This window comes from Spermophilus citellus, assembly GCF_964194105.1.
Source record: "Spermophilus citellus genome assembly, chromosome: 2".
NCBI classification, from domain to species: Eukaryota; Metazoa; Chordata; class Mammalia; order Rodentia; family Sciuridae; genus Spermophilus; species Spermophilus citellus.
Window position 1 is genome coordinate 175043869 of NC_138183.1, and position 144179 is coordinate 175188047.

At 36.2% G+C, this 144179-nt stretch overlaps 4 protein-coding genes and 1 pseudogene across 18 annotated transcripts in view; 2 read left to right on the forward strand and 3 right to left on the reverse strand.

Annotated features, from left to right (window-relative positions):
* The window catches only part of MED17 (mediator complex subunit 17), a 22180-nt gene extending 10782 nt beyond the window's left edge, over nt 1–11398 (reverse strand). The window contains exons 1-8 of the mRNA XM_081266798.1: nt 11005–11398; nt 8284–8450; nt 5696–5915; nt 3994–4130; nt 3818–3902; nt 3336–3488; nt 2339–2469; nt 983–1167 (exon numbers count right to left, since the gene is read on the reverse strand). Of these exons, the coding sequence (XP_081122924.1) occupies nt 983–1167; nt 2339–2469; nt 3336–3488; nt 3818–3902; nt 3994–4130; nt 5696–5915; nt 8284–8450; nt 11005–11254 (1328 nt within the window). The 5' untranslated portion in view covers nt 11255–11398. The remainder of the gene's footprint in view (nt 1–982; nt 1168–2338; nt 2470–3335; nt 3489–3817; nt 3903–3993; nt 4131–5695; nt 5916–8283; nt 8451–11004) is intronic.
* Nucleotides 11399–16113: 4715 nt separating this feature from the next.
* On the reverse strand, nt 16114–35427 carry LOC308633762 (ester hydrolase C11orf54). Of its 3 annotated transcripts, none has more exons than XM_081266809.1 (9): nt 35197–35336; nt 32368–32522; nt 29980–30078; nt 27021–27094; nt 26737–26838; nt 25361–25537; nt 24061–24210; nt 21441–21557; nt 16119–19976 (listed from the first exon to the last, which is right to left on the reverse strand). In XM_081266809.1, exons 2-9 carry the CDS (start codon nt 32420–32422, stop codon nt 19803–19805), a joined length of 948 nt encoding a protein of 315 aa, XP_081122935.1. In that variant the 5' UTR covers nt 32423–32522; nt 35197–35336; the 3' UTR covers nt 16119–19802. The 3 variants fall into 3 exon arrangements, with proteins under 3 accessions (XP_081122936.1, XP_081122935.1, XP_081122934.1); XM_081266808.1 differs by having other exon boundaries at nt 16121–19976; nt 35293–35427; XM_081266810.1 differs by lacking the exons at nt 27021–27094; nt 32368–32522; nt 35197–35336 and having other exon boundaries at nt 16114–19976; nt 29980–30017.
* On the forward strand, nt 35408–45531 carry TAF1D (TATA-box binding protein associated factor, RNA polymerase I subunit D). Of its 5 annotated transcripts, none has more exons than XM_081266837.1 (15): nt 35410–35543; nt 36199–36397; nt 37506–37604; nt 38529–38907; nt 39570–39745; nt 40507–40558; nt 40946–41112; nt 41885–41931; nt 43059–43101; nt 43330–43371; nt 44004–44096; nt 44385–44436; nt 44745–44767; nt 45111–45153; nt 45391–45531. In XM_081266837.1, exons 3-7 carry the CDS (start codon nt 37534–37536, stop codon nt 41090–41092), a joined length of 825 nt encoding a protein of 274 aa, XP_081122963.1. In that variant the 5' UTR covers nt 35410–35543; nt 36199–36397; nt 37506–37533; the 3' UTR covers nt 41093–41112; nt 41885–41931; nt 43059–43101; nt 43330–43371; nt 44004–44096; nt 44385–44436; nt 44745–44767; nt 45111–45153; nt 45391–45531. The 5 variants fall into 5 exon arrangements, with proteins under 5 accessions (XP_081122965.1, XP_081122963.1, XP_081122962.1 ...); XM_081266836.1 differs by lacking the exon at nt 35410–35543 and adding an exon at nt 35565–36008; XM_081266839.1 differs by lacking the exon at nt 36199–36397 and having other exon boundaries at nt 35408–35543.
* On the reverse strand, nt 45404–108424 carry CEP295 (centrosomal protein 295; the record flags this gene model as incomplete). Of its 8 annotated transcripts, none has more annotated exons than XM_081266732.1 (30): nt 45404–45540; nt 45624–45723; nt 45804–45903; nt 46045–46209; nt 46321–46408; nt 47279–47413; nt 48044–48696; nt 49681–49855; nt 50766–50887; nt 51688–51936; nt 52858–52957; nt 53460–53563; nt 54602–54754; nt 59689–59832; nt 59970–60147; nt 61367–64814; nt 65081–65178; nt 65584–65721; nt 68763–68866; nt 69021–69113; nt 77379–77597; nt 80009–80176; nt 80599–80782; nt 83030–83170; nt 94369–94464; nt 100697–100790; nt 101510–101634; nt 102758–102958; nt 103777–103907; nt 108289–108424. In XM_081266732.1, 30 exons carry the CDS (start codon nt 108422–108424, stop codon nt 45502–45504), a joined length of 7881 nt encoding a protein of 2626 aa, XP_081122858.1. In that variant the 3' UTR covers nt 45404–45501. The 8 variants fall into 8 exon arrangements, with proteins under 8 accessions (XP_081122858.1, XP_081122853.1, XP_081122855.1 ...); XM_081266727.1 differs by having other exon boundaries at nt 50766–50905; XM_081266729.1 differs by having other exon boundaries at nt 45518–45723; nt 50766–50905; nt 61367–63579; nt 63676–64814.
* On the forward strand, nt 51947–68091 carry LOC308633798 (peptidyl-prolyl cis-trans isomerase FKBP1A-like; annotated as a pseudogene). Its single transcript, XR_014024388.1, has 2 exons — nt 51947–52344; nt 65970–68091. The product of XR_014024388.1 is annotated as a peptidyl-prolyl cis-trans isomerase FKBP1A-like (transcript).
* Nucleotides 108425–144179: the final 35755 nt, after the last annotated feature.

The window sequence follows — 144179 nt, forward strand, 5'->3', positions numbered from 1 at the left end:
TGAGAAAAGAGGATTACAAGTTTCAAGCTAGCCTTAACAACTTAAGCAAGACCCTATCTCAAACAAACAAACAAACAAAAAGGAATAGAAAAAAAAGGACTAGGGACGTAGCTTATTGGTAAAGCATCCGTAGGTTGAGTCCCCAGTAACAAAAATAAAAATAAAAAAGAAAGAAAAAGATAGCATGATAGCATGATACCATGGAAGGAGTAAGGAATTTAGGATGAAAGATAAATTTAAGCTGGGGCTTAATCACTTACCAAGAAACTTTGAACATAAATACCAATTTTGTTACTTTTAACTTTGTAACCTTAGGCAAGCTTCCCTATATTCTCAAAGCCTCAATCTTCTCACCTGTGAAAATGGGGTTAACACTATCTACTCCAAAGAACAGAATTAAATAAGTAAATATGGGAAAAAATTCTTCCAAATCATAAAATGTTTGGGAATAAGTATCTCAAAGATGGGTTACTGAACAAAGTATGGTGTTCTGCTGAGAACAATGGCGCACTCCTATAATCCCATTTAAACGAAGTAAGGGAATCACAAGTTCAAGGCCAGCCTGGACAACTTAGCAAGACCTGTCTCAAAATGTTTTTTAAAAAAGGATGGGGACTTAGCTCAGTAGCAGAGTGCCCTGGGTTCAATCCTAGTATTTAAAAAAAAGAAAGAAAGAAAGAAAGAAAAGGAAGGCAGAGAGGAAGGAACGAAGCAACTTGTCCTAAAGCACATCCCTAGTCAGTAATCTTTGCAAACATTTGCTGTAGTGATAGAAGCAATACAGTAATTTAGATCAACCATGGATCAAAGTCTTCCCCATACTTGCTAAGACCTAGTCCACCACCATAAACTTTTACACTGCAGCCACCTTCCTCTCCCTGGAAAAAAAAAGGTTGAAACATCCAAATAATAACATAAATGAAACAACTGTAGAAAGAGGACTACAATTTCAAAGAAAAACAGTAACTTTATTCATCCTTACCTACTCCTCAGAAAAATATGCTTTGCTTGTTTAATTATTTTTTCCAGAAGTCCTTCACTGGACTGTAGTGAGTTAATTTCATTTTTATCAAAAGCTTGAGGACCTGAAAGTCTCATTCTCTTGTGGCCAAAAGGTGCACTTGCTGGGTGAGGCATCATGATGGAACTCAAGGTCTGTTTATGAAACTAATAAAAATAGCCATTTTAAATGACCACTAGCTATGGAGTAAATACTATACAATGTTCAATCAAAAACTTGGCTCACATTTTGGAAAAAGAGAAGTCAATGGATATGAACTAAATACAAAAGAAATGTTGGCACAGAAATATATGCAAGTTATCTTCTAGATCATGCATAATACAAGTTTGTAGACAAAAGGGCCCCCTCTCAAGCTGTAACTTTTATTTTGAAAGTTTTAAAAACAAAACAATTATTATTCAGAGTCTTATCAAGAGAATGCATACAATCAGGACATAGTTATCCCAGTACAACCTCAATTACTGGTTCCCAAACCTGGCTGTCTATTAGAACCCTGGAGGAGCTTTTAATTTTTTTTTTTAATGTTTAGAATTTTTTTCAGTGCTGGGGATTGAAGCCAGGGCTCAGTGAACTACAGTCCTAGCCCCCGAGTGTCTTCAAAAAACACTGGCTCTTACACTATCACAATCCAGCCAGATTTTTGAGTGAGTTAAGGAGGCTGGGCTATGTACTTTTATAAAGTTTCTAAGGAGATTCTAAAGAAATTAGCCTTAAACTATGAATCAGAACCCTGGAAACACAGTTGGAGATGACCTATGTGTAGAATATGTCCTGAAGTAACTCAATATCGCCATTCACAGGCCATGGCAAGATACTTTTCCTCACCCTCTACCTTAATCAGAATCATCCTACCCTTGGCACCCTTTATCATATGCTTCTTATATTTCTCCTATACAATTTGTATACTTGTACCACTAAAAAGTAGGCATGGAGCCAGGCATAATGGCACTCGGCGGCCTGAAATTCCCAGTAACTCAGGAGGCTGAGGTAGTAGGAGGAACACAAGTTTGAGGCCAGCCCTGGAAACTTAGCAAGACTGTCTCAAAAAAAAAAAAAAAAAAAAAGGACACTGCTCAGTAGCAGTGTCCCTGGTATCAAATACACATCCCCCATCACCACACACACACACACACACTCTTGGGTACAGGTACTGGGTTAGGATCACCCCTGTATACCTGGGCATGTAGCAAGGTTCTTTCATTTCAGGTAGTCAATGTTGTTGTTAAATGAATAACTGAGGCACAGGCAAGGATTGGTGCATAGTCACTGCCCTGGACATGATTACCACAATGCAAAGAAAAATGTTTATTTCATTACCTCTCTAATCAGTAGATGCAAATTATGCTCTAAGACATAGAGGTGGTCCTCTGGACTTTGCTTCTCAGTAGCAGATTTTTGGGATTTCTTATCATTTGAGGAATGGCACAAAGAAATAGATAACTGCAAGTCTATTTACAAAAAGAAGCAGGACAGACACATATAAGCTAAGATATAGACAGGCACAAACTGTCTCCATAAAGTATAATCAGAATCATTTCTCAAAAAGGTACATTCTAAACTTAAAGATCAGGCTTTATGATTAACATTTTTATATGAAAATGACCACTCATGAATATAATAAACTCATATGTCTTTGGATGATTCAAATTCTATTGATCTATAATATGGCTGCTGACCTTAAATTGTGGCTGAAGACTGGTAAATATGCCATATAATTATTTTTTTTCTTCCTACCTTAAAAAAACCAAAACAAAACACAAGGTTTTTGCTACTGTTGATTTTTTTTTTAATACAGAGTTGGTATCTGGTCTTGTCAACTGGAAGATAGACACCCTCCCCTGCTCCCATTAGAACTGGGATGGAATTTTTTCACTTCTAAAACCTATTCCTCCTTCCTAAGGACACAATCCTAAGAATTTATGTAAAATATAAGAGCACAGCTAATTATAAACTGAGTTTTAGAATAAGTAATTGCTTTTGAATAATAAAAACCCAATTTCCACAAATTAAAAATATAATAAGTAAACATTTTTAAGCTAACATCTCATTTAGACAGGACAGTATCCCTGGTAGATCTTAGTTGTTTAACTGATGCTGAAGAGTAGCCATGCTAGTGTAAATTTTTTATATACACTGCTTTAAAATCCAAGAGTTACACTATTTAGTATAGAGAACAGACTTGGAAGTGTAGCTTGTGTTTTGTGCTTTACTGGCTGCTATTCTGGATAGCACACTACTCTCTCTTTGCTTTTGTTATTCCCCCTACACACCCAAACAGCTATCCATTCCATCTCAAAGAATTATCTGATCATACTTGGAAAGGGCTGAGAGATTATCTGGTTTTTCACCACAATATGCGGGATCTGTGATTTGATCTGAACAGCTTCCCGAGAGAGTTGTGCAAAAATTTCTTTACATAAGAGAACATTTTGTGCTGCTTCTAATTTTGTCTGCCAATGTGGTGAACCTGAAAGACAAGAGGTTTATGTATATATCAACTTCTAACCATATTATGTATAATCCAGCTTACATGAAAACTTGAATACATAAAACAAGTTTGGAAATCACTGCATTACTGTATACTCTTTCTAAAATATAAAAATCTTACTTCTTTCACACAGAGAAAACTAGTAAATAAGTTCAATTTAGAGCAAAAAAAAATTGCACAGCTATTCACTAATGCAAATTATAAAAAGTATATTTCTAATTGTTCTTACTCCAAAACACCTATTTGTCTTATTTATATTTATTTTCAGTTTATCTAAAAATATAAATTAAGAAAGAACATAACTACACCTGGTTTGGATTTGGGCAGAGGTCTTTTGAAGAGGTTAACTGTGCCAAGATCACCTATGTCTGGAGCCTGTTTTTGAATGGAAACCTGTATGACAATAAAAACAAGGTGGAAAAGTCAGCAAACCAGCTTCAGGGCAATTGATAAGAAGTTACTTAAAAAGTGCTTTGACAAATACCTTGATGTATGCAGACCCCTCTAAATCACTAGGAATTTGTACATCAAGAGGACAGTAATCTTCAGGTATCTTCTTATCCAGATCAATATCTGTATTCTTTATTACTTCAAATGTACCATGATGGGGAAAAAGAGACCCTAATGAGATATTAAAGATAGGAAAATAAAAAACAACACATTAATTTAGCACATGTTATTAATTATGTAATACTATATATCCACATCACTGAATTATAAAATTAAGTTCCCACTAAAAATATTGTGTATTTTGAGCTGGGCATGGTGGCACACACTCAGGATAATCACCCAAGTTTAAGGCCAGCCTCAGCAACTTAGCAAGGACCTGCTTAAAAATAAAAATATAAAAGGGACTGGAATCCCTAAGCAACTTAGTAAGATCCTGTTTCAAAATAATAAATTAAAAGGTCTAGGGATATAGGTTGGTGGTAAAGTGTTCTTGGGTTCAATCCCCAGGACCAAAAAAAAAAAAAAACTAAAAAGGGTTGTGTGTTTTGGAGGAAGGTAAGAGCAAAACAATGAGCAAAAGGATTAAATGAAGCAGTAAAAATAAGTTACTTATCTTAAAAAAAAATTCCTTAACTTAATGGTATCATTATAATATGAACTCCACAGACCACACAAATTTTTGTAATGTAGTTTCTAATGGAGTTTCAATAAAAATGGAAGTGTTTCTAGAAAATAATTAAACCTTACAAATGTACTACTTCTGGAGCTCAGTCTCTGTAATCAGGTTACAATTAAAAAGTGTTCTGAATTCAGCAACAGAAAGAAAAAATAGTGCACACAATACCCTTTTTTCAACCAGTTATCAGATTTTGATGTGACTGTTTTTGCGCCATACAGAAATCTGGGTAAATCTGTTAAATTATGTGACCTGTTGGCAATTAAATGTAACTTTTATAATAAAGGAAGATATTCAAAGTCTTCTTGCAATTAAAAAATGATGTATTTGAATCCTTTCATAATCATGGGTGGTCATCCCAAAGAGAAATTAGGTTATATACTTGCCCATAATTATTTGTGGGAAAGAACATAGAATTTTTAAAACCAGCAAGCACTGCTTTTACAGACCATCTACTAAAATGTAAAAATGGACGTATCATCTTGAATTCATGTTTGTAATAGGATTTTACTTTCAGAATTAAAAGTTCCCCTATTCACATCAATGCAGAGGCATTTCAGTCCTCTAGTGTTTAACCAAACCACATAAACTTTTCTTCCTTTAATTTAAGCATAATGATGCCCTTGCTCTGGCAAATGAATCCTTTTTTTGTGTATGTGTGGTGTTGGGGATTGACCCCAGGGCCTTGGGCATGCAAGGCAAACACTCTACCAACTAAGCTACATCCCCAGCTCAAATGAATTCTTTTAAGATATCACTCTACAATTGCTATTTCAACTATCCAGCCTCATTCTTAGCATTCAAAGCTTACATCTCTGATCCAGGAGTCTTATAAACCTCATCTCTGAACTTTCTGTTAAGTGTACTGAAAAGGTTTTCAAACTGAAATTAAACAATAAGAGTAGTTTCTGGCTTATGTGTACAGATATTAAATTTTCAAAATGTAACATGTAGCTAAGAAACAATATAATGTCTCCTTTCTAAGAAGGATGTGTATGTAGCATCACAATTAAACCTATACACTTACACAAAAAGCATAGTTTATAACAATTACCTATACCTGCACTTCTGTAGCTCAGATCCCCAAGAATTTTATCTCCAACTTTTCTAAGTTTCCAGTGTTGCCTTAATCTCAAGAGCTCAGAGTTGAAGTCTCTTTGTAGCTTGTTTTCTTGATTTTCCGTAACTGATTTAGTCAGTCTTTCCGCTCCCTTCAACAGTATTTGTGCTGCTCCAGCAAGTGACTTCTTTTTAGATATTAGTTGCAATGTCTGAGGATTCTATAAAAAACAATTCTAAACTGCAGTTTTGTATTATTTTTAGATGATTTTAAATTCAGAAATAAAACACCTACTCAAGAGAAAATTTAGAAATTAAAGAAAAGCAAAGAGAAGTTGGATGGGAGGTGAAGTATGTATAATAATGCTTTAAAAAAATAAACTTAGAGCAGGCACAATGGCACAGAACTTTAATCCAAGCCTGAAATCCTATCTACTCAGGAGGTTGAGGCAGAAAAATTTAGCAAAACCCTGTCTCAAAATTTAAAAAACAAAACAAAACAAAACAAAACAAAACATTAAAAGAGCTGAAGATGTAGCACAGTGGTGAAGCACCTCTGGGTTCAATTCCCAGTAAGGTAAAACAAAACAAAACAAATTCAACAACGATAAAAAACCCTTATCTCCAGCACCAGTGGTAAAAAAACAAAACAAACAAACAAACAAAAAAAAAAACACCTTAATTTATTTCTTTGGTCAATTCATATAGAATTCTGTTAAATGAAAAACATCACAATGGACCAGAAATTAGAACATAACACTTGGCATGAGTTTACCAGTGCTGGGTTAGGGTCCCTTCTAATGCACTGCCATTCCTCTCCTTATATACTGCCATCTCTGCCCCCATCAATGTGTATACCCTTTTGTGACACTCACACTTGCAATTAACATCTAATCCTGCTTGGATGGTAATTTAATGTGATGGCATAAATCATTATATATACAGACAGTACAATGATGCCTGACATATATTTGATTTAATGGATAAAATACATGACTCTAATGGAGTATAACTCAAAAATCATCTTGTATTATCACAGCAATTAAAATGCTTTTGGAATTAAGACCAAAAACATGTAGCATTAATATTAAATGTACTTTACTGAATGCTGACTTTTTTGATAACTGAATAGAAATCAAAATCTATATCATATATACATACATATATGTTCATAATCACTACCAATTCATGTATTTTATTAACCAGATGCAATTCCCAAAAGTCACAAAATCAGATTTAATAAAAGGAAGATTGCAAGCTGTGTAAAAAGTCAAAAGCACATAAAATGTTTCACAAAAATGCCACAACAATCTTTTGATTATATTAGGAAATCTAAGCCAAAGAAGTTCCTAGAGATCATAAGAAATTCCTGGAGAATGCTTTCTAGGAAAAGCACAGAATGGTGGGAAAGTAGTGTGCTGAGTGAGGTGCTGCAGCTCTCTCTGTCTTTGCTCTCTAACTACTGGCTTCACTGTAACCCTCAACACAGTGTAAACCTCTATGGGCCTTAGTTTTCTCTCTGCAAAAGGAAGGAAGCTGATTTACTAAACTCTATAAAGTCTTCCAAAACCATGTCTCTAGATTCCAAAACTATTACTATGTGAGAAATGATGTTGCAGACTCTTCATTCACCAATTCCTCCTTCAGCTCCTTTCATTTTAAAATGTTAACTGAATATATTCTTTATCAAATATCAACAGTTCTACCCAGTTTTCAATATCCTCCATAATTCTGCATAACTTTTCCAATCAATCTCTAAAAAACTGGAGGGGTTAGTCAGAAGAGAGAACTGAGACTCAGAAAACAACTTACTTAAAGTCACACAACTAGTGAGGGCAGAGGTAGAATTTGTACCCAAGTCTCCAAAGTCATTTTATTATCACTTTTTTTTCCCCCTGCTATACTGGTGATTGAACCTAGTGGTGCTCTACTACTAAGCTACAGCCCCAGATCTTTTTTTATTTTTCATTTTGAGATATAGCCTCACTAATTTGCTCAGGATGGTCTCACTTGTGATCTACCTCATCCTCCCAAACTGCTAGAATTATAGAAGTGTGCCACCACACATGGCTTATCATCACATTGTTGTAAAATATATGACAGATCAAGGACCCTAAAAATGTGTTAAGATTTGGGAACCATGGGTATAGGGACACACACCTGTAATTCCAGTGACTCAGGAGGATGAGGCAGGAAGATTAAATTTCAAAGTCAGCCTCAGCAATTTAGCAAGGCCCTAAGCAACCATGTCTGAAAATAAAAATTAAAAAGGCTGGGGATAAGGCCCAGTGGTAGAGCATCCCTGAATTAAATCCCCAGTACCAAAAGGGAAAAAAAAAAAAAAAAGGTTTTAGGAACTTTAAATTATTATAGTGTTAATGAAATTTAACTCTTCCAAAGGTCAAAGGTATATAATAAAATAATAGAAGGTGCAATTTTGTGCCTTTGTTTTTGATTAGTTAATCTTCACATCTACATTCGGACTTAATTTTTCAAGAAAGGAAAAGGGAACAATACACACAACCAAAAAATGGTCCTGGAATGTATTAAAAAGCCCCATAAAGCTTATTCAATAAAGCCCATAAATACCTGTTTTGGTGGAAGTGCATCCTGAGAAACAGGATCAAGAGTCATAAATTTTTTATCTTTAACAATACTGAGAACATCATACAGAACACACATCTCTGTAAGGGCACTTCTCAAATTGTTCCTCACTGAATCCCAAGGCCAAAGGGAAGGCTGAAATTTTACCAACCCTAGAAAATGGGAGAAAAAGAAATACAGAAGTGTTACATTGGATAGAAGATAGAAAACTCATTTAGAGTTTTAGAGTACTAATAGAAAAAATAAAATTGAAATAAAAAATATATTTTATTTCAAATTACTTTTCCCAGCCTGCCCATTCCCTACATATTTTCTTGAATCTTTATTAACATTTAAATTAGCAATCCTACTATGGCAAAACAAATATGATATTTAATTTCCACAGGTTGTATCTATCATTATAACATTATAGATTTTTAAAATTATGCAAGCCCGCCCCCCACCCCACCCTTTTTGGTACTAGGGATTGAATCTAGGGGTGCTTTACCACTAAGCTACATCCCCAGTCCTTTTTAGTTTTCATTGTGAGACAGGGTCTTCTTGCAAAGTTGTGAGGCTGGCCTCAAACTTGAGTTCCTTTTGCTTCATCCTCACCAGCTACTGGGATTACATGCCTGGCTCTTATGCAAGGTTTTCAATGATCCTTTCCCTTCAAGCTTTTAGTATTTGAACAAGTAATTTAGAGAATTTCCAAAATACTGAAAAGTATGAACTAAAAAATGTCCTATTGCAGGGCATGTTGGTGCTCGCTTGTAATCCCAGTGGCTCAGGGAGCTGAGATAGGAGGATAGAGAGTTCAAAGCCAGACCCAGCAAAAAGCAAGAGGCTAAGCAACTCCCTGAGACCCTATCTCTAAAATACAAACTAGGGCTGGGGATGTGGCTCAGTGGTCAAGTGTCCTTGAGTTCAATCTCCAGTACACACCGCTCCCCCAAATTGACCTATAATGCCAGAACCAATTTTAGCTACTATTAATACATGTTCCCTTTAATTACACACAGACACATACACATATATTTTATTAAATACATACTTGCTATACAGAATTCTAACAAAGAATGAGAGTAAAAAGTGAAAGTATGCCAGGTACGGTGGGCTATTCCTGGAATCCCAGAGACTAAGGCAAGTTTGAAATCAGCCTCTGAAACTTAGGGGAGATCCTATACCAAAAGAAAAACAAAAATAAAAACCAAAAAAGATGAGGATAAAGCTCAGTTGTAAAGCCCTCCAAGGTTTAATTTCCAGTACTAAGGGGAGAAAAAATATTTTCCTATTCATTCATATGCCTATATAAAGTCTGAAATGACTATTATGTTTCTTATTATTATACTTAATCATTACAGCTGGTAAATATACATATTCCCATTTTTCTATTACATGCTCCCCTTTCCCCTTTAATATGTTCTAGAGATAACTTCCATGTCAACCCAGATAGAACCACTTCATTCTTTAACATCATGATATTTGGAACTTGAATGCATAATACATTTAACCATTCCTCTTTAACAGACTTGTAGATTACTTCCAACAATGCTAGCAGTTGTAAACATCTAGGACACATACTCATGAACATACAACTTTTTTGTAGGGTTAAATATTTAGGCATGGATCAAAAAAAATGCACATTTAAAATTCTGCACATATTAAAATCCCAAAGTGTCTTTATTAATTCACATTTCCAACAATAGGTATTAATAATCTTTTAAAATTTCTGCCAATTTTATGCATCTTAACTATTTTCATTTCTCTCCACTAGTGAGACTGAGTTTACAAAGTTTATTAGTATCTGAAGTCTCTCTTCTATGAGCTGACAATTTATATATCTTTGGCCTAGTTTTCCAGTCATCTTTTTCTTTTCAGTTTGAAGGACTCTTTGAATATCAGGGATTATCAACCAATTACATAATATGTACTACAAATACTTTTCCCAGACTGCCACTTACATTTTGCTTTATGGCATCTTTTTTAATTTTAAGTTTTATATAGTTATATTTTCCTTTATAAGGTCTATGTTTCCTATCTTAAGCCTCATATTTCCTAGGTTATGTGATTTTTTTGTTATTTCTTCCAATATTTTGTTTTACTTTCTTCATTTAGGAGAATCCAAAAACACACTGATGTTGCTTCTTTAATTCTCTCCTAAGTAGCCTCCTCCGTTCCAGTTTAGTTTTTCCTATAATTCACTTATTACAAAGCATTCAGAGTAATCTTTAAGAACTCAATCTGTCTCCTCTTCAAAAACTTGCAATTGTCTTTGTGTGTGTGTGTGTGTGTGTGTGGTGTTGGGGATAGAACCCAGGGTCTTGTGCATGCAAGGTACTCTACCAACTGAGCTATATCCCCAGCCTGCAATTGTCTTTCTAACTCACTCTAAGACCACACAGCTAATAAGCCATAGAGGTACTGAGCTCTTAACCACTAGTGTGACACATTATAGGCGTCTGTGTTTTTTTTTTTTTTTTTAAGTGATTATTGGAACACTTCACCAATGACATGGTCTCAACCACTCCCTCTCCGGGGGACCTACACAAAGAGTGTCGTAAGAGTCCAGAAATGTCTGAAGTGTCCGGTTATGACAAAAGACGATGATGAGATTACTACTGAGCGAGAGTGACACTTTCAAAGTAGTCCCACGCAGGCAATCTCACCGAGCGCGGGAGAGGCAGAGTGACATCATGCCGGCGGGCACAGAGACCCCAGCCCTACCTTCCTCGTCGTCCTGGTCTGCACTGGACCCCGCGCCCGCCCAATCCTGCGCATCGCCCTCGGCCCCCGCCGTCTCCTCCTCCTCGGAACCAGAACCCTGGCTGAAGTCGATCCTCTGGGCCAGACGCGCCAGATTTTGCGACATGGACAGCGGCTGCAAGTAAGTCTCAGTGCCATCCAGGCCCACCTCCTGGACCTGCTTCTCGCAGGCCGACTCGATGCTGATCCGCACAGCGCGCACCCCTGACATGCTGGCAGCTTCAGTGGGCTGGAAGCCGGCAAATCCGTAACCCTACCGAAGACAAACAGAACCCCAAGGACTAAAACAGCTCCGGCACAGCGCAGTCCCCACAATGCTTTGCGACGTTTCCGCCCCACAAGTCTCACGGAACGAAACCGGTGAGGCTCCGGAACTCCGGGAGCGTTTCCGGCTAAGGATCAGGTGTGTGAGGCGGGGCTTCCGGGTGTGTAGGAGGCGGAGCTTCCGGGTGTGTAGGAGTGTGCCACTGCTGTGGGAAAGGCGGGTTTTGACTCGGAAAGGCGGGTTTTGACTCCCAAAAGCGAAGAGGCTGGTCTTTGGTGCGGGTCTGCAGTTAAGAGTTCTGTGAAAGCGAAGGGTGAACAAAGCTGAGAAAGAACGAACATTGGCAAGGAAAAGGAAAGGAATGATTCCCTGAATCTTGGTAATGAGAGTCCCGCTGAGAGTGCTGGGATTTGGGAGTTAAACCTACACTAGAAAAAAAATCTCTGAACAGTTATAATTTAAGGGCAGTTTGAGGAAAACAGTTGTGCGTATCGCCAGTTTAAATTACCTGGTTTCCGTTGTTAAATATTCCGTGACAGCTGATATTTTCAGCAAACAAAATTGTCACTTGACATGTGCTTAATATTTCATGCCTGAGTGAAAATATTTCAGTATGAGTCCCCAATAAAGTGCTTCATTAGTGGAATAATTATTGCATAGGGAAAGATGGATTATTTTACGTTACAGAACTATAATTAGAGACTATGTATATCATTGATCGTGAATCTGCCAAATTTTGTTCTGACAGATATATCTAGATTTTTTTAACTAGTTTCCTAAGATAGGAAAATAAGGTCACCGTGGTGCCATTCCATATTGACAAGAGTATGTGGGTGTGTTCAGAGGCAAGTGAATTTTCGAAAGAGAAGTCTGTTGGGGTCAAACAAGTGAATCTGTTCACAATCTTGTTTGAGAAGCACTGTGTTTACTCTTCATTGCATACATTTAAAAAACATTTTTAGTTATAGATGGACACAATATCTTCATTATTTTTTAATTAATTAGTTTATTTATTCATGTGGTGCTTAGGATCCAACCTAATGCCTCACGCTTGCTACACAAGTGCCCTACCACTGAGCTACAATCCCAGGTCCATTGCATACATTTTTAATTCCTAGTGCTTTAGTTTTTATTGGAGGGGGATGATGAAGGGAGAAGGGATTGAACCCAGGAACACTTAACCACTGACCATGTCCCCAACCCTTTTTTGAGGCAGGGTCTTGCTAAGTTACTGAGGCTGGCTTTGAACTCAGTCTTCCTCCCAAGTTGCTGGATTACAGGTGTTCCTCATCATGCTCTTGTGCCCTTACCACTGATCTACATCCCCAGTCTAGTCTTTACCTTTAAAAAAAAAAAAAAAAAAAATATATATATATATATATATATATATATATATTTTGTATATGGACACAGTACCTTTTTTTATTTTGATGTGGTGCTGATGATTGAACCCAGTGCCTCATACTTTTGAGGCAAGGGCTCTGCCACTGAGCCACAATCCCAGCCCAAATCTTTACCTTTTAAAGGTACTCATACTTCTGTATTTGGCTGGGCTCTCTGTTGGCTGGCACACATACCTACTTAGGTTAGGCTCCACTTGTTGGTTCTCCTTCAAATTATAGATCTACAGTCATTTTTATTTTTGCACCAGCTGGTTATTTAGGGTATGTTCTTGTGCTGATAGCAATGGTATAAAATAAAAGCCTTGATTGCATTAAGTCTGTACTATCCAAAAATTGCATGGTCACACCCAAAAGTCAAAGGTGAGAGAGGGGATGCTTTCAACCTCTTTAGTCAAGGACTAGTCACATGGCAAGAGGTGTGGATAAAAGGAGAAACAGGGCCAGTAAACTAGCACACATGGAAAATAATTCAGTTATATTCATACTGTAGAAAAAAGTTACAAATGGATTAAAGATCTAAGTATAAAAAAGTTTCTTTAGTTATAAACAAGATATTTTAAGAAAATATATAAAAAATTAAATACAAAAGAACATATGAAAAAGAATGTCTTTAGAACATATCATAAAAAAGGTTGTTTTATATGTAAGAGTTAAAAAGAAAGTAACAAACCTCTGTGTATTCACATCAACTTAAGAAATAAAAAATTACTGGGCTATGGTTGTGGCTCAGTGGTAAGGCACTCACTTTTCATGCCTCAGTATTCAGCACCACATTTAAAAAAAATAGATAAAATTAAAACATTGTGTTCATCTACAACTAAAAAAAATTTAAAAAAATACTGAGATAAAGTAGTTAAAGCTTCTGTACTCATTCTAGTTCACATCTCCTTGCGATCTCCTACAGGTAGCTATGAATTATTATTTTATTTTTTAATTAAAAATTTTTATTTTGCAGTGCTAGAAATTGAATCCAGGACTTGGACACTCTAGGAAAGTGCTGTACCAGTGAGCTGCATTCCCAGTCCTGGTGTATTTATTTGAAATCAGTCACCTATTGCTATATAACAAAACACCCCAAGGGGGGAAGGGAAGAGGGAATGGAAGGAGAAATACTGAGGAATGATATTGCCAAATTATATTGTTTATTGCATGCATGTGTGAATGTAACAAAAAATCCATTATATACAACTATAATGCATCAATAAAAATATGGGAGAAGAAAACAAAGCATGTCAAAAATCACAGGCTTAAAACACAATCATGACAGGTGGCAGGAGAATTGCAAGTTTGAGGCTAGCCTAGGCAACTAAGCAAGAGCCTGTCTGAAAACAAAATTTTTAGTCATATGCAGTGGTGCAGGCCTGCAATCCCAACCATTCAAGGAGAGTTCAAAGCCAGCTTCAGTAATTTAGTAAGGCTTCAAGCAACTTAGTGAGATCCTTTCTCAAAATAAAAAATAAAAAGTACTGGGGGGGGGTTCTGGAGTTGTGACTCAGCAGTAGAGCACTTGCCTTGCTTGCACACTGTGGCACTGGGTTTGATCTTCAGCACCACATACAAATAAATAAACAAAAATAAAGGTATTGTGTCCATCTACAACTATATAAAATAAAAAAAAAATTAAAAGGACTGAGGATGTAGCTCAGTGGTTAAGTGCCCCTGGGTTCAATCCCTGGTGCCAATATATAAATATTTTAAAAATAAAATTTTTATAGGGGTGTAGCTCTAGGCCAGAGCATTTTCCCTGGCATGTATGAGGCTAGTAGTACAAAAACAAAACATTACTGTAATAGTTCATACTCGCTGAAGCATCTGTAGATCCTGGCAGTATAGGATAAGCTCTCATTCTCTCCCTGATGCTGGTCTAGCAGCCCTTAACTATCTAGTTTACTCTCAAGTATCTTCAAGAGAGTACATTTTGCATTTTTTCAGCTTCTAAAAGTATTTATCATGAGATTATTCATTAGAATGAACTAATTCACAATTACTGGAAGTAAAAATTTTTAACATTGGCCATTGATGTTTCTTCATCTGCCAATTGCCAGTTCATACTTTTTGCTGGTTTTTCCATGTCTTTCCTTATTGATTCAGATGTTCTTAATGCATTCTGAATACTAATTAAATTTTGGCACTTTTGAAAATATATTCTCTATGTTCTTTCTTTTTGAACGAGTTTGACAACAAAAGTTTTACATTTTAATGCTGTCAGGTCAAATTTATCTTTTATAGTTTCGTTGGGAAATACTTTCATATTCAATGTTGTATTAATATCCTGTGTTTTCTTTTAAATCTTTTATTAAAAAGTGTTAGTATTCATATTTAATTTATCTGGTATTGGGTCCAAACCAATTTTATTTTTCATATGACTGTGCCAGCACCCTTTTAATGCATTTTTCTTTTTCTTCTCTCATTGATCTGAATTCAGGGTCACTTTTTTTTTTGGTACTGGGGATTGAATCCAGGGGCACTTAACCACCAAGACACATCCCCAGTCGTTTGTATTTTATCTTTTGAGACAGGGCCTCGCTAAGTTGTTTAGAGCGTCACTAAGTTGCCAAGACTGACTTTGAACATGGGATCCTTCTGCCCTAGTTTCATGAGCCATTGGGATTACAGGCATACACCATCATGCCTGGCTTGAATTCAGTGTCATTTCTGTGAGACAAAAAAAAAAAAAATTATGTCTCCATATGGAAAGATTTTTTTTTTTTTTTTGGTTTGAGTGTCCATCACTACCAAAACCACACCTTACGAGTTTATAGTAAGTTTTGATATTTTTATATCAAATCCTCCCTGATCTTGTCTTCAAAATTAGTTTTGCTTATCTTGGCCCTTTGCTAGCTCATATATTTTAGAATCAACTGATGAGGTTCTATGGAAAACACTAGTGGGATTATACCAGCATTGAATTAAATTTATAGATTTAAGTATTGATACTTCTCTGAGACTGTTATCTTCCTAGATATGATTGTAACTATTTGAGTTTTCTGTAAATTTCCAGTAGCTTTATAATTTTCTTCATAAGAAATTACCTAATACACAGCTTTTTTTTTTTTTTTTTTTTTTTTTTTTTTTTTTTTTTTTTTTTTTTTGCATGCAGTAGGATCTTAACTGCATACATTCAGGTGATCCTATTTTGTTCACAATGCCTCCTTGCTGTTTCTTGAACATACCAACTCCTCTCTTGCCACTGGGCCTTTGAATCTGCCAGGAAGGATGCTTATCAAATAACTTCATAGATCATTCCAATTCTTTCAAGTTTTTGCTAAAATGTCTCTTGAGAGATTTTTTTTTCCAGATCCTCCAATATAAAAACTTAATAAAGGGTTGGATTCCATTTTTGATGTTTGACTGCTGACAGCTTTTACACCTTATTCCCTCCCCTCTTCCTCTCCTACCCACATTTTGGCAAGCTAAGATAGCCTGAATGTGCCCTTCTTTGACACCCTGTGGGAAATTCAAATGTCATGTAGGAACCATCACACTGGAATTATCCTCAGTCAGCAAAAACCCAAGCCAGTTTCTTTTCCCTTTGTGTCAGGTCAATTTTAGACCTGCTTAGAAGCGTCCCTGCTCATTTTCTCTGAAAAACTTCATTTTGTGAGGAATAAACCCTTTCAACTTGACATCTAAAACAAATTAGGGTAGGGAGTCCATCCTGTTCAGAGGGCCACAAGTGTCCTTCTTTGTGGCACACACCTGTAATCCCAGCAGCTCCAGAGGCTGAAGTAGGAGGATCAACCTAATGAGATCCTGTCTTGAAATTAAAAAATAAGAAGAGGTGGGGATGTGGCTTAGTGGTTAAGCGCCCTTGGGTTTAATTCCTGGTACAAAAAAAAAAAATCCTTCTTTACAATACACCCCATTTTAATTTTCTTTGTAGCACTTAATACTACCTGGCATACATTTGTCTGTCTTCCCCGACTAGACAAATCCTCAATGTCTAGTGAAGTGTCTGGCATAATCATTCACTCACTCATTATTCAACAAATATTTATTGGCCAGTGTAATAGGTTTATGTCACTGTGATCAAAATATCCATCAAGAACAACCTAAGATGAAGGAAAGTTTATTTTGGCTCATAGTTAACAAAGGTTTAGTACATAGTCCCACTTCTCTGGACCCAAAGTAAGATAGGAAATCGTGGCCAAAGGGTGTGGTAGAGGAGCACTGTTCTGTTCAAGGAGACCAGGAATCAGGGAGAGGGAAAGACAAGGGCCCCAAAGAAAGAACCACCCTTGCAGGTCACACAGCCAATGACCCACCTCCTCCAGCAACTCGCCAGCTGACTACATTTACCACTCATTTAGTTCATTCAAACTAGGTTGATTAGGTTATTGCTGATTAGGTTATTGAATATAATTTTATATTTCATTTCATTTTCAAACATTCCTGCATTAATACAGGAGCTTTTGGAGGACATCTCGCAACCAAACCGTAACAACCCGGCACTATTAAGGGCACTAGTGCTATAGTAGTAAACAAACATCTTAGAATCATGTAGTTTACATTCCAGAGTACAGAGTAAGTGTTCAATACAAATTTATTAAAAAATACTAATCAAAAGTACAAATAAATGCTGGCGAGGATATGGGGAAAATGGAATCCTATGTATCATGGACCATGGTGGTCAGGTGGGTTTTTTGTCTCATGAATTTGAAGAATGAAACCCAAAGACACAGGGTGAGAGTAAAGTAATAAGAAAGCAGAGCTTCTGAAGAGGGTGGGGTCCCAAGAGAGGGTTGCCAACAGGTGTCTGTTGTCTAGGGGTTTTTAATAGGCTTGATCTATACCTAGAGGCGATTGGTAGGATGACAGAGGCCAATCAGCTCTAATTGTCCTCTTCAGCAAATCTGGAGAAAAGTGATTTCTGAGTCTTTATTAGCAAAAGGATGGTGGTGAGGATTTGTTGGTTCAAGAGGAAGTGCTTTAGAGAACATTTTGCAGTTGATCATTGCTAGGGGCTGTTAAGGACCTGTGCTTGTGGCTAGGACCAGCTGGGGTAGCAAGCTTCCCAGTCCTTTCTTCCTCCTTTTCTTCTCTTATACACTTTTCCCAGATATCTGTGGTGTGGGGGAAAGCTATATTCCTGTCTCACTTATACTGTTGGTGGGAATATAATTACTACAGCCACTATGGAAATCATTTTGGAGTTTTCTCAAAAAAACTAAATATGCAACAATTATATGATTCAGCTATAACCACTCCTTCATATTTATCCAAAAGGATTGAGGATAGCACACTTTAGACATACATGCATTCCCATGTTTACAGCAGCACAGTTCATAATAGTTAAGTAATGGAGTCAGCCTAGGTATCTGTCACCAGAAAAATGGTAAGAAAATATGATATTTATACATAATGGAGTTTTATTTATTTAGCCATAAAAACAGATAAAATTGTGTCATTTGCTAGAAAATGGATGAACCTGGACACCATCATGTTAAATGAAAGACAGATTTCATACCAGTGTCATATGTCATGTTTCTCTCATATGTGGAAGCTAATAAAGGAGGAGAAAAGGGGATCTTGTAAGAATAGAAGGGAGGCCATTAGATCCATTAGGATAAGGGAACCAGAGAGAAAGAGGGGAGAGGAAAGTATAGATACTGGAAAATTAAATTGATCAAATTATGGTTATATGCATGTAAAAATATACCACAATACATACAACACACTATTTTGTATAATTAATATGCAACAGTAAAAAAAAAAAAAAAGAGTTCATTGGTTTGATTGGGAATGCAAAAGCATGCAATGAAATACAGGTTGAAAACTAAAAAAATAGTATTTTTAAATGGAGGAAAGATTAAAAGGACATTATCAATACAAAATTTTTATTAATTTCTTTTTATTTCTTTATTAATTTCATTGCTTCAAAATAGTGCTTATTTAAAAATAGCACAAATTTATACTCACATGTTACAGCTAAAACTGAAAATAAATAGTCCAAAATATTATTTGAAGTGTGCTTAGTACTAAATTAAAGCACCTAAATTTGCACATTATTGGCATTAGCAAGAATGGAGAGTTGATTTTCTAGGTAATGATTATTGTAGAAGAATATCAAAGGCAACCATATAATCAGTAATTGAATTTTATATTTCATGAAGGGCATTAGTCACTTTCAGCAGTAACCTTATTGAAAATTAAAGTATGCTCACATAAATGTTGTATTTTGATGCTGTTTCTTTTCCTTTCTCTTACTGCAAATAACCAACAAACTGCTTCCACATGGCAATCAGAACAAGGGAAGAATCATGGCTAACCATTTTGTTGCTAACTAATGTTTGTGAAAGGCAAATTGCAAACTTCTGAGTATGGTTTAACTTCATGAAAAAGATGAAGGGCTTACTTTGTTTACCTTGTTCCATGAAAAAAAAAATTATACTCTGATTTCTGGAATGGATTTTTAAAATTCAATACAAAGATTCAACCATAAGCATTTCTTTCTTTTTTGGTACTAGGGTTAAACCCAGGAGTGCTTAACCACTGAGCCACATCCCCAGCCCTTCGTATTTTTTATTTTGAGACAGGATTTTTGTTAAGTTGCTCAAAGGCCTCTGTAAGTTGCTGAGGCTGGCTTTGAACTCGAGATCCTCCTACCTCAGCTTCCCAAGTCATTGGGATTACAGACATGTGCTACCATGCCTGGCTTTAACCATCAACATTTCTAAACTGATTTTGCTAATGCCTAGAAATAATCTATTTAGCAGTTTTAAGACTTAATTTGAAAAAATGAACATTATACAAATGTAAGTTAATGTTATTAGTACGAATAATCATGATTCCTAATTATATTTATATTTGAGATATAAACATATGATAGACTTTGCTTGATATTATAGAATTTTAAAAAAATGTGGTTGGCTCAATAAATTTATGTGAGCACTAAAAAAAAAAAGACCATCTCAAAATTATCTCTGTTCCCAATAATCTCTCTCAGATATATACCTGTGAGATAATATAGAATACAGTGTCATTTCAAAGACAAAAAAAGGGTTTTAAGTGATGAGATAATTTCTATTGGATTTTATATTAGTAATGAGTTAATTAATTAACTTATTTATTTTTGTTAAGCATAAGATGATTTAATCTCGTCCAACTGAATGGGTCTCTCTTGGTTGATCAATGCGATAGAGAAACTCTGCAGGTAAGAAGTATCCAAGATATTCCACTATATCTGGAGTCGTGTCATAATGATAGTGTCCACCTTCTCCATGATGACTAAAAAAATGAGTGTGTTCCAGTCGCAAATCAAATCCCTAGGGCAACAGAAAAGTTAGTATATACTCAAATTATTTTGATGAGAATTTGTTTAATGAGTGAGGATAAATTTTTTAATTTATATTACAAAGTTTTTATTTACTTATTTATGTATTTATTTTTTGTAGGGCCAAGGAAACCCAGGACCTCCTGCATGCTGGGCAAGTGCTCTATCACCAAGCTATATACCTAGCTCATGTTTTTTTTTGTTGTTTTGTTTTTTCTTTCTAATTTTGTGGTAGTGACACTCTACCACTCAGCTACACCCCCAGCCCTTTTTATTTTTTTATTTTGAGACAAGGTCTCATTAAATTGTTGAGTCTCATCTTGAATTTGTGTTCCTCCTCCCTTTGTCTCTCAAGGTGCTTGGACTGTAGTTTTTTTCTGTTTTTGAGATGGGGTCTTGATGTGTTGCTCAGGCTGACCTTAAACTCATGATCCCCCACCTTAGCCTCCTGAGTTGCTGGAATTATAGGCATGTGCCACAATACCCAGACCTGTTTTTATATTTTAGATAGGCATTACATTCACATGATTTCAAATCAAAGCATGCAAAAGGATATATTCAATTAAATGTGTCGTCTTCTCTCTTATCCTCACTGGTTATTTCCTTTCCTTACAGGCAAAAAATGGAAACAGATCCATGTGTATCCTTCCAGAAATATTTACTTTTACTTTTTTCACTCAAATTGTAGCTCTCTGTGCACCTTTCTGCTATTGCTTTTTTCACTTAACAATATAGCTTTGCATAATGTCTATCAGACCATAAGAGCTTCCTTATTCTTTTGTTACTTTTCAACTGACATTTACATTATTTCCAAATCTTGTGCTATTATAACAGTGTTGTTATTACTAACCTTTTAATTAACCATTTTACACAGCATATATTTAAAGATTAAATCCTAGATATGTAATCATATTGGATCAAAATATATAACCAATCAGTATTTTTATAGATACTTGGCTTTGAATCAGTCTATATTAATTTTTTCCAGTGTGTAGTATTAGAACACCAAAGAACATGATAGGAGACCTGAATCTTAGTTGTGATTCTTGCTATTCTATTTAATAGCAAGACTTTAGGTGCTATTAAAACACCTTTGCGAGGCATGGTGGCGTACACCTACAATATCAGTGACTTGGGAGGCTGAGACAGGAGGATTGCAAGTTGGAGGCCAGCCTCAACAACTTAGTGATGCCCTAAGCAACTTTGTGAGACCCTGCCTCAAAATAAAAAGGGCTGGGATGTGGCTCAGTGTTTAAGTGCCCCTGGGTTCCATCCCTGGTAAAATCCTGCTCTGGCTAACATAGGGTGGTAAGCCACCTTCGCCCTTAATTTTCAAGATAATTTTATAGACAACCTGGTTCTTAGATAACAAGAACCCAAAAGGTACATAAGTCTAAAGGAATATTCTAAAATTCAAGCATTATAATTGTAATGTTAAAGATAGACAAGGACTTACTGGGTCTCTGGAAACAAAAACTGGTAGACAAACCAAAGGAGCATTCATCTCATAAAAATATAACCATTTATTCACTTCTTCATCAGAGTTCAATGGGCAGGAAGAAAATTCTGCAGGCTACAATAAAAGACCATTAAACAGGTAAACATATTGAATATTATTTAGAATTTAAAAATTTAAAAACATGATTTCATTAAGTTAAAATTTTTTAAGCCTTTTTATAATTCCATTGCTTTTGGCATCAGTTAAATAAAATACTCTAGTTTTCCAAAGGGTAACCAGTTGTACAAACTAAAATTTAGGAATGAATAAAGGTAAAAAAAGGATGAGAGTTGACCATTGACTATTTTTTTATTATTTGTTCTTTTTAGGTATACATGATAATAGAGTGTATTTTGACACATTATACATAGAGTATAACTTATCCTAATTAAGATCCTGTTCTCATGGTTGAATGTGATATGGAATTTCACTGGTCATGTATTCATATATGAACATAGGAAAATTATGTCTGATTTATTCTACTGTCTTTTCTAATCCCATGCCCCCTCCTTTCTCTTCATTCTTCATTGTTTAATCCAATGGACTTTTATCCCCCCACCCTCATTGTGTGTTAGGATTCATATGTCAGAGAGAACATCTGGCCTTTTGTATTTGAGGACTGGCTTATTTCACTTAGCATTTAGTATCCTTTTTTTGTTGTTAAAATCAGGGATCAAACCCATAGACTTGCACACTCTAGACAAGTTAGGTAAGTGCTCTATCTATCACTGAGCCATACCTTCAACCTCCTAGTTTTATTTTTCAGTTTTCCTGAGTATATATTTCCTTTCTTTCTTTCTTTTTTTTTTTTTTTGTGTGTGTGTGTTTGTGTGTGTGTGGTGCTGGGTGGGGATTGAGACTGATCCCAACAAGTACTCTATCACTGAGCTATAACCCCAGCCCCACCATCCTAATTTTAAATGCCATGATTATTAAGTAACAAGGGGTAAGGAAAGCAAGACACTAAAATTGGGTAGAAGCATCAAAAAAGAATAAAATACTTTGAAATAAACTTAACCAAGAAGGTAAAAGACTTGTATACTGAAAACTACAAATTTTTGCTGAATTAAAGAAGATTCCAATTAATAGAAAGGCATCCTGTGTTTAGGAATTGGATACTTAGAAGAAATCAATACTAGTCTGGTTCAGTGATATACTTGCATGCCTGTAATACTGCACCTACTTTGGAGCCAGAGGCAGGAATATGGCAAATTCAAGGCCACTCTACACAACATAAGCAAGACTGTTTCAAAAAAAAAAAAAACCCATTTTTAAAAAACAATCTTGAAAAAAAAATAGAGATCTCACATTCTTGGTTTCAAAAGTTACTCCAAGTTGCATATGGTGGCACCCACCTGTAGTCGAAGCAACTCTGGAGGCTGGGACAGGAAGATTGAAAGTTCAAGACCAGCCCCTGCTTTTTAGCAAGACTGTCTCAAAATAAAATAAAGAAGGGTTGGAAGCATGGCTCAGCGACAGAGGGACTTTAGGTTCAATTTCCAGTACTACAAACAAGCAAACTACAAAGCCTCAGTAATCAAAACTGCATTACTGCATAAAGACAGACAGCCAGATCAATGGACTAGAGAGGCCAGAAATAAATCCTTGGATATAGGGTCAAAGGATTTTACAAGGATGCCAATAATATTCAATGAGAAAACAACAGTCTTTTCAACAAATGTTGCTGGGAAAACTACATATCTACATGTAAAAGAATGAAGTTGGTGGCACATGCCTGTAATCCCAGTGGCTTGGGAGGCTGAGACAGCAGGATTGTGAGTTCAGAGCCAGCCTTAGGAACCTAGCAAAGCCCGAAGCAACTCAGTGAGACCCTGTTTCTAAATAAAATAAATGTTTTAAAAAAAATGGTGGGGAAATGGCTCAGTGGAAAAGTACCCCTGGGTTCAATCCCTGGTACAAAAAAAAAAAAGAATGAAGTTTGACACTTACCTTATACCAAATATAAAAATTAATTCAAATGGATCAAAGATCTGAATGTAAGAGCTAAAACTTTTAGGAGAAAACAGTGGAAAATTTCATGACATTGGGTTTTGTCATGATTTCTTAGCTATGACACCAAAAGCATAGTCAACAACAGCAAAATAAATAGCTAAGTGTAGTTGTGCATGCCTGTAATCCCAGTGACTAAGGAGGTTGAAATAGCAGTATTCCAAGTTTAAGACCAGCCTAGGCAATTTTGCAAGACTCTGTTTCAAAGAAAAAAAATTTTTTTTTTTTTAAAGATCTGGGATGTCACTCAGTGGTAGAGCATCCCTGAGTTTAAATCCCCAGTACCTCAAAAAGAAGAAAAAAAAAATCTCGATCTTACAAACAAGCACATTGAAAAAAAGTTCCAATATAGTAATGTGAAAAAAGAACTCTACCTCATCATTATTTAGTATTATGACTTACAGTATTGTCATCTAAACTTTTAAGTAATATACTCACAACAAAAGGATTTGTTTAGTGTGTATTTAAAGGTAGAATTCCCAATGTATTTAAAAATTCTGAGATATTAATTTAAGCATGTGCACATATATATATCCATACATATGAGTATACATACATAGGCCCTTACCATAATGTGAGCCTTTACTTTTCCCTTCTGAACTATAAAAGTACCTCCCATCCCTACAGGCTTGTCTCCATATTGTTTTTCCAGAGTTTGTCTCATACAAGTCACAAAATTAAGTTGTCCAGTTCTTCGTTTGGCTTTTACCTCAATGACCTATAGAAGATATAAATATACATTATATTGGATAAGCTGTAAAATTTTATTTAATGACTAAATATAACATGGTATAACTTAATACCATCAAGCAATATTCTGTTTGCTTAGTATATCCAAATGTAAGCTGAGGTGTCTCAATCCCCTGAGTCTTCATCAACCATATGTATATTATACACACACACACACACACATATATATATATATATAGTCCTGCATATACACACATACATTATTATATGTAACTTTAATAAATAAGTTAATAATAATAATATAAATAAATTCATATTTTCTTGAATTAAGTGCTACACTGAACTGTAGAGACTCTTAACATATATGTCAAGGGGATAAAAGGCTGAGAATTCCCTAGCTTGAAGGGTTTAACCTCTGGTAAATGGGGTAAAGGAAAAATGATTAAATTTTCTCACTTCCTGTAAAATACTGGACTTTGTTTTCTCCATTTTATTAGGTATTTTTACTTCACTACCTCATTTCTCAAAGTAATTGGGGTGGCTATATCTTACAAAATCTGAGAGTCCTCACAAATACCAACACTGAAATCATTTTTTTTTTTTGTGCACTAATCAAAAGAAAATATGAAGTGAGGGGCTGGGATTGTGGCTCAGTGGTAGAGCGCTTGTCTAGCATGTGTGAGGCACTGGGTTAGATTCTCAGCACCACATATAAATAAATTAATAAATAAAATAAAGGGCCATCGACAATTTAAAAAATATTAGAAAAGAAAATATGAAGTGAGACATTAATTATCCTTATCCTTCTTTCACTCTAATGTTTTGCTACCCCCATTTCTATCTAACACAACATGTTACCAGTCAGGAATAAGCGAATTTCCTATTTAATACCTGTAAGTAGATATTATTTATTTAGCCACAAAGTTCATATAAATGACTCACTTCCCAAATTAGTTAGAAAAAGGTATCGCCTATTAAATATTTATTAACATTGATTTTAGATAAGACTTTTACTCTGCCTATACTATTCTGAATCTTTCATAACTGGGTTAAATAAAGACCTTTAACTGTAGTACCTCTGATTTTCTTAGAAAAACCATATTTAGGGCAATAAAAATTCTAATTTTTAGCTATCTGAGAACATTTAAAGACTTCTGTGTTTTTATAGACAAAATCACCTTGCCAGATTGGCCCTCGCTGGCAAAAAGATTAGCCAGTAATGCACATCCAAAATCATGGTATTTCTGGCTGTATTTCTGTAATAGGCATCCTCCATCTGCAGGGTTAATACGAGCAAAGTAACTTCCATTCACAGGAGGGTTGTGTTCACTTTCTGTTTGAATAACTGGCATAAACTGAAAAAAAAAAATTAGTCAATCTTAGTATCTCTGTGCAGAGAGGGTATCTTGAGTCATATAACAACATATTTTATCTCAGACTTTAAGACATTCATTTCAAATTTTACTGAGAATACATGATTAGTCTCCAGAAACACACACACACACACACACACACACACACACACACATAAAAGAAAGAAACATACTTCCCCAAAATGTGGGGATAGGAAGCATCTAATTTTAAATACAAAATACTGGAAAAGATACTTTATAAAATGTCTACAATATTTGTTATATTGTTGATATAAATTGGAATATTCGCTTGAAAATGTTCAACTTCAAATTTTAACCCTTTTTTCTATCTTAAATACTGGAACTTGTATGACTACTAAGAGTCACATCTATTATGGACAGACGAAAGAGGTCATTTAGTCTTGTAGTCAGGATATATGAAGTAATAGTGATATTTTAAGATTACACAAACAAGTATTATATATTATATATTACTGGTATATATCACCTATACTAAGTAATAATATATTATAATATTAATAGTATTAATAGTGATTAACATTATTCAGCATAAATGACATACACTAGTAATAGCTATTAACTTTGATAAATAACCATCATACTATTTTAATAGTTTCCTACTATTTGTAAAGAGGTGACTACATCATGAAATATTCCACTCTTCTAATCCAAAACTGCCTTTATATCAAAAGCAAAGATTTATAGAGAAGCATGGAATCCTATAATATATAATGATAAAAATCTAGGGCTGGGGTCGTAGCTCAGTAGTTGAGTGCTTGCCTTGCATGCATGAGGCACTGGGTTCAATCCTCAGCACCCATAAATAAATTAAATCAAACAAAGATATTGTGTCTGTCTACAACCAAAAAAATGTTTAAAAATATATAATGATAAAAATCTTTTACATTTCAAGGCCTTCAGCAGGATACCTTAGGACTGTGGATTCATCTGAGGTTTAACCTAGTCCCTAAGAGAAACTGAAACTAAAGATTAGTGTCTTTTTATAGCTAGATCAGTTAGAACATGTGATATTGTCCAAATCCATACCAAGCAGTGCCAATCTGGAGAGATATGATATCTACCACCCACAACACTCAGAAAGTGGGCTTTTTTGGTAGGGAATTAAATGGAAAAGGATAAACCAAAAGTCAAATCAATAAAATAATTATATATAAGCTTACCTCAGAATTGAACCCAAGAGTCTGAAATGGGCCTGCCCCTGCTCCAAGAATAAAGGCTCCAGGCAAGTTGATTTCTTTTGCAATTATATTCAGATCATAAACCTAAAAAGAAGAAGAAAATTATTTAAATCTTAACTTATAAAAATTTCCTGGTTTATTTTTTATTACTGAGTCCATTAGTATTTCTATCCCTGCCACATTGATCAACAGGTCTTCTGATAATAAATAGGAATCAACCAAGTTCTATAACCTTCATATGAATATGAAGAGTAAAATACACTTACTTTCTTTTTGTTTACAAGAGGAATTAAGTAAGGCACACCTCCTACTTCTGCAATTCTAGTTTTCCCACAGATGCCTAAAAAACACAAGCCATCTTAAAAATAGGCAAATATAATTTACATATAAAATGATGGAAGTCATCAAATTATTAAGAATAAATAATTTCTTCAGTCTCATAGTTTTGCAAATAGCAGGTTTAGAAGATGTAAGTAGCTAGTACTCCTGTTCTATTTTAAGTACCTGTGTCTCCAATACCATCATGACTAAGTATGGCTTGATAGAGGTGACAGCATAAAGGCAACTGAAAGTTGATGATAGGGTGAGGGCTAGAATTGGAGTCAAAGTTTGGATTGGGTGAGGTTTCTCAAATTAGTCTTAAACCTTTAAAAACTATTTTTTTGTGGCTGTTTGATTTCTTGTCTTTTTATTTTTATTTATGGTTAAAATCTTTTTTAAATTTAAAACATTTTTCTCTGGTAGAATATATGTTCTTTAGGTCCATATTGCAAGATCCTCTTATAAATTACTTATTCCCAAGATTGTTTATACTCATGATAAGTAATTAAAGATAACTTTAGATGCTAGATATTTTCTACTTAATTTTTTTTTTCTTTTCTGGTGCTGAGGATTGAACCCAAGGCCTTATGCCTACTTAGAACACACTCTACCAATGAACTACACCCCAGTCTTCCTACATTTTTAATTATCATCAAAGTACAAGGCTGTGGATTCATCTGAGGTTTAACCTAGTCACTCAGGCAGTTATGGCCAAACTATGAAATATGTAGACACAATTTAGGAGAAGGCACTTTTCTTTTAAGTATAGGGTAGAAAATAAACTACCTTTTGTTTGAGAAAAAGTGGTCTTGACAGTTTCCTGCTCACATATTACATAGTAAAGTAGATATGATTGCTCTATTTCTTCAGCTATGCAGAGGGGTAGATGTAGAATTTTATAGGTCCCTTTTGTAGTTGGGGATATAGGAAATGTTTTTCACGAATAAGCAGAGCTTATGAATAGATAAGACTCTACTCATAAGTGATAGTGAAGCTGAAGCCTAAAGGAACAATTAGGTGACTCTATTTATAGTCCAGGGAAAAGACAAATAATAGCTCAAAACGGTGACTGTAGAGATGGAGAAAAGGAAAATATAGAAAGAAGAAAGAAAATAAGCATCTAGAGTGAAGTAATGAGTTAAATTTTAGATGTGTTGACTTGTCCTTAATATATATAGGACGATATGTTCTACTGGCAGTAGAAATACTGATCTGTAGATATCTGGGTGGAACAGATTTTGTTGTATCTAGTCGGTAATTAAAACCACGAGTACACACACACACACACACACACACACACCAAAAAAAAAAAAAAACTCGAGAGAGAGAGTACACAAAATAAGATGATAAGAAACAATTCTGGGGGCTGGGGATGTGGCTCAAGCGGTAGTGCGCTCGCCTGGCATGCGTGCGGCCCGGGTTCGATCCTCAGCACCACATACCAACAAAGATGTTGTGTCCGCCGAGAACTAAAAAATAAATATTAAAAATTCTTTCTTTCTCTCTCTCTCTCTCTCTCCTCTCTCACTCTCTCTTTAAAAAAAAAAAAAAAAGAAACAATTCTGGAAAATATCAATACTTAAGAGCCTGCTATAAAGAGAAAGGAGCTAGGAAAAAATAAGGAAGGAGGTAGGAACCAAAGAAGAAGAGAAAAAATGTTGAGCAAAAGATGCCAGACACAACAAGAGAAACCAGAGAGAGAGGAGAGATCACTAAAGGGAAAATGTCAGGCAGTGATGGCCAAACTATGAAATATGTAGAGATGAAGTAATACTCATAAATGAACCAAGGCTATCAGTGACCTGAGTGAGACCAATTCACATAGAAAATGTCTAACCATGTTTGAGAAAGATCTCTCTCTCTCTCTCTCTCTCTCTCACACACACACACACACACACACACACACACACATCCCTGGCTTCCAGTACTATCGTTTCCTGACTCTCATATGATTGATCAGAAGTTTTTCCAGGTATAGCCTTTGGAAGACACAATTAAGATTAACCGTTTTTTTCTTCCCTGTATTCTTCTATGTTTTCTGATTTTTATTTTATTTTAATTAATTAACTAGTAAGGAGAATATATCACTCCTTCCTATAGAAGAAATATGGCTATCCAAAAGTATTGTGAATGATTTCACAGTGCTAAGAGAAATTGCCATTTGGAAACAAACCTGCTGGAGTTTACAGTTCTAGTTAAAGACTGCTTAAGGTGAAAAGACCCAACAAGAACATTCAACTAAAGTCCCCTTATGTTCATGTATCTGAGGCTGAGATAAATTAAATGGTTTACTCAGGTTAATTAAATTCTTATGTGGTAGAGACAGAACTAGAGTTCAGGAATTCTATGGCAAACTATTTTTTAACAAAGATATCAATTTCATAGTAAAACAACACTGTATTATCTCCAAATTCCTCATATAGTAGGTTATATTAGGAGAAGTTTAGATTTCTAAAGCATACAAACCTACATTCAAATCCTGATTATGATTCACACAGAGTTTACTCTCTCTCAACCTCAGTTTTCACATCTACTGGACCTAGTACTTGTACCAAACATTAAATAAGCCTTTTAAGATTATTTCTGGTCCTGAATAAATAAATAAAAACAAAAATTAAAGTAAGTTTCCCTAACAGTAATTTGAACAAAACTCTCATGTGTTACCAATATTCTAGCCTATTGTATATTATATAACCAAGGAAGTTACAAAAATTACAAAATACAATCTTTTTCCACAAGGTTACAAAATGAAATTTCACCAACACCAAAAAATAAGAGCACAAAAATTACGCACAATTTAGCCTAAAAGCTATGAAAATATCCTTTATTCATAGATAAAAATAACACTGGTTTCAAAAAATGATTACAAGTAAAAACCAGAAGCATATTGCAAAAACTGCTTACCTTTTACAGGAAAGGTAAATGGTTCCTTAGTCAAATCAGGGCAATCAACTACAGACACTTGGACATCAGCAAAGTTATCTTTTAGTCCCTTCTGCATAACTAATAAAGAGAAGAAAAAGGGTTATTTAACATTAGGGAAAAATTTGGCCATCATATATCAAATTTTCCTTCAAATTTTCTGCATCACACTCCTAACCTAAACTTGTGTAATAAAAAAAAGAGTGCAGAAATGGTCTTCTATTTTTATTTTTTCAGGTCCTAGGGATTGAACCCTCGGCCTCAGGCATGCTAAGCACAGGCTCTACCACTGGGCTATACCATCAACCAAGAAATAGTCTTACTTATGAACTTAGACTTTGACATAATCCGAAGTTATAAGACACAAACATAATCTTATCCACAGTGATTATAAACTTCTGAAGATAAAAAGACTACACTCAGGTGAGGACCACCTTTCTTTAAGGGAGATTCCAAAAACTTATTAAAGTGTAAATATTTAAACTCTTTAAAAAGTAGGCAATCACATGCAACACAAGGAAGACTACAGACAAAATGTTGAGCAAAAGAAGCCAGACACAACAAGAGTAAAGACTGTATGATTTAACTTTATGTATTTCAAATAGGCAACTGATCCACAGTGATAAAAGTCAAAACAGTGGTTACCTCTCAGGATAAAGACATTGGGAAGCTCCATGAAGGAGTCTTTTGGGATATGAAAAACATTTTAGATTTTGATTTGGACAGCAGTTACATGTAAACATTAAATAAGCTATACCTCAAGATAAGTGCACTTTCTTGTAGATATGTCATAGTACAAATGTAAAACAGAATAGGTGTCACAGTTATAAATCCAAAGAGCAATGTACTTTTTTTTTTTTTTTCAGTACCAGGGATTGAACTCAGGGACACTCGACCACTGAACAGTGCCCTAGCCCTATTTTGTATTTTATTTACACAGGGTCTCACTGAGTTGCTTAGCACTTTGCCTTTGGTGAGGCTGGCTTTGTACTCGCAATTCTCTTTTGAGCTGCTGGGATTACAGGTGTGCACCATCACATTGGGAGCAATGTATTTTTAAGGATCAAAATGAAATACTGCAATTAAGGACTCCTCTGAAATTAAAGCAAGTTTCTAATATATTTTTCTGCCTCTGTATTTCCTCAAACTGAGAGTAAAAGCTGGAGAGCTGTGCCTCCTGGCCTGGGGGATGCTAAGGAAACTATGAGTGGAGATTGCCCCCTTGTCCTGGCCTGACACCCCTAACATGTTCTTTGTCTCACAGGATAACTAAATCTACACATGTATATTTGTTTTGCCTTTTGTTACCTCTTTTCTCTCTCGTTTTTAATACTGGATGGGGATCAAACCCAGGGGTGCGTTAACTGTTTATATCCCTAACCCTTTTTATTTTCTACTTTGAGACAGGATTTAGCTAAATTGCCAGGGCTGGCCTAAAATTTGTAATATTCCTGCCTCAGCTCCCAAACTGCTGGAATTGTAGGCATGTGCCTCAGTGCCTGACCCACCTTTTTTCTTTTAAAAACATTTCCGGATCCCAACATTGGCAACTTAGTTAGGTCCTAAACATCTTAGTGAAACACCCTGTCTCAAAATCAAAATAAAAATTAAAAAGGGCTAGAGATATGGCTCAGTGATTAAGTGCCCCTGGGTTCAATCCCCAAAACTAAAAAAAAAAAAAAAAAAAAAAAAAAAAAAAAAGTTTTGTAAAGATAGAAATTTGAAACCAAGTTTCTTTTATCTCCATTTAAAGCTGACTTTGAATAAAACCTATTTCCTAACAATTTGAATCCAAATATTTGTGCAACACAAGGAGCAGCAGAACCTAGCCTCTAACTAAGGTATTTTGGCCAGGTGTGGTATAATCCTGTTAACTTGGGAAGCTGAGGCAGGAGGATCACAAATTTCAAGATAGCCTCAGAAATTCAGCAAAGCCCCAAGCAACTTAGCAAGACCCTGTCTCAAAATAAAAAATAAAACGTGATGGGGATATAGATAAGAGGTAAAATACTCCTTGGTTCAATATCCAGCACCGCCCCCGAACTCAAAAATTGTAACTGGTAAAAAGGTAATAAAGCAAAGTTGTACAACTCTGGACATAATATGTACTTAAATTTTGGGTTACTTTAGTCAATTTCATCATGTGAAGTTGGTGTCATCAAGAATCTACAAATGGTGAGTTTAATTTTGTTAGGGGACATAATTTAAGAGTTTCTCAATAAAAACAGTACAGAATAGATATTGAAATGACAAATTCTGTATCAGAAGTACCATTTCAACAAGATAAACATTAGTAAGATACATATAAATCTTAGAATCTTTTTTCTCTTAAAATAGTTCTTAAAAATCCAAAGTTAATATTGTTTTTACCTTCAGCAAGTTCCTCTAGACTTGGCACATGAAAAGAAAACTCAGAATGAGCCATTTTCTTTCTTCTTTAGGTATAAGGTTGTACAATCAAAGCTCCTGTTGGCCAATTATCACAAGAGTTCACAGTGCACCAGATGTGAACAGTGCCTGCCGTTCTGAAAGTGAACATTAAGAGTTCAGTTATATAATGAGGGCAAAGGGCATTTAGGCTTTTCTGTCCTTACAGAAAGGAAACCACAGTTCTAGCATTTAATATTCCAAGTGAACAATGGGTAAGTGGCCTCTCTTAATACTGTTATTTTATTTTTTTTGCAGAGCTGGAAATTGAACTCAGGGCTTCATGCATGCTAGGCAAGAACTCTATGCTAAGACTGTCTATATTTTTAGCCCAATAGTTTTAAATAGTTGGCATTTAAAATAGACTAATAAGAGGAAACACCAATATAAGAAGATATATATGACTCGTTTTATTGGTCATCTATCTGGGTTGAACATGTAATTTTCTAATGGTTGGTCAAAGGAATATGGATCTTGAAGCAAAAGGCACTTATTAAGGATTGTAAATAAGTGTCTAAATGGCTGTAGATAACAGTACTGGAGTCTATATAACTACGTAACATATATATGATATATAGCTAGCATATAAAATACACATATAAATATTTCTATAATGTGTTTATTACTCTATTTTGACATATAAGCTAAAAATTAAATTTCTTAGGCTATCATTTTTACAAAAGAAGATTTAAATCACTAGTAGAATGGAAACATAGACGATTAGATTCTGAAATTTAAATTTTAGTTTGTTCAAAAATAAACACTTTCTTGGTAAGTAGTTTTCATGTTCAATGATTCTGATAACCTAGCTGATTATAATTTGATATTTTAAAATACATGATTAGTATAATTTACAATAAATAGGTATACATTTACAGAGATTAGTATCTTACCTTAAATGTTCAAGTGATGATGTGTACAAGTAGAGGGAGATAAATAAAATGAAGGCAGAAAAGAAAAAAAAAAAAAGACGATGATGACAAAGTGGGTGGAGAATCCTACTCCAGACCAATCACAATAAGGATTAAGGACAAAACACTTAAGCAAATTTCTATTTCTAAGAGCACTGCTGGAATTGTTTGTTTTATTCTTTTTCTTTTAGAATATTCTTCATTGCCATTTATTAGACAAATGTAAGGCCTGTTCACAAGGCTCTGAAGTTAAGGACAATACATTATTTCACTGGAAAGCTGTACTTCTCCTTTGTACCCTTTGCTACAAACTGACCCCTGGGTATTTTAGTTCTCAATAAACAGTTGGTCAAAAACCATGTCCTGTTAATAGAGCAGGACATGGTAGCACATGCCTATAATCCCAGCGATTCAGGAAGCTGAGGCAGAAGGATTTTAAGTTTGAGGCCAGCCTTGGCAACTTAGGGAGACCCTATCTCAAAATAAAAATAAAAAAGGGATGGGGATGTAGCTCCATGAAGAGTAACCTCGGTTCAATCCTCAGTACTGAAAAAAAAAAATTGTTAATAGATCATCTCATTAACTGGAATGTCTCTGGTTTTAACATGCTTACTTAGCATATGAAAAGTCAGAATCATTTGAATTACTTTTCCAAAAATTTATTTTTTAAAAATTTCTAAAGATTCATAGATTTCATAGAAACTAGCTGGTTTTCTAGTTTTGATGATACTTCTAAACATATGCTCTATAAACATGCTATTGCATATATTTAAGACTTGAAATTTACTTTTTTTTAAAAAAGAGATGGGGGGCCTCACTTTGTTGCCCATACTGGCCTGGAACTTCTGGGCTCCAGTCATCCTCCCCCCTCAGTCTTCTGTAAAGCTGGGACTACAAGCTCCACCACTGTGCCTGGAGACATTTACTTTAGTACTTATCAAATACTAACTTTTACTGTCCTTTAGTTATTTAATATAATCCGATCTCCCAAGTTAAATATACATAACTGTTGACAAGAAGTTAATCATACTTAAAATCTTAAACCTGTTTTTGAGTTGAATAATCTATGATTATTTCAGAATAAGATATTTTAATTTTTTCTTATTAAATAGATTGACAGATATTTTATGAAAATAATTACTGTGTAGTCTTCACTGATTTCCTAAATTTTATCACACTCTATCAGGCAATTAGCATGTACTTATTTATAAACATCAAAATCTGTACAATGAATAGCATATTCATTTATAATGAGGATAATAAAAGCATTTTATTATTATTATTTTTAGACTTTGGTACCAGAGGTGATTTATCACTGAACCACATCCCCAGCCCTTTTTATTTTTCAATTTATAGACAGGGTCTTACTAAGTTCCTTAGGGCCTAAGTTGTTGAGGCTGCTTTGGTCCTGCCTCTGCCACCCACATCGCTGGGATTATAGGTGTGCACCACCACGTCTGGCAATAAAAACACTTTATATTCTTCTGCTTACAGTAGGAATAAGGACTCAAGTTAAATCCAAATAAATAATCCTAACTTTATATCCTTTACTATCTCAAAAGAAGATCTGTCATATTATTTCCCTACCGAATTAGAAACAGAAGTTTAACCCTGGGAAGCTACAGCCTGAATAACTTGTTTAAAAATATGGAACTTCTAGTAGGCGCAGAAAAGTACTGTGGTAGCAAGTGTACATGAGTGGGATGTTAAGCGGGTGTACTAAGGGAATAATACTGGCTTTCAATACAAATGTTATACATTTGGAGTCAGATCAAAATATGAGCCTTTCCCCATATTTTAACACAGATGACATGTTTGAGGACAAAAGTAGACAATCTCATTTCAGCAAACGCAAGCTCACCGGAAACAAATCACCCACTTCCTCGTTGTACACATGTATTCAGTTCATTTGACCTCACAACTTATTTGCTAAAATGTTCTTGGCTATTAAACTTACCAAAACTGTGGGCGAAGCCCACGGACCTAGGCGATCTCTCCTCGGTCACCCCGCCTCCTCTGGTTGAGTGGGTTTAGGCTCCGCCCGCTTCAATTGCTCCACCCCTCGCGGGAGTCGGAAGTGCACCGACGCGTCTGTCTTCCCAGCACTCTCTTCGTCCCGAGAGCTAAGTAGTAACGCGAGAATTCAGCCCCACATTTAGGGAGCTCGCGAGAGTGGTGAGCTCTTTTTCTTCCATACGGTTGTAGATGGTAAGTTGCTCGTGTGTGCTGGAGTTCTCGGGCGGGGAAGCTGATGGGCGCGAACCGCCAGGGTTTCATGGCCCGAGTCAGTCGCGGTGTCCTGTTGCAGGCCTCGCATATGTGGCCCAAGGCCCCCACAGCGTGGCGCTTGTAGATGCAGGGGGGGCCTTGTAGATAAGTAGGGAAGAGGCGGTGGCTGTCCGGGCCTTGCCTGCGTGAAGGGCTGCATGTGTACTTTTCCCAGGACGCCGTGTTGCTGTGGATCTAGCCTCAGAAATCAGGCCTTGGGGTTGGATTGAGACCTACGTGAGCGCGATTATAGTGTCGGTGTAGTTCACCGAGTCAAAATATTGATGTTACCTCGTCTAGGCAAATCTTGGAGGGTGAAGTCACTATGGTGTGAATTAACCCTAGTGGACGCCATTTTTCTTGCCTGAGGTTGGGTGCTTCCTGGAGCTTCTCAGCCAGCGCAAGGTACCAAGTACAAGTTAGTTTCGTTAAGTGTATTATTTGGCCACGTAGCCTCCAAAAAATAATCCCACAATTGGAAGCGACAACTAAGTAGGGATGCTTTCTACATAGATTTTTAAAAGTGATTTTGGAGCTAGCTGTATTTCAGTAATATTTACAAAAAATTTGAGCTGGTGCATTAATGCTGTTACAGAGCTGGGGCATTCCAAGAAACTGAGGCAGCCGGAAGACCTACACTTCAAACTCCGACTGTTGCAATCAAGTCAAAGATTTCAGACATGTTTTCAGAATAACATAAAACGGACCCCCAGAGGAGAGAGTTCTCAATAGAGGAAAGGGACAGTGTTCCCAGAGTTGTCCTACCCAGGTCCACCTCTCCACTTTACAGCAAGGTGACATCAGACTTTCAACTACCTATTGCCGTGACAATTCTAGGTTCCCTTGGCCCAAGCTGAGCAGTTCTAATTAGAACTCAAATCAATTTTTACAGGTTTATGGTTAAAAGGAATTATTGTAAACCAATTTGGTTTGTGAAAAGGGTCACAAAGTCTGTCCCTCCAGAAAAACTTGGAATCCTCTTATCAATGATATTTCCTGCCTGCCTTTCCTTGCAGATAAGAGTTTTCTGAGGAATGTGAAATACTGTCCACTTAGGCCAGGCAAGGCTGCAGGTTAAATACTTTTGGGAAAAGGAAACATGTGGGGTTCAGCACAGGAAAGTGGGCCCATTTTATAGAATTGTTCTCTTAATCTTACCTTCTCACCATCCTCATCTGTCTTTCCCCTAACAATATTATTGGAGCAAATGTTGATTTTTGAGTAGTTGATGTAATGACAGGATTTTGCATTTAGGAAAACTGTCACATGGATCTGTCTTATTTCACAAATTTGAGATTTTATACCTGAAATAGTTTACTGGTTTATCATTCTAGAACTTATTTATCACGTTTTAAAGTAAACTAGATAATACAGTGAAAAATGAAAGACGGGAGATGCAGTAAATAGACACATCTTATGTCTTAAGTCTTATAAAGATTTTATTGCTTATTGTATACTATTAGAAAATGGTGACAAGGCAGTTTCCGTGTAGTTTTTAGCTTGATGAAAATTAGTTGTAATCAATTATAAGATAATATCAAAGATATGACAATATGAATGCAGAGATGAACATGAAAAGGCAGAGTAAATGAAAATGTCAGGCTTAAGAATTTTAAATTATATATTTGGCCATTGATTGTACATTAGTATTAGTAATTGTAATAATTAAGTACCATGTAAAAACTGAAAGCACCTGTGAATGCAGTTTCTAGGTTTTTTAAAGAAATTGCTATGTTCCTAGAACTTAAAAAGCTTAGGAAGTTATTTTGCCTAAATTCACAGAGTTGCATGGTTCATGTAGAGTGACATGGCTTGACTGCTTGAACTTTCTGTATCTTGGCTGTGTAAGCCTTTATTGCTTAGGGAAGCTGCATCACATTTTCTGAATTTTCATAATTTCAGAGAACAGTTTTAAGTCAAAACAGAAGTGATGGATAAATCAGGAATGGATTCCCTTGACTATCTGGTGTCTGATGCAGCTGTGGAAGTTGAAAACCAAAGGTAAATGAACTTTCTGGGGAGAATGGTAGTTTCAGTCAAAATGTTTAGTGTTTGAATTACTAAGAAAGTATAAATCATTGTATATAATTGGTTAAGATAATTTCAGTAATTGGAAAGGAAAACAGATGACACCTTCCAGTTTTATTGGATTATTGCAAGTACTTTGATTCAAAATCTTATATTCTTGGCTTAGGAAGATGGTATTTTCTTGGTATCTCTTCCAGACTGAATTTTCCAGTTTTTGTCTAATAGATTGTATGCTTAAAGGAGACACTAGCAGCAAATCAGAAAACTTTTATTGGTACTTTTTAGTTATACAACAGCAGAATCCATGTTGATATAATTGTGCAAGCATGGATTTATATCTTATTCTAGTTAAGAATCTCATTCCTATGGACTTACAATGATGGGATTCACTGTTTTCATATATGTATCTGGGAAAATTATGTCATTCATTCCACTGTCTTTCCTTTGCCTATCCCGCCTCCTTTCCCCATTGTCTAATCTATTGTATTCTACCCCTCACTATTCCCCACCTCCATATTATGGTTTAGCTTACACATATCAAAGAATATTTGGCCTTTGGTTTTGGGGACTGACTTACTTCACTTAGCATGATAGTCTTCAGATTCATCCACCCGCAGGCAAATGTCATTAAGTCATTCTTTATTGCTGAGTAATACTCCTTTGTATATATTTGCCACATTTTCTTTATTCACTCCTTAGATTACATTTCTTTTATAACAGTACTATGGCCATTTTAGATATGGTTGTCAGGACCTGTGACTAGCTGGTACTGCACCTTTCTGAAAATTTTTAATTATTCTGAGAATGTTTTCCTGAGTTGATCCTAGAAGAAAAGCACGTGTGTGATTGAGTATTAAGAGTAATTAGCATTATAACAGAATTTTTTCATTTTCCTAGTGACGACTCCTCATCTGGTAGCAGCTTATTTAAAACCCAGTGTGTTACTTCCCCACCTAAAAGAAGGCAAAGAAACCCCACTAGAAACTTTGTTCATTCACCTGAAAGTGTTGCAGATTCATCAAGTGATTCATCTATAGAACCAAAACCATTGACTTTAAAAGCTATTTTTGAAAGATTTAAGAAAAAGAAACGAAGAAAGAGGAAGAGAAAGTACAAGCCAAAATTAAGAACAAAGGAAAAGCCAGAAGGAAGAAGAAAAACCAAGAGGTCACAAATAGATAAGAAACAAATTAAAAACAAAGGATCTAGACTCCCATTTTTACAATCTGAGAATGAAAGAAAACCATTACCTTGGAGAAAAATTTTAGCCTTTGAGGTAAGTTAGTATTTTGTATGTAATGGATACACAAAAATAAAATGTCTGAAATGACATTTTACCTGGACCAGTTTTCAGGATACTATTCTATATTTACTTCCACATAAAATCTACTGCATCATAAAGGACAAACTTCACTAGTGTTTCTGGGTATACTCTTCCTGGCATATTTCTTCTGTGAATTTAAGAATCTGAATAATGGCAGGCCAAATCTGCTTAATATAAAATCCCTTGGTGTCATCAGGTCTTTAAACATAACCCTGAAGCAAATGATTCCCCAATTTTTGCATTAATACAAGTTGGACTGGTATCTCCAAAGTGTAGTAGACATTAAAGTTTAGCTGTTTCTGATGGAATTCCTTCATGAATAATCTAATACTTAGAAGTATATTTGACAATTGAATGCTGAATGAATGCCTGATTAATATAAAGTGTCTTGCGGGAACCTATAATTATTTGAGAGAATTAATATTTTTTGTAATCTTTTGTTTAAGAATATTATAATAAACATTTGGTAAATTTGGTTCAGAAGTATAGAATGGTTAGGATTCAAGTGTGTGAGTGAGGGTATGATAAATTGTTGTGAATATAAGTATCTGACTTTGTCATGAAGTAAGACACCTTAATTTTGTAAGACTAAGACAAAAATGTGTTTTTAATAGCAAGCTGTTGCAAGAGGATTTTTTAACTACATTGAAAAATTGAAGTATGAACACCACCTTAAGGAATCCTTGAAGCAAATGAATGTTAGTGAAGATTTGGAAAACGAAGATCTTGATAGTCGTAGATACAAATATATGGATGATGATGGATCAATTTCTCCTATTGAAGAGTCTGTGTAAGTGGAATCATGAAAAATAACTTTGGGCATAGATTATATGTAACTTAAGAGACACCCATGAGTTGATGGTAGGACTACAGATTGGTATAGCAACTTGGAAAGCACTATGGAGATTCCTAAAGCCTAGGAATTGACTACCATATGACACAGCTATACCACCTCTTGGTATTTATGTAAAAGAATTAGCATATTGTACTTAATTGTCATACCCATGCTTATTGCAACATAGTGCCCCATAGTCAAGTTATGGAACCAGCATAGGTGTCATTCAGCAGATAAATGAAGTAATATGGTATATATACACAGTGGAGTTTACTTTGTCACAAAGAATGAAATTTGGATAGAAGTGGAGAACATGTTAATTTTTTATTATGCTTTGGGGTTTTACCAAATTGTTGGGCTTTTGGACTCTCCTGTCTCAACTCCCCAACTCTCTGGATTTATAGGTATGTGCCACCTCACTCAGCTACCATTAATACATAGATACCATCAAAACAGACATATAGTAGGTTAATTAGGATATTTTAGCTGAACTCAGCACACAAAACATCCACGATTAAAACAAGATGTGACTAGTATTACTGTTTGAATTATGTCAGCAGAATATATAACTAATTAGAATATTTTATCATTAAGTATTTTTATTTATTTATATATAGTGCTAAGAATAAAACCCAATGCTGAACACACATTAGGCAAGTGCTTTTACCACGAGACATAACTCCACCTCCATTAACTTATGCATCTTAATATTACAGAGCAGATGAGGAGACAGCACATCTTGAACATGAATGTGATATCAAGTTGGTAGTAAGTGATTTATTTTTATCCTGTCGTGAGGAATGCTGAAGTTAGTATAGGAGGAATATTATGTCCAATAATTTCGGCAGGAAATAATAATTTAATTTATATAATTGATTATGAGAAAATGGGCTCTTCAACTTTTTGGTCTTTTGTCGTGGGGGGTTAGATCAAGGAACTTTTGCATGCTAAATGAGTGGTCTTCCATTGCATTCCATGCCTACCCCTAATTTTATGAACGTTTTAATGCATGGTGTTAGGCTATTAAAAGAAAAAATATGCAGATGCTAATTTAGATTTTTAAAATCTAGATGTAGTTTAGTTTATTTCAAGTAACCTAGTCTTTAAACATTTGTAATTGCTTTTAGTTATTGTTTAATATTCTTTTTAATGCAGGAGGATAGTTGTTTTATAGTAAGTTCTGACTTCCCAAAGAAGACAAACATATATCTAGAGCATGAGAATAATAATAAAGAAACTGCTTTTTCTAAAAAGCGAGCTTCTAATGCCAAAAATATTGGACAGAATACAGAGTGCCCTTAAAGGAGATGAAGTCAAAGCAGGTAAATAATATACAGAAAAAGTGATTTTTCATAGGAAGAAATGACTAAAGAAGTTTAATGTGCATAAATGTGAAAGCCTCATGATGAAATTCTATTGAAGAACTTCCCAAAGAGAAAATAACAAGCAACTTGTGAATAACTTTGTAAAACAAATGTAAAGAATAACTTTAGTAAGATTTTAATCCTGAATAGAAAGATAAAACCAAATATTCAATTTCCTTAGATTTCCTAAAACATTTCTTACTGACAAATACCAAAGTGGCATTTTTTTTCCCTTTCTTTTCCCCTGTGGAGATCGAAACAAGTGGTGTTCTACCACTGAGCTACATCTCTAATTAAAATATTTAAGACTGGGTGGGGATTCAGAGCCTGGCCTCAAATCTCAGCCTCTTTCTTGTCACGGGGATTAGAGATGTGTGCCACTGTGCTCTGCTTTCAACTTCCATTTTTCTTACTACTCTAATCAACATTGTGCAGCTAGCTATTCTATTAAAATACACTGCATTGTACAGTAGCACTTGTGTGTGTTTTTGTTTAACTTTTGGACAAAGACTTGTAGACAAGTGCAAAAAATAAATCCTCTTTTGCAACCCAGAACTCATTGTTCAGTATGAGTTTTGATACATATAAGCAGGTATACTATCTAAGATAGCTTAAAATGATGTGATTTGATAAATGAAAAGGTTCTAAAACGAGAATCTCAGCTTTGTTGATTGCATGTTCTAATTTTCATATTGTGATTCAAGAGAAGGGCTTTTCCTTTTTTTTGAAGGCTGTCTTCAGAAAATGATGCATTGGTTTGAAGATATTTTAACTGGTGTAAGTATATTAGATTAATTCATTTTAATGAGATACTTATGGCCTTATTTAATTTTGAATTATGACATTGACTGCCAGAAAGCTATCTTGGATTCAGATATTTTATAGTGCTGAAGTACTAGTTTCATTTTACTTGAAAGTTTTCTTGGGAAGTCTTAAAACATGGTTTCCCAGTTCAAGTATACTCAATATTTAAAAGGGAGGGTGAAATTCAATAGTTATCTATACAAGTTACAAGGTTTCATAAATAAGAATGATAAAAATTTATCAAATTTATTTTCTTATTTTGTCTGCTCACAGCATAGCCACATAAAAAAGGAGATATCTTATGTATGTAATATCTTATGTATCTAAGAATCATTAAATTCATTAGACTGGTCTATTTAAGATGAAAAACATGTTAAGAACCAAACTTCTGCCAGGCACACTGGCACATGTCTGTAATCCCAGTGGCTCCGGAGGCTGAAACAGGAGGATTGCAAGTTCAGAGTCAGCTTCAGCAATAGCAAGGTGCTAAGCAACTCAGTGAGACCCTGTCTCTAAATTTAAAAATACAACATAGGGCTGGAGGATATTTAGTACTCCTGAGTCAAATCCCCTGGTACTCCCCCCAACCCCCCTCAAAAAAAACTACTATAATTTATACTTACTCCTAAAAGTCACCTACTTGATGGTACTTTTGGCTCCTACATAGCTTGGTACAAATCCATGCCATGGGACTATAAAATTATTGCATTTGAGGTAATGATTAGATATGGGAATTCTAGGACTTGCACATGGTAGACAAGTGGCTGTACTCCTAAGCTATACCCTACACTCTTGAAATTAGTTCTTTTTTGTGATTACAATGAAAGTAGCTTTTTTTTCTCATTTTTAATTATAGTTCTGTTTTGCATCAGAAATTCTTGCTAATCATTGTTTTCCTCTGGAGTCTTCCATTTATCTAAACACTGGTTGAGGTCTATCCCGATGGGGCTTCTCTTGTAGCCACTCATCGTTGGAAACGCCTCATAGAGTAATTCTGTGGTTTTGCTTTCCTCATAGGACTGTTTGTTAGGCCTGTGGGAAGTAACTACCAGACAATTAAAAAGTATGAAAGAAAGACCTAATTTTTCTTTTTATCTTAGATATTGGCGTATTCCACATCTGCAGTACTGAGTGTGATAATAGGTAAGTTTTTGTAGGATTCAATATAATCCTTTGGAATGCCATTACAGTTCAAATGATGAATTTAACTGTTCAACTGCTGAATGACACAGATATGAACTAAAACTTTATTCTGACAGAGCTGAATGAATATATGTGTCTGCACATGAAACTTCCCTTATGTTTTGGTTTTTATATTAGAATATTTATAGTGTCCCTCACTAAATTTTTCATTTGGTAATTTCTCTATAGGAGTGAATATGATTTGAACTTGGTGATTTTTATGTTAGAGAAGTAAGTGAAATTTTTACTAATTTATTAAGGACTTGAAGATCTTAGGAAATAGAATTCCTAACTTCCTCCTTTGTATTACATGACAGCTCTACATGATTTATTCTAACACCATGTTTGCCTGGATTTGTTGATTCAATAGGAAATGAAAGGCATTCTGACAAATGAAAGGCTTTGACAATTTGAGCAAGTGACATTGACATTTCTAGTGTGGGAATGGGACTCAGGGCCTTATACCCTATGCAGTATTTAGAGAGGCTGGATCATTTAAGAGTTTTTTGTCTTTATACATACATGTACTTTTTTTTGCATTACAATTCTTATTACACATATATATCAGATCATTTGAGTTTTTAAAGGTAGTTTCCTCATCACATTTCTTGGCAGCAGCAGGACAGACTTGGGAATAGAGGGAACAGTTTAGTCTCTGCACTACATGGTATCTGCACTCAGCAGTTTCTTCCTGCTGGCGTGTTCAAAGGACAGTGCAACAGAAATTCAGTATCTGGCATCGTTGGTTTTCTTGGCTTTGTGCATGTTAAACCTGGTATTTCTATTGATACAGCATTTTTATAGGTATTTGTTAGTTCATTTTAATAGTCTTAAATGGTGAATAATGCTTTTCTTTTTGTAAGGTGTCAACACTTGAGAACCAAGCAGATCCATCTATATCCCAAAGTATAAGGCTTTGTTGATATTGCTTCTGGCTGTTTGTTTTCTCCTATTTGGTAAGCAGAAAAGAAATTTCATACAGATATAGAAGCCCTTTTGCATAGTGTTTGGGTAAGCTTGAGAGGAATATTTATAAAGCCTCATTCTAGATCAGAATGGGCACTGTTGATCAGTGTTCAGAATTGGTCAATGTGGCTAAATTGATACAGGTTATGCTTCCATCACAGTGTCTATCTTGCAGTGGTGACAATGAGACCTGTAACATTTTGCTTAAGTGAAAATATTGAGAAAAATGTTAAAAATAATAAGAAATGATTAATGAAATTGTACAATTCAATTCCTAGGATCCTTGAAGAAATTAAATTACTTGAAGAAATTAAATCCTGAATAACTTAGGTAAGATTTTTACTTGTTACAAAAAGGCAGTCTAATAATCATATTGCACCCAAATCAGATTTTTCAGTATTAAAGAGGGAAAGATATAACTGTGCTCAACACTGATTAGCTATGTTATGATGATGGGCAATATGTTCAACTGCTCTGAATGGGCTGAATGAAAATAGCCTTTCTGAACATCCACATTTAAATATACTATGTATTTTCCAAAATGGTTGTCCTTATAATGGTTAGTGATCAGGGCATTTTGGGTTCTCTGAATGATCGGATGAAATGATGACCGCATTTTAAATATAATTTTTTCACAGGTGGAGAATTGTGAAATCATCTGGCAAGTAACTTTTTTTTTTTTAACCTTATAATGTATTTTCCAGGGTATAATGGTCATTACCAAGGCTTTTAGAATACAGTTTCTTATTTGCTGTGGACATGACCATAAAATAATTCCCTCTAGGTTTTCTATCTGCTACTTTGCTAGCATTCAACCTATTGGGAACATTCAAGTATACTTTTTTTTGGTCTATGTTGCCTAGACTTTTAAAACATTCAGATTCTCACCATGGCAGATAATTAGCTTTCTGGGGCCAAACCACACACACTGTTTACACCAATTTGGTGATATGGCTCCAGAACTCATTCTTGATTGCTCTAATAATATCCTTATTATATTATAGGGCTCTTGAAACACAACAGATAAGCATCAGATCTTCTAAAAAGGTATGTGTGTCTACTTGAGACCTATATAATACAATGGTCATTTCAAAGAGGGCTTTTGGGGCTGGAAACCAGGAGCCCTTAACGCAGTGACCACAGATTGATGTTCTCCACAGGACCCCATAGTCACTCAGTAGTGCTGTATATTCCTGAGGAGATAACATTTATTTAGCAACTTGTGATCATAATGATTGATAGATGTGGGAATGTTTAACCAACAATGTCTATGCTCTTTTTTAGGGTATTCTTGGAATGGACAACAAAGGAATCACAATGGAAATTCCTTAAATAAAAATTTATTGACTTAAAATTACACACTTTTAAAAGAAAAAACACCATTCTAAAGAAGAGTCAGCCTGTATTTTTGGCTCGAAGTTTCTCTAGTGTTTTCTGTGGAGAGAATAAATTAAAAAATAAGCAGCAGTTCCTATTGTGGTATGCCCTGAACATAAGAAGGGAGGGGGCTTGTTTACCTTATGAAATTCTTTTGCCCTTTCTCTGTTCTGGGCATAAGCTTCTTGTTTTGCTTTCTCTACCTTTTGTTGTTTCACTTCAGCTAATTGATTATATAGTCTGAAAGTAATTTATATGGAATTAAATACAATATTGAAGAAAAATGAGCTAAAAAATAAAGCAAGGAAAAAAAAAGCTACCTTAGAGCCCTTTGGTGCATGAGGGTGTGTGCATTCTTTCTTTCTTCTGGAAAATTCATTTTAACTTTATTGACTCCCTTGAGGCGACTCACAGATGAACCTGGGAAAAGGGAAATAAAGGCCAGATTGTAGAGTCTCAATGCTTGCTAGGGCATAGGCAAAGCCCTGGTAAGACAATTTTAATTTCACACAATCATCCAGGAAAGTGGTTGAGAGTCCATTGATTTCAAAGACGGCATACCTGTACACTGTTTCTCCTTAACTGTTCTGATTTGAGAATTTTCAGTGAGTTTACTCTTATTCCTTATTTCTTTCTGCCTCTGGTAGGATCTCTCCAAAAATGATTTTTTTCTCTTTACAAATGCTTCTTGTAACCTTCCTGCCATGGTACATTTTGGCAGTGTTTCTATTTTAAGAAAGAGTTGGGGCCATGCTGAATTATTAAGTATATAGTAGTTTATTCTGGACTTAAAAGGTGTGATCCCTAGACTCACCATTTCAGATACTCAAGACATACCTGTAGATTCTGTTGACTTCTGCATAGAAAACTCTGATATGACTGGATAATCAGAATTTTCTGTTTCTGATGGAATAAATTCATTCACCTAAAGACAGGAAAATTCAGTCATGTCCTCCTCTTCAAGAAACCAAAATTAGGACTCCATTGTTCTGCCAACTATCTGTACAAGTCTATTAGTGTGTGTTATTTGGGAACCCTTGGTTCCCACCCACGTTTTGTTCTCCCACCACCTTAATTGTCTCAATTGTTGTGGGGGCAGCATTATAGGTATTCTGAGCCTGGCTTACAACTTGCCATCTCTCCTGCCTCAGCCTCTGGCAGTGTACTACCATGCCTGGCTTACATGGCATTGTTCTTATAGCCCTTTCCCATCTGTTTATTCTCACAACCTGTCATGTTAATTTCCTCTTAATACCTACAGTTTTCTAAAAAGAATTTTTTTTTAGCACTGGCTTTTAGACTGCAAGAAAACACTTTTCTGCATCATTTAGCTAGTAAGAAATGACCTAAAACCACAACTCTATTATTACAAATGTGATCAAGAAACAATAGACAATGTTCAGTCCAGTTAGGGTTCACACTACCAAGTGTAGTGGAACAAAAAACATGCAGAAAATTTACTATTGGCAGTTTTTCAAACAGCAACATCTTTTCAGGTCTGCAAAGTTAAAAGTAAAGTGAATTTGCCCCAGACCTGGAATTCCTTACCTTCTAGCATACCTGCTTCTCAAAATTTTGATAGAAAATATTGGTCATGGAAGGACAGGCATAAGTTCCAACTCAAGTCTTACTATCTACACCATCATGAATGTGTATATTGGGGACTGCAAAGCAGTGCATTTAGGAGGCCTTTGAGGGCTTTAGCCATGTTGCATGCCTTGTATAAATTATTCTGTTCCCCAATTCAGTCAGATTCCTGTATAAGGCATATTTAAATTAATGCTATAAAATTTACCTGAAGATAGCCTTTTCCCTCATTCTTCTCTTCTAGAGATAAGTTTGCAAATTCAGCTTCAATAATGCTAATATCACTGGTGCTTACTAAAGTAAGGTCTGGTTCTTCCATTATACCATGACCAGATTCTGTCTCCTGGTAAAACAAACGGGAAGTCATATGAAAATAGCCCTTTAAATGTTCAAAATATACAATTTGCACTTTGAATCTTATGTGGACATAAATGCAAAAATACTGTACAGTAAGATCAACAGATGATAGATTCCCCCTTGGGACCTACCCCCACCACAGCATACTAAAAATACTAGAATGGACTTTGGGCATGGGGTAAAATAGTATGGTAGCTGTATTGAAAGGATTACTAACCTAAATAAATGTTAATGTGGCTAGACAGATGGGGAATTATAGAACTGGACAGGGTATATCCTAAAGACAGCAGTGGCTATTGAGTTCCAGCCAAATGTAGGCCACAAGACCAGATTATGTTCCAAAGGAAGTAACTAGTTTTACATAATGAAGAATGTAAAGGAGGAAAAAAAAAAAAACTAAAACACCTCTGTGGTTGTAGATGAAGCCCTTATTTTCAATCTTTTATCAGCGGAAAGTTAAAGCTGCAACAAAAAACCCCCCCAAAAAAACAAAGTAGTAAAACTCTTAGACATAAGCTTTCAAAATTTGGAAATTTTCTCATTTCATCTCAGAAATATAATAAGTAACCTTATTGCTTCATTTATATTGAAAAATCTTTCCACAGATTTCACTTACCCAGATTGGAATAGAACTCTGTAATGAAAATGATCCAGAACTTTTAAGAGACTCTGACTGTGCTATTTGAGACAGGTTTATGACTTGGGGAGTTTCAGTTTTAGTTGAATTCTCAAAATATTTTTCATTTTGTATACTTAATGAATGTGGTGTCTGAACTGAAGTTCCCATCTCTGCTGTTCTTACACATAACTGAGAATCAATTTCAACATGTGGATCTGTAGCTAAAACTCCACAAGTTTCATTTTCATCTTCAGTGAGTCCTTGGCTGGGTAACACTGTAAGGACATCTTTTTTTGATAGTTCTTCAAAGTCCCATCTTTCTCTTCTGCTTTCTTGTTCATGTTTTATTAAGCACTCACTAGAGGAAGAACTACAAGGAGTACTATGCTGTACTTGTAATTGATGAAATACATTAGCCTCATCCGATGAACTGTAAGTGGAATTTAAATTTCCTCTGGAAACCTGGAAATGAACACTTTTTTTCTTATTTTGTAATATTTCAGTCTGTTCTTTGGAGGGATAGTTCTGATTTTCCATGCCTTGGGAAGTATCTCTTGCTTCAATGCTAAAAATAGTTGGTAGGTCAGCATGCTGGCTCCCCTCCTGTGAAGAAAACTCTGGCAGAAGCTGTTGAAAAGATTGTTCAGATCCTGCATTTAAAAATTTTAAAAATCAGTCTTATATGTTATAAATTATCTCTCTCATAGTTTACTGCAAATTAAGATTTTCCTACAGTTTTAAGAGTGAATACTGATGTGTAAACATGACTAGACAAATAAAAGATGGTCACAATGATTTTTCAATCAACTCTACAGCTCCTAACACATATTGCCTCTTTTTCTAATGTTTAATAAACACAATTTGGGTATCAGACAAAATGATGATTTTCCTCTATGAAAGAACAATATTGATTTTGAACAAATAGAATAAAATGTACATGTATGTATGTTATGTGTATAGGTATATACATAGATACGTGTGTGTAAAAAAGTTCTATTAGGCTAGAACTAGAGGTAGAAGTAGAATTGAAGGTCAAGAGGTAACTCTTTGCTTTTTATATTACAAAGTTCAGTATTGTAAAAATGCAAACTAAACATTTTTTACTTCTGTTATTTTTTTAACTAAATACAAAAATACATAAAACCTCTAATACTGAGGACAGGAATGAGGACAAATCTAGGGGGACCAGGTATAATTTCCAAGGAAAGGGATGTAAGGAACCATGAAAAAAAAAATCACTTAAGTTAACCTTTTTTATTCCAGTCCCAGATACTATTTTTGCCCAATGTCCTATGTAAAAGATCATATATTGTTCCAGTGTCCTATTTATAGGACATTTTTATTTTCATTTTAAAAAAAAATATTTATTTTTTAGTTATAGGTGGACACAATATTTTATTTTTATGTGGTGCTGAGGATTGAACCCAGTGCCTCACACATGCTAAGCGAGCACTCTACCACTAAGCCACAACGCCAGCCCCTGTATTTTGATTCTTAATATGATCATAAAGGATATACAAGGTATAGATTTTGATTTCCAATACATTTTAATGCACCAGTATGCACCTAAAATATGTGCAGAATTGAAAACTTGGGATTTAATGGATTAACATTTTTTATTTAGTCATACCTACCCTCAATATCATCTGTAGCAAAACTCTGAGCTGCAGCTTGAGCCAGGTTAAGGTCCGGTGGCTGGTTTAGACTAGTGTTAAAAAAAGGATGCAAGCTGGCCTTTCTCAGTGCTGTGAAAGAAACTGTACTTTTGGGTGCAGTGGCACTGTGTCTTTCAGATGAAAGATCTGAGGTCTGACAGAAAAAAACAAGGAAAGGCTGATTGTATATTATTAGTTGTATCAATAATCACTGTTTCTTTGATATTACTCTTCCTTAATTACTACTTTACTAACACAGTAATACTTTGCTGATTTATAAACACAATTCTTTCAGTCAGTATGAGATGTAAGAAAAAGATTACTTAGGGAAAAAACCAGTGAACTAAACAAGTGGAAATTAATTTTCCGATTTATTCAAACAGTATGGGATATCAAGATGTTGGGCTGTGGAAGTAGAAAGTCCCAGGTTTGAATCTCACTTCCTTCACTGTGTAGGAAAATACTTTTAAAACTTTTGCAAAGTCATATTTACTTATTTAAATATGTTAAAACTGTACCAATGAAGTAAATTTTAAAAAGCAAACCAAAACAATTATCAGGCCTATATGGGGTCATATGCACTAGCTAAAGATACTGCAGATAGGATAAAATTCTAATTAGCTCTCTTCAATCTTGGTTCCACATTTAAAAACAAACACAGACATTCTGATTTAATTGATCTGGGGGATAGTCTGGGCATTGGGATCTTTTTTTTTTTTTTTTTTGGTACCAGGGATTGAAGTCAGGGACATTCAACCACTGAGCCACATGCCCAGACCTATTTTGTATTTTATTTAGAGACAAGGTATCTCTGAGTTGCTTGGTGATTTGCCATTGCTGAAGCTGGCTTTGAACTCTCGATCTTCCTGTCTCAGACTTCCAAGCCACTGGAATTACAGGTGTGTGCCACCACACCCAGCATAGCATTAGGATTTCTTAATAAAGTTTCCCTTTTATTTCTAAAAGGCAGTCAAGGTTGAGAACCATTGTTCAACAAAAGAAAAAAAGAATTAAAACTGTTCTTAAATATTCACTTGCAAAAAAGAGTATCTATTTTGATATACCTGGTAAAAGTTTCTGTCGTCTTGAGAAATCCCAGATGACAATGATGATAAATCAAAATCTGGATGCGGTTCTAAGGGTTTAAAGAGCTGACGATGCAGATTTGGAAAAATATGTTCCAATTCTGGAAAGTCAAGGTCAACTGTTGGAATTTTGAGGGGAATAAAAGGATAGTTATTTTTTTTTAAGATAGTTATTTTTTAAATTTAAAGTCTAGAAAATGAGTACTAAGAATATTCATTAAAATCCTTTTTTGGTAACTCCAATGCAACATAATTATTTTTTTCATGATCAGTAGATGCTTTCAAATTAAGTCCTATGATGATTATTTCCAAGGCACTAAAAAATATGGATCCTCTCTAAAACATTTGAAAAACATCAGTTTCCATTTCTATCAGCTTCTGACTTCTAGGGTTAATTAGGAATAACAGGTCATATACGATCATTGCTTTGCTATAATCTTTGCTGTTCTCACCTCAGGATCAATGATTAAAAAGAAAAAAGAGGGAAGGTGCACTGTACTCAGTATTACCATGGGCCAAAATTGTGCTTCATGTACTATTTCCTTCAAACTCTAACATTCTTCTTTTAGAGATGATAAAAGGGTATATTAAATTTTGCCCATAATTTCAGTTAGGAAATAGCCTATAATTCAAATATACTGAATTCTGAGCCCTACCTGACCCCACCTGGAATAGGGAACATTTCAAAAGCAAAGGAAGACTTGCTCATTAATCTCTCCTTGTTCTTCAGTCAAACTGGTTCCAGATACTTTCTCTAATTAAATGCCCTCTATATTTTCTATGGTATAACTATGTTGCATCAGGTGATAAAAACATGAAGCTCAAACAGTAAATTGAAACTAAGAAGAATAAAAGGTGAAAACTTAATTTATATGAAAGTATTCCTTTAAAACAATTTTACCCTGCAAGTCTGTTTTCTCAGGCCTCAAATCTGCTTCATTTATGTACTTGTCTGTGGTCTGCTGAAAGTGTGTGTGACCAGATGTAAATTCTTCTACTGCAGGCAACAGAGATTTATGAACATCTGAAGAGTTCTGCTGATGATAAATAACTTGTGTTGAAGGAATTATAGAACTTAAAATATCCATTTCCTCCTCTTTACTGCTGGTAGATTTTTGTTCCCGGTAGTCCATGTGCTCTGAAAATGACTCTGAAAATTGAGTTCAATGAAAATATTTGACATTAACAACATATTCTTTTTAACACTTCCTTAAAGACATATTCTGATAGAGACATGGCAATATATAATGCTAAAGATCAAGAAAGAAAGTTGCTCAGATTTCCACTGAATGGTAAAATGTGGCATGAGTAAATATTTCTCAAAGAGTTGTTGGCGATCTACAGAGCATCCTTGTGACTTCTAGTCTTATTTATTTATTGTGGTACCTGGCAGAGGGGGTGGATCGAACCCAGGCATGCTCTACTGCTAAGCTACACTTTCAGCCCTTTTAATTTTTTGAGACAGGATGTCAGTTGCTGAGGGACTTGCTAAGTTGCTGAGGCTAGCCTCCAACTTGGTATCCTCCTGCCTCAGCCTCTGGAGTCACTAGGATTACAGGTATGTGCAACTATACTCAGCTTTATTTTTTATTTTGAGACGGTCTCACTGAGTTGTCAAGGCTGGCTTTGAATTTGTTATCCTCCTGCCTCAGCCTCTCAAGTAGCAGAGATTACAAGCATATGTCACCACACCTACCTCCACTTTTAGAATGTCACACTGTCTAATACAGTTTTTTTTTTTTTTTTTTTTTTTGGTACCAGGACACTTAACCACTGAGCCACATCCCCAGGCCTTTTTTGTACTGAGACATGGTCTCACTGAGTTGCTTAGTGCCTTGCTTTTGCTGAGGCTGGCTTTGAACTCATAATCCTCCTGCCTCAGCCTCCCAAATCGCTGGGATTACAGGTGTATGCCACCATGCCCAACCACTGTCTTATATTTTATTTGGCATGAATACTTTGCTTTTGAGATTTAAAGAAACTATTCTCCCAGCTCTGCCCCGCCAAGTACACTATGAAAAAGCAATGTTTCCTCCCACCACTATATTGCAACTAAACTGGATGTTATTACCTGGATCCGTAAGGCTCAAATCTGTGTTTTCATAACTTATAAAGCTCCCAGTAGAAAGAGTTACTGAAGATAATGGCTCATGAAAAATTCGTTTGTCAGTCTAAAAATTTAAGGGAAATATTATATCATGATGTAGCTTGAAAAACTCTATAAACTCTAAAAATCTCAGAAATTGTCAATTCTGAGCTCAGGTCAAGTGTAGAAACCTTCATAGTTACAAAGGTCAGTAGTAAAATTTTTTCATCATTGCTCAGAAATGATTAGCCTTAGATAAACACTCCTAGATAAACTCTCTCTCTCCCCTCCCCAATCTCTCTCATCCATTAGCATGTCCTCAGTTATTCAGTTACCTTTGTGAACACACACACACACACACACACACACACACACCCAGACATAAGCCCCAACTGTTTTAAATGACTACAGTTTTGCTTCTCAGAACACTACAGATCATGCATCAGATTGACTAGGATGTCTTCTGATGTTCAGATTTGGCTATTTTCATCATTGATCCACTTTAATAAGAGCAGATCTCAGAGAACATAGACTTTATTTTTTCAACAAAAGTTCTAAAATTTAGTATATACAGAGACATTACTAACCTGATCATCTGGTTTTACAGCTGGACCCAGATGTGTACGCTCTTCCTCCTCCAGAGCATAACTTAATATTGCATGATTCTCAACATCAGATTCTTTGACTTTAACTAAAATATGAATTTCAGAATTCAAAATGAGGAGGAAATGGTTTGGATTAGAAAAAATTAAATTCTTAGCATCAGAGAGCACCATTCTGTGCTTTCCTACAATTTACTTTTTAAAATTGCCTTGTCTTAGAGTAAAAAGAAAATCTAGTTTTTGTTTAAAACACTGAGTAGCATATTTTTTTTTAACTGTAGTTGTCACTATTATTTCATGAATAAAATCCCTTAAGAATACATGAATGTTAGGTCTAAAAGATGGAAAAGGGCTATTTTCAATCTTATATGTTCATTTATTATAGATTTTTTTTTTACAAGAAGCATGTTATTATTTTCATACAGAAAAAGTTGAACAAGGGAAGTGAAATTTATTTAGAATATTAGTGATTTTGCTTTTAAATAGTTTCATTAAGTAAATACTAGTAGGAGGTCTATGAGGGTTGTAAGTTTTATATAGCTGGCAGTTCTACAAGTTTTGTGCTTAAAAGCCTATTTGTAACAATTCACATTTTAAATGAAATACAGTACTATGAAATATTATCTTTAAAAAGTTCTATATTTGGCACTCTATATTTGAGCTGTTCAGTGAAAAAGCCTCTGGGGTTATAGTTCAGTGGTAAAGCCTCTCTATCTATCTCCAACTGTTTTATGTATAATATGCTTACTGACTATATAGAATACAGTTCTAATACTGCTTTATTAGCTGTAAACCACTTTTTAAATATTTACCTTTTATAACCAGGTTCTTTTGTTTTAGCTCCCCTTCATTACTTCTTTTTTTATCATTGATCCACTTTAATAAGATAGTGCTGGATTAAACCCAGGGCTTGTACATGCTAAGTACACACTTTACCACTGAGCTATACCCCCAGCCTTTGCCCTCATTATTTTTTAACAAGTGCACAGAACAAGAGTATGGGTGTACCATAATGATATGATTACCAACAGTCACTGAGGTTATTCATCATCTTAGAAATCACCCTACAATAAATATCATTTAGTCCACATATCCCTGAGCACAACACCACCATATTCATCTCTCACCTGTTTCATCACCATCACTGCTGCAGACACTCTCTTGGACAGCTGGTTGAAGACAACCAACTGGAACACGGGCCACTGGGCTCCCAAAGAAAATTTGTTCTCGGCTTATTGAGACCCTCATGGGGTCTCTGTCTTGAGAAAAATTTTGATTACCTGGGAGGAATTAAAAAAAAAAAGTCATTAAATTTTTGCTTAAGTTTCCAGAGCTAGCTAAAACTAAAATGACAATTTAGATTAACTAATGATACCCCCATATCCTAACATTGATGATACTTCATTATTGATCACAGGAAAAATGCCTGGGAAACTTATTAACATTAGTAGTGTTTTAAGGTATAATATAAAGTTCAAAAATAGCAACAACAAATAGAAAGACATCAAATGAGGGGCTCAGAAGCGAGGGGAAAGTAATCAGGATGGCAAAAGGTAAGGATTTATAGGATTCTCTCATGTGCTGGTTCTTGACCTGGGTAAAAGAAACATGGTTATTCAGTGACTTGTAAATCACTGAAATAAAGCCTTACAATTAGTGTATCTCTTTGTTATACTTTGACACAAAAATAAAAACAAGCAGAGGCCCATGAGATACCCTAAAGAAGCAAGCCAATCTACCGTGCAGAATCAGATAAAACTTGGGAATTAAACAGACTAGAATATTATGAAAGGAAGATGTGTCCAGGAAGAGAAAAAAGGGATCATGTTTAAAACTACATACTTGGAACAATTAGGTCTTCTGGTCTCCTGATCTCCCTATCTCTCAACATCATCCTGAGATGAGGCCTGTTTTCTAGATAAACAGTATTCAATACACTCTGAATTCAGGGGCATTAGGCACAGAAATGAGGCAAGGGTGGGAGTGACAGACACATTGAGGGAATCAGGCATCAAAGTCTGCACTGTCAACCCATCTTCCTCAGGTCTGGCTCCAGTGCCAATAGAAAGGCTTGTGCAGGTGTTACAGGATCTTCCTTTTAAGAAAAAGAACTACAGATATTAAGTTGAGAGTCTCTGATGAAAAAGGCATACCTTTCCCACCGGTCCTCCAGCAGGACTTTTAGTATACTACTCAAATATGCAAAGCACTAGAGGAAATCCTCTAAAATGTCAGACAGAGAAAACAAAAGAACTCCAGATAAACAGAAAATACAGAACCCTAACAAACAAATAAAAAAATCTGTAAATATTTAGAATAGATACATTCTAGATCCATGAAACAGAATGAATATTATGAAAAGGCTGGGGTGGGGGGGGGAACAGGGACAGAATGAAAAACCAACCTTTGGGAAACTATATTAAAACTTCATCTTTATTATCAGCCTCCGAAAGGAGTCTTTTAGGACTTTTTGCTAATTGCCCCGTCCGCATGACATTTTAATAACTGCTTTCTACATAACAAGAATACCTTTTTTTCATCTTCCTCCAAACCAGTTTTTGCCTCCTTAGGGAAAAATAACATTCTTGTTAAGAATGACCTTATTATATTGGCATAGTGGTGTACACCTGTAATCTCAACATCTGAGGAGACTGATGGAGGAGGATCTAGAGTTCAAAGCCAGTCTCAGCAACTTAGCGAGGCCCTGTCTCTAAGTAAAATATTAAAAAAGGCACCTCTGGGTTCAATCTCTGGTACCAAAAAAAAAAAAAAAAAAAAAAAAAAAGATTGACCTTGTTCAACTTCCAACTAAAAGATATTCCACAAACAGAGAAAACAGTGTAAACTATGTAAAAAATTATATTAAGAAGTGTTAGGACAGACATTATACAGAAACCTATTTATCAGACAAAGGCGCTTAAATCAAGAAGCAAGATCATGAAGGGCCTTGTAGATGAAGTCAGGGCCTTCAGCTAATTTAGACTCATTCCTCCAATCAACAGGAACCACTGCAGAGTTTTAAGTGGGGAAAAAGAGGGAGATTACTCTGAATATGCCATTGGAAAATGAACAGGAATAAAGCAAGAGTTGAAATAAGGAGACACTGCAAGTTTTAGCAGGTATTCAAGAAAAAAAAATGATACTCTGAATTAAATGAGTGACAGCAGGAATGGAAAGAAGTGGGCAGATTCAAGAGTTCAGAGTAGAACTGAGACTTGGTAGTTTATTGGGTGTTGGGAGATATCAATAAGAGAAGTATTGAAACTTGAAATGTGGATACTATTTAATGAAAAAAGAAGGCTGGAAGATAGAATGGAGATAAGGGATTATGTTAATTTCCCTTTTAGACAAGATGACATTTTTGCAATTTCAAACATGATTCATTAAATTAGAAAAATCAATGATGAGCACTTCCTCATAATCTGAATTATAGAAAGCACTAATCAGTTCCTAAAGAGTTGTGGTTTGTCAAATAATGTAAAACAGGAAAAAAACTTCCAAAGCCTAGTAATAAAATCATTACTTTATAAGCTCCTTAAGAAAACAGAAAGGGAGCCGGGCATGGTGACACATGCCTGTAATCCCAAAGGCTGGGGAGGCTGAGGCAGGAGGATTTCAAATTCAAAGCCAGCCTCAGCAACAGCAAGGTGCTAAGCAAGTGAGACCCTGTCTCTAAGTAAAATACAAAATAGGGATGGGGATGTGGCTCAGTGGTCCAGTGCCCCCTGAGTTCAATCTCTGGTACCCTTCCTCCCTCCAAAAAAAAAAAAAAAAAACCCAAAACAGAAAGGGGACTGGTTCTTAGGAGTTACTCTGAGTGATTCTGAAGGCATCATAATACCTGATCTTAAATTATACTATATAGCTATACTAACAAAAAGGACATGGTATTGGCATCAAAGTGGATGTGAAGACCAATGGAATAGAAGACACAGAGACAAACCCAATTGTTATGGTTATCTGACACTTGACAAAGGTGCCAAAAATATATGTTGGAAAAAATATAGCCTTTTTAAGAAATGGTGCTGAGGAAACTGGAAATACATGTGAAGAATAAAAGTAGATTCTTTACCCTGCACAAAAGTCAGATCAATGTGGATCAAAAACTTATAAAACCAGAAAGAAACTTTGAAAATGCTAGAAGAAAAAACATAGGGTCAACACTCCAAATTCCTTAACAAGACCCCTAAAGCTCAAGAAATAAAACCAAGAATTAAAAAGTGGGACAGCATCAAATTTAAAAGCTTCTGCACAGCAAAGGAAATGATTAAGAGTGTGAAAAGAGGGGCTGGGGTTGTGGCTCAGTGGTAGAGCGCTCGCCTCTCATGTGTGAGACCTGGGTTCGATCCTCAGCACCATGTAAAAATAAATAAAATAAAGATTTTGTGTCCATGAATAAAAAAAAAAAATTTAAAAAAAAGAATGTGAAAAGAGAGCCTACAGAATGAGAGAAAATCTTTGCCAGATACTCCTAATAAGCAAATAATATTCAGAATATAAAGATCTCAAAGAGATCACACACACAAAAATCAAATTAGTAAGTTGCCAAAATAACTAAGCAAGCATTTCTCAAAAGAAGAAAATACAAATGGCCAACAAATTTATGAAAAATGTTCAATTCCCCTAGCAATCAGGGAAATGCCAATCAAAACTACACTGAGATTTCATTTCACTCCAGTCATAATGGCAATCATCAAGAATATAAATAAAATAAATGCTGGTGGGGATGTGAGAAAAAGATAAGCTCATAATTGTTGGTAGGACTGCAAATTAGTACAACCACTCTATAAACAGTAGATTCCTCAAAAGATTAGGAATGAAACCACATATAATCCAATCTTCCCACTCCTTGGTATTTATCCAAAAGAATTAAAATCAGTATACTATAGTGAATCAGCTACTCAGAGTTTATGGCAGTGAAATTCACAATAGCCAAGTTATGAAATCAGCCCGGGTGCCCTTCAATAGATGAATGGATTAACAAAATGTCATTTATGTACACATGGAGTTTTATTCAGTGTAAAGAAGATTGAAAATATGGCATTTGCTGGTAAATATATGAAAATAGAAAATATCATGCTAAGTGAATTAAGCCAGAATCAGAAAATAAGGATCAAATGTTTTTCTCATGGGGAAGCAGGGGGTGGGGATCAATATCATAAGGATAGGAGATTGAGGAGGAGGAGGGACAGGAAATGTGAGAAATTCAGAATGAAATTTGACAACATTATGCTATGTACATGTATAAATATGCCATAGTGAATTCCACTTTTATGTGTATTTATAAAGCACCAATAATAAGAGTAAACAGATAAATAGAAGGAAGACCACTAGAGTAAAGAAAGGAGAATAGTGGGGAGAGAAAAGGGGAGGAAAGAGAAGGCACTGGGGACCAAATGGAGCAAATCAAATTTTATACATGTATGATTATGTCAAAATGAACCCTACTATTATGTGTAACTTTAATATACTAATAAAGCATTAAAAAAAGGGGTTACTCTGGCTCTCTACCTTCCTTAATTCTTCCAAACAATCAGAAATGAAGACACAATACTTTATGGCTGAAGACCAAAACAGCTAGTGTTAATTAATTTAATTATATTATCATTAAAGATGCCAATTTCCTCCTTAAAAGATTTGCTTTGATAAACGTGATCACAAAAATTATTTGGTGAGTCTGAAATCTAAAAATAATTATGAAATTCAGATAGGACTGCTCACAAAATATTGCAGAAAGGAATATTTCCAGGTAAATGAATGTAGGAAGAAGTATGGTAAAGAAATACATCTGTTCTAATTGTCATTAAAGCCAGGATTTTAAGTGTTAATAATTATCCTGCAATAAATATAGGAAAAAAGTTGTGAAAGTACTAAAATAGAAAAGTGATAAGGGAAAAGATAAAACAAACAAGAAACAAGTTTAGAATGCAGACAAGTTCAGAAGCAGAGAGAATAAAGAGCATCAGAAACAGAATATCAAAGAATTTTGTCTGCAGTAAATTTGTTTCCCTCACATGTCAGATACACTGGTTACCCAATGCCACATGTCTTTAAGTCCAAGAAATACTATTACATAAATACTACTTATGTAAATCAGTTTTTTCCTTTCAAAAGTACTCAACAACTAAGTCTCTAAATTTTAGCCTCTTCAAAGAAGGTAGAAAACTAACAAACCATGAAAATATCTTTTTATCTTATCAAACCATCTATTTACCTGGTATAGAAGTTCTGCCACTAGGTGGAGATTCTACTTCTTGTATAGCACTAAGTTCATGTTGGTTTAAGTCTAATCCAGATTTAACTCTGGCTACAGGTGGCTTTGAGGTTCTTCTACCTGGTTCTTTGTCCAGGTGCTCACCTATCACATCAAGGACAAAGTTAGGCACAATGAAAATCTATTAACATACTGTAAATTTTTCTACAACCAGGAAACTTCAGGGGATGAAAGCAAAGAATAATCAGCAGAATAATTACAATAAAATGCAATTATCTTACCACTTTGCTTGGCACTACCATCTTCAGAAAACAACCAATTATCATCAGAGTTGCTCTTATCTGCATCTCTAATGCTTTGCTGATCATTTCTTGTTAGGTCTTGGATATGAGGAAGCCATTCTCTGAGATGCTCCATCTCCTGTGTTTTTAAAACATTTTCAACTGAGAGCTTACTTGCCTAAAAAAGTGGGCGGATGGGGGTGGGGATGACAAAAGTGGAGGAATTATGAGAAGAATTCCTTATATTTACATTTTTCTTTCTAAATTAGAAACTCAAGTAAATAGTTCCATCACTTATACTATTATAATTTTCTCCAGATTAAAAGAGATATGCTTCCAATATTAAAAGGGTAATATTCCCTTTAAAAAATATAACCATGCTTAGCATCCAACTAAAACTAAACCTTCACTGTTCCTTTCAATAAGAGATTATACTTGTGTATCCTCCTCTGTTTTTCTTTCCCATTAATTTTCCTCCAAATGACAAATTAAGTCCCTAGGACTTAACTGCTCCTTGACTCACTCAACTCAAGCTTCTCCTGAACATCAAGGATTTGTAGAACTATTTATATTAAATAATAAGGTTTAAGAAGTAGCATTTTAAAATAAAATGGATACATTCATATTTAGGAAAGCACATTTTCAACTCCCAAGTAGATAAACTATGAATTTGAGTGACTATGCCAGTCTTGTCAACAATTCAAACCCAAGTCCAGCTCTCCATCAGCCTAAAATCATGACAGCTTAAAAGTCAGTCAATAGGTCCCTTAAGGAAGAAAACAGAACTGATTTTGATCCATATATAAATGTCAACAAAGTGTTATACATTAAGAGTACAAGGTGTGTTAATGCCTATGAAAAATTCTGCTAAACAGTTTATTTTTACAATTTTAATCTACGATGAGTTTAAAACCCACTATAACAAACGTTCAAATAAGAATCTATATTCTTTTGTGATAGTTGCATTTAAATTGGTTGAGTTTCAAATAATCTCATAATCACCACAGAAGATTGATCAATTTTTGTTTTAATTTCCAATGTGTAGGGTAGGAAATTACAGCACAGTTAAGATCAAAACTTATTCTCAGTAACTAAAAACTGTTGGTATAGGATCAAAACTGAGTGAGGTTTTACCCTGCATTGTTTTTTTGTTTTGTTTTGGTACCTGGGATTGAACCAGGGGTGCTTAACCATTAAGCCACATACATTCCCAGCCCTTTTTACATATTTTTAATTTAGAGACAGGGTCTCACTGAGTTGCACAGGTCCTGACTAAGTTGCTGAGGCTGAACTCACAATCCTCCTGCCTTAGCCTCCTAAACTGCTAGGATTACAGGTGTGCGCCACCACTCCTGACTCCAACGTTTAATTCTTAAGTATGTAAGTTTAAAACATACCTGCCTGCCCTTAAAGAAATCCTTCAAAGTTTCCTGATGTTTCTGGATCTGCTGCTGCAATGCTGTTTGTCTCTGTAAAAGCAATTCTTCCTGGGCTTTTTGGCTATATTGTAGAACTTCTTTTTGTAGATCCATCTGCTTCTGAAGATCCATCTTATCTTGCTGTGCTAAGACAGGCTGTGAAAGTCTAGACTGAAATCTTGGAATTGTAGAATCACTTGAAGGAGCTGCGTGTCCATTTTTAGGTGAATACAATTCACAAATGCTTTCAGATTTAGCTTCTGCAAAAGGTAGTGGAATGAATGAATGCTCTAATTCCTTAGATTGAAACAAAGAAGAGAGGTCATACTCAGCATATTCACTTTTGTTTAACTGACTTTGTTTGTTTAAAAGCAGTTCTTCCCGAGGTTTTTCATTAGAATTTACCATGCTCCTTTCTAGGTAAAACTGTGCTGTCAAATTATTTTGCTGAAGCAGAATAGGTTGTGAAAAACTCAAAAGCCTGTCTTGTGATGTTACGGTTTCAGTATCACCAATTTTGGTGGCAGAAGATTTTTGCATTCTTTCAGAGTTAGCAGCAGGCAATGTTTTCTGGGAAAGGAATGAAGAGGAACTAATTTGCTCAGATGATACCCTTTTCTCCAATTTACTTAATCTTTGCAAAAGCAGTTCTTCTTGGACTTCCTGTCCAGATCGAATGACTTTCCTTTGTGTATCTAACTGCTGTTGAAGCACCTTTATATCACCATGGTGAGGTTGGATAAAATCCTTCAAAGATACTTTTTCCTCAAATTTACATTGTCGGGGCAACACAAACTCTTTCTGAGTTTTCTCAATAGAAGGAAAGGAAATTGTCTGTGCATTCAACTGTTCCTGAAGTACAATCGAATTATCTTGTTGAGTTAAAACAGGTGGTGATAAACCCCAGAGCCTATCAGGCAATTTTTGCATCTCAGAATGACTTGAGGAAATTATACTATCACTGATAGTTGGACAAAGTTCTTGGGTTCTTTCAGATTCAGTAGGAGATAAAGATAGCAGTAGTGAGGAAGAGGTCCCCACCTGCTCAGGGGACATCCTTCCCTTCCACCTACTCTGTTTATCTAAAAGCATTTCTTTCTGAGCTTCCTGTCTAGATTGAATGAAGGCTTCCCTCTGTGTAGCTAACTGTTCTTGAATTGCCTTCAAATTATCTTGTTGAGGCTGGATACGTTGTGATATCTTCAAAAGTCTATCCTGCAATTCTGGAATCTGTAAATGCCTGGAGGGAACTTTACTATCACTATCTGTTGAAAGAGGTTCCGGCATTGTAACAGAGTCAGCAGAGGCGAAGGAAGTAAATGAAAGTTGTCTTAATTGGGGTATGAAGGAAGACAAGCCAGTCTGGTCAGAAGATGTATTTTCTTGGGTTTTCTGGCTGAAAGGAAAATCCTTTCTCTCTGTGTCTAGCCAATCTTGGTGCTCCTCCAAATTATCTTGTAGAGGTAGTATATGTTTTGAAATTCTCAAAAATCTTTCCTGAAATCTTGGGATCTTAGAATGGCTTAAGGGAACTGTACTGTCACTCTTAATTGACATAAACTCCTGTGATCTTTCAGATTCAGCTACCTGGGATACAGGTAAAGAGATACCAGTCTGTTCAGAAGAAATTTTTCTCTTCAATTCATTTTGTTCAGGTACAAATTCCTGAGTTTGTACTACTTGTCCAGCATCAAGTACTACCCTCTGTATGTGTGACTGTTCCTGCAATGTTGTCAAATTTTCTTGTTGTGGCAGGATATGGTATGGAAAACTGAGAGACTTATCCTGAAGAGCTGGGATCATCAAATCACTAGGAGGAGTTATATTCTCCTCCTCAGATAAATAAAGTTTCTGAACTCTCCTAGGCTCAGCTTTAGCAGAAACCTGCAAGTCATCTGAATGTTGAGCAACCACTGTTGAGTATGAAGAACTCACCTGCCCAGATTTATCATCCCCCAAATCCCTTTGTCTGTGGAAAAGTAAGTCCATCTGAGCATCATGTCTGGCCTGAAGAGTATCCCTCTGTGTAGTCAGCTGTTCTTGGAGCAACTTTAAACTATCATGCAGAGGTCGGAACTGTTGTAGAAAACTTGAAAACCCATCCTGAGATTCTGGGATTTCAGATTGGTTTGAGAGAAGTCCTTTTTCACTCTTGGAGAATTGCTGCTCCTGGATTTTCCCAGATTTTCTATCTGCAAAAGGTAGTGAAGAACGTGTATGCTCAGTTACCTGATGTGGCAGAGAAGAAGGCTCGGCCTGTGCATAACTTATTTTTCCATCTAACTCACTTTGCTTAGGTATGAATAAGACTTCCTGGGCTTCCCGTCTAGCCTGAAGGTTATCCCTTTGAACATTCAACTGTTCTTGGAGAAGTTTAGAGTCATTTTGCTGTGATAAGATAGATTGTGAAAAACTCAAAAGCCTATCCTGAAGGCCTGAGGTGACAGGATCACTTGAGGAAAGTGTAGTAGTATTCTTGGTTGGAGAAGCTTCTTGGATTTTCCCTGATTCAGCTTTGGCAGAAGGCAGTGAAGTAAAAACATCTGGAGTTACCATTGGGAGGAATACAGGGCGTCCAATTTGCTCTTCCAATTCTTTCTGTTTGGACAAAAGCAATTGCTCCTGAGCTTCCTGTCTTGCCTGAAGGACTTCCTTCTGTAGTTCTAATTGTTTCTGGAGAGACTTCAAATTATCTTGCTGGGCTGTGATAGTCTCTGGGGATGACAAAGGTCGATCATGCATTTGGCTGATTACAGAATGACTTACAGAAACTGAACTTCTATTCACTGTTTCTTGAACTTTTCCAGATTTAACTTTAACAGGAGGAATACTAAAAGAGCCCTCAGGTAGGAATAAAGAAGTTTCAGTTAGCCTGGAAGATAAATTTTCACTGTTCTCTGATAATATTTGCTGAGAATCTAAAGTCTGAGAGGTTGTTGCCATAGATGTTTTAGATATTTTTCTAGTATCCTGCAATTCCACTGGCCTATCATGTGACAAAGCTCTTGAAAGTATGTGAGAAACTTTAGGGATCAATTCATAGTCACTCTGTTGTGTTTCAGTTTGAGAGGATTGTCTTAGATATTTTTGTGATTCCAAAGACTGCTTGGCTAAAACATCTGAAGTGCTTAATATTTCTGTTGTTTTTACCTGTCCTTGTGGAAAGTGATTTTGTTTCAGTACCTGAATATGATCTTGTTCTAATTTTGAGAACTGTATGGATTTCATAGGTTGATATTTGTTATGACTCTGACTTTGATCCCAGTGCTCTGATACAGCAGTGGGTTTTTCAGATTTCCATGGTGGTACTGATATAATAGGATCAGAAATCAATGATGAAGCTGATGTGGATGGGTACCTTCTTTTTAATATAGTTTGATATTCAAGTAATTGTTTCCTGGCTGTTTCAACAGATTGCCTATGTAACCTACCAAAAACAAACAAACAAAAATTAATATTACTTTTTAGTTAAAAAAAAAAAGCCCCACATTTTCAAATGTTTTTATATTACATTTAAACAACAACAAAAAAACATCAATCTAGGGTTGGTCATAATCATGGTGGAAAAGGAACGATATTATACTTCCCTTAGAAAAATGCTAAAGGAATTCCAATTACATCTTCATGTAAACCAAATAATAAATCCCAAAGATGGAGCTTACTGTCACATAGAAATGATACCCTAGCTAATACCTGTTTTGTTGTAAAAGCTGTTGTTGATAGTTGTGGATCATCTGCCTATGACTGTTGTCATCAGCAACCACAGTGCATGGTGCAGAAGCAGTGCCAACCTAAGAAAAGACAGAGCTACTAATTAAAAGGCAAATTCAGGAACAAACACTAAAGTATCTTATATAAACTCAAATTCTATAGTTGTAGATTTCCATACAGCTTTTTATATTCTTTTTTAATAAAAAGACTGATACTTTTATAAGAAGTAAGAAATGAAGTAATCACCATTCTGTTTCAAATCCAAAAGTTCCACATATACACGACACACAAGTCATAGTCATGTCTATGCTGGCATCCCAGAGAAACTAAAAGCAGAGAGCCATTAGGTTGGTACACACTTTTTATATATACATTATTAAATATATAACAATTAGACATTTTACTTTTCTGAATGCTAGGACTGTTCATATTTTCAATATTGCCCCCCAGTGATTTATGCAGTGACAAGATTTCTGGCATCCTACCCCAGAGTGTTGAGCTTTTTTTCTTTTTTCTTCTTCTAGCTGAGCCCTGAAGCAATCAGTTTCTAATCTTAACTTCTGTTGTTCAATTTGTTCAAGTAATTCCAACTGCTTTTGTTTCTGCTCTTCTATTTCCATTATCTAGGTAATAAAAATACTATTGGTCTATTAACAACAAACTCATATAAAAGAAAAGTTGATATGTGTTACAGTAACAAGAAATAGTTCTCATCACCAAGAATACCTATTGACCACAACTGGTGTTTTATCTGTTAGTGGCACTGTCAAAGGAAGGGTGGGAGTATAAGATGGGAAAGGAGGGAAAAAAAAAATGAAAAGAAGGGTAAAGCATAAGAAGGAGTAAACACATTAACTATTCTGTTTTATAGGAGTACAAGGAGAGCCTGATCGCCACTGAAGAACCTCCTCCAGAGAAGCAGCAAGCAGTGTGGTCAAATTCTATTTTACATCTTTAATTTTACATTGTTCCCAGTATAAATGACTGAAGAAATTAAATATTGAAACCCCCATAGCACTCTGATTTCTTAGGAATACCCATTAAGAGAGAAGTTATCTAGAAGCCAAAGGACTAGTCTGTTTTGTTGCCTGTCAAATGTACCACCTTGAAAAGTTCCTGATACACAAAATACTGAATGAAAAAGTGGGAAAAGGCACAGATGTATTTTGCAAAGAGGAATGTTTTGAACTAATACTTTACTTATATCTAATCAGGCAATAGTGGCTATATAGAGTGGTGTTCCTGTCCTCTCTTAGTTTCCTTCACTTAGGATCCACTGAATTTATATTGTTGACAGTTCCATAGCACCTCTAAACTGTATTGTCAATACACATCATTGTTTACATTTACATGAATTAAAATTAAAATTTAAAATTTAATACTTCAGCTTGCACTAGCCGCTTTAAGGACTCACAGCTCAAGGGGCTTGTAGCTACCACATTGGACAGATGTGGAACATTTCCATCACACAAAGTCCTATTGGACAATGCTGTTCTAGAATATCTGAGAATAAATACCAACTCATAGAATTCTCACTCCCCAGCTATATTTCTGCGAAAAACTATACCTATAAATTGGAATAATTTAGCCTCCTTCAAGGTAATCTGTATTTAAAAAATCACTTATTAAAAGTAGAATAGAGACCAAATTTACAGTTAAGGAGGTTGAACTTAAAATTTTTCCTCTTAGAACCGCCGCCAGGTCCGCTCACGGTCCACGCCGCCCGCCCAGCGTCCGCCGCCGCCACCACGATGGGAGTGCAGGGCGCACCTTCCCGAAGCGCGGCCAGACCTGCGTGGTGCACTACATTGGGATGCTTGAAGATGGAAAGAAATTTGATTCTTCCCGGGACAGAAACAAGCCCTTTAAGTTTATGCTAGGCAAGTAGGAGGTGATCCGAGGCTGGGAAGAAGGGGTGGCCCAGATGAGTGTGGGTCAGAGAGCCAAACTATCTCCCCAGACTATACCTATGGTGCCACTGGGCACCCGGGCATCATCCCACCACACGCCACTCTGGTCTTCAATGTGGAGCTTCTAAAACTGGAATGACAAAAGTGGCCCCTCCCTCAGCCCCCCGTTCCTGGATCTGCCATGGAGGGATCCGGTGCCTCCAGACGCATGCACATGAATCCATACGGAGCTTTTCCTGGCGTCCCACTACACTTTGTATAAACATGTACCCTGACTGAATGTGTTCTGTCACTCAGCTTTGCTTCCGACACCTCCATCTCCCCTTCCCCTTTCTCCTTGTATGTGTGTTTACCTAAACTATATGCCATAAACCTCAAGTTAGTCGTTTTGTTTTCATTTTGGGGTGAAGATTCAGTTTCAGTCTTTAGGATCTAGGTTTCCATATAAGTATCTTGACAGGTATCAACAGCACAAGTGATGGGTTAACTTTAGAATAGGAATTGGTGTTGGGGGGTGGGGTTTGCAAGAATCTTTATTTTATTTTATTTTTTGGATGAAATTTTTATCTATTATGTATTAAACATTCTTGCTGCTGCGCTGCAAAGCCATAGCAGATTTGAGACGCTGTGGAGGGCTGAATTACTCTCCGATGTGAGAAATGTCCTTGGGTTAAATTCAAAGCCCTACCCAAAACTGCAGTGGGGAGGGGAGGGCCTTTTCCTCACCAGCCAACCCCCTCCCCAGAACCCCTCTGCCTTTTGAAAGCAGATCACTTTCACTGCGATGTTGGACACTACAGGTATCTGTCCCTGGGCCAGCAGGGACCTCTGAAGCCACCTTTGTGACCTGGCTGGTTTTGGTTTGGGGTCTTTTGGGGGTTTTTTGTTTTGGGGGTTTTTTCCCTTTCTTTCCTCCATCTTGTGGTTTTTCTAATGGATTTTCAGAACTTTTGTTATATCGAAGCTATCCAAGTTCCACTTCGTAAATTTTAAGAACCTTAATTGAAAGTTTAAATTGAAGGTGCTGTTTGTAGACTTCAACACCCAGTGAAAGCCCGGCCATCGTGACACATCCTGGAGTGTACTCTCATTAAACGCTGCTGGCCAACGAAGCTTCAGCACCGCATGTTTTTTGATGCTTGGCTCTCTGCTGATCTCCAGGTTTCCTGGCTTTTTGTCCCTTAGCCCCTTCTTACCCTTTGCTGTCCTGTGTAGTGATTTGGTGAGAGAAATTGTTGCTTTGTCCCCGCTTCCCCCGCACCACGTATGAGTTTCAAGTTTTACTATTGCAATAAAAGTGCTTTATGCTGGCTTTTCAAAAAAAAAAAAAAAATTTTTTTTCCTCTTAATACTACTTTTCAAAAGTTTTGGAGGGTTACAAAGCCCATCTAATATATTATGACAAAGACTCATTAAATCAATAAATATTTATCAAGCACTTACTCTGTACAAAGGATTATATCAGAAATTATGTAGAATAAACTATTTTAAAGACAACAATTTCCCTTTTTAAAAACCTTATAGATTTCATAGGGAATATAAAATGTATACAAAGCACAAAATACAAAGAAGACACAGTAAGGGTCAAATGAATAGCACAAGTAAAGACAATGTATTTTATCAGTTGAGTGTGTGTATCACAAGGTAGAAAACATGACATCAAAACCAGCCAGATATTAAGACAAATTACCTGGGTCAAATAAAGCTGGAGTATCTAGGAGAAGAAAAACTGTAAAAGTAATATTTCCAATTACCTGTTTCTGCCTTGCTGACATTCTAACTCTGACTGCTTCTTCTTGAGGATGAAGTAGAACTGAACTCTGAGCTAGAGTTGTGACAGATGGAACTGCACTTGTTTCTATGAGAATCCCCAAAACAAAAATAAGTTTTAAAAATTTAGAATTTTGACACTGCTATTAATACCCTTGCATTCATTTATTACATGTAATTTTACTGGGAAAAGATGTGAAGAGTTAAACAAGTTTAATCTAAATTGTGGGGGAAAAAAATACCTTCTTCCTTTCTGGCATCTGTTTGGCATGAAAGTGATTTGTCTTCACTACTAAGTGGTCCAGACTCAATTGTCAGTATGTCACTTCCAACAACTGTAATAGACAGTATCATTGATATTATGACTATATCATCAGGTCAAGCTTAAAGAGGGCAAACTAACACAAATCTACACTCAGATTAAGCATTCAATTTTGGTCTACCTGAACGTCTTACTTAAAGATCTGATCATCATCTTTTTTTTTTTTTTTTTTGGCACTAGGGATTGAACCCAGGGATGCTCTACCACTAAGCTACATCCCCAACCCTTTTTATTTTGAGACAGGGTCTTGTTAAGTTGCTCAGGCTGCCCTCCAACTTGCAATCCTCCTGTCTCAGCCTCCCAAGTCACTAGGATTATAAGCATGTCCCACCCCACCTAGCTAAGATCCAGTCACTTTTTGATGACTATATATGTATCCACTTGTATCATTCAAAGTTAATATAACAAGACAAATGAAAGACTAAATGTAAGAAAAAGGAAAAAGTGAAGAACTGTTTGAAAAGGTATGCTGATAAGGTTTTCAAATACAATGGAAAAGCATAAAAGGGAGCAGAATAATAAGCATGATAGCAACATTGAAAAAGAGAAGATAAAGAAATACCAGGATCTTTGATGCATTTCAAACTAGAATTTTTTTATTATCTGTAAAACCAAAGCAGAGAAGAAATTTAAAGCTGTGTATTTTTATCATATAAGGGTAGCCAACACTCTGCATGGAGCACCCATTTATTTTCTCATTTTCTCATTAGGCATCCACACACATGCTCGAAGCTGGAGACATGGTGAATGAGAAAAGACCTCAATGAAGTTTTTCAGGTTGAGTGAGGGATTAGAAACATAATTATCACAGAAAAAATTATAAAGGTAGAAATTATGATTGGCACTGTCAGGAAAATGAGGGGCTATATAATAAAGATAATATTAAATTAATGGATCAGATATGATTTATCTGAGGAAATGGTCTTTAAGCATAAATTTGAAAGGTGAGGAAAAATCAGGCAGGTAAAGTATGTCGGGAGGTAAGAGAGCTATCCAAACAGATCAGCAGGTATAAAAGGCCCTGTGAGGATAAAAACAACTTGGCTCATTCAAGGAACTGAAAGAGACCCATGTGCCTGGGGTGTAGTCAGGCAAGTGGAGGAATGAAGCAAGGTAAGAACAGAGAAAGCCTACCCAAACAGGGCCCCCTTTGAAATAACTTTGCTATGGACTGAATATTAGGGTTCCTTTGTTTTAGATTCCAAAACCCCATTCTCTTCTATTTCTCTGGTCACTCCCCTTTAATAACTTTACGGTCTGTCCTTTCTCTAGCCATCTTCTAGATGCCAAAATCCCTCAGGTGATCTTATAAGCCCTCTTTCTCACTGAATTCTTTCATATGTCAGATATGATCAAAGGAAACCAGAATAACATTAGCTTTCTGGCTGTATCAAAGGAATTAAAATATTGCAAATTATCAAACTGTGAAAGATTATATGAAAAACAGGTATAGGGTAAGGGAGGATATGAGAGTTCGGTTTGGAACAAATTTAACATGTTATTAGATATGTAAGGGAAGATGTCAAATAGTCATATAAATGAGTTGAATTCAAAGGGAGGCCAAGCTCAGAAACATGCTCTCTGGATGACATTAGTATATAGATGATCAACTAAGGAGTTCTGTTTTATTTTTTGATCCTGGGAATTGAGCACAGGTCCTTGCACGTGCTAGGCAAGCACTCTACCACCAAGCTACTGCCCGCGCGACTGGGTGGCCGGAGTCCACTCCCCCGCTGCGACCGATCACCCGCCCGCTGCCTGAGATAGTGGGCGGCTGGAGACTGCCCGCCTGCCTCGACCAGGAGCTGAAACCAAACAGAGACAATCCAGTCACACAGCCCCATTAGGACATCCCAGCAAGGAGCCTGGGGCCCGTCATAGCAGAGTACTGACGTCGGAATTCCTTCCCAGCAGAATCCACGTTAGCAGGCACAGTTTAACAACACAAAGAAGAAACAACAGAGTAATACAGAACCAAAACAAATCTATAGAAGAGAGCAGAAACACGGCAATCAAATAGAGCTAGAAAGTAACGTGGACAACATGAGAAAACAAGGGAAAAAAGGAGTACAAACAATGCAGGACAACTTAATTCTACAGGAGGACATAGAAACATCAGAAGCAGGGATAGGGAAAGAACTCAAGGCATACCTAACTCGAATGGAAAGGAATATTAGGGAAGACATGAGACAGCAAGTCCAAGAAATAAAAGTATATTTTGAAAATGAATTAAACAAACAAATTCAAATGGCAAAGAACGAGCTCTACCAGGAGATAGAGATCTTAAAAAAAAATCAAACAATAATCCTAGAATTGCAGGAAACTATAAACCAAATTAAAAACTCAAAAGAGAATATTACAAACAGACTTGATCAAGTAGAAGTCAGAACATCAGATAATGAAGACAAGGTTTATCAACTTGAAAAGAATATAGTCAACACAGAAAAGATGCTTAAATCCCACGAGCAATCTATTCAAGAGATATGGGATGTCATAAAAAAACCAAATTTGAGGGTCATCGGGATAGAAGAAGGCACAGAGACTCAAATCAAAGGAATGGACAGCATATTAAATGAAATAATTCTAGAAAACTTCCCAGAGATGAAAGATGAAATGGATTGCCAAATCCTGGAAGCCTACAGGACCCCAAACATTCAAAAACATAATAGACCAACCCCAAGACATATAATTATGAAGATAGCCAACGTACAGAACAAGGAGAGAATATTAAAAGCTACAAGAGAAAGGAGGCAGATTACATTCAGGGGTAAACCAATTAGGTTAATGACTGATTTCTCATCACAGACTTTGAAAGCGAGAAGATCCTGGAACAATGTATTTCAAACGCTGAAAAATAATGGATTCCAACCAAGAATACTGTATCCAGCAAAATTAAGCTTCAGATTTGACAATGAAATTAAAATCTTTCACGATAAACAAAAGCTAAAAGAATCTGCAGCAAGAAAACCAGCTCTGCAAAGCATTTTGAGCAAAACACTACAAGAAGAGGAATTGAAAAATAGTGCCCAAAACTAACAGCAGGAGGTATCTCAGTAAAGGGGGAGGAAAATAACCAAAAAGTAAAACTAGCCAAACTAAAATAAATAAATAAAGAAGCATGACTGAAAGTACAAATCATATCTCAATTGTAACCTTAAATGTTAATGGCCTAAACTCACCAATCAAGAGACATAGGCTAGTAACCTGGATCAAAAAAATAAATCCAACAATATGCTGCCTTCAAGAGACTCATATGATAGGAAAAGACATACACAGGCTGAAGGTAAAAGGTTGGGAAAAATCATACCACTCACATGGCCCTCGGAAGCAAGCAGGAGTGGCCATACTCATATCGAATAAAATCAACTTTAAACCTAAGTTAATCAAGAAGGATAAAGAAGGACACTATATACTGTTAAAAGGAACCATCCACCAACAAGACATAACAATTATCAATTTGTATGCACCAAACAATGGAGCTGCAACATTCATAAAACAAACTCTCCTCGAATTCAAGAGTCAAATAGACCACAACACAATAATTATGGGTGACTTCAACACACCGCTCTCGCCATTAGACAGATCCTCTAGACAAAAACTGAATAAAGAAACTATAGAACTCAACAGCACAATCAATAACCTAGACTTAACCGACATATATAGAATATATCAACCATCATCAAGTGGATACACGTTCTTCTCAGCAGCACATGGATCCTACTCAAAGACAGACCATATATTATGCCACAAGGCAACTCTTAGTAAGTATAAAGGCGTGGAGATAATACCATTCACCATATCTGATCACAATGGAATGAAACTGGAAATCAATGATAAAAGAAGGAAGGAAAAATCCTACATCACATGGAAAATGAACAATATGTTACTGAATGATCAATGGGTTACAGAAGACATAAAGGAGGAGATGAAAAAATTCTTAGAGACAAATGATAATACAGACACAACATACCGAAATCTATGGGACACAATGAAAGCAGTTTTCAGAGGGAAATTCATTTCTTGGAGTTCTTTCCTCAAAAAAAGAAAAAAACCAACAAATAAATGAACTCACACTACACCTCAAAAACCTAGAAAAGGAAGAGCAAAACAACAGCAAATATAGTAGAAGACAAAAAATAATTAAAATTAGAGCAGAAATCAATGAAATTGAAACGAAAAAACCATTGAAAAAATTGATAAAACTAAAAGTTGGTTCTTTGAAAAAATAAATAAGATAGACAAGCCCTTAGCCATGCTAACGAAGAGAAGAAGAGAGAGAACTCAAATTACCAACATACGGGATGAAAAAGGCAATATCACAACAGATACTACAGAAATACAGAAGATAATTAGAAAGTATTTCGAAACCCTATATTCCAATAAAATAGAAGATAGTGAAGATATTGATAAATTTCTTAAGGCATATGATCTGCCCAGATTGAGACAGGAAGACACACACAATTTAAACAGACCAATAACAAAGGAAGAAATAGAAGAAGCCATTAAAAGACTACCAACCAAGAAAAGCCCTGGACCAGATGGGTATACAGCGGAATTCTACAAAACCTTCAAAGAAGAATTAATACCAATACTTTTCAAGCTATTTCAAGAAATAGAAAAAGAAGGAGCTCTTCCAAATTCATTCTATGAGGCCAACATCACTCTGATCCCAAAACCAGACAAAGACACTTCAAAGAAAGAAAACTACAGACCAATATCTCTAATGAACTTGGATGCAAAAATTCTCAATAAAATTCTGGCGAATCGAATACAAAAACATATCAAAAAACTTGTGCACCATGATCAAGTAGGATTCATCCCTGGGATGCAAGGCTGGTTCAATATACGGAAATCAATAAATGCTATTCACCACATCAATAGACTTAAAGACAAGAACCATATGATCATCTTGATAGATGCAGAAAAAGCATTTGACAAAGTACAGCATCCCTTTATGTTCAAAACACTAGAAAAACTAGGGATAACAGGAACTTACCTCAACATTGTAAAAGCTATATATGCTAAACCTCAGGCTAGCATCATCCTAATCGGAGAAAAACTGAAGGCATTCCCTCTAAAATCTGGAACAAGACAGGGAAGCCCTCTATCACCACTTCTATTCAATTTAGTTCTCAAAGTACTAGCCAGAGCAATTAGACAAAAGAAATTAAAGGCATAAAAATAGGAAAAGAAAAAATTAAATTATCGCTATTTGCGGATGACATGATAATATACTTAACAGACCCAAAAGGGTCTACAAAGAAGCTGCTAGAGTTAATAAATGAATTCAGCAAAGTGGCAGGTTATAAAATCAACACGCATAAATCAAAGGCATTCCTGTATATCAGCAACAAAACCTCTGAAATGGAAATAAGGAAAACCACTCCATTCACAATATCCTCAAAGAAAATAAGATACTTGGGAATCAACCTAACAAAAGAGGTGAAAGATTTATACAATGAAAACTACAGAACCCTAGAGAGATAGAAGAAGATCTCAGAAGATGGAAAAATGTACCCTGTTCATGGATAGGCAGAACTAACATCATCAAAATGGCGATATTACCCAAAGTTCTCTACAGGTTTAATGTGATGCCAATCAAAATCCCAACGGCATTTCTTGTAGAAATAGATAAAGCAATCATGAAATTCATATGGAAAAACAAGAGACCCAGAATAGCAAAAGCAATTCTAAGAAGGAAATGTGAATCTGGAGGTATAGCGATACCAGAGGTCAAACTGTACTACAAAGCAATAGTAACAAAAACAGCATGGTACTGGTACCAAAACAGGCAGGTGGACCAATGGTACAGAATAGAAGACATAGAGACTAATCCACAAAGTTACAACTATCTTATATTTGATAAAGGGGCTAAAAACATGCAATGGAGGAAGGATAGCATCTTCAAAAAATGGTGCTGGGAAAATTGGAAATCCATATGCAACAAAATGAAATTGAATCCCTTTCTCTTGCCGTCCACAAAAGTTAACTCAAAATGGATCAAGGAGCTAGATATCAAATCAGAGACGCTGTGTCTGATAGAAGAAAAAGTTGGCTCTGATCTACATATAGTGGGGTCAGGCTCCAAATTCCTTAATAGGACGCCCATAGCACAAGAGTTAATAACAAGAATCAACAAATGGGACTTACTTAAACTAAAAAGTTTTTTCTCAGCAAGGGAAATAATAAAAGAGGTAAATAGAGAGCGTACATCCTGGGAACAAATTTTTACCCCTCACACCTCAGATAGAGCCCTAATATCCAGAATGTACAAAGAACTCAAAAAATTAAACAATAAGATAGCAAATAACCCAATCAACAAATGGGCCAAGGACCTGAACAGACACTTCTCAGAGGAGGACATACAATCAATCAACAAGTACATGAAAAAATGCTCACCATCTCTAGCAATCAGAGAAATGCAAATCAAAACCACCCTAAGATACCATCTCACTCCAGTAAGATTAGCAGCCATTATGAAGTCAAACAACAATAAGTGTTGGCAGGGATGTGGGGAAAAGGGTACACTTGTACACTGCTGGTGGGACTGCAAAATGGTGAGGCCAATTTGGAAAGCAGTATGGAGATTCCTGGGAAAACTGGGAATGGATCCACCATTTGACCCAGCTATCGCCCTTCTCGGACTATTCCTGAGGACCTTAAAAGAGCACACTATAGGGATACGGCCACATCAATGATTATAGCGACACAATTCACAATAACTAGACTGTGGAACCAACCTAGATGCCCTTCAATAGATGAATGGATAAAAAAAATGTGGCATCTATACACAATGGAGTATTATGCAGCACTAAGAAATGACAAAATCATAGAATTTTCAGGGAAATGGATGGCATTAGAGCAGATTATGCTAAGTGAAGCTAGCCAAGCCCTAAAAAACAAATGCCAAATGTCTTCTTTGATATAAAGAGAGCAAATAAGAACAGAACAGGAAGGAAGAGCATGAGGAAAAGACTACAGTAAACAAAGACGAATGGGGGGAGAGAAAGGGAGAGAGAAGGGAAAGCATATGGAAATGGTAGGAGACCTTCAATGATACACAAAATTATAAGAGGTTATGAGGAGCAAGGGGGAGGGGGGAAAAAAGGGGAGAGAATTGAACAACAGCAGAAGAGATAGAGAGGGAAGATGAGAGGGGAGGGGAGGAGAGGGGGGATAGTAGGGGATAGGAAAGGTAGCAGAATACAACAGTCACTAATATGCCATTATGTAATAATGTGAGTATGTAACAGTTGTGATTCTGCAATCTGTATTTGGGGTAAAAATGGGAGTTCAAAACCCAATTGAGTCTAATGTATGAAAGATGATATATCATGAGCTCTGTAATGTTTTGAACAATCAATTAAAAAAAAAAATTTTACTGAGACCAAGTTTCCCAGAGTGGTCTTGAACCTGAGATTTTTCTACCTCAGCCTCCCAAGTAGGGAGTTTTGATACAGAGAAAATATTTAAGAAAGAGCTCTGGAGGTAAGGACTAGTGGTTATTTAAATGGATAAATAGTGAAGGAAATGATAAAGGAGGAACCAGTAAGAAATGAAAACCAAGAGAAGGTGGAGTGAAGAGGCCAACCGAAGGACACATTTCAAGGTTTCCTGATAGCCTGCTAGCAAAACATTTTCATACAATTTAATCACATCTCTTTTGCTCATACATTATTGAAGAAGATATAGTTAGTATGATCTGTGTAATTTCTAAAAACATACTAAATCTTACTTACCTATTATCATCTTAGTTTTCAACATACTAAATAAGTAGCCTATCTATTACAAAAAAAAATAATAATAATAATTCTTTAAAAGGAACCAAATCTCTGATGGGAATGTAAAAGAAAGCCACAACACATTCAAAAGTATTTAACATAGTCCTATCTTTTCATTAAGAACTACTTCTTTCAAAAGCTCTTCCTAAGGAAATAAAAAGACTTCACTAGAAATACCCCCCCCACACACAAAATGAGAGACAGCCTAAATGTCTTAGCAAAGGGGACTGGTTAATTTTGGTTCATCAGTTACGCTGGAATTTATACATGCAAACATAAATACATATATGTAAATAAATAAATAAGCAAAATAATACAATAAAAGTGGTCTAAGAGATTCACTAAGGTTTTCAACATTTGATTGTTGCCCTCAAGTACTGGGATTATGTTTCTTAATTTTGACCTGTAGTCTGAGTTTTCAAGTTTGAGCATAATTTTGAACAACTTAAGAAGGGTTTATGTGTTATACAAAGATGAAATCTAGTAGAGACAACTACCTTGTTCCTGCTCAGAAGATTTTCTTTCTTCACTGGCAACTGTTCCTGATTCAATTGTTGGTGCTCTACTCTCAATTTCACTTACAGTCGTAATCATTTCACTTTCATCCTCAGACATGGATTTAATTGTCCAGAGAGATTTTTGGCTTCGAATCCTATTTAACAATTTTTTAAAAAGAATTCTTGAAGGGACCTGTTGGGTCTTCATTGCCAAGGTGACTAAAAGGAAAAACAAGAACAAAAACCCAAAGATAAAACACAACTTATTCAGTATCTATCATATGCAGTCAAATTGTTCTATCTTTATGTTCATTTACTGCTATAATCCCTACTTAAAAGCACAACATTATTTACAATTTGCAGTAATACAACAATGCTACTTGATTCCAATCATAATTCTATAACCAAGAATGATTTTTTTTCAACTTAATAAAGGTACCAAAATTCAACTATTTTCCAACAATATGCATGTAACACAAATTCTAAGATAAGGGTATTTATTATGCTTGTTAAATGATGAGAGACTGAATATCTCCTAATTAACCTGTGGGTAAGGTTAGTTTTTGAAATACATGCTATAAGGTTCTATATACTCTGCACTACAGTATGGTCACAAACATAGGCTACAGAAGAAAACATCACTTTATAACCTTAAGAGAAAATCAATTCCTCCCAAGTTATTCTTGTTACTATCTGGGGAAACTTTCTCTTCCATCTACCTTCATAAAGAGATCCTGTTGGTTATCAAAAAACAAGGTAATAATAATTTAAACATTTGTTCACATAGACTGATAGTAAAATGCTAAAACTCAATACTAAATTAACAATTCTCTATGGAAATTGTGGTGCAAATACATATTTCTTTGGCTTAATAAGGAATAAAATTTAAGAATATCTACAAAGGTTGAAAACTAGCCAACTATATTTCTGTATGACCCACATTTAAAGAACATTTTTTTCTGAGTTATAACTTATTAACAATAAAATGCACAAAACCTAAGCATACAAACAATTTAATGTTTTCAGATATGTCTATGTAACACCATCCAGATCATTACATAAAACATTTCCAGAGCCTAGAAGTGTCTTCATACCCGTTCCAGTCAACATGCTGTGAAAATAACCACTATTTTAACCTCAAAGCCACAGATTAGTTTTGCCTATTGTTTGTTTTTCAACTTCATAAAACATGGAAATCATATACTTGAGTAATCTTTTCTGGCTATCTTCTTTCAATTACCATCAGTCTGTGATCCGTTCATTTTGAAAAATATGGATTAGTTGCTAAAATTTAAAAATAAAGATTTAATAAACAATGAAATTCCTGAATGACTTTTTTTTCTTTTAAAGAGACAGGATCTATGTTACCCAGAATGGCTCTGAATTCCTGGGCTCAAGCCCCTCCTGCCTCAGTCTCCCAGCAGCTAGGACTACAGATGTATACCATAATGTCCAGTTCCCTTGCTTTTATGAAAAATGAAAGGATCTGATAACATGAAGTCAGCATCCTAAAATGGAATCTGTAGGAACTGAAGAGTGACTATCCCTTCAGAACTTCCAATTCTGACAAACTAAAGATGTAAATGATACCTCCAATGAAAATAAGTAAAAAAGCTAGATGAAATGGTAAAAATATCTTTTTAAAGAACTTGCTGATCTGGCAGAAGCCAGAAATGAACTTTAAGTGGGAACCCTAGAAAGTCAAATGAGCCCTGAAACCATCTTCCACCAAATTCATGCCAAAGCCAAAATACAGCAACCTTATACTTGTTTGAATAGCAATGTTGGCAGAGAAGAAGACAAGGATAAAGCCTAGAGACCCTACCTGAAGAGTCCAATAGGAGACCTACATAAAGGGTTACATCCACAGTGTAGGGTGCAAACGACAAGAAAAGCCTCAATGGCTTTAAACAAGGGTAATACCAGGAGAGATTGGGCGGGGGCGGGGGTGGGGGTGGGGAGTGGGGTGGGGTGGAGAAGGCCATTTAATGAAAAGAATTTGGCCTTTAAAGAGATATGGAAATAGAAAAGGGAAGTGTTAAATCCATTGGTTTGACCTCGTAACTGCAAACTGTGGTACCATTACTAACTAATATAAGAAATGTAGGAAGATAAGATGTAGGCAAGAGATAATGATAAATTTATTGCTAGACACTGAGTTTTAAGCTAAACTAAAATAAAGTTCAGGATGTTAGAGATAAAATTCAGGAGATGAAATTTTGTGCTATTCATCACTATACATGAAGTACCCAGTAGTAAGTAAACAAAGGATGATTTTCTAAAATGTAAAAACAAAAGAAATCTGACTCCAGTGACTTCAGAATTGAGCATTTCACTAAATAACCTAAAGAACTCCAAAGTACCTATACATATGAATACAACAGCTTTCTTACCAGGTATATGAAGCAGATCTCTAACGAAAAATATACAAAAACATCATTTCATCTTGCCAACATTCCCATTAGTATTGTATATTAACAAAAAATATACAAAAACATCATTTCATCTTTCAAACATTCCCATTAGTATTAGTATTTGCATTTAAATTACACCAGATTTTCCTGTTGATAAATGATTCACATTTTTTTTCTGTGAAATATTGTAATAGTCAGCTCAGAAGGTGCTTTTACCGTCTATTTCACTAGGAGATATTATTTCAGCTTCTTTTCCTTGAAGGTTCTCAGTTTCACCTGCATTATCTTGTTCCATTGAAAGGTCTAGTTCTTCATCTTGGATCTGATCAGTCACAGCAGGCAAAGGCTCTGGTTCAAGGTGCAAAATCAGGTTTCCTTTCACCTCTTTAAAGAAAAATAGACACATGCTTCCATTCCAACATGATTAAAAAGAATTTGAACATAAAATTTTACCTTATTTATTTAGGTATGAGGGATTGAACCCAGGGGTACTTAATCACATTCCCAGCCCTTTTTATATTGTATTTTGAGACAGGGTCTCATTAAGCTGTTTAGAGCCTCCCTAAGTTGCTGAGGCTGGCTTTGAACTCTTGATCCTCCTGCCTCAGACTTTTTGAGTTGCTGGGATTATAGCATGAACTACTGCACCTGCATGATCATAAAATTTTAAAGGCCATCATAGTTTTTAAATCTAAAATATGAAGTCCTCTTTCAAACTGAGAACATTTCCAAACAAAAACTGCTTTATCATCACAAATATTATTTTTGCACCAAAACATTTAAAAGCACTGCTGAAAATATCTTACTCCTGTCTGCATTGTACATATCTTCAAAGGCAAATTCCAGCTCTCTCTGCCAGTCTTCTTTCATTTCATTGCGCTTGTATGGAAGTTCAACTAGTTGTGGTGGCATCTGTGCTACAGTCTGTCTCCTACGTGCCAGGTCCTCTTGTTGTAGCTGTTTGAGTTCTTTCATTAATTTCTCTTGATTCTTTAAGAATGAGGATTAAAACAGCTGAGTCAAACTTTAGATAGTTACATTAACAGTGAGAGGAAAGTGAGGAAACTGGGAGAACGAGGGCCTGGGGTCTATCCTCTCCCCTACTATTCAACAAATATTTGCTGAATGTCAGTTACTATGAAAAATGCTAGGGGGAAAGAAAGAAAACTCAACCTTTGCTTAGTAGTGAGACAACAAACAACTAGCATTATGTTAATACTATGAGAAGGTGGTACTGGTTAGGTCATAAAGTTTCTGCCAATTAGAGTTCTCCCTTCTGGGGGAAGTCATTAAGTTATTTCTATTTAATTTGTCACACAACTCCTACAATATACTATGGTCCAATTCTCAATATACCTGTCTCAAGGAAGCACCAAGATCCAGAGTTACTGTGGAATGTGGCTTCTTACTCCACATGCTTATCATTTCTCATGATTAAAGGAGTCTGCATGTATCTATGGGGTCTGGCTAATATTAAAGTTTAAGTACAGCATTTTAGTGAGGTTATCTAACTGAATACTGGTGGTATCAGGTAAAGAGGAGAGAGAATGAAGACAGAACTCTCAGTCCTTGGGATGAGAACTTAGATAAAAGTGGGTAAAGGAGAAGTACAAGTAAGAGGACACAACTGCAGCACACAGGTGTGGAGATGAAGGCAGGGAGTATTCAGGAATAGTGAACAGCTCACTATAGCTAAGGCATGGAGAGAAAGGGCGAGTAAAGGCAAAAAGATTAAACTGAGAGGCAGACAGAGGCCAAATACTAGTTCCCACAGACTCCAGCAGGAAGTAAGGCCCCAGAACACAACAGAGTTTGCAGCAAAAAGGGTCAGACAGGGAAAAGGAAATCTCTTATTAGCAGTGACATTACACAGCTTTAACCATTCGTATGAAAGAAACATGTTTACAATAGGTAGAGAAGGCCTGCTGCTTAGGTGGTTGTCCAGTGATGATATATACATATTCCTTATTCTTTTGAAAGTTTTAAATATTATGTCATTTGGAGATGACTTTTTTTTGCTAAATCTGAAAAGTAATCAAATTATTAACAAATTCTCTTCATTTATGATTCAAATCATCTCACTAATTCAAAACTTTTTGATTAAGTGTAATATTCTGGCTCCTTGAAATCTTTACATTATTCTTCTTATATTAATTTATAATGACAATTACCATGATCACTAACACTTACTGTGAGCTTATGAAATTCCATGCACATTTCTAAGGGCTTTACTAAACTCATTTAATCCTCATTACAGAGATGATGACACAGAGCTCAGAGAGATTAAGTAACTTGCCTGACATCAAACAGTCAAGGAGTAAAGAAGAGAGGTAAATTCAGGCAAACTTATTGTGGGGACCACTTTCCTAACCACTAAACACTACTGCTCTTATTGAAGAATGTGTTTAATTTATGATTGCTTTTCGTGCTTTTTTCCATAGATTTAAGCCTTAGAAGTATAATAATAATAATAATTTAGACATTAAGTTATTTTCATCATAATACACTTTTAGTTGGCAAAAGTCTAAAATTTAAGGGAAAAGATCATAATTTAGTCCAAACCATACAAATAAAACTTTCATAAGTGTTTAATTTCTACATAAGTGCTTAAAAATTCATCCCCAAGGTGGGTATTTAAAATATCCAAACGTATTAGTCAAATTCAAGAAATAAAATGAGGCTTTTAACAGGACAATTTTTATATTATTTCAGAAATAAGCACTAACTGAACAATAAGTATGACAGAAGAGAAGCTAAAATGATACTATTTCGCAGGTCTACAACACTTTTTCAAAACTTCTTCAGAGCAAGGATCATGACTTTACCTTTCAATCAATACTATGCAACGTCAGTAAGTGCTTAGCTCAATAAATATTTAATGAATTGAATCCTCAATAAAGCACAAATGCAATTCAAATTATTAAATTAGGAAAATGATTAATTTCTTCTCAGGCTATTTCTGGACTGAACTTAAAAGTAAATTATAAGTAAAATATTTACAGCAATACGTTGAAAGTAAAAATAGCCTACTCCAACCTGATGTCAAAGTAGGATGGCAAAGGAGGTTAGGAAACAAATCACATGAATCAGAACTATATTTAACACCTTCACACCCCCTTACTTTAAGCTCATTCACTAATCAGTTCTGCAATGCTATTATAAGCCTATCAGTAGTAGTAGTACCATTAGTAGTAGCAGTAGTAGTAGTAATTATTACAGGTACAATTTAATTCTTACTTGAGCCAAATGGATCTTTTTCATGGCTTGGAAACCCCGTACATGTGCCTTTTCAAACTGCTCCATTCTTTCTTGTGCTGCCTGCTTTTGCAGTTCTTCCAATCGTTTAGCTTCTTCTTCAGCAGCCAAGTGAGCATCTGGCTAGCAGTCAATCAGTAACATTTTAGATTGACTTTAGATAATTTTTTATAAAAGTGTGAAACAAAATAATTTAACAGCAAAAAATTTATAATCATGTTTTTTACTTACATAAAATTACACTGTTAAGTAGAGCTGTTTTTAAATGCCCACAAGAATCAATAGCATGTATTTGTGTTTATTTATCCAAGCACATTTTTTCCATCATATTTATTTATTTTTTGGTAGCGCTGGGGATTGAACCCAGGGCCTTGTGCATGCGAGGCAAGCACTTTACCAACTGAGCTATATCCCCAGCCCCTCATTTTTAAGTTAAAAAATTACATTAAAATGACAATGTTGAAAGGTCTCACAAATATGATAAAGAAACCAAATGACAAACATCCAAAGTCATGTAAGTAATATAAAGAAAGGGATTCGTCTGGTTTTTTTTTTTTCTTTTCTTTTTTTTTTTTTTAGCAAACATCTGCTACTTAGCTTTGGTCTAGGAAAAACTAAAATACTAACTTTAATATAAATTCTGGCTTCCTAGATCTTATGTATAGCAATTATTATGCCACTGTATAGCCAATCACCATCTCATTAACATAACAATAGTAATATAACCTGGATTTACTTGTATTATCTGAAAACCATGATCAATATATGTAATCATTTTAAATGTACCAGGTCAAAGGAGGAATTGAACCCAGGGCACTGAACTATATCCCCAGTCCTTTTCTGATTTTTTATATGGAGACAGGGTCTTGCTAAGTTGCTCAGGCTGCCCTAAAACTTGTGATCCTCCTGCCTCAGTCTCCCATGTTTCTGGAATTACAGGTGTGAACCAACATACCTACTAGTTCAGGGCTAACATCTTTATATATTTTATATGTTGAAATTCTATCAATAAATCAAAATAATAACAAACTTTGTATAACTAAAAACTCTCATATAGTGGGAAAAACAGATTAAAAAAAACTGATGACTAGTAATAAAGAATATACTGGACAAACAAGTTTAATAAAAATATCTTTCACCTTTGAGTAAATATTTATGCAAACCTAAATATGAGGCAGAACAAAAACGAATAAAAAGTATAATCTCCATAGAATTATTTAGTGTAATAACATGTAAAACATTGAACAAAAATAAACTTTAAGAACATATTATTCCTTTGAGATCAGGAAATTTTCAAGAAAAAAATTGCTTAGGAATTCTTCCGACTCTTGAGAATGAATTAAAAGCAGAATGTCAATTTTGGTAAACCAAAATTTTAAGAATGGAAAACCTTACAAATAGCATATAACATGAATAATAAATATACTTGATCTAAAGAGAAAATAATTAGGGAGGCTAGTGATAGCATTTTTTGGTATATATTCTAAAGAATTAAAGTCAGCATACTCTAGCAACACAGGCACAGACATGTTTATAGCAACAGAATTCACAATAGCCAAATTATGGGAACCAGCTTAGTTCTCTGTCAATGAATGAATGGATTCAGAAAATGTGGCATACAGAATGGAATTTTATTCACCAATAAATGGAATTATGTAATCTACAGGAAAACGGTGGAACTTGAGAGCTTTATATCAAGCGAGCAAATAAGCCAAACTCAGAAGGTCATGGGTCATGTTTTCTCTCATATGTAGAAGTTAGAGAAAAAAGGAAAAAAAAAATGGGTGGGAGGGACTCTCAAGAAAATAGAGACCAGCAGAGTTGAAGGGGACCAGGGGGAGAGAGGAGAGGGAAAGGGGAGATCCTGGGAAATGAAATTAAGCAAATTATGTTATGTACATGTTTAAATATGTCACAATGAATCCCAGTATTACATATAATTATAATGCAACAATATTTTTTTTTTAATTAAGGAGATTGTGGGTCTAGGTTAGTGGTAGAATTCTTGCCTACCATGCACAAGGCCCTAGGTTCAAACCCCAGCACCGAAAAAAATAAAATTTATGATCCCCAAACAATTTTTGTTCTTAGTCACCAAATTTCAAAACGAGGCTTTACAAGAATACTTTAGGAAGACAGACCCCTATAGAAAATTTAAGCAAAAATCTGAATGAAATTATTGTTAGATTTCATTTTTAGTGGATGCAGGTGAAAAATGTGAAATTTGCTAAACTATGAAAACCACTCAAAAAGATATTTCCGAAAAATTTTTCATGAGTTATAATCTGTAGTGCAAAAAAAAATAGTAAAGCAGTTTAATAAATACATTTTTCATCTTGTCCATCAGTTATTTGGATAGAAGTCTTTTTAAGTATGATAGCATGGCAAACTATCATACTTAAATCTGATAAATTAAATATGATATTGTACTTAAACACAGAAAACAGCTGTTTCTGCTTCATTTCTCCACAGACATTTCTGTGTCACAGAAAACAAAATAATGGATGAGGATGGAAAAGTACTTTTAGACTCATATTTTGAAAAAGTATACACAATTTTCATTGACAAAGACAGAAATATAAAGGCCAACATATTATATTTTGTTAATTGGTGTGTATTGAAAATTAATAAGTAAACATAACAGAGAATTACTGACTTGAAGTAGGAGCACGGCAGGCTAATGTCATTATTCTTTTTCAGCAAAAGACAAATTTAATGATACAAAGGTTTGGAACTGCTGTTTCAGAATATCAAAAAAATTCCACAATATCAACTCATATAAGTTAAAAAGGCATACTGAACAAACAAAAGCAGTTTATTTATAAAAAAAAAAAAAACTCAAGAAAAATACTCAAACATCTATGACAATAATACACAAATTTTTTATTATACTTGCTGTTAAGATCAGAACATTCTATTCCAGATCAGATGCTAAATTATTATACATGTGAGGTACAGATGAAAATTCAGAGATGATTTTATCTTGAAAGCAAAGCTCATTGCTTGTTGTTATTTTTTAAATCCAAGATTTAAGAACAGATTTTTACCTAAGTGAGGGAGTAAAGCAGCAATAAAATATCAGAATAAAAACTGTAAAATCATCAATCTATTCTGAAAATATTCAGAGAGCATCTTCTTTAATCAGTACAAAATGCTCTGGCTGGGGTACTACTGTTATGAAACTCTTTTAACTTCTGGTCCAATCTTTAAAAAGTCCAGAAATTGAAGAGGAAAGAGGTCTAGCTAATATCAAAAAGGCAAGCTTAATGACTTAATCTAACATTATCACCTATGTTGATGAAGACAGGAGAAAAATCTTTCTTCATCAATCTCAGATAAAAGGAAACATCTATTTAAAACTGCAAAAATGCAGTATAGAAACAAAGAGGGCAAGTTAGCAACAGACTAGTTATTACTCCTGTATTACAATGACATTGAAAACATTTATATTTCGTATAATTTTTAAATAAATCTCATATTTAGTCTCAATTCTCAGGGGTTCATTCTATGGTGATGATATTCATGCTAGGTATTAATTGAGTATGGTTAACACTTACTATTAAGCAGTCAACCAAAATGTACATTTGTTGCATTTTCAACTCCACACAAATACTCTACTGATAGCTTATTTTCCTAGTGACCAAAAGTATTCAGCAGAAATATTAAAATCCACTGTTACAAAGAATTAATAATTATAATAATAACAATATATCATTTATCACTCTTAAGATTGGCAACTATTTTTAAACCATAGTATTCTATGCAGGCAATGGTATGGTAAGACAACCATTTTCATATTACTGATATTTTTTAAAAAGACGATTTACTATCAAAAGTTCTTCATGATTATGTAACAAGAACATGGCAAGTGAGCTTCAGAGGACATACAGGGTCTGACCATTTCCCTTTTGGAAACTGTATAACCACAAAATAATGTGGAGAGGCAAGATGGTGGAGATGAGCTAAGCAGCAGTTCCAGATTTCCTCACAGCACAAATGGGAGGCACAGAAGGAAAAGCAAAATTAAGAGAATTTTACCATAGGTATAAACCTGAACTTGAGGAACAGCAGTGATCAACTTCAATAACTTTTATTCTTATAAGGTTGAATATATTGAGGTCTTGGCCAGAAGCAACTATAGCAAGTAGGCTCAGAGGCATTGTTTAAAGCTGGGCTGATATTGGGATCAGCAGAAACCACACAGTGAATTAAAATACCATTTTCTGGATATTCACCCAATACAGGGATCTTAAGAAGTTCAAAAAGTAGTCCTTCACTTAAAAAAAGGAGTTATAACCATACTGATAATGTGTAGACATACAAACAATATGAAAATAAAAGGGAACAAAACACCTCAAACAACCCAAATGCCTCAACAACAGACTTTATTGATACCACAATGGAAGAAATGTCAGAAGGAATTTAGAAAAGTTCATAGTTAAACTGTACTATGAGGTAAAAGATGATTTGGGAGTGAAATCAAGAAAAATACAAGAAGTGAAAGATCACTTCACTAAGGAAATAGAGATTCTGAAAAACAACCAATCAGAAATCCTTAAGATGAAGGAATCAATAAACCAAATTAAAAATTCAAGGAAAAGCATCACAAATAGACTAGACCACTCTGAAGATAGATTTTCAGACCTTGAAAACAAAGTATATAATCTAGAAAATAAAGCTGACCACAGAGAAAAGATGTTAAGAGACCATGAACAGAATAATAAAAAATTTGGGATAATATTAAAAGGTCAAATTTAAGATTCGTCAGGATAGATGAGGGCTTTGAAACACAAATTGAAAGAACACAATAATAACAGGAAATTTCCCAAACCTTAAGAATGTAATGAAAATTCAAATGAAGGAGGCACAGGACTCCAAATATACAAAATTACATCAGATCTGCTCCAAGGCACATTATGATGAAAATGTCTAACATACAAAATAAGGATAGAATTTTTAAATTCCTAGATAAAAAAGACTGGCACATTTAGAGGGAAACCAATCCAGATTTCAACTAATTTCTCAACCTAGACCCTAAAAGCTAGATGGTCTTGGAATAATATACCAAGCTCTGAAAGAATATGGACGCCAACCAAGAATACTACACCCAGCAAAAGTAAGCTTTAGAATTGAAGATGAAATAAAAACCTTCCATGATAAACAAAAGCTAAAAGAATTTACAACTAAAAAGCCTACACTACAAAACATACTCAATAAACTAGTCCATGAAGAAGCTATCAAAAATAAATGTGAAAAGCAGAACAGGGAAGAAATACACTAGGAGAACAGTCAATTAAAGGAGAATCAAATTCAATTTAAGCACTACAAATAAACCAAAATGACAGGAAATAAAAACCATAACTCAATAATAACACTGAATGTAAACGGTCTGAACTCTTCAATTAAGACATAGGTTGGCAGTTTGGATTTAAAAAAAAAAAAAAAGAAAGAAAGAAAAAGAAAAACCAATAATAAGCTGTCTCCAAAGGGACTCACCTCAAAGGCAAAGACATCCACATACTGAAAGTGAAAGATGGAGAAAAAAATATACCATTCACATTGATCTTGTAAAAAAGCAGGGTCACTATTCTCATATCAGATAAAGTAGACTTCAAGCCAAAATTAATCAGAAGAAACAAAGAAGGTCATTTCATTCTGCTTAAGGGAATCACACAAGAAGGTCATTTCATTCTGCTTAAGGGAATCACACAAGACATAATGAATATAAATACTTATGCCCCTAACAACAAATCCTTCTAAATGTTAAAAATCAAATAGACCACAACACAATAATACTGGCTGACTTCAACATACCTATGTCATCACTGGATTGATCATCCAAACTAAATAAAGATGCTACAAAACTAAAATTTTTACAATGAATTTTAACAGACATATATAGAATATTTTATCCATCAATGACTGAATACACCTTCTTCTCAGCAGCTCATGGATTCTTCTCTTAAACAGACCATATTGAGGCCACAAAGCAACTCTCAGCAAATACAAAAAAATAGAGATGATATCCTGCATTCTATCAGATCATTATGGAACGAAATTAGAAATCAATAATAAGATAAAAAGTAGAAATCACACTAACATGTGGATACTAATATAGTACACTTTTGAATGATGAATAGATAGTAGAAGAAATCAGGAGAAAAAATAAAATAAATGAGAATAATGATACAACACATCAAAATGTCTAGGACACTATAAGCAGTTCTAAGAGGAAAGTTCATAGCACTAAGTTCATACATTAAAATAGAAAGATATGAAACAAACAATCTAACATTACATCTCAAAGCTCTAGAGAAAGAACAAATGAACACCAAAATTAGTAGATGAGAAATAATTAAAATCAGAGCTAGGGGCTAGGCTCAAGTGGTAGAGCGTTCACCTAGCACATGTGAGACAGTAGGTTTGATCCTCAGCACCACACAGAAACAAAATAAAGATAAAAAAAAAAAAAAATCAGAGCTAAAAATCAATGAAATTGAGATTGAAAAAAACAAAACTCAAAATATCAATAAAACAAAAGATGGTTTTTGGAAAGAGTAAGCAAAACAGATAAACCCTTAGCTAAGCTAACCAAAAGAAAGACTGCAAAACTCAGTTATAAAATCCATGATGAAATGGAAATATCACCATAGACACTACTGAAATCCACAGGATTATTAGAAACTATTTTGAAAAAATTTATACTCCAACAAGCTACAAAATCTTGAAGACACTGACAAATTCCTAGAGCATCTGACCCACCCAAATCAAACCTAAAGAATGCAGACAATTCAAACAGATCAATTTCAAGTAATGAAACTGAAGAAGCATCAAAAGACTACCAACAAAGGAAAACCCAGGACTAGATGGATTCTCAGCTGAATTCTACTAGACCTTTAAAGAAGAACTAATAGCAATCCTCCTCAAATTATTCCATGAAATAGAAAAGGAGGGAATTCTTCCAAACTCATTCTATAAAGCCAATATCACCCTGATGCCAAAATAGACAAAGCCACACCAAAGAAAGAAAGCTTTACATCAATACTCTTGATGAACACAGATGCAAAAATTCTTAATACTGGCAAATTGCATACAAAACCACATAAAAAGATAGAGCACCATGATCAAGTGGGGTTCACCCAAGGGGTGCAAGATTGGCTCAACATACAAAAATCAATAACTGTATTCCACCACATAAATAAACACAAAAAATCACATTATTGTCAACAGATACAGAAAATGCATTTGACAAAATACAGCATCCATTCATGTATAAAACACTAGAAAAACTAGAGACAAAAGAAACAAAAGTTGTAAAGGATATATAAGACAAACTCAGGGACAACATTATTCTAAATGGAGAAAAACTGAAAGCATTCCTTCTAAAATCAGGAACAAGACAGAGATGCTCACTTTCACCACCTCTATTCAACACAGTCCTTGAAACTCTAGCCTCAGCAATTAGGCAAGAAAAGAAAATTAAAGGGATATGAAGAGGAAAAGAAGAGCTTAAACAATCTCCAAGGACATAATCCTATTATTCAGAAGATCCAAAACGCTCTAAAAGAAAACTTCTAGAACTCATAAGTGAATTCAGCAAAGTAGCAGGATACAAAATCAACACATAAATCAACCACTTTCCTATACTCTAATGGTGAATCTACTGAGAAAGAAATTAGAAAAACCATCCTAATCACAATAACCTCAAAAAAGAAAAACAACTTGGGAATCAATCTAACAAAAGAGGTAAAGGACCTCTACAATAAAAACTATAGAATTCTAAGAAAGAAAATGAAGAAGACTACAGAAGATGGATAGAACTCCCATGTTCTTGGATAGGTAGAATTAGTATTATCAAAATGGCCATAGTATGGTAATAGTTTGGATATAAGATATCTCCCAAAAGTTCCTGTGTGAGACATGCAAGAAGGTTTAGAGGAGAAATGATTGGGTTATGACAGCCTTAACCCCAGCACTAATTCAATCCCATGATGGGATTAACCAAGTGATAATTTAAGATGGATAAGGTATGCCTAGAGGAGATGGTCACTGAGGGTGAGACTTTGGGGTATATATTTTTTATGTGCCAAGTGGTCTCCCTCTGCTTTCTGATCACCATGTGAGACACTTCCCTCCATCTCACACTCTTTCGTCATGATGCCTTACTTCAAGTCCCAAGGAATGAACCCAGCTGTTTATGGACTGAGACCTCTGAAAGCTTAAGCCCTAAAATTCACTTTTCCTCCTGTAAAATTGTTCTTCAGGTCCTTTAGTCACAGAGACAAACCCACATAAATACAGTTATCTCATACTTGATAAAGGTGCCATAAACATTCATAGGAGAAGAAAAAGCCTTTTTAGCAAATGGTGCTGGGAAAACTGGAAATACATAATGAAATTTACCCTGCATAAAACTCAACTCAAGGTAGATCAAAGTCCTAGGATTAGACCAGACATACTGCACCTGCTAAAAGAAAACATAGGACCAACACTCCAATATATCAGCTCAGGAACTGACCTCCTTAACAAGACTCAAGAAGTAGAATAAAAACTCAATAAATGAGATGGCATCAAATTAAAAATCTTCTTCATAGCAAAGGAAACAAGAGCACGAAGAAACAGCCTACAGAATGAGAGGAAATCTTTGCTACTTTCTTCTCAAAGAGGTTTTAATATCCAGGATATACAAAGAAACAAACTTCTCAAAAGAAGAAATACCAGGCCGGGTGCAATGGCACACACCTATAATCCCAGCAGTTCAGGTGGCTGAGGCAGGAGGATCACAAGTTCAAAGCCAGCCTCAGCAATTCAGCATGACCGTCTCTAAACAAAATATAAAAAAATGCTGGGGATGTGACTCAGTGGTTAAGTGCCCCTGGTACCAAAAAAAAAAAAAAAAAAAAAAAAAAAAAAAAGAAGAAAAAGAAGAAGAAGAAGAAGAAGAAATACAGTCAACAAATCTATGAAAAAAATGTTCAATATCCCTAGCTATTAGAGAAACTCAAATTAAAACAATACTGAGATTTCATTTCACTCTAGCCAGAATGACAATTATCAAGAATACAAATAATAAACACAGGCAAGGATGTGGGGAAAAGGGCACACTCATACATTATTGGTGGGACCGCAAATTGTTGCAACCACTATGGAAAACAGTATGGATATACCTCAAAAAACTAGGAATGGAACTACCATTTGACCTGGTTATACCACTCCTCAGTATATATCTGAAGGAGTTAAAGTCAACATACTACAGGAATGCAGCCACATCAGTGTTTATAGCAGCATAATTCACAATAGCTAAACTATGAAGTCAACCTAGGTGCCCTTAAATAGATGAATAGAAAAAAAAAAAAATAAAGGTGGAGGTGGGGTTGTGGCTCAGGGATAGAGCTCTAGCCTAGCATTCAAGAGGCACTGGGTTCAATCCTCAGCACCACATAAAAATAAAGAAATGTGGTATACATACACGATGGAAATGATGACATTTGCCAGTAAATAGATGGATCTGGAGACTATTATGCTAAGTGAAATAAGTCAACCCCCAAACAACAAAAGTCAAATGGTTTTTGTTTGTTTATTTGTTTTTTTAAAGTTTTATTTCCAACTCAATCAGAATTTATTCAGCAGGAGTTTCATTTTTTAGGATTTTTTTTTTTTTTTTTTTTGTACTGGGGATTGAACCTAGGGCTTTGCGAAAGCTCGACAAGTGCTCTGTCACTGAGCTACATCCACAGCCACAGCTCCAGAGTTGTTTCACTTTTTTTTTTAATATTTATTTTTTAGATGTAGGTGGACACAACACAATGCCTTTATTTTTATGTGGTGCTGAGGATCGAACCTGGGTCTCGCCCATGCTAGGCGAGAGCTCTACCACTGAGCCACAATCCCAGCCCCCAATTTTTTTTTTTTTTCTGATATGTGGAAGCTAATCTACAATAAGACGGGTGAGGGTTTAGGATAAAAGTACAGTGAAGTAGAAAAGGGAAATAAAGAGAAGGGAGGGGGTATGGGAAAAAGAAAGACAGCAGAATGAATCTGACATAACTTTCCTGTGCATATATGAGTATACCACAGGGAATTTCACAAATGTGTCCAAACACAAGAAATTCATTAAAAAAAAATAATAAATATGGGTAAATAGCAGAAAGATCAGTAGAGGGAAGGGAGCAGGGGATGGGGGAGAGAAAAGGAAGGAGAAGTACTGAGGACTGAACTAGAATAAGATACATTCCAGGCTTGTATAATTATGTTGAAATGGATTCTTCTGTCATGTACAGCAAAAAAGAATCAATAAAATAAAATAAAAATAAAAGGCAATTTAATTACCTATATCAACTGTTATACAGTTTGGAAATAATTACTCTTCTAGGGATCTATTTGCAATATAAAATCAGATGTGGATATAAATAGTATAAGATAATTATGTTTACATCATTTATAGAAGCAAGTAAACCAAAATAACATAGGAATGATTTTTAAAATTCTATAATAAACTATTAAATGGCTATTATAAATCATGTTTTTAGCCAGATGTGATGCACTCATGACTAGTGAAGCTGAGGCAGGATTCCAAGTTTGAGACCAGTCTCAACAACTTAGTAAGATCCATTTCAAAATAAACAGTAATAGGACTAGGGATATAGATTAGTGATAAAGTACCCAATCCCCAGAATTGCAAAAACAATATTTTTAAAAGTTGTGTGTAAGCCAGCTACAATGGCACACGCCTCTAATCCCAGCTGTTTGGGAAGCTAAGGCAGGAGAATCGCAAATTCAATGACAGCCTCAGCAATTTAGCGAGGCCCTGAGCAACTTACCAAGACCCTGTTTCAAAATTAAAAATAAAAAGGACCGGGGATATGGCTCAGTGGTAAAGTGACCTTGGTTCAAATCCCATGGGGGGACATATGTATATGTTTATAAAGACAAATTAATGAATTAAATATATTAACCATACTACCCTTTGGTCATGGAATCATTGGTACTTTCCCTAATTAACACTTACGTGCATAGTTCCAAATTTTTTCAGAGAGTATATATTTATTACTTTATATAAAAAAGTTTTAAAAATCCACCATTTTAAAAGATAGCCATTTAAATAGCTATCTACTTTCTTTTACTCATATATGAACACTGCATATCTGACATGAAAATCCAAAACATATTTACATGATTTTGATCATTATTGTCCTAGTATGATTAGTAGAATTATTCAAATTTTTGAAATCTGGCAAAACCAGACACAGAACCAAAATAGAAATGAAGTCAGTGAACACAAATAATACAATGAGAGTATGAATAAACAATAAGTCAATCACCTGTTTTGTGACCATCTCTCTATTCACAAGAGTAGAAATATGATGGTAGGTAGAACTACTGGTTTTCATTGAAGAAATTCTTTTTACTTCAATGTTCTGAAACACAAACATAAAAAAGAGAGCTTAGGTTAAAAGCATTAATTTTCACTTAACGCTGGATCCAATGTAAAAACAAACACAAAAACAACTTGCATTTTAATCAGTGCTATAATTTGTGTTTGAATATGGTTTGTCTTCTCTAAAATTTATATTGCAATTTAATCCCCATTATGATATTAAGAGGTGGGATCACCAGGAAGTGATCTCTAAGGAATGCTCTCCTCTAAGGAATGGATAAACCCTTTCAAATCATCAATGAATTTTTTTCAAAATGAATCTGCTATAAAAGTCAATTTGGTTTCTTGCATACTACCTATCTGGTGCAATATGAGGCCCCAAACATTAACTTGGTATTCTTTTTTTTTTTGCAGGGGGGGGTGGGGGGGAGGTACTGGGGATTGAACTCGGGGATACTCAACCACTAAACCACATCCCCAGCCCTATTTTGTATTTTATTTAGAGACAGGGTCTCACTGAATTGCTTAACGCCTTGCTATTGCTGAGGCTGGCTTTGAACTCACAATCCTCCTGCTTCGGCCTCCTGAGCCATTGAGATTACAGGCATGTAGCACTGCACCTGGCTTTCAATTTGTGATTCTGCCAGCAAAAAGACCATCAACAGATGCAGTCCTTCCACCACGCACCAGAACCACAGTGCCAAATAAACCTTTCTTTATAATACCCAGTCTGTGGTACTATCTTATTAGCAATAGAAAATGAACTAGTACAATCAGTAAACCTCATTTGACATTAGCTAAAACTCACAATGAAATAAATCACTATTTCCAAAGTTAAATTATTATGAATTTTAACAAAAGTACCAAATCCACTAGTACTTCAAAACATTTTCCAGGTGTCTTTAATATAATCAATATCTTTTACTTCAGTTTAGAAGTTCACTTCAACTTCCAAGTAATTTAGAGATATTCCATTTTAAAACATCTGAGTAAAAGTGTTTACAAGACTGGTCAAATCAAATTACAAGAACTTAATTCATAGGAACAAACACACACTATTATATCCTATTCCATATCTAATTACAAAAATTCCACTATAGTTCAATATTTAATGAAGTATATTAACTTTTGGTCCCGAACCATTAGCCAACATTTAATTATACTTATTCCACAACAAAACAACTCTCAAAAAGATAAATACACTATTTCTTTCACTCCTTTTCTCATATTTCTGCCTTTCTCACCAAAGCAGATTCAATCTATAATTTATTATGTACTGATATCTAATTAAACCAACTAAAGTAACCAGGAATTTCCTAAGTACCTACTATACGAGAAAGAGGTAGGCACAGTAAATGATGTTGAAATGTAAAATAAAATAATGGCTCCTGCCTTGAAGGAGTTCAAAGTAACAGTCCTAATCATTAGAAGTTCTAATCATTTTGTATATAATATAACAAAATGAATGTTCACAAAGAAATAACAATTCTGTTGAGTCTCTTCTTTCTACACAATATACTAGCTATGAAACCATAGCAATGTAATATAACTTCTCTGTCCCTTGGTTTTTTCAAGAAAATTAGGTAGCAAAATACAGAATTAAAATACAAAAATCATAACTTTCCTAAACACCAATAATGAATTTGCTAAAAAAGACATCAGGAACAATTCCATTTATAGTCTCACAAAAAAAGAAACAAAATAGAAAACTAGGGACCAATCTTACCAAGATCATGAAAGATTTCTACAATGAAAATTGTAGAGCACTGAATGAAGAAATTAAAGAAAGAAGAAAGACCCCCTTGGTTCATGAAGAGACAGAATTAATATTCTTAAAATGGCTATACTACCAAAAAGCAATCTATAGATTCAATAAATTCTCCATCAATATGCTAATAACTTTCTTCACAGAACTAGAAAAAATAGACTAACATTTGTATATTCTCTCTCATATATGGAAGCTAGAAAGAAAACAGGGGAAAAGCCTGGTGGGGAGGGATCTCATGAAAATAGAAGGGAAACCAGTACAACTGAGGAAGGGAACCACAAGGAAGGAGGAAGGGAGAGAAAAGGGAGGTACTAGGGAACAAAACTAACCAAACTATACTGTTATATTGTGTGCAATGTGAATATATAACAACAAATCCTACTATATATAATGTACCAATTGTGACAATTGTTGTAGGAATCAAATAATGTATGAAAAAATACTTCTAAAACTATAAAGTGGTAGCACTGACATAAAAAATTCAACACAAGCTCAGAAGGGAAAAAGTATAAGATTGAGAATTAGTCAAAGATTTGCTTTTTAACTTGAGATTGGCTAAAAGAGCAATGAAAAAAGGGCACCCACTAAAGGAAGAAGTCCCATGACTACAGATAAAAGGAACTGACTTTCTCCCACATCTGGTACACTTTCTCTGAAAGCCATGCAAAAAAGAAAAGTAATATACTTTTTTGGGGGGTGGGGGGAGGTGGGTACCAGAGATTGAACTCAAGGGCACTCAGCCACTAAGCCACATCCCCAGCCTTATTTTTATTTTATGTAGGGACAGAGTCTCACTGAGTTGCTTAGCACCTCGCTGTTGCTTAGCCTGGCTTTGAACTTGCGATCCTCCTGTCTTGGCCTCCCAAGCCGCTGGGATTATAGGTATGTACCACAGCACCTGGAAGTAATATGCTTTAAAAATATATATGGTATAAGATATCAGAGATATGAGCCCTTATAACATCTCAGGGATCTCAATACAAACTATTCTTTAGCAGTTCTATAAAGATTATGGGATTGTTTACATTTCAGAATTTAGAGTCTATAATAGTTTAACAGAAAAGAGTGAAAACAGAGAAGGTATATTCATGGAAAGCTAAATATCACAATAGAAAGATCATAAGCTTTACAGAATTAGGCAGACCTTAACATAAACTCCGATTCTTTCCCTTAACTATTAAAATTAAATTACTTTGCTCAGATTATTCAGTCCTTGATCTTCAATGTTCCTCACTTGTGAAACAGAGATAATTTCTACCCTGACGAGGTACTATAGTGATTAAATGAGATACAAATAAGAAATCCAAGACAACTAAAATCTGTAAGTACATGAAAAGAGTCCATTCTTTTCACTATAGAAACAGTTTTCTCATAAGATTTTATTTCTCTCTCTCTCTCTCTCTCTCTCTCTCTCTCACACACACACACACACACACACACACACACATTATTTTCTTGGATTAATTAAGGAAAGACCTTCTATAGTTTGAGAAGATTAAACAGTCCCATTTCCCCAGACTTCTCAGCATTCATATTTGTATTTGTTTGAGTGAACAGAGATACAAATGTACCTATATTCTGTGTATATGATACTGCTCCTTCACAGGGTATACCTCCAGGGTCCCCAGATACTCACTGCACAACCTAAACCAAAATCCTTTCCCTCCCTTCAATACACATATTCACAACCAATTCAAAACACACTCAAAGACACTGTTCTTTCCCAATGCCTTTAGAAGCTTCAGTAATGGATCTCTTTCTAAAATAATGTTTTCTAATTAAATTAAAAATATAATCACCCAGATCTTGGTCTACAAGAAAAATTCATCACTAAAAACAATCTGGGCTCTTTGGAGACTCCAGATGTGGAAACAGGGAGGTCACAGTGAGCCTGGGTCATACCTGGGCTAGAGAACAAAGATGTGCTCAAGAAGCAATGAGAAAATAGAGCCAGCTTGAAGTCTGCTGTTGATAAAAATTTCAGATATTGCAAAACATCAGAAGAAAAAGAATAATGACAATAATTGACTAAGACTGAATAAATAAAAATCCACTAGTCTACAATTATAGTCACAAAGGGAAAGGAAAAAAAGATTTTCCAGCACTGTGATAAGCACAATAAAACTTTACTCCGAAATTTGGTAAAGGGAAAGACAAATTTACATCTGTATTCTTAAAAGGAGCTCAAGTTCACACCCACTGACAAGAGAAATATTTCTTTTTTGAAATAGAATAAATGCAGGATGACAATACCAGCCAGGCTCCGAAGGGTTACCTCACAGAATAGGTGGTAACTGAAAAGGGAAAATTATGCCTTTTAGATAGACATCCTTCATAGTCACCACTATAACCTATTGATCAAACTTAGAATCATTAATAGGAAAGCAACCGCCATTCTGTACTGCCTGAAGTGACATCATAAACTACACAACATCACCTATACAGTATTCTTGCAAAATATAATCAAGCTTTTCGCCTACCTCCAGTTTAATGGAAATACAGTGCATAAACCCATGTGGAAATAAGACAAGGGCAGAATATGTGAAACTAGTTTAGTCTCTTCAAAAGTCTAAAACAAATAAGTTAACAAGAGCTGGGGTAGATAATGCTGTAGAATAAGAGAAACAAAAAAAGCAGAAGCAATGTGAGAACCAAGATAGACCCTAATTTTAAAAAGAAAATGTTACAAGACTAGAGAATTTAGGGCCAATCAAAAAATAGTGATTATGGATTGCATATTAAGTGATATTAAGGAATTAATGCTAATTTTCTTAGAGTGATAATGGTATTGTGATTATATAAGAGAATATTCTTATAAGAAGCATGTTCAAATATTTAGGGTAAAATATCACCCCTGTATTTTACATTAAATGTGCAAATAGATACACTTATCTACTTAAAACCTGTATATAAAAGGTATTAATTGTACTCTAAACTTCTATGTATTTGAAAAATTTTCATAATAATTTGGAAAAAAGAACAACCACATATTTACATATAATTCATACCTACCAAAGCACTTACACAGATAATATTGTTTGATTTTTATAAATGTTTGATCTTGGCATTTTATGAACATTAGAAATTATGACAAAAGTAATCAAAAGGCATCATGGCTAAAACACTGCTTGCGTTTTTAGCAGCATACATGGTACTGAGGGAGTGGCTGAAACATGACTCTTCCATCTGAACCCTATTGGATCAAATGTTTACATGGCAGATGGCTCATCATAAAAGCATGAAAATAGGGCTGGAGTTTTGGCTCAGCAGTAGAGCACTTGCCTTGCATGTGTGGGGCCCTGGGTTCAATCCTCAGCACCACATAAAAATAAATAAATGAAATAGAGTTATTGTGTCCAACTACAGGATATATATATATAAAAGATAAATAAATAAGTAAAAGCATGAAAGTAACAAAATTAAAGCCCTAAGAGAATACCTTGTACTATGCTGATGACATGCACATAAAATATACTTGAATATACAACTAAATTTCTCTTTTTTTTCTTCTACTTATATTTTCAGACAAAAATAACTATGTATATCAAAGTAGCCAATTCAATAATCACAATAAGCTAATATAAACAAGGGAAGAAATACTTTAAAAAATTAATTTCTTCTTTGCTCAATAAACTTTTTTAAAAAAATGAGTTCCAATCACAAAAGCACACATTTTACTTCCATAAATCTTTTCCATTATCTCATAATCTGAGGAAATTTGAAATACTTATCTGAACCTTAATTTATCCATGAAATGGTGACTATAGTGAGCCAAATCCAAAATGTGGAAACATCTATATGACAACTTATGCTGTTTCTTTTTCATTAAATAAAGCACATTAAAAATAAAAATGATGCCCTTGGGTTCAATTCCTGAAACCAAAAAACAAATAAATAAATAACTGAAAATCCAAATAAAATAAATAAATAATAAAAAGGTGCTGTGCACAGTGGCTTGTGCCTATATTCCACCTACTCAGGAGGCCAAGACAGAAGGATTCCAAGTCTGAGGGCAACCTGGGCAGCTCAGTGAGACCTTGCCTCAAAATAAAAGTTAAAAAGGATTGGGGATGTAGCTCAGTGATAACAGCACTTGCCTAGCAAGTGCAAGGCTTTGAATTCAATCTTCAATTACCATTCAAAACATACCAGAACTATTAATAATGTTTTGAAAACCAAAACCATTATAATTTTTCAAATAAACAAACAAAAAACTTTGAGACCATTGAGGAAAACTGAACATACACTGAACATTACAAAATATTAGGGAAAATAGCAATATTATGTTGTTTTTTAAAAAATAAAGTCCTTATATATCAGAAATATATACTGAAGTGTTTATGGGTGAAATGGTATCTACAGTTATTTTAAAATACTCCAGCTATACTTATGCATTACTTGTACAATTAAGTTTAAACAAATGAAAATTATTTTGAACTCCATTGAGTTTTAACAGCAAAGTATTATCATATCCTAGTTCCCCCCAAAACTCAAAGTAATTCACCTCAAAAAGAGTTGGAGGAGGTGGTGGTCGACTTGTAATTTTAGCAGATCTCTTTTTTTCCACAAGCAAAGCTTCCTTTCGAGCTTTTATATGCCTTTAAAAAAAAAAAGAGAGAGAGAGAGAGATCAATTAATTAATCATCAGTTAATCTCTAAGGTAATATCTCAGGGTTAAAAATAAAAAAGTCAGAGGAGCTCTACAAGTCCTACAGTCTGAAACCACAGGCTCAGCACGCTGTTTATATACATTGGATGTGTATGAAAACATTTACCAATAAAAGAGGACTATCTAAAAACATAAGCTCCACAGTGTAGACCAACCCAACAAACATCAAATGTTTTTTAGAACAGTTTAGAGTTAAAGCTAGAAATGTTGTATAAAATGACCACTGCTGACCAGTAATAGGTTCCTTCTTACGGCATACAAAAAGTACTAATGACTTTCAGAATCTATAGTCTCTACCTCTTTCAATATGTTTTCTCCCCCTAGTACCAGGGATGAAGCCCAGAACATCACACATTAGACAAGCACTCTACCACTACATCTCTAGCCTTCTTATAACGTTCTTAATTTACACTGATTTTTATTCCTCTTTTACATCAGTCAAATAGATTTTGATTGACGTACATTCTGAACCAGTTATATATTTCTCCAGAAACTTCACAACCACTACAACACTCAAATGTTCAGATTATAAATTAGAAGAGAAAGCTCATTCATTATTAAATTTACCTCAGTAAACCACTCTCCACTGTATCACACTAGTTAGCACCCATTTCTAGCCATGCTAGTTTTTGAAAATTAATACGTTACCAGGTTTTTTGTTTTGTTAATATTTCTTTTTGGTTTTTCTGTACTTTCAGGGCCTCTTGATGCCTTATGTCTGCTTTTCTTTTCCTTTCTGCTGCCCGACGTGCCAGAGCATCTAAATCAGGTTCCTAAAAGTATGCAATACTTAAAATGTCATGTTAAACAAGATTAGTAGAAATGCAACTGTTTGATTTCAGAATAAAAATGACTTTTCAATTTTGGCATACTTCCTTACACACTACAGCAAAATATTCAGTGGTACCACTGACAATATGCTGTATCAGGAAGGACTAAATATAGAAACAACTGAATTTAAAGCTAACATAAGCATTTAACTTATGAGACTATCAAAGTACTAGGACAAGGGTTAAATTAAATAATACAAGAATCCTTTTAAATTAAATGCAAAGCTGTGGTAACAAAAGTAGTTACTAGCCAGAGCAAAAATCATGAGACGCCACACAAATGACTAAGGTTGGGGGAAAACTGCACTAAAGCACAAAGTTAATGATGGCAAACATAGAGCTACAAAAATATGATCTCTGAACTTAATGCTAAAAACACAGACCAAAACTAGGACCAAGAATCAGACTGCCTGCCACGTTATTTAAAGATATTTCTTTTTCTCATTAATCTTTATCAAAGATTTATCTTCTTTGGAACCAGCCTGTTTATTGTAGGGCTGATTCTGAAATGGCAAAGTAATATTTTCTAACCACAAGCGACAGTAAACAGATCAAAATAAATTTAGGAGGCAGCGTTAAATACTGAATAAGATCTACCTTTCCTTTCTGCAAGTCATCAAAAAATTGTTATTATTTGTGAATGAAATCCAAGGATATGTAATACACCCAACCATACATGTTTAGAGGTATAAGGAATGACATTGAAATTAGAAATCTAAATTTATTCCACTGAATCTGTCCAAAATGCTTGAGATAAACAACTTCTGATTCATAAGGTGATTATTTAATTTATACAGGTAAGAAAGAACTGGAAGAAAATACTGCTAATTTAAACATCCCAGAAAGATATGTTTTACTTGACATAACTTACTAGGGGAAAGACAGTACTATTTTCAAATTAAATTAAATTGATTAAAAAAAATAAAAAAACAAAAAAACCCAGCAAGCTCAGGCTGACCAAAACAAATTGTATACATGAAAATACTTTTATAACCCAAGCATTCAACAAATATAATTTACTTTTAAATGACATTACTGCCACAATCTGATAGTCAAAGAAACTCACATTTTCTTTGGCCTGTCGATGTCCCTCTCCCATATTTCTTAAGCTTGCCAAATACAATTTTTCCAAGTTTCGTATTTTCTGAGTTTGTGATACTTTCCATTCTGTCCTTAGCTCCTCTGCCAAACGAGCAAAGTGCTGATTTCTCCTCTGCTTTACATCTTCTCTTATCTGTAAGGCGATATCCTTTTCTTGTTCTCGAACCTAAAAAATGAACATTTAATGAATTATGTGAAGGAGGCTTATTGAAACTCTTTTGAAAAGCTATCTGAAAATAGGAACTCAAATGAATTCTCATCAGGCCCATCAATTCTTCTGAAGACTCATCTTAAGTTCTTTGTAGAAGAGAAAATCCTAACAACGTCGAAAAAATAAGAATCTCAAGACTACTTCAAAGGCCTTTATTTGTATTGTTTTTCTCCCCTATACCTTTAATGGAACTGTTACTATCACTCTAATAACCTATAAAAGGTTAAAATGGTAAATATGATTTAATGAAATTCACAGCCCAAAGAAGCAGAGATAGAGCCAGATGAGAACCCCATTTCTGTGGTACATCATCACCAATTCTAGACAGAATAGCATGCTTCACAAAGACTTACCTACATTATTCTAGACAGCTAAAAAAGAACAATCTACAATCTCTATTAAATTTGTCTCAAAAACAAATAATTGTTTCAACAAGTCTTCTGGGAAATCATTCTATGTTCTGTTCTCATCTGCAGACAATAGATCATTTAAAAAATATTTAAAGACCTATTTTCTAATGTTTATTTAATCAAATAATACCTATCTTCCAACTATCCCCCAAAATATTTATCATCTCACCATATTTTTCAAATGTTTCAAAACTAGTTAATATGAAAGAACCAGGGCTCTTTTTTTTTTTTTTTTTAACTGCCAGAAGAGGCTTTTAAGTACAATTAGGACATTCTGATGCAAAATCAAAACAAAACATAAAAACCTAAACAGTTTGGAGAGACAAAGAAAGACTTTAAAGCTTTATTCAGAAGAAATCATACCTGTAGCAATCTTAGTTTTCGTCTTCTTTCATAATCTTCCTTCAAAATTAAGGCTTCCTCATTGGGACTCAATCTCAGCTTGCCAGCATTTACCTTTCTTTTCATTTCTGTATACTTCAAATATAAAGGATCTGAATTTTTTAAAAAGAAAAATGTCTATAAGGATATATGCCATTGAAATAGAGCAGCAAGGATTAAAATAATTTTAAAAATTCATATTTATAGAGGGCTGTATATAGGCAAATAAAATAAATTTTCCAACTTGTTTGCAAATAGCAATTATAAACCCAACACTTAGATCAGTGCTTCTCAGAAGTGAGGGAAAAGACCTAACTTGTCCTTGATGAGTATTTTCCAGAGTTTACTTAGTTTAAATGTAAAATAGCAGAAGATTTAAAAAGATATGTTGGCAGCGAACAAATGTTTCCATAATATAGTTTAATACTTTAGAACTCTTGACAACCTGCTGAAAACAGTGAGACTGGTATAGCATAGTAAAGGGCTGCTGGTCACTTGATTCAGCTCCCGGTTTCTTGTTTATCTCAATTACAAAGCATCACTGTATCTGATGGGATCACATCAATTCCATGGGCCATACAATTCATCAATAATAAATAATTCATCAATAATACAATGGTGTGGTTTTAAATGGATGACTATTTTTAAAAATCCTTTCTAGAATAATTGAATGTGTCAGTGTTTCGATTTCCGGGTGTATTTTTTTTTTAATATCTATCTTATCTATTTATTTTAGTTGTTGATGGACCTTTATTTTTTATTTCTATGCTGTGCTAAGAATCAAACCCAGTGCCTCGCACATTCCAGGCAAGCACTCTACCACAAAACCACAAACCCAACTCCATTTCCTGGTATAGTCTTCTAAAACTATTTTTATACTCAGGCAGGTAATCTCCCACTCTTCCCCAGTTTTTAATATACCTCTATATGGGTAAAATGGAAAGGGGGGGGCAAGTTAAGAATCTGTAGACTGTAGAATCTGAAAACCCTTAAGTAATTCTGATATCAACTTGTTCATGTTACTGCCACTTCGAAAAATTATACACTTAACATCAATGCAAAACCATGATTTCATCTGAGACACGTCAACACTTCTCAAGTCTCTTCAACAATAATCAGGGAGGTAAACTGTGTTACTGGATAGAACATCTTTCTAAAGCTGGCATAAGACTAGCTTCCTTCATGAAGCTGCCCTCTAATAATTCCTGCTCCACTCATTCACTCACCCCTAACTTGCCCATTGGTAATATATATTATCTATACATTTATATGGGACTGAATTCTATATTGTTTAGGTATGACCTACTCCAGTTTTCTGTTAATTACAGTCTGCCACTTTATGGATCAAGATTCCTAACAATTGAAGGATGGTGTTGTGATCTAAAATATGTTAATATTCAAATAAATATGAAAAATAAAAACTACTTCAGGTGCTATGAATGATAGTTTTCTCAATCAGGTGCAAACAGAATAGGTGCTGGCAAACTATGGGTTTAATACTTTTTCTGTGAATTCTCCATCAGAATGTAAACTCAGTGAAGACATATAGTATTATTTACTGTTTCATATCCATAGTCTAAAAACAGTGTCTTGAACCTACATAGGTACTTCAGTAAGTGTATTGACTGAATGACATTCAGCGAATTACTTCATGTAAAGTACTACATAAATACAGTCAATTAGGATCTTCCACAGGACTCTTGCACCTAAAAATTTTTCCCAATGCATCTTAGTAATTTGATACTCCCAAGTGTTTGGTAATGATAAAATGCTAACTATCTCATCTTATACATCTTTTAATCAGCTTTCTCGATGCTGTGACTGAAAGACCCAATCAGAAAAACGGTAGAGGAGGAAAGGTTTACTTAGGGATTCAGGGGTTCAGTACATAAGTGGCTGGCTCCATTACTCGGGGATCTAGGTGAGGCAGTACATCATGGCGGAACAGCATGACAGAGGGAAGCAGCTCTCTTGAGAGACATCACTCTGCAGATACAAAATATGTACCCCACAGCCATGACCCTCAATGAACCACTTCCTCTAGCCACACCTCACCACCTCCAGCCAACACCCAGTTAATCCCATCATGGATTAATTATCTGATTAGGTTAACGTTATAGTCCAATCATTTCTCCTCCAAACCTTTTTGCATTATCTTACATATCAGCTTTTGAGTGACACCACATCTAAACCACAACAATACCCAAAGAAATAAAGGCCTCTGGATTAAAGGACTTGCCTAAGTGACAATATCTAGTGGCAAAGCTAAGAAAATCTGGTTTCCTTATTCCATTTGGCTTCTTGACTTTCTGATATGTGGACTGAAGAAGGTTTTATTTAAGTTGTTTTTTATGAGTGAGGATGAAGAATAAGAAGTATGGAGAAAAAAACGAGTAAGACTAAATTTAGTCTTCCACATGTGTTTTTTTAATTTGTCTGAAAAATTCACTCATATTCAAAATATTATAATTAATTATTGGTAAATCTCAAAATATGACTGGATGGAGAAAAAGAAAAAGTGTGTGTGTGTATGTGTGTGTGTGTGTGTAAAAATAATTTTAAAATGTCACTGAATGGAAAAAAAAAGCCAGATACAAAAAAGAGCATATAATAAAATTCCATTCATATGAAGTTCAAAAACAATGGATTCAAGACAAATCCATAAGGACAGAGGTTAAAACAGGGATTACCTTTGTGGAAATTAATGACTTGGAGTGGGACACAAAGGAGTCTGCCTGTAGTATTCTATATTTTGATCTGTATGATGGTTAAACAGGTATACAAATATGTAAAAATTCCTCAAATGGAATGCTTAGATCTGGGTATTTTATTCTAAATTACACTCTAATATAAAAGGATAAAACTAATTTTTCACATTCTTTTTGAGTATTCATCATCATTTGTCAGAGGATTATAGTTATTTTTATCTATGATATGATAGAATCACTTTTTTCATGCATAATTTAAAACTGTTAAAATTTATTTGAAAATAATTTTAATTACAATACACCTTTCCTCAGTTTCTACAAATGTCAATATCGTACATAACCACAACACAATGACCAAAATCAGGTGATGAATACTGGCCCAATACTTTGAGTTTTCTCAGCAATAGACCTCTCTTAGGTCTACTGACACTACCATTGACACTGGCTGGGAGCATGGCCTCCATGTAAATAGAGTTCAGAATGCAAGAAATGAATGTCTGTGGGTTAAATTCTCATGATTGACAGGTATCCTCTAATATGGAACAGTTCCTTACTCTTTTCAAAACCCCAATATTTAAATTAAAAAAAAAAAAAAAGAACACCAGCCGGTTTTTTAGTTCAGCATCCTCAATTTAAATTCATCTAATCTTTACTTGTGACTAGGCAGAGGTTGTGCATTTCTGGCAAAAACACTACATAATTAAGTTCATCCTGACTTATCAGGATGATATGTCTCACTACTTGTGATGCAATTTTGACCACTTGGTTAAGATGGTGCCTATCAGATTTCTCCACTATATTTATTATATTTCTTATAAGTGTCTGATATAGTAGAGGTTATATAAAAAAAAATCATGTTTTTCACCATACTTCTGCCTACTTACTTTTAATAGCCATTGACAATTATTGTCCGAATCAATTACTATAGTGTTTAACAATAAATGTTATTTTCTATTTACATTTTTCCTTCTATGCCTACCAAATGGAATTCTACTTTGGACGTTTTCCCTGCTGCCCTATTTCTACTTGTCTTGTAAGATCTCAGACTGAGAATAAAACGGTACCTGGCACATGGTAAACACAAAATACCAGACTTTCACCACGCGGGTTCAAGATCCACCGCTGCCACTTATTAGAAGACGACACAGGGCAAATCACTTAAATAATTTTGGTCTCATTTTCTTAAATTGTTTAAGGGAAGTAATATCTTCCCCAACAGGTTGTTCTAGTAATTATGTGACTTACTCAATGCGAAGCCTCCAAATGCATTTTGTATTAAAGACTCAACACTGTCACTGTTTTAAAATTGACTCTGTGACCGAATACCAGAGAAATTTAAGGGTGGCAGACCCCAAAAGAGATCTGCTCTGCAGAATACGACTCCAAACAGCTACCAGGATTCCGACCACATCCACAAGTGATTTGCACGAAGTGGCAGCAGCAAACACCCCCAGTCTCCCACCCCGCGGCGTGGAAGCTCAGGGGCGGGGGAGGCAGCGGGGGAGGCAGCAGGGGAACCCCTTGAGAACCCGCCCGGGGAAGGCGCGCAACGCCACTCGTGCAACAGGGCCAGGAGCAGCCCGGGCCGCACGCGTCTCCTATCCCGTGCGCTCAGTACACCCGCAGCCTGACGGCAGCCGAGGCCCGCTGACTGCCGACACCCGAGATCCGCGGGCCGGGCTGCAATCGGGGGCTTCCTTCCTTGGGTGCACACCCCCTGCGTCTGGGCTTCCGGGCGTCGTGCATACCCAGGGCGGCGGGGAGACAGGTGCAAACCCTCACTCACCTGTAAACCGGGAGCCCGAAGCCTGCAGCCCCGGCTCAGAAGAAGCCGACTCCAACAGCGTCGGCCGACCAGCTTCCCAACAGCCGTTTGTGCGCCTGCGGAGCGGCCATCGCCAAGCCCTCGTCACTTCCGTCATTCAAACCGCCCGCCAATGGCGGGACCAAACCGCGGAATCCCGCCCGCTCCTGCCCCTGTTGGGGCCGCCGAAAGGCCGCGCCTGATGGAGCCCCGCGCAGGCGCGCCAGTAGGCGCGCCAGCAAGCGCGGCCCTACGTGGAGGCCTATTATTTCTCAGACCTACTAGGACTTGAGGGCTTACTGTCCTTCTCAGGACTCGCTCCTTTCACAGGTCCCGAAACGGAAGTTCCGAAGGGGAAGCTGTTTGCCCAGAGCTATGGGAGTGACTTTGGTGTTAAGATTCCATCTTGAAGGTGGGCTATCTGGACAAAGGGATGAATTCCAGAAATATATAGGAAACAAAATTAACAGTACTGGACAAACGATTACATGTGAGGTTGAGGGACAGTGAAGTTACTCTCACAGGCCACTAGCTTGTGTAGCATTGTTGATTACTGATTGTCAAGGAAGCAATCAGAAATGGTAGTTAAGTGGACAAGATAATGAGCTCAGGTCTGTACATTTTGGAATTCATGTGCCTTTGGAACATCTAACAATGTAAAGTAGATAAATGCGTTCAGAGAGCGTCTACAGAAATAACTGGTTTAAGCATATACGGGTTTTATTTTGTGAGTAAAACCAAAAGCTAGAGGAGTGGATGGAGCGGATCACTTCAGAAGAATCTGCAGCATGAGAAGGCATTGACCTAAGAACCAAACTAAAGAATACCAAACTTAAAGACAGGAATTGAAGGGAGGAACTCTCAAGTACATAAAGAAAAAATAGTGTGATCCCATCTCAGATTTATTGACCAGGAAGCTGAGAGTTTCAATGACTCGGCCAAAAGAACATATAAGTAAAGAGTGGAACTAGGACTAGAATTCATGTTTCTTCCCAAATACTTGGGTTTTTCTTCCCTGCCCTCCATCTGTCACATTCATCTTGATGAATAATTATATTGATTCAGACTTACCCTTCCACACCCTAGAAGATGTGCCTATTATTTCATGTTTTGGCTAGGTTTAGTGCAGGGCCATGATTTCCAAAAGCACTCTGCAGTTTCCCCATCAGGGTATTTGTGAGTTCCTATTGAAATCAGCTGTTAACGAGGCTCTCCAATGAGTAAACTTTGAGTCCCTTGAGAACTGTGAGTGGATTTTGTTCAGGTGCCTGGCATATAGACCTTCTCCAATGTTTGTCGACCAGCTGATGAATGAACAAATTATATGCTCTACTTCCCTGCTGGCATCCTGGGAAGAAATTCCACAAATGGAGATATGAATGGAGACTTGTTCTGTTTTAAATAGGAGGCAATGAGGAATCAATGGCCAATGGGCTTAGAGTCAGAATGTCTGGTTTAGCATCATAACCCATACTTTCTAGCAGTGGGACCTTAAACGAATGACTCTTATTTTCTGTTTTAGTTCTCTTCTCCTCCCCTGACCCCTTTTCCTCCTTTTCTTTTTCTTTTTGTTTGTTTGATGCCCACCGAGCTCCATCCCAGCCCTTATTAAATTTTGAGACAGGTTCTTGCTAAATTGCTGAGAGTCTCAAATTTGCTATCCTTCTGCCTCAGCCTCCTGAGTTGCTGGGATTACAGGCATGGGCCACCATGCTCTGCATCTGTTTGGGTTGTTTATTGCTGCAACCAAACTACCCTGGAATGTCCAAAATGATTCACTCATGTCAGATGACCATTGACATTGGCTATTACCTGAGAACTCAGCTGGAACATGTGTGTGTGTGTGTGTGTGTGTGTGTGTGTAGTTGTAGATAAATACAATACCTTTATTTTATTTATTTTTGTGAGGGGCTGAGGATCGAATCCAGTGCCTCACATAGGCTAGGCAAGCACTCTACCACTGGGCTACAACCCCAGCCTTTAGCTGGAACTCTTGACCAGAGCATCTATGTGTGCCCTCTCCATTGGATTGAACAACTCACTGTCTAGTGGTTTGGTTTCCAGAGGGAGTATGCTAAAATTGGGCATTCTCAAAGAAAGTAGAAGCTACAAATGCTTCTGAAGGTGATGCTGAGGAGAAGTTGTAATAAGTTCTATCACATTTTATTTGCTAAGTATCATAGGGCCAGCCCAGATTCAAGTGAAGGGGAAATGAACTCCATCTCTTAATGGAAATAGTGACAAAGATCTTGTGGTTATTTTAACCCACCACTGTTCTCTTAGTAATACTTGAATTGCCCTCTTCATCGGGTAGTTTTGTGACTCAAAAAGCAAGAAACATATGAGAACATTTTGCAGACTCTACAGGGCTATACATGTGTTAGGTAAGCAGCTATTTTATTTATATATATATATATATATTCCATCCAGCATCTTTCTCTCCTCCTCTGGTACAGATCTAGCCCTTTAGGCATGTGACACAGACTGGAAAAATTGCAATCTCTGTTTGTCTTGATATTGTGACTGATCTAAGGATGGGTATATGACCTAAAGTGGGTAAACAGAGTCATAGGAATTGTTTCTGGAACCAGCAGAAATGAATATATTCTTCTTGGGCTTATATTAATATATGAAACTAGAGCTTCTCAATATGGTTTGACTATGAGTTCTCCCCAAAGCTCCTGTTTAATTCATAAATGTTTGGAGATGAAATTAAGAGATTATGAGAGTTGTAATTGAATCAGTGGATAAATCCATTTGATGGATTAATAATTTGAAAGGAGTACTGTTTTTGGTGGTAACTATAGGCAAGTAGAACATGGCTGGAGGAGGTGTGTCACTGGGAGCATATCCTTGGGGATTTTATTTTGTTCCCATGGCTTCTCCTCTCTACTTTCTGGCTTCCATGAGCAGAGCAGCGCTCCTCTTCCATGCCCCTTGACCATGATGTTCTGCCTCACTTGCGCCCAGAGCCCACCACAAACTGAATCTCTGAAACTGTAAGCCAAAATAAACTTTTCTTCCTCTAAGTTGTTCTGATCAGGTATTTTGGTCACAATGATGCAAAACTGACCAACCCACATTCCCCACAAGCTGATCTGAAAGAATGAGTCTGACACCCAGCAATGAGTATGGAAAGAGAATCCTGACAGTGTTCAAATTCCCAGATCCAGCTATTCCTGAGGTTGGTGATATGCCTGCTCATTCTGTACTTTAATGACAGGAGCTATTTAAAAGAAGCTCTAGATTTATGTGTAAACCTATATAACATATGGGCATCTTGGGAGTTAGAATAGAATATTGCTTAAGATCTTGGGCCTAGAGTCCAACTGCTTAGATTTAAATTTCTGGCTGACCTACTCTATATAACTTTGAGCTAGTGACTAAACCTCCCTAAAAGTCAGTTTCCTTACCTGTGAAAAAGATGTAGTAAAAGTATCTAAAGGTTGTTGTGAGGTTTAAAGCTAAGACAGTGCCTAGAACAAAGTGTTCAATAGTTTGCTATCCTTTTGGGGGTGATTATATTTTAATACATTTGTTTCTGATTATAAGATGAAATAAAACTTTTAAAAGTGTTTATTGGTGTTTGGGGTTTGATTTTAATTAGATCCTTGTACATTAGATACCTAGGGAGAAGTAGGTATGTTTAGCTTCTAGTGTTGTTAACCCATTTTAAATTAATGAACAATTAATAACTAGAATCAAGAGGAAGAATTGCCCCTTGGCAGTAGTGTCATTAGTGTGACTGATTTCCACCTAATGCTGCAACCAAAGCTGTTTAGGGTGGAGCAGTTTGTTTATCTGATGGTAATGGTTTCACTGTTCTGATTTCACTTTAATCCTAGTTCACATCAAGTATGAGAAACTAATATTTAAGTGGGGAGTAACCTCAACAATTCTTACATATAAAATCCAAAAGGAAGAGGATCCCAGAAAGAACAGAAGAACTTCATCTATCTGTCAACTACCCGCTTTCTCCCTGGCATAAACACAAGAGCTTTACAAGAGACAATATCTAGATAGGAGTGAGCTTAATTAAAAGTACATGAGAGGAAAGATGGGCTGAATAAGACTCTTAAAAACTTATTTGTGAAGGGTGGAGCAGGTATTGAACAAAAAAAATTGAGTCATTTTCTGAGAGGAAAAAATGAAAGGAAAGAATAGGGAAATTTATTATTTTGTTTCATTTTTTAAATCTTTCGTGGCATATTAATATGCTGCCTCTCAAAATCACTGATATATAGTAAATCAAAAGTATGTAGACTGTGATCTACATGCTTAAAAAGACAGGGAAGTCTAGATAAAAAGGAGATAATTTATAACCCAGAAAAGCATATGGCAGTCAAGTGTTTGATAGGGTGGGGAGATTTTCAGGTTAGTCAGAAGGTATGGGTTTGAACTTATGCTTGACTAATAGTTAGCCTCTCTAAAGCTCAGTTTCTCTCTATAAAATTGGATAAAGATACACATTTATTGGTACTCCATGTGCTAGAAATGTTAATATCCATCTCATCCTATATAGCAGATGTAAAGATTACATTTTAAAAACTTAAGTTAGGCACAGTGGCACACACCTGTAATCCTAAGGTTCAGAAGGCTGAGGCAGAAAGATTGTAAGTTCAAAGCCAGCCTCAGAAACTTAGCAAGGCCCTAATGAGACTTGATGAGACTGGGTCTCAAGAAATAAAAAGCGGGGCTGGGGATGTGGCTCAAGTGGTAGTGCGCTCACCTGGCATGCGTGCGGCCCGGGTTCGATTCTCAGCACCACATACAAAGAAAGATGTTGTGTCCACCAATAACTAAAAAATAAATATTAAAATTCTCTCTCTCTCTCTCTCTCTCTCTCTCTCTCTCTCTCTCTCTCTCTCTCCTCTCTCACTCTCTCTTTAAAAAAAAAAAAAAGAAAGAAATAAAAAGGACTGGGGATGTAGCTCAGTGGTTAAGTAACCCTGGGCTCAACCCCCAACACAGGGGGCAGAGGAAACCATTAAGTTTTAAAAACAAATTAGGAAAATAGAAGCTTAGAAGTCTATGGGATCTATGGTCTATGGTTTGGCTATCAGAACAGACTTAGGGCATTAACTTTCATGCTACCATTTATTTGTTACTACCACTTGACCTGCTTTAATTTACCCAGTACAAGAATCATTACTATTTGTGTGGTGTTCTCTTCATCCAACATATTTCCAATTATCTATAAACATAATGGCAATTAGCACATTTTCTACCCAAAGTGTGGCCCAAGGACCAGGAGCATTGGCACCAACTGGGATCTTGTTAGAAATGAAGACTCTTAGGCCCTGCCCAAATCTTGATCAGGATCTGTATTATTGCATTTTAATTAATTAATTTTTTATGGCTCTGGGGATTTAACTCAGGGCCCCCCACATGACAGACAAGTATTCTACCAGTAAGCTATACCTCCAGCCTCTAGAATCTATATTTTAACTAGATTTAAACTGCGCAGCCACAGTTCGTGCTCCCTTTAGTAGTTGAGAGGTGCCACTGAGCACAGAGTCCTGTGAGAAGGAAGGAAGCTCAATGCTTGGCTATTTGGGGATCAAATGATGACACTATATTTCCTAGCTACAATTTTAGTTTTCTGATTGGATCATGGCAGACCCCTCAGCATGAGTCTCCTCTTTCCAACACTTATTTCCTAGAGTCAGTAAGACCTGTTGCTATTCAAAGTCATTCTTTTTAGGAAATTTTATCTCTGTGTCATCCACCCGATCAGTGTCATCTGTACCTTTGCTCCAGGCCTCAGACACTGTGTGTGATTCTCTTCACCCATCTCTCTGTGTTTTTGTTACCAGCCATTTTGCCTTCCCTTCCTCCTACTCTTACTTCTACCCCAAACATTATTTATTCCCCTTTCTCAAAAGCCTTAAAGTCTTCCTATGTAAATTTTCTAGGGTTGCTCTAACAAAGTTCCACAAACCAAGTGGGTTCAAATGGGAGATATCTGTTGCCTCACACTTCTGGAGGCTGGGAGTCCAACAATCAAGATCTGTTGGCAAGTCCATGTTTCTTCTGAAGGCATGAGGGAAGGGTCTGCTCCAAGCCTCCTAGCTTCTGGTAGTTCTTGAGTTACAGATGTATCACCCTGATCTCTGCATTTCGTCTCACATAGCACTCTCCCTGTGGGTGCCTGAGTGCCTGGATCTCCCCCTTTTAATAAGGACTTCAATCATACTGGATTTGAGGTCTCTTCATACTCTAGTATGATTTCAACTAATTATATCTGCAGTGACCCTATTTCTAAATAAAGTCATATTCTGAGGTCCTGGGGCTTAGGCCTTCTACCTATCAGTTCTCAAGAGACAAAATTCAATTAATAATGCTTCCTCTAGAAGCAAGTGCAAAGATCATAAAATACATGACAAAACTCCATTTGTTCACATAGTCACAACTCAGAATTTCACAGTACAAGATCATAATATTGTGGATGTGCAAATTATGTCAGATTCTTTGCGCCTTGTTAGTGTGGGATCAGTGTGGTGTGGATCCAAGTGTTGTTCTCTTCCTTTTAGCATGCCTGCTGTTCTGCTTGCCTAATATGTGACCATCAAGCCAAGTATGTGTTGCTAAGTGGTAGGATAAAATGCCCTTCCTTCATGTCTACAAATCCAAAACGTATTCATCTTTCAAGGCTGAGGTAGTCTTTCAAATTCTAATATCTACTATTGAACTGAGCCCTTATGTTGCCAGGTGTTGCATAGTTCAAGTGGCAGAGCCAGGGTTTTTACTCAGATATTTCTAACACTTGAATATATAGTCTTTGAATTTCTCTCTGCTTGCTCTATTGTATTCCACCCCATCCCAGTAACTCAATAAATATTTACTGTATAAATATGTGAACCATTCTCTGTGATTTGTGTTCCTCCTCCAGCCAGCTAAGATCTGTCCATGTCTCAAACTTTCTCTTAACATTAATGATGCCTTTTATCTTGAAAGAAATCACCATGTCTAATTTATCTTTTATTTCTTCAGTGCTAGGAAGAGCATAGTATTTGAACCACAGGCAGCCTTCAGTAATTATCTGATGAACAAATGAAAATATGTATGTACCCATGTTCGGGTTGTAAACAAGTCAAGATGGCGCCTGGCACTTTGCTAGGAGGAGTGGTTTGTGAAGTAACGCCAGCGAGCCATTAAGATAATAGAGATTCCTAATGACTGACTGCTGTGTCTAGATTATGTCAATTAAGTTAAGCTGTGTGTAATCATTAAGATGATGATTCCTTATTGGTTGACTGCTATACCTAGTTTATGTTAATTAAGATAAGCTGTGTGTAATTAGTTATGTATATATATCCCTACTGTCCTACAATAAAAGGCTCCCACTGTATCAACCTTCACAAGTTCCTGTCACTTGCCCCCCCCCCCCTTAACTTGCCCAGCCAGACTGCGGCATACCCACAAATATTAGACATCAGACTTATCTTTTATATTGTAATATGACCTGATCTCAAAAATAACTCTGGGCTTTAATTTGTTGGCCAGCAGGAAATCTTGTTTCCTATATGTTTAAAGTGATAAAACTTTGGCTGTAAGAGTGGCCCTGGTATAACACTTTTACTTGACTTGTTCCTAAAGGAATGGCATTTGATAACCCTATTTTCAAGTTAAATCATTGAGAATGATCTTACCACCATTTCCTTCCAGTATTACCCATCCTAGAACCACCTTTTATAGAGGACCTAGGGTCCCATCCAGCTTGTTCCATCTCTCTCAAACCGTCTCCATAGGTTCTACATTTGGGCTCGTATTGACCTTTCCTCTTTAGATAAAGCCCATATTCTAGTTTTGTGAGTTGAATAGCTCATCTCCCACAGTACTTCTCAGGTTACAAGTACCAATTTCCCCCCCCCCCCCAATTTCTTCTCAAATCCTAAGGCTTCACTACTGGGATTCCACTTTGGGAATTTTTACCAAGTCCTCCAATAGGGACCTATCTAACCTGTGCATTCTCTTCTCTGCTTTACTAAAGAGCTGAGGACTGTGCTGATCTCATCAAGCCACCAGGCCCCAGTGAGAAGGTAGGTGTTCCTTTTCTGCACATGCCCTTCAACACTAGTTATAGCACACCACTCTTAGGGAGACCTAAAAGAAAAAACAAAACCATTACATGTTCTGTGACTTCCCAAGTATTTCATTGAGAGCAGAATTATCATCATCATGTTTATTCTACAGATGAGAAAGTTCATGCTCAGAAAGGCCAAATTGTTTGCCTGGTACTACACATCTTGCTAATAGCAAGAGTGGCATTCAACCCCTGTGGTTTCATTTGTTTTTTGTTGTTTGTTTGTTTCTTATTTTGGGGGGAGTGGGGGGTATCAGGGATTGAACTCAGGGGAACTCAATTACTGAGCCACATCCCCAGCCCTATTTTGTATTTTATTAAGAGACGGGGTCTTACTGAGTTGCTGAGAACCTCGCAGTTGCCTGAGGCTGTCTTTGAACTCAAGATCTTCCTGCCTCTGCCTCCTGAGCTACTGGGATTACAGGCATTTGCCACCATGTCCCTGGCTGCTTGTTTCTTTTTTGACCCAAATCTAAGATTCTTTATGTCAGCATGTTAAAGAGGGCACTTTTTGGACTAGAACATTTTACATATTTCCATTCAAGACCTATGTTCCAGTTTTACTGTATCCACCTAGAAGATGATACTCTTAGACAATTGTGATTTTTTAGTGCAAAGGAAGCATTATTGGCACTCATGCCTCCTTATCTTCACCCTTAGAGCAGTGAGGAGCGCCCTTTATGGCTCACCATTATGGCTAACTTCCCATCAACTTTTCTGACCCTTCTCCTGCTGTAAAAGTAGTCTACACTATGTCTCATAATTCAAACTAAAGGATTCACATGCTACTCTTTTTAGACACACATTTGCATTTTAAGAATGACCTTCTAAGACTTAGAATAAGGAAGAGGGTAATGGGCCAGATATAGATGCTCTCACATGTATATGATGGTGGCAGGACCAATAGTAGAAGGTGAAGGAGAACTTCAGATGGCCCTCTGAACAAAATTTCTTCAATTTATGCTGAGAAAATGGGTGAAAATTAAAATGTCTGCCACTAGAGGACAGAAGAGTCAAACTTTGGAATATTTTGTGTGCATGGGAAGCCATGGGAATTTTTACTTTTCCTGCTCTCACAAATTGCCCTAGGTTATATACAAAAGGGACCAGTGTCTCTAGAAATAAGAAAAAGCCAAGGCAGCATCATTGCTATTGATAAGAGGGTGCTCCCCCATCATCTCTAAGTGTGCACAGCATACCAGGCCTGCCCCAGGAAGAAAACAGACAGCAGTCTCACATAAAAACAACCTAGCCATAAGTATCTATTATGCGCCAGGCAATTGACTGGGCATTTTACCTATCTTGTCTTTTTGATCTTCAGAACAGTTTTCTGAAGCAGATTTTTAAATTTTTTTACATTAATAATTTAATGTGAATTATTAATAGAATTGCAGTTTCTCATAGATGAAAGAACAGGCCTATAAAAGTTAAATATATCGCTCAAAGGCAAGCAACTTAAGTGGCAGATTTGGTCTTTGAATTGATGTTTGAGGGGTAGACACCATAAGGGGGGAGTCTTGAAAGGATTTGAAATTAAGTGATAAATGATTTAATGTCTCCAAAAGGGCTTCAGGGAGGGGCCTGTCTTCAGGTAGTAACTCTAAATGAAGAAAATAGTTTTCAGTAAAGTATTTATTTATTGTAAAAAATAATCTACACAGAATATTGTAAAGAAAGCAAAAACTTCTAAATCTCATGTAGTAAAGCACTTTAAACAATTTTTGTTTAAAAATTCTACTACACCATTTTTGTTTGTTTGTTTGTCTTGCTTTTTATTTCAGATGCAATATCATGTAGATAAATACAGAATTTTCACTTTAAATTTTAATTACTTTGTTCTAGTTTGTTGTACTTAGATTCATACTTTCTTAGGCATGTATCAAGTACCTACAAGTAAACTTTTCATTAATTTTCATGGTTTTTACCATTATAAATAATTGTGTAATAAATATTTGTATCTACTTCTATCGAATATATAAGCTCTTTTATTAATTGGATTCTATTTTATCTGCCTTAGTCTAACAGTTGTCCTTTATTTTTCCCTTGTCATCTTTTCCCTTTTAGTCATACCATTTCTTAGAAAACTAATGTGAGATAATAACTCTCATCTTTAAAAAAAAAAGTCCTTGAGATCATTCCACCTCCAGTGATAGTCCTTTTTCTTTGCTTCCTTAGACAGCTAGAATGTTAGAAAGAGTTTCATTTTTGTCAATTGCACTTTGTCTCCTACATCTCTAGAACACACTCAACTCATTTCCCTCATGGGTTTTTCCAAACAGTTTGTGGCGAGTTACCAGTGGTAACTGACCTCCCTGTCGACAAACCCAGGACTCTGTCCTTACTCATCTTTCTAGACCTGTGATCAGCCTTGCACTCATCAATTATTCCTTTATTTCTTGAACCTTGTTATTTGCCTTCCAAGATACCTCTCTCTCAATAATTTATCCTGTTCATTGGCTACTGCTTATTTATTTATTTTTTTAGTTATACATGACAGTAAAATGTATTTTGGCAGAATATACATATATAAAGTATAACTTACTCTATTAGGTTTCCACTCTTGTGATAATGCATAATGTGGAATTACCTTGGTCGTGTATACAAACAATAAGGCTAGGAAAGTTATGACAATTAATTCTACTGTCCTTCCTACTCCCCTCCATTACCCTCTGTTCTGTCCAGTCTTTTTCCATTATTCCCTCCTCTTGGCTACAGCTCTTCAGTCTCTTTTGCTGGTTTCCCCATCATCGTTCTAACTCCCAAGTTTTAGAATATCCCAGGGTTCAGTTCTCAGGCCTTTTTTCTTCCCTTTCTACATTCATTCCTTAGGCAATCCCATGGAGTCTCAGGACTAAATTCTATGGATATCATCCCAAATGCATATCTTCACCCTAAACTTCAGATCTATAACCCAGATTTTAACCTGACATCTCTACTAATATCCAAATTCAACATGTTGGAAGCCTCTTGATTTCTTTGACCTTACCTCACCTGACTTCTCCTCCTATGAGCTTCCCCATATCAATAAATATGCTTCCCAGCCATAAATCTCAGAGTCATTCTTGACCTCTTTCTCTCTCTTACAACTCACAGCTTCTCTGTCATGAAATCCTGAAGATGCTATCTTCAAAACATATCTGAAATTCAACTACTTTCCACTGCTTTCTCTGCCCTTCCCCCATCACATCTTACCTGGATTATTATCACTTCCCAAAGTGGTCTTTCTGCCTAGACTTCTGCTGTCCACCCATCCAGCAGCCAGAGAGTCTTTACAAATTAGAATCATAGCTCATTGCTGCTCTGCTCAAAGCCTTCCAATTCTGCTTGTCTTATTGACAGTAAAATCCCACTGGCCCTATCAAGACAGACATGGCCCTACATGATTGCAGGCTGCCATCCCCACCCCACCTCGCCCCACATTTAGCCAGCCCCAGCTTCTACCACTTTATCCCTCCCTCTTACTGCTCCGGAATCACTGGCTTCCTGGATGACCCTTATACACACTAATATGCGCCTTCCATTGTATCTCCTCTTCCCTTGGCTTGTAGTCATCTCTCCACTGACATCTCCATGCTCTGCTTCTCTACTTTGTTCACATCTCTGTTCAGTTGCATCCTCATCAGAGAGAACTTTCCTAATCATGCTGTAGGAACAGCCCATTCCATCATCTATTGCCCTAACCCTGCTTTATTTTTCTCCACCCCCCCCACACACACATGATTTGTCATTTGTCTTCTCTGATCATAATGTTTGCTTCTTGAAGTCACAGATTTTTGCCTATTTTATTCCCAGCTGTGTTTCTAATTCCTAATTTAATGCCTCATATACATAAAGGCTCAAGACAAAAGAGTAGGAGATGGGGAGTGAGGGGAAAGTGCTGAAGAGTAATATTGGCCAAATTATATCATGACATTGTGTATTGTGTACATGTATGTATACGCAGCAACTCCCATCAGTATAATACAATTATAATGCACCAATAAAAATTATGGAAAAAATAAGAAAAACAATGGAATTTAGCCTTATATGAGGTGTAGGAAGGAAAGAAGGGCTGGGAATTAGCAATTAATCAACCTTTTATTAAATCTAGTATCTCTCATTGTTTCTTATTATAACACTGTTAATTTTAGTCTTACGTACAATTCATGGAAATTTCCTTAGTCCTTTATGTCATGACATGACTTTCCATTTCATGATGAGTAACTAATCAAGGAATGCAATTAGTTTAATAGGAAATGTAAAATAAAAATACGTTATCAGCTTATAAAAGGAGGTTATCATCATAGATAAAATTCTGTACTTAAACATTCCTAATATTTTTATCATAATTCACTTTGAAAAAACAAGATATTTTTAACTTACTGTAAACCCCAAAATGGAATCAGACTGGAAATGAAATATCCAATTTTTAAACAAGCATTATTGGGTCCTTCTATGTGCTAGATGTTACATTATTCTATCCCCATGCTATCCCTGTGAGATAACTACGTCTATTTTGTAGATAAAAAATTCTGATATGACTGCCAATGTTTTGAAACATTTAATTTACAAGTAGGCAAATAAGAGTTAGTACTTAACTGTGATTCTAAAATGCATGTTTCTTTTACTAAACTACATTGCTTTAGTGAAGAAATATTTTATAAGTATTCAAGCATATTAGATTATACTTATTCACATAATGTACTATTTTATTAAGATGCAATGTCCATGATTTTATTATATATAGGAATCTCAGTTTTCAAGCCATGCATGGAGGCACGTGCCTGTAATCCTAGCTACTTGGTAGGCTGAAGCAGGAGGATCACATGTTTAAGGCCACTAGCCTCAGCCAATTTAGTGAGACCCTGTCTCAAAACATACAAAGAATTGGGGAAGTAACTTGGTGATAGAGCACCCTTGGATTCAATCTCCAACACTGAGAAAAAAAAGAAAAATAAATAAATGTCTGTTGAATGAATGAATGTTCATCTTCTTGTGCAAATGTCTCCCTAGGGTAGATTTCTGTGAGTGAGATTATTGATTCCAAGGTATGAATCTTTTTTTTTTTTTTTTGATATAAGGATCTCCCGATGTTGTCAGCCTTGAACTCCTGGGCTCCAGTGATCCTCCTGGCTCAGCCTTCTAGCTAGGACTATAGCTTTGAACCACTCCAAGGTATGAATCTTAAAGGTATATTCCCATTAACAGTTCACATTGTGGTTCTGCTGGCCCATACCTCACCAAAAAGGATTTTGTCAATATTTTCACCTATAGTGAAATTATTATTATTTTTTTAGTTGTAGGTGGACACAATACCCTCATTTTATTTTTATGTGGTATTGAGGATCGAACCCAGTGCCTCACGCATGATATGCAAGTGCTATGCCTCTGAGCCACAACCCCAGCCCCCTTACCTTTAGTATTCTGATAGGCAAACTATTTTTAATTAAATTTTAAAATTATTTGCATATTTTATGGATATGTTTATCATCCATTTGTTGTGCGTTGTTTGTGTGTATTCCTATATTGTATCATCTGTTCATCTTTCTATTGTGATCATTTACTTATTGATTTGTTCATTGTATATTAAATCTTGAAGTGACTAATATTTTCTTCCAGGTTGCCATTTGTCTTCACCCTTGTTTTTTAGTGTTTGTCAAAAAGAAGTTACGATTTTTTATGCAGTCGAATGCATTAATTTTCCCTTGAGCTTTTTAAAATTTCCTCATTAAGAATATGGGTATGTGGGGCTGGGGATGCGGCTCAGGTGGTAGCGCGCTCGCCTGGTATGTGTGAGGCACTGGGTTTGATTCTCAGCACCACATAAAAAAAGTAAATAAGTGAAATAAAGGTATCGTGTTCAACTACAATTAAAAAATAAATATTGTAAAAAGAAGGTATGTAAATGAATATGTGAATATTGAGCCCACTCAGGCTTTCTTGGTAGTGTTTGTTAAGCAGATTCTTTCTTTTAGATAAATGTCTCACTACCATACTATATCATGAGTTAAGGTAGAAGGAGGTGGTATAGTATTACTTGGCTCATCAAACACAATCCCTTGAGGGGCTGGGGTTGGGGCTCAGTGGTAGAGCGCTTGCCTAACATGTGTGAGGCACTGGGTTTGATTCTTAGCACCACATACAAATAAATAAAATAAAGGTTCATCAACAACTAAAAAAACATACACACATAAAAAAACATACAGTCCCTTGAATCTGAGAAGTAGGAATGCTATGCCAAGGCAGATTGTCATAAAACAAATTACTTGGGGAGTTCAGGGAGGGGTGAGCTGAGACAGTTGCTAAACATCTATGCACAAAGCAGATACCAACAGGAGAATATTATGTAGTTCCTGGGAGCTGTGCGCTCACATAATTCTGCTCAAAGGAGAGACATGTAAATGAACACCATTATACAGTTCTGGAAAAGTGGAAAAGTTTACATTGACAGGGTTCTCAGCTTGCCAAGCCATATATCCACCAGACTTGGTATTTCCCTTCCCCTTTTGGCAGTATTGGCTGACACCATGAAGTGCTGCCATATGTATGCACAGGGAAGGCAGGTGTCTTCTTATCTGCCCATTCCATGCGTGTCAGGTACTAAAGATATCCTCTGGTCCAGGAGGAACATTTTCTGGACCCATCTGAATGGCATAAGCTAGGATAGTGCTTCCCATTTGTTGTGGCACAGATGGGTTAAGGTGTACTAAAAATATTTCTCTCCAACAGTTAAGGCCTCTGGCATAGGGCTGGTGGTCTGAATTCCCAACCGGAACTCTTTAAACTACTGTTTGTACAGTATGGGCATCTTCTGGGAGTCTGTAGAAATGCAGACTCTGAGACTTCTTTTTTATTAAATTATTTATTTATTCTAATTTGTTATATATGACAGTAGAATGCAGTTCATTTCACATTACACATATAGAGTACAATTTTTCAAGTCACTGATTATACACAAAATATTAGCACACCATTCATGTCTTCATTCATGTACTTAGGGTAATGCTGTCTAACTCATTCCACCACCTTTCCTAACCCCATGCTCTCTCCCTTCTCCTTCCTCCCCTTTATCCTATCTAAAGTTCCTCCATTCCTCCCCTGCTCCCCTACCATCATCATTATGAGTCAGCATCCTCATATCAAAGAAAACATTCGGCCTTTGGTTTTTTGGGATTTCCTTACTTCACTTAGCATTATGTTCTCCAACTCAATCCATTTACTTGCAAATGCCATTATTTTATTCTCTTTTAATGCTGTGTAATATTCCATTGTGTATATATACCAAGGTTTCCCTATCCATTCATCTACTGAAGGGCATCATTCCACAATTTAGCTATTGTGAATTGTGCTGCTATTGATGTGGCTGTGTCCCTCTAGTATGCTGTTTTTAAGTCCTTTGGGTATAAAACAAGGAATGGGATGGCTGGGTCAAATGGTGGTTTCATTCCAAGTTTTTCAAGGAATCTCCATACTGCTTTCCAGATTGACTGCACCAATTTGCAGTCCCACCAGCAATGTATGAGTGTGACTTTTTCCCCACATCTTTGCCAACACTATTGTTGTTTGTGTTCTTGATAGCTGCCATACTGACTGGAGTGAGATGAAATCTTAGTTTTGATTTGCATTTCTCTAATTGCTAGAGATGTTGAACATTTTTTTATTTGTTTGTTGATTGATTGTATATCCTCTTCTGAGAAGTGTCTCTTCAGTTCCTTGGCCCGTTTTTTGATTGGGTTATTTATTTTTCTTGTGTTAAGGTTTTTGAGGGCTTTATATATTCTAGAGTATAGTGTTCTAGCTGATATGTGTGTGGTAAAAATTTGTTCCCAAGATGTAGGCTCTCTATTCACCTCACTGATTGTTTCTTTTGCTGAGAAGAAACTTTTTAGTTTGAATCCATCCCATTTATTGATTCTTGATTTTAATTCTTGTGCTATAGGAATCTTATTAAGGAAGTTGGGGCCTAATCTGACATGATGGATATTTGGGCCTACTTTTTCTGCCATTAGGCGAAAGGTCTCTGGTTTAATTCCTAGGTCCTTAATCCACTTTGAGTTGAATTTTGTGCATGGTGAGAGATAGAGGTTTAATTTCATTTTGTTACATGTGGATTTTCAGTTTTCCCAGCACCATTTGTTGAAGTGGCTCTCTTTTCTCCAATATATGTTTTGGCACCTTTGTCTAATATGAGATAACTGTAATTATGTGGGTTTGTCTCTGTGTCCCCTATTCTGTACCATTATTTTACAGGTCTATTTTGGTGCCAATACCATGCTGTTTTTGTTACTATTGCTCTGTAGTATAGTTTAAGGTCTGGTATAGTGATGCTACCTGCTTCACTCTTCTTGCTAAAGATTGCTTTAGCTATTCTGGATCTCTTATTTTTCCAGATGAATTTCATGATTGCTTTTTATATTTCCATGAGGAATGTCATTGGGATTTTGATTGAAATTGCACTGAATCTGTATAGTGCTTTTGGTAGTATGGTATTTTGACAATATTAATTCTATCTATCCAAAACCAAGGGAGATTTTTCCATCTTCTGAAGTCTTCTTTAATTTCTTTCTTTAGCATTCTGTAGTTCACCTCTTTTGTTAAGTTGATTCCCAAGTTTTTTTTTTTTTTTTTGAGGCTATTGTAAAATGGGTGGGTTTCCTAGTTTCTCTTTCTGAGAAATTGTCACGGATGCACAGAAATGCCTTTGATTTATGGGTGTTGATTTGATATCCTGCTATTTTGCTGAATTCATTTATTAGTTCTAGAAGATTTCTGGTGGAATTTTTTTTGAGTCTTCTAGGTATAGAATCATATTGTTGGCAAATAGTGCTTATTTGAGTTCTTCTTTTCCTATCTGTATCCCTTTAATTTCTTTCACCTGTGTACTTGCTCTGGCTAGAGTTTCAAGAACTATGTTAAATAGAAGTGGTGAAAGAGGGCATCCCTGTCTTTTTCCAGTTTTTAGAGGGAATGCTTTTCAATTTTTCTCTATTTAGAATAATGTTGGCCTGGGGCTTAGTATAGATAGCTTTTATGATGTTGAGATATGTTCCTGTTATCTCTAGTTTTTCTAGTGTTTTGAACGTGAAGAGGTGCTGTATTATGTCAAATGCTTTCTTTGCATCTATTGAGATGATCATATGATTTTTATATTTGAGTCTATTGATGTGGTGAATTACACTTATTGATTTCTGTATGTTGAACCAACCTTGCATCCCTGGGATGAACCTTTTGATGTGTCTTTGTTTGGTTTTGAAATCAGGGTGATATTGGCCTCATAGAATGAGTTTGGAAGTGTTCCCTCTCTTTCTATTTCATGAAATAGTTTGAGGAGTATTGGTGTTAGTTCTTCTTTAAGGTCTTGTAGAACTCAGCTTGTATCCATCCGGTTCTGGGCTTTTCTTGGTTGGTAAGCTTCTAATGGAGTCCTCTATTTCCTTACTTGAAATTGATCTGTTTAAATTGTGTATATCATCCTGATTTAGTTTGGGCATATCATATGCCCCTAGAAATTTGTCAATGCCTTCGATATTTTCTATTTTATTGGAGTACAAGTTTTCAAAATAATTTCTCATTGTCTTCTGTATTACTGTAGTGTCCATTGTGATATTTCCTTTTTTATCACATGTTAGTAATTTGAGTTTTCTCTCTCCTTCTCTTCATTAGCATAGCTAAGAGTCTGTCAATTTTATTTATTGTTTCAAAGAACCAACTTTTTGTTTTGTCAATCTTTTCAATTATTTTGTTTTGATTTCATTGATATCAGCTCTGATTTTAATTATTTCCTGTATTCTGCTGCTTTTGGTGTTGATTTGTTCTTCATTTTCTAGGGCTTTGAGATGCAATGTTAGTTCATTTATTTGTTGAACTTTTATTCTTTGAAAGAATGAACTCCATGCAATGAACTTTCCTCTTGGAACTGCCGTCATAGGGTCCCAGAGATTTTGAGATGTATCAGTGTTCTCATTTACTTCTAAGAATCCTTTAATCTCCTCCTTAATATCTTTTGCAACCCATTGTTCATTTTATAGGATATTATTTTGTCTCCAGGTGTTGGAGTAGCTTTTATTTTTCATTTTATCATTGATTTATAATTTCATTCCATTGTGGTCTGATAGAATGCAGGGTAGTATCTCTACTTTTTTGTATTTGCTAAGATTGCTTTGTGGCATAATATATGGTCTATTTTAGAGATGGATCCATGTGCTGCTGAGAAGAAAGTATACTCACTCATTGATGGATAACATATTCTATATATTTCAGTTAAGTCTAAGTTATTGATTGTATTATTGAGTTGTATAGTTTTTTTGTTTAGCTTTTGTTTGGAAGATATATCCAGTGGTGAAAGAGGTGTGTTAAAGTCACCCAGTATTATTGTGTTGTGGTCTATTTGACTCTTTAACTTGAGTTTGATTGATGAATGTAAATACTCCACTGTTTGGGGCATATATATTTATACATATGTTATGTCTTGTTGATGTATGGTTTCCTTAAGCAGTATGAAATGTCCTTCTTCATCCCTTTTGATTAACTTTGGCTTGAAGTCTATTTTATATGAGGATAGAAACTCCTACTTGTTTATGCAGATGTGAATGGTATATTTTATCCCAACCTTTCACCTTCAGTCTATGGATGTCTTTTCCTATGAGACGAGTCTCTTGAAGGCAGCATATTGTTGGGTCTTTTTTTTTTTTTAATTCACTCTACCAGTCTATGTCTTTTGATTTGTGAGTTTAGGCCATTAACATTCAGGGTCATTATTGAGACATGATTTGAATTTCCAGTCATTTTTGTTTATTTTTGGTATTTAACTTGACTTAGTTTTTCTTTTGGTTGGCTTTTCCTTTGTTGTAGTTCTTCCCTTTGCAGATTTTCATTGTTGTTTTTTTTTTTTTTTTCATTTCCTCCTCATGGAATATTTTGCCAAGAATGTTCTGTAGTTCAGGCTTTGTTGTTGTAAATTATTTTAGCTTTTGTTTATCACGGAAGGTTTTATTTCATCATCAAATTTAATTTGAAACTTAATTTCTGGATATAAAATTTTTGGTTGGCATCCATTGTCTTTCAGAGCTTGGTATATGTTGTTCCAGGATCTCTTGGTTTTAAGAGTCTGGGTGAAAAATCTGCTGAGATACAAATTGGTCTTCCCTTATATATAATCTGATTTTTCTCTCTTGTGGCCTTTAAAAATTTGTCCTTTTTCTGTAAGCTAGGCATTTTCATTATAATGTGTCTTGATGTAGATCTGTTGTAATTTTGTACATTTGGTGTTCTATAGGACTCTTGTATTTGATTTTCTAATTCATTCTTCATACGTGGGAAATTTTCTGATATTATTTCATTGAAGAGACTGTGTATTCCTTTGGTTTGAATCTCTGAACCTTCCTCTATCACAATAAATCTTAAATTTGGTCTTTTGATGGTATCCCATAATTCTTGGTTCATGGTTTCTTACCCTCTTCACTGTGAGGTCAACTTTATTTTCAAGAATGTATACTTTGTCTTCATTGTTTGAGGTGTTGTCTTCTGAGTGATCTAGACTGTTGTTGATGTTCTCTACTGAGTTTTTTACTTGGCTTATTGTTTTTTTCATTTCAAGAATTTCTTTTTTTTAATCTCTATCTCTTTCTTGAAGTAATCTCTTGCTACCTATATTTGCTCTCTTATCTCTTTATTGGTGTAATCGATTTTTGCTGGTATCTGCTCAGTTATGTCATTCTTTAATTCCCAGGTCATTTTAGTCATGTATATTCTGAACTCCTTCTCTGACATTTCACCTACTGTCCTATCTATGGATTCTATTGTTGTAGTGTCTTGGTTTGTTTGGGGCACTTTCTTCCCTTGTTTTTTCATGATGTCTATGTGTCTTCCTCTCTTGCAGTGCAGATCCGAGGTATTACAGCTTCTGCCCTATTGTCTTATAGTATCCCTACAGGTTACCAATACATCAACTTGAAGGGGGAGATCAATATTACAGCACTCAATGTACCCAATGTGCAGCCATAGATCAGTTAGCTTATGTTTTTACATTTACAGTTTTGTCACTATAATCAGAAATGATGAGTTTTATTATCTTCTACCATATAGTCAATAGGTTTGTGTAATGGTTTACAGTTTCTAATGGTAGAAGGGGGGCCTGGGGATTGGCTGAGATGTTTATGAAGTAGGATGTGAGAATATAAAGGTATTAAATTTTATGACTAGTGAAACATTAATCATAAAATGTTGGCTGTTATTAGGAGAAACAAGAGATAGGCAAACCATGCAAGACTCCCTGTTACCTCCGCAACAGGATAACTGTTAGCACCCCTAATAGAGATACCTCTGGTGCAGCCAGGCCCACAGGGACCTTGGTGACATTATACTAGGTCCTTATTGTTGTCCCTTGATAGAAGTGGCGATATCCCAGTTTCCTGATGATGGAAGCCTTAAGCCTATGTGTACCCTGATATTGGGCTGTGGAGCCACGCCTTGGTGAATAAGGAAACCCAGCATGTGGGGTGCTGCTTCTCTGTGGTTGTGAGGTGTGGGGTCCTGGGGTGGGCCTCTTCCAGGGTCATTGGGCTGCACTCTGAGACTTTATCTTAAAGTCTGCATTTTCACAAAAGGCTCAGATGATTGTCTGCCTATTTATGTTCCAGAAGTTATGACTGGTGCAGTCTGGCTGGGCACAATTCAGGAGCCACTTGTCAAAAGAAACGAACTTTATTTTTAGAACACACACACACCGCACCCACACAGCTCCTCAGGAAAACCCTCAGAGCCCAACTGCCACAACCGGCTTCCCAGAAGCCTCTCAACCTCCCCAACCCCTTCTGCTCTTGAGGCCGATTGGCTGGGTCGAGTGGGCAGAGCCAAAAAAGTCCCCCAATGAGCAGCTCCGTGGTCTGAAAGGGCGGGGAAACAGCCCAATGAGCATCTAGAGGAGCCAATCAGTTGGCAGCTAGAAGTTTGCTGGGGCCGCTGTGAGCCAATCATCAGCTGGCAGCTGGAAGTTTGCTGGCAGCTGGAAGTTTGCTGGGGCCCCTTCGGCTGTGGCTCTCAACAATGACCAAGACAACTGAATACAATTGACTCTGGTCTTAAACAACCCCATTCTATTATTTTACTACTGAGGTAAAAATATTATCATCCTCTTATCTCATAATAATGAAAACCTTTGGAGAGAATTGATTAATCAGAGCTAGAAAGAGTGCCAAATAATGTAGTTGTTGCTGCTTTTTCTTTTAAGAGTTCTGGTTTCTAGAAAAGTATGGACATTATTTAGCACCCTGATTTGTTGACTTTGTATCCATCTCCAATTCTTCATTGTAATATTCCTTGCTCCTTTCCAACAAGACTGAGAGGACTTAAAGAATGAGAATGATTTCATCTTATAACCCTTTCAATAATTTTTTAAATATCATAGAGCAGTATTTTATAAATTTTCCATAGGAATTACCATGTTTGTTAATCTGCAGATTCTTATTCAGTAGTTTTGAGATTCTGTATTTCAAGCTCTCTTGGTGGTAGTATTAGTGGTACTGATACTGATTGTCTATGGACCACAATTTGAGTTGCAAGGTTAAAGAGTATTTTTGTTTTTTTTTACTTTCATAATATGTTTGTGAGGTAGGTGAGATAGATATTGCCTAAGCATATACAGGTATCTGAGGATCAGGAAATTAAAGTACCATGCCCAAGATCCCACAGCTAGCAGGTGATGGAGTTGGATCCCCGCATGGTGTTTGCCTCTTATAGCTCCTTCTTCCTTTGTATAGTAAAGGATAGAAAGGCAATGGAGACTGACCATAAAATTGCTAGAGGTTCCAGAACAATTTAGGGTCTATGACCAAAATTTTCTCTCTCCTGGTCATGATTCAGGTAGTACACTTTAGACTGGAATTTTGATGAATAAGATTTTTTTTTCCAGGAAGACATTGGACAATCTCTAAGTGGCTATCAAATAAACTTTGCCCAAGATACTTATTGCTTTAGATCCTATAGTTTTCTATCCTGCATCACTTTTGTAGCACTTTAGGAATATTAGGGGACAGATAGATGTGAATGGTGGGAACATGAAGTTAAGGAAATAATTCTGTAAAATGGGCCTACTGTGCTGAACCCCACATACTTTCTTTTCCAAAAAGCAATTTGCCTACAGCAATGCCTGGCTTAAGTGGACAGGCTATGTCACATTCCTCAGCAAACTATTATCAGCAGGAGATATGCAGGCCCAAAACAATGTTGGTAAGAGGAACCTAAGTTACCCAGGAGGGAGAGACTTTTGCGGTCCTTTTCATAGACCAGATCCCAAAACTTAGGGAGATAAGGATAATTCCTCCTAACCATAAAATTAAGAATTTATGGTTAAGAATTCAATTAGAACTGGTGGGCATGGGTCAAGGTGACCTAGAATTTTCATGGTAGTGGGGACTTGAAAGTCTGATGTTATTCTGCTGTCAGTCAAAAGTCAAGAGTTGGACCTTGGTGCAACTCTCTGGAAACTTTCCTGGACCCCAATAAAACTATAGTGTAGAAGAGGCATACTTTCCCTCTCCTCTCTGAGAGGACCCACTTTCTCCCTTGAGAGGGTCCCCTTTCCCTTTTTCTACCTCTTCAATAAACTCATTTATGTTACTCAGAGTGACGTGTCTGAAATCTTTCTGAATTGATGGCAAGAATTGGGGCTTGAAGGGAGTTCTTCACAATGCCCAGGAGGCCCCAACTCTGTAACAAGAATAATGAACTCTGGTCTCAATCATAAAGATATCTACCAAGGTTGTCTTCTTCTTTTTTTAATATAATTTATTTTTTATAGTTGGACACAATACTTTTATTTTATTTATTTATTTTTATGTGGTGTTGAGGATTGAACCCAGTGCCTCGCATGTGCTAGGCAAGTGCTCTACCACTGAGCCACTGAGTCACAACCCCGGCCCCTCTACCAGTGTCTTCTGAAATGCATGCCCAGGGACCTGCATTTTTCAAAACAATACATGTGATTTTAATGAGTGATGAGCATTCAAAAAGGCCATTGCCTGCCTGGACACAATGGCACTAGCCTGTAATCTCAGCAGCTTGGGAGGCTGAGACCAGAGGATCGTGAGTTCAAAGCCAGCCTCAGCAAAAGTCGAGTGCTAAGCAACTCAGTGAGAACCTGTCTCTAGATAAAATACAAAATTGGGTTGGAGATGTGGCTCAGTGGTGGAGTTCAATCCCCAGAACCAAAAAAAAAAAAAAAAAAAAAAAAAAAGGCTATTACCTACTTTCTTTTTATCTTCACCTGCCAAATCTTGGAAAAATGAACACTATTAAGAATTTCCTGAGTGCCCAGTAATTACTCAAAGTTGAGATGGGGGACCAGCAGCATGGACTTTATTAGGGAGCTTGCTACAAAAAGTCAGAACCTCACAACCACTGAATCAGAATTTGCATTTTAACAAGATCCCCAGGTGATTGTTATGCACTTAGAGTTTGAGAAGCACTGCTTTATATGCACAATTTCTTTTCTTTTAATTTTTGTGTGTGTGGTGCTGGGGATTAAATCCAGGGTCTTGTGCATGCTAGGCAAGCACTCATGGATAATCTTTTCAATCTTTTTATCTTTCCAACTGTTATGTGTGCCACAGTCTGGCTAGGCACAATTCAGGAGCCACTTGTCAAAAGAAACTAACTTTATTTTTAGAACCACACACGCCAAACAAAACAGCTCCTCAAGAAAAACCCTCAGAGCCCAACTGCCACCACCGGCTTCCCACAAGCCTCTCACCCACCAGCCTCTCCACCTCCCCCAATCCTCCTGCTCTTGAGGCCGATTGGCTGGGTCACGTGGGTGGAGCCAAAGAAGTCCCCCAGTGAGCAGCTCCGTGGTCTGAAAGGGCAGGGAAACAGCCCAATGAGCATCACCGCAGAGGAGCCAATCAGCTAGATGTTGCTGGGGCCACTGTGAGCCAATCATCAGCCGGCAGCTGGAAGTTTGCTGGCAGCTGGAAGTTTGCTGGGGCCCCTTTGGCTGTGGCTCTCAACAGTGTGACAGACAGATGTGAATGGTGGGAACACAAGGTTAAGAGAACAATTCTGTAAAATAGGCCCACTGTGCTTTTCCAAGATGTAATGTGCCTGCAGCCCTGCCTGGCCTAAGTGGACAGGATATGTCACATTTCTCAGCAAATACATGTTAACTGAAGGAGAAATTCAGGCCCACAATAATGTTGATAAGAGGAACCCAGTTACCCTGAAGGAGGAGACTTTTGTTACCAGATCCCGAAACGCTCAGAGATAAGGATTGTTCCTCCTAACCATAAGTTTTGTAAGAATCCAATATGAACTGATCAACATGGGCCATTGTGACCTAGAGTTGCCAAGACAGTGGGGACTTAAAAGTCTGATATCATTCTGCAGTCATTCAAAAGTCAAGAGGTGTACCTGCATGGGACTCTCTGGAAACTTCTGTGGGATCCCCATTAAAACTGGAATACAGGAGAGGCACATTGTCCACTCTCCTCTCTGAGAGGTCCCACTCTCCCCCTTGAGAGTGTCCCCTTTTCCTATTCCCTATCCTTTAAATAAACTAATTTCTGTTACTCTGAGCAACATGTCTGAAATCTTTCTGACTTGATAACAAGAAATCAGGGTTTGAAGAGGGGGTCTTTGCATTGCTTCAGTTTCTTGAAAGGCCCCAGCTCCATGACACAATTATAGGGTAGTTTTTCAGATGTGTTGATGTTGAGGTCCAGCGAAGTTAAGTAACTTGTCTGAGATCACATAGCTAGTAAGAATTTCAGTTTGGTTTCACCTGACTCTAGAACTCATATTAACAAATATACAATGAAGAGAAGAAATGAAAATCCATATGTGAAGAAAATTTGACATAGAAAGTAACACCTCTAATGACTACTGCTGGATCCTAGAAATTCAATTTTGTAGTATTAGAGTTTGGCAATTTATTAGATGAATAGATGGGCTGGGTAAGGCCAGATTGGTGATTTCCTTTTATGAAATCTAAAAGAGATCCATATAATGAAAGTCCACCATGGCCTTCTCATATGATAATGCTTAGTTTACCCACAGGGGACCCTGGTATCAAGTAGGATGCTACATTCTGAGATGAGATTTTGTTAACAGCTTAACCCAGAAAGACAGATGAAATCAGGGGACTCAGTACAGCCCTACTCACTTATAGGATCATCACAGAACACATTGCTTCTCCCCACTGGTGGGTTAATTCCTTTGCTTTAAAGGTCATGGTATGTTGGAGCTGGAGTCAGATCTGGCAGTCTGTCTGTCTGATTGAAGTTGCTGTAAAAAGTAAGAATCTGAGGATATGTGAATCAGTTATAGTACAGTGACAAATAAGACTCCCAAATCTCTGTGTTTATAATAACAAAGATTTATTTCTCACTCTTATGTCCAACATGGGCCAGCTACCATTCTGTTCCATATCTTTTTGCTGGGATTAGGCTTTTTCTGGAATATTCTTGTCATTGATGTTAAACCATTGTCTAGTTCTTGGTATCTCTTCTGACCACTTTCTATGGCCAAGTGAGTCCAAAACTACTCCAGAGTTCAGTAGGACAGGCTTTTAAAATCTAATCACAGGACACAGAATCATAATATTTAGATACAAGTAAATCTAAACTATTATGATGAGCTAAAGAGGTCTGAGTTACATTGGGGTTCTAAATTCTGGGGTCAAGTACAATGCATGAAAATAGGCCAGAAATGAAAGCTAAGATTGGAATCCACCAGAACTAGAGGAACACAGGGATTCAGAGCAAAGTTGGGATCAAGGGTAACTGCAGAGATATCTGCGTGGTTTGTAGCCATGGATCAGTGGCTAGCTGGGGAATGGAAGAACTGGATGTGTTAAAGGTTCATGAAGTGCAGCCTTGGGGAGAAAAACTTGTCAGGATTCACCTGGGTTCTGTGAGCTATGATTTTGTGTTCAGCCGAATGTTGTGCAGTCATTGTCTTATCTTTAGATCATCCTGGAGAAATTGAGGCAGCTTGTTACACCAATAAAGGGTTCTGTAGATTTCCCAGGTCTATGACCTTAAAGAGTCATTTTTAAGATCTTGAATGCTTTTCCCCTAAAATAGGTATAACTTACATTGGAGAAACTCTGGCCTTCCAACTTACTTTAAAAGATTTTGATAAAAAAAAAAAAGATAGTAGAATTAAGAGAACCTCGCAGGTAACTGCTTCTCTGGGATAAATGATGGTTTATGAAGAATAATAGTCAAGAAAATTAGCTTTGTTTTTCCATTTCCTGAAGCAATGTGAAGCTAAACTCTGCTACAAAGGAGAAATGACCAAGAATTTACCAAAACAAGGACTTGGATCAGGTAAAAGAACATAAGATCCAATACTTCTCCTTTTAAATTTTGAGAAAAAGGAAAAGTGAGTTTGGTTCAGCAAAGTCTACCACACTTATTTGGTATTCTCTCTGTAGTTTGGAACTCTTACCTTTTGTGGGGCACCCTGAGTACCTGATATCTTATTTCAACACGGTACCCACATTTGCCTCTCCAGGCAGGATCTCAGTCTCCAAAATTCTCTCTCTTTTCTCTACTATCAAAATTACCACATAATTCCCTTGTTTGAAGCCCTTGGTCAGGACATTTGTTTAGGACAGTAGTACCTGAGGAATCTGTGGATAGATTAATTCAAACTAAAGTGTAAGTAGTAACCAGCCAATATGTTATTTTCCTAAGAAAATTTGCATTTCAAAACTTCACAAAGACAGTTTCAACCAAGCAAATATTACCATAGTAATGGAACGTGAGGCAATGTAGTTTGAAAGCGGTAGTTGTTTTATTAGGGGGCCTCCCCCAGTTTATTTCTCTATTTGTGAGCATCTAGCTTGACACACAACTTAGCCCAGCAGCAGATGGCTTCTGTATTGTATTGGCCACTTTCAGTATGATAATGTGGATCTGGGTCTCAGATGTTTGTGCCTGCAAGACCAGGAAAAAACTAGCAATTAATAAGACTATAATTTATCACTAGCTTTTATGATTTTTCAAATACTTTCATGTGGAATAACCTAGTACTCAAAAAGTCCACAATGGAGCCAGGTACAGTGGCGCATGCTTATAATCCCAGCAACTAGGGAAACTGAGACAGGAGGATTGCAATTTCAAAGCCAGCCTCAGCAAAAGTGAGGCGCTAAACAACTCAGTGAGACCCTGTCTCTAAATAAAATACAAAAAAAGGGCTGGTATGTGGCTCAATGGTTGAGGACTCTTGAACCCAATCCCTGGTTACCCCCTTCCACCCCCACCCCCCAAAAAAAAATCCATGATGGAATAGGGCAGGTTTATTATCTCCCATTGTAGGGATGTGAAAACAGATTCAGAGAAGTTAGGTAATTTTTCTAAGGTTACACTGTTAATTTGTCTACCCATACTCATCTCATGATGTAGTCCTACTCCTTCAACTTCTGGCACAGTTTGGACTGCTTGTGTATAGAATTTGGATCAGGTAGGGCAAGAATGCAAAATGGTAGGGGTAATGTCATCAGTCGAAATGTTTCATGTTTAGCTCTTCCCAGGACTTGGCCATAGTGTTTGCCAGAGGACATCACTTGGGTGGGGGAGGGTTCTTATATTGGTATTCTGTATATTTGTGGGTATTGATTTCTTTCTCAAAGGGTTCCATCTGCCTTCTATTTAATTATGTTACTAATCTTCATCTCAGTCCTCTGAGGCTTTTTATCCCTGTGCTGCAGAGGTGCAGGTTTCCAGGGTTACCAGAAATCCATAGATTGAAGTCTTTCTCTGGCTATTTGGTAAAAGTCCTTACCTGGAAATCTTACATTACATCATCTTGCTTTTACTGGGTGGCATGTCTCTCACACTTTTTTCTTTTACTTCTGCTTTCATTTAACTTATTTAAGAATAATCCTCGAGCAGCTTCTTTTGTGCAGAAGATACAAAATAAATTATAGACACAGTGTCCTCAATGATCATTTAAAAAGACCCTTACAATCCTACATCTGGACCAATGCTATAAAGTGAAAAGTACTCTTCTTTTAGAATCAGTAGATCTGGGACCAGTTTTAGCTTGTCAGTAACTAGCTGTGTGTTCTTGACTTAGTCACATAATCACTCCTGTTAGAGTCTCAGTTGCCACATCTGTGAGATAGAGTCATAACTATGATATTAGATTGGAAGGCTTTGATGTGATGATTTTGTCAGATAGGCATTCTCAAACTTTAATGTGTGTAGGAATTGCCTGTGCAGGTTAAAATGCAGATTCTGAATCAGCAAGTCCGGGATGGGGCCTGAGATCTGGATTTCTCTCAAACTACAAAGGTTGAGAATCACTGATTAAGGACATATTAGAATGGCTTGTTACTGCAGTCTGTAATGAGTGTCTGAACACTGAGGGGAGTGGGGAATCACAGCAGCATTTAGAAAAATTCACCAATTCATCTTTCTTTATATTTATGACCTGCCGCAAAGTAGGGTTTAAATGCAACATTTATTGTTTTGTTTTTCCTCATTACAGAAATAATGAATGGCATTTGAAGACACAAGGCTAACTCACATCTCGATACTTTCCTTGGCTGACATTCAGACTGATTTACAGTGCCAAGGGCTTCAGGCTTGAAAATAACCCAGCATCCTCCTGCACAGGCAGCTAAATTAAACCTGATACCCAGGACCTGCGTGATTAGAATAATGAACTGTTCCAATCTACCTCAAAGACCTGTCAGTGGAGGAGTATTGTAGAAACAGGAGGGAGCCAAATTTGGGAAGTAAAAGCTATATTGAAGAAATAAGAAGTTCCAGCAATTATTTACATATCAGATAAATTGTTGTTTGGGATGGTAAGGAATTTTCTATTTCAATTTGCTTTGAAATTTGATGATTTTTTGACCCAGAGAAAAACCCTTCTTTTTTCCCTAGAGGAAGTGAGTAAAGTCTTGTTATGGCCAACATCATGATTTTCAGGGCTGGGGTTGTGGCTCAGCGGTAGAGTGCTCGCCCAGCATGCAAGAGGCCCTGGGTTCAAGCCTCAGCACCACATGAAAATAAATAAACAAAATAAACGTGCTGTGTACAACTAAATTAAAAATATTTTAAAAATCATGATTTTCAGAAATGTTCTTAAGTTCAAACCCTCCTTCAGGTACTGGAAACCTTAGAAGCTCTGTAGACCTATCATGCCACTAACTTGAAACATTGTCATCTCAAAATGATAAGTACTAAAATTCCCAAGTGGTTTGAAAAACACTTTCACTTACATTATCTCATTTGATCTAATGACTATCCTTTAAGTCAAATAATATAATCTCCATTTTCAGTTTTGCAGAGCTAGAAGGCAAATTCATCTTTTGTCCACTTATTTGTTGTGGTCTCCAAAATAATACATGTCCTTGTTCTGGAGAAGTATTTTGAGACAGGATCTCACTAAGTTGCTAAGGGCCTTGCTAAGTTGCTGAAGCTGACTTTGAACTTGTGATCCTCCTGCCTCAGCCTCCAGAACCACCGGAATTAGATGTGATGTGTGCCACCATGCCCAGCCCTTTTTTTTTCTTTTGGTTGTTGCTTTAAACTCAGAGTGATTCAAATGTGTATCCAGGGTCTGGAGGATGTAACTCAGTGGTACAGTGCTTGCCTAGCATGCATAAGATCTGGGTTCAATAATACTTTAATAAGTAAATAAATAAATAAATACATCCAGAGATGAGAAATCTCTGCTTGGGTGAAGGTTTTTGGAGAGCCAAAGGAAATTTTTATTTTCTTCAAAAGGACATTATCTGTTTATGCCGACAAGGCATTGTCAAGGAACTTGATTTGTTTGTATTTGTCATTTCTGGCAACCAGCTCAAATCCCTGGTGGACTGCAGAAAAAGAAATCAAAATTACTTGGCCTCTACAGTGAGTTAGGTTCCTGCATGTAATGTAACTGCTGTATACTACAGTAAGATTAGTATCACCTCCTCATTTTATAAGTGGAGACACTAAAACATGTCAGTGTTAAGTAATTTATTCAAAATTGTGCTTCTTGTAAGTATCAGAGCTAGAATTTGAACCCCTGTCTCCTTCCAATACTAAAACTCAGTGTGTTCCACCATGCTGGTGATTCTAAGCCATGGATTAGAGTCTGGTTACTGGGCTAGAGTAAAGGCCAGACATTGGTAGTTTCAAAAGTTTCCTCAGTGATCCTAAGGTAAGCTTGACATAGCACCCTTCCAAAATGCTTAGAATACATCTGTTGAATTTGAAGGGCATTGGACAAAGCCATAAGCATGTGCATATGTACATATATACACACACATCAACGTACACCTCTTTGCTACCCCCACCCCAAATTAGAAGAAACAAAGATTTTCATTATACAAGAACACTTTTTACAATAGGAAATCCAGTCACTTGAATTCATGTGTTGAGCCTTTCCTGTGAGCTAAGAAAGGAGAGCATTCACCTATAGGTCTGGGGTAGCTAAAAGATGGCTAGGCAGAGGGAGGTGGCCCAGACGGGTAAGGGAATATATAGGGCATCAAGTCAAGTCACAAACATGAACCGGACATATTTACAGTATTGTCTGGAATAAGTTTGCCCTGGGAAGCTAAGTCTTGGTGAGCAGATGTGATCATTTAGACCAAATGCTACAGAGAATGGCCTTGTGACTGGGAGATCATTAAGAAGTTTAGAAAATGTCTTATTAACTCTCTGAATCCTGGCATGATCTCTAGGAGAATAGATTAGCAAGTTAAGGAAAATTAAAGACATTTCCCAGTGGATTGGGTCCTGCTCCACTGATCCCCACTTGGTCTTATATGTAAGTATAGCACTGCCTGAAGTAGCAGACAGGAGTAATGCAGTCAATTTCTTGGAGTGGTCCTCAGCACTGTCACTGCTTCAAAAGCCATATCCAAGTCATCATTGTTATTCAAGATTCCAATTAAGTGCTTCAGTATTATGAGAGAGAGAGAGAGAGAGAGGCTTACATCCTCTATCCATTTGTATTCTTGCCATTTTGAAGAAAACACAATATAATTTTTAGATGAGTATTTAAAATTTGTCCAAATGAAAAACTCTTAGTCAATTCCATTCAATTGGTTGCTCTCAACCTTAGCTGAATCTGAGATTCTGACTTGTAAATCCCAGACTCTATATCTAAATGTTGTGACATCAGTGACATCAACCTTAAGAAAGAAATCCCTAGCATCCGGATTTGGTTGAATCCAAATTAAAGTATTTTGGGCCAAAGATTATGTGCTGCATAAACAGAAGGAGAATCATTGTTTTAGCTAAAAATTTTATGTCTCCTGAGCCAACATTTCATAAAAGAACCCCTAACCTCTTTTAATAATGAACTGAATTTAAAAAGTATTCATTGGAGGAATACTTAATTGGAAGATTCAAAGTTAAGCAGATTCAAAGTTAAGATTCAGAGTTAAGCAGAGTCCTATTTATTCGCTCTTCAAACATTAATCAAGCTGTTACTATGTGACAGATTCTGCCCCAGCATAAGGCATATAAAGATAAGTGATCTGTTTCCTCCATTTTACAGGCTTTAGTCCAGTGGGGAAGAACTCATAAGCCCCCTGCAAAGGAGGAACAGTCTTTTTACTTCTGGTGCACAGGTCAGGAAAAAGATAAAGAATGAAGCTGGCATGGATTGTCCATGTTGTTAGCTCTCCCTCACTCCTTCTTCATACAGACCCAAGATGCACCAGGACCAGACTGAATAAGATGGACATCTCATGAACATTTAGAGGGTTTAGCTGCAGTACCTTTTAGAGTTCTTGAATGTTGTGATGGTACTTGCTGAATTTCTCTGTGAGGTTAATTCATTCTATTACTTAGGAAGAGGATGAGGATTACTATGACATGGTGTCCCACTGGTTGGTCTCTTAATGCCATGAAAGACCATTTTTTGGATTCAAAACCTTACAAGAAGTGGTTGGTAACTTCATCAAGCCAAGGATAACCCATAGCAAGAACAAATACTACCCTTTTTACATTCTTTTAAGACATTGTGTGGAACTCCCTTCAGCTAAGGGAGGATAAAGTAGGAAGTAAAGGGGAGGATAAAGCAGCAAGTAAAGCCAGATCACTACCTCAGAGTTTAGCCAAAGACCCAGGAGAGTGGGGTATCAGTGGATAGGAACAGACAGATATCAGGTATCCCAAAAGTCTAGGCAGGGGCTAAGGAGAGGATGGTTAGTTCAAGTGGAAAATAGGCTAAAAGTGAGGAGCTTGGGGAACCATCAAGGACCAAGGGACTTCTGGCTTCCAGGGTCAGGTCAGACTAGAGGTTCTCAGAGGTGAAAAGTCTTTGCCTGCAGCTGTCTGGGTAGGAACAATATCAGCATTGGTGGCCCACGGCTGTAGATGGGAGAGGAGAGGTGAGAAGCTGTTTATGTCAGAAGACAGCAAGGCTACAGGTTGTTGGGAAAACTCTTTCTACTCATTAGCACAGAGTAAATTCTTCCATACAGATTCTTAGACTAATTGTTGCATTTTATTTAGTCTATCACTTTATTCTTTACATGTTACCTCTCCAGCAGACTTAGGACTTGCCAGGAAGGAACCACATGCTCCTTTAGCATGGGTTCCACAACAGATGTTGTTTGCTTTGCCTGATTTCTATTCCAGGCTTCTTTACCTTCCCCCCAGGTTTCCATGTGGATGCTTATACTCATGACATCTCTAAAAGTTACCTAGGTTATTTTCACTACCCTTGTCTCTTATAGAGTCAGAGTAGCTCTCAAACCAGCAGCACAATATTAGAGATCTTGCTTATGTCTTCTGCCAAGATTTCCTACTGTAAAAATATTTATAGAGAGCTGTTGCAGGTTTGGTCCTGTGCTTAGGGCGCTAACCTCAGCAAAAGTACTCGAGTATCTGTTCTCATCAACCCAGAGAATGAAGTAACCTTCCTGTGAACACGTAGCTCTTCTCATCTCTGGGATTCTGAGCTGCTGTCTGGTAGCTCCAGGTATGCTATTCTTACATCTCTTACCTGGATCTTTTCTGAAGGCTGACAGTCTCCTAATGAGCTATGACATTTATTTTTCCTAATTCTCCAAACACTGTGATACGGTTGGAACAATGGCTACTTTGTCTGATAGTTTTTGTAAAAAAGAAGGAAAGGAGAAATAATGGGAAAAGGAGCTGATCAGGGGCACAGCAAGGGAGAATGAAGGAGGAAATAGAAGGATGAGGGGAAATAAGAAAAAAAACAACATGAACCTTCTCCACAGCTTGAGTTTTGCCTTATTCAGAAAACAGTTTATATCTTTTAGTTTCTCTTCCAAGCCAGACCCCTGTCAGAGCTTGAAATAATATCTTTTCTGCCTGGGACACAAGGTGTAGGAAATTCAAAAGACACAAAGACACTTATCCAGATAATTCTGCTACTTCGTTTCTTTGTGAGTCCAGGTGAGCTACTTCCTTAGTAAGGCTGTGGCAACTACTTCTGAGTCTGAAAACCAAAGGTGGTCTATTTTTTTTTTCCAGTACACAGACTCTGCCTATAGCTTGTTGTTGTTGGTTTTTTTTTTTTTTTTTTTTTTTTACTGTGGAATGGCTTATTGGGAGTAGCTGAGAGAAGGAAAGTGATTCAGTTATTTATTTTCAGGCCACTGATTAACCAGGGGGAAGGGGAAGGAGGTGATTAACCTTTTTGTTCCTATGATTGCTTTGTAAAAGTTAAAGTAAAAAAATTCCTTCTATGGACTGAATGTTTGGGCACCCCAAACTCCATTTGTTGAAATCCTAACCTCCAATGTGATAGTATTGGAGGACGGGATCCTTGGAAGGTAATTATGGTTAACTAAGATGATGAAGGGATAGCCCTTATGATGAGATTAATACCCTTGTAAGAAACACAAAAAAGTTTGCTGTTTCTCTGCTCTCTGCCCGTGAGCACACACTGAGACCCAGCATCCATTGCAAACTAGGAAATTACCCCTTTCCTGACATCTGATCTGCCTATGCCTTTATCTTGGACTTCTTAGTCTACAGAACTATGGGAAATAAAATTTTATTATTTAAACCACCCAGTCTATGGCATTTTGTTATAGCTTTCTGCTATAGTTTGGGTCAGAAATGTCCCCCAAAGGCTCATGTGTTAAAGGCTTAGTCCCTGGTGTTACTGGGAGATAGTGGGAACTTTAAGAGGTGGAGCCCAGTTAGAGGTCTTAGATCGCTGGAAGCATACCACAAAGGGGACTGTGGGACATGGGCCTCTTCCTCTTTTCTCTTTGCTTTATGACTACCTTGAGGAAAGCAGTTTCCTCTACCACATGGTCTCCAACACAATAGACTGCCTTGCCACCGGCCCAAAAGCAACAGGGCCAATCAATCATAGACTAGAACCTCAAAATCTGTAAGCCAAAACAAACCTTTTCTCTTTATAAACTGATTTATTGAAGATATGTGTTACTATAACAGAAGGCTGACACACATTTTAAGCAGACTAAGACTGTCCCTTTTCTCCTTCAGTCCTCCTGAGCATCCCTGATCCCAGTTCCTCTCCTCTATCCTGTTTCAGCCTGTTGCTACAGCCTTTGTTCCCATTCTCTTTTTCCAGACTGAACTGTGTCCATTCCAATTCCATATAGCCTTCCCATGTGAGAAAGCATTCTTTTCTATTAAGCAAGCACCTACCATACAGGTCGTCTTCTTCTTCTTTTTTTTTTTTCAGTGAAACTTTTAGTGATTATCCTAATAAAAGATAAAGTAAAAAGCCAAAGTACAAGATCTTAGAAAGAAGAGGAACAAAACTCTCAAGAATGGGTCATATAGTTATTGGGACTTTAGTATGGGTGTTTACATATATGAATGTGTGTGTAGGGGCGTGTATGCACTGGAGGAGTGGTGTGTGTGTGTGTGAGTGTGTGTGTGTGTGTGTGTGTGTGTGTGCACTGCGGTGAGTAGGGATAAAGAGTGAGGAAGACATAGAGCTGAATGTTCCTTATGGTTGTTTTTTCCTAGAAACCTTAATTCTTTTTTTTATTTATTTTAGTTGCAGGTGGACACACAATACCTTTATTTCGTTTATTTTGTTGTACGTGGTGCTGGGGATCAGACCCAAGGCATCACACATGCTGGGCAAGCGCTCTCGACCTTAATTCTCTTTCCTCCGTCTTCCCTAGATGCCCTTCCATGGTCCTTCCCCCAACCTAGGATAAGGATGCCAGAGGGAGAGCATAGAAACACCAATTCACAGGGGAGACCCCTCAGTGAATGTAGGGGCGACAGGAGGTGATAGAAATGAGCACCAGAGAGGGAGAGAGGATTGTGTTGGAACTGAGAGTACAGGCTGAAATCTCAATTTGAATCCCAGTGTTCATGTAGTCACTTGACCTGTCTTAATTTCAGCTTTCACATCTGTAAACGGCAATAAATCAGATTGTATGTTTAGAGCATGCGATGGCTTGAGGCCTGAATGTGTCCCTTGAGATTCATACTCTGGAAAATATCCTCAATGCAACAGTGTTGAGAAGTAGGAACTTCAAGAGTTGACTAGAGCCCTCCTGAAGAGATGAATGCCCTTATTGTAAGAGGAGGTTAGTTGTTAAGAGCGTAGTTTTCTTATAAGAAGATATGTTTAGCTCCCTTCCTCTCTGTCTCTTGTATGATCTCTCTTGTGCTTGGCCTTCCACCATGATGCAGCAAGAAGGCTCTTAGAAGGCCCCTTGACCTTGGACTTTCCAGCTTGCAGAACTGTAAGAAATAAATTTCGTTCCCCTATATATTACCCAGTCTGTGGTGTTTTATGATAGCTGCACAAAAAAGAAAGATGTTAAATAACAAATCTCAATGAGTGTAGATGTTACTAAGCATGGACCTGGAGGGTAAGAGCG

Excerpts from the sequence above, each read along its gene's own strand:
- LOC308633762 (XM_081266809.1), bottom strand. The coding sequence starts at position 32,422 with ATGGCTCATTCTGAGTTTTCTTTTCATGTGCCAAGTCTAGAGGAACTT. Across the intron at positions 30,079-32,367 it reads TCTAGAGGAACTTGCTGAAG|TTATGCAGAAGGGACTAAAA; the intron begins GTAAAAACAATA and ends TCTCTTTATTAG. Across the intron at positions 24,211-25,360 it reads GCGAGGGCCAATCTGGCAAG|GTCATTGAGGTAAAAGCCAA; the intron begins GTGATTTTGTCT and ends TATCTTCTATAG.
- TAF1D (XM_081266839.1), top strand. The coding sequence starts at position 37,534 with ATGGATAAATCAGGAATGGATTCCCTTGACTATCTGGTGTCTGATGCA. Across the intron at positions 39,746-40,506 it reads TCTCCTATTGAAGAGTCTGT|AGCAGATGAGGAGACAGCAC; the intron begins GTAAGTGGAATC and ends TTAATATTACAG. Across the intron at positions 40,559-40,945 it reads AATGTGATATCAAGTTGGTA|GAGGATAGTTGTTTTATAGT; the intron begins GTAAGTGATTTA and ends TTTTTAATGCAG.